Below are 144179 nucleotides of genomic sequence, written 5' to 3'. Positions count from 1 at the left end.
GGGGGAGGAGTGAGCAGAGAGCAGGAAAGAGACAGGAAGAAAAGGGGAGTCATGGTTAGGAGGAGGAAGAGAGTGGACATGTTTTCAGAGTCGGACATGCAGGAGGTGTTCCACAGAAATAGCAGAGAGAGAAAACATTACCTGGAGCTTCTGACTCAACCCAAATAGGTAACATTCAGGAATGAATATAAAGTGCTCTGAAGAGTAAAGTGGTAAATGTACTGAACTGGATTTGTGTAGCAACATCATTAACTGCAAATGTGCCATTGTTTACAAGTTTGCCATTTTTGTACTTGTTCAACTGTTTCCACAAAGTTAGTAATCTGCTTACCTCCAGTTTGCAAACTAAAGCTAACAGGACTTGTGTCAGTTATTTTGTCATTAACGCTGAGATTCCAGAAGAGGTGCTGGCGTCACGTGACAAACCACTGTTGAACTGTGTTTTACTATACTGATCCCTTTGCCACCGTATACAGCTGAGCCAGGCACTTTGTCGCCATTGCTGGAAGAGATTGCAGAGTCACCCTTGACAACCATCCTAATTACCCGTGGTCTCGCCCACATTCATGCGCCTCACTTGGTTGCTGCAGTCTCAGTTCTCACCAGCTCAGATGTACTTGGTTATGTCTTCAGTTTTGTACTCTGTGTGATGCTGTTATAGGGATGCTAGCACAGAAACCACCTGAAGGACAGCATGGACACTCCTGTTACAGTTACTGATGATAATCACATAGTTCATGTCCGACAGGTATAATAGAGGAGATCACAGCTCATCCTCCTGACTGTATACTAAGGGTCTGTAGCTTATTTGGGAGATTATATAAGGAAATGTTAATAAAACTGTTCACCAGCAGGCAGACATGGTATAACATCTAGCCAATGCTGGGTTGATGCATCACAGGATGGATTTTAAAGTGAAAGTAAAAAACTTTCACCATCAAGATGGTAGCCAATAAATATCAGACAGGGGTCTGCACTGCAGGGAAGTGTTTGGAATACACACAAGAAACCTCCAAAGTAAGACAGGCAATCAGGTGAGGGGGCAGGGATGGAAAAATGTATTTTGGCTGGAGTGCCCCTTTAATTTTCATTTTAACCCTTTCCAATCCACTATCTGACCTCTGAAGACATTATGATTTAAGGCTGTACAGCTCCGATGTTGGAAGACATCCGTTGAGGTTCTCTTACTGTATATTGCCAGCCTCTCTGCTGTCGGAGCCGATCCAACGTGTAACCTCATGCAGTACTGGCTTAAGCCAGCATATAGCGCTGTTGTATAACAGCAGAAAAGAGTAAGCCCCCTAGGAAAACCAGGATATAAATTGGATTGGAAAGGGTTAATGTAGCAATAGCTTTACAGAAAGTATTATATGTGGCCCGTTAATTTGTATGTGGATTATGTTTCTAATGTTCTTGAGTAGAGATGAGCGAGGACCAAAATGCTCGGGTGCTCGTTACTCGGGACGAAATTTTTGCGATGCTCGAGGGTTCGTTTCGAGTAACGAACCCCATTGAAGTCAATGGGCGACCCGAGCATTTTTGTATATCGCCGATGTTCGCTAAGGTTTTCATTTGTGAAAATCTGGGCAATTCAAGAAAGTGATGGGAACGACACAGAAACGGATAGGGCAGGCGAGGGGCTACATGTTGGGCTGCATCTCAAGTTCCCAGGTCCCACTATTAAGCCACAATAGCGGCAAGGGTGGCCCCCCCCCCGCACTGTCAGCGTAAAGATCGTTCTCCTCTGCCATAGCTATAACAGCTGTAGCAGAGAAGAACGATGTTTGCCCATTGAATTCAATGGAGCCAGCAATATAGCAGGTTCAACTGAAAGCAATGGGCTGCCGGCGATCGCAGGATGAATTGTCGGGAAGGGGTTAAATATATAACCCCTTCCCTGCAATTCATCCAGAAATGTGTTACAATAAAAATATATACCGGCGTATAAGGCGACGGGGCGTATAAGACGACCCCCCAACTGTCACCTTATACGCCGGCAATACAGTGGAGCAAAGAATAAAAATCATTACTCACTTCTTCTGACGTTCTGCGCCGCTCCTGCAGGCTGTCGCTCCCTCCTGGTCCACGGCAGAGTATTGCTTTCTGGACGCAGGGCTTGAAATCCCCGCCTCCAGAAACACAGCCATTCAATGACATCATTGTCATTGGCTGTGATTGGCTGAAGGCACGTGTAAGTCTGGAGGCGGGGATTTAAAGCCCTTCGTAGAGAAATCAATGCTCTGCCGGGAACCAGGAGGGAGTGACAGCCTGCAGGAGCGCCGCAGAACACCAGGAGGGAGTGACAGCCTGCAGGAGCGCCGCAGAACACCAGGAGGGAGTGACAGCCTGCAGGAGCGGCGCAGAACGTCAGAAGAAGTGAGTAATGATTTTTATTCTTTGCTCCGCTGTATTGCCGGCGTATAAGGTGACAGTTGGGGGGTCGTCTTATACGCCCCGTCGCCTTATACGCCGGTATATATTTTTATTGTAACACATTTCTGGATGAATTGCAGGGAAGGGCTTATATATTTAAGCCCTTCCCGACAATTCATCCCCGCGCTCGCCGGCAGCCCATTGCTTTCAGTGGAACCTGCTGTATTGCTGGTTCCATTGAATTCAATGGGCAAACATCGTTCTTCTCTGCCACAGCTGTTACAGCTGTGGCAGAGAAGAAGGATTTGTCTTCTATATGTTCTCAATAGGGTCGGCGCTGCTGCCGGCCCCATTGAGCGCATATAGAGAAGATTTATGGCCTTAAGAAGGACCGTTGGGGTTCTTGAAACCTAAAATACTCCTAACGCTCTCCCTATAGCAGCTCCAACACGATAGCACTTTCCCTGAACTATGTCAGAATGCATCTGTAGCGAGCCGCGGGAGGGGCCGATTTCAATACTCGGGTGACACCTGATCTCCCCAGCCACTCACTGCAGGGGGGTGGTATAGGGCTGGAACGTTGCAGGGGGAAGTTGTAATGCCTTCCCTGTCTTTCTATTGGCCAGAAAAGCGCGCTACCGTCTCAGAGATGAAAGTGAAAGTAACCCGAACATCGCGTGGTACTCGTTACGAGTAACGAGCATCCCGAACACGCTAATACTCGAACGAGTATCAGGCTCGGACGAGTATGCTCGCTCATCTCTATTCTTGAGTCACAAAAGACTGATTATTTTCTGTTATGAAAAATTATCTATGTAATATTCTGGTTGTGTATGACTGAAGTGGACTGTATATTTTACCCCCATAATGCCATAGAACGTAAGTTTACATCCTGGGCGCATCGTAGTTAACACAACAGGATGTACATTTAATTCCTGTGGTTGGCATGGGCTCAGAAGCTGAGTCTGCACCACCCTGCAGTGGGAGCCGGCTGTGACTGACAGTTGGCCTCCTGCTCCAACTGCAGAGATCGAAGAGAATATCAACCCTCACTGTTATGTTAACCCCTTATATGCAGCAATCAATGTAGATCATTGCCTGCAAAGAGTTGACAGAGAGAGTGCGCTATGTAATCAAAGAGGACCAATGGGTTGCTATGACAACCAGACAATGACATTCAGTTCTGTTATGGCCTGTACTCCCTATTATAATTATATATTACGAACAATACTGCATTGCATTATCTTAGCAAAAATAACTGTTTCTGGTTCAAGTCTCCTAAAGGAGCATGAAGATGTAAAAAAAAGGAAGAAAAATGCACTTTCCCCTCTTTGTGTCAAATAAAATAAATAAATAAACAAACACACATATTTGGTGTGATTGCATTTGTAACATTTTGTAAAATAAATTCAAAACACCATTTATTGTGCATGGGGAAAATCGTAAGAAAAACGGACCCCAAATGCCTATATTGTTCATATCGCCTCCCAAAAAATGAAAGAGAAGTGATCATGAAAGCCACGTGTGCCCCAATAGGATACAAATAAAACTACAGCTCGTTACACAAAAAACATACAGTCCTCACAGAGCTCCAGCCATGAAAAGATAAAAAAGGTATGGGACTGTGAATGCAGCGATGCAAAAAAAAATCCAAAAGGAAAAGTTTAATGGTGCAAAAGTTAAGAAACCTAAAAAAATAATAATTTTGGTATTCTAATTGTTCTGACCCGCAGAAAGAAAGTGTATCGTGTCATTTGCACTGCCGTATTAGCGCTGTAAAAAAATACAATGGAAAAATGGAGGTTTTTATTTCCCTACCCTCCCAAAAAAATCATCCGGTCTTTAGGTTCAAATTAAGCCGCGCACTAAGGAGTTAATTGGTCACCCACATTTAATCTGTCTGATTTATGTTAATAAAAAGATTATGAAAAGACACAATGGTGATAATCCCACAGTTATGATAACGCTGCGCAGCCCAGTATAGATTACCAAAATGTTTTCAATTGCATTGAAGTTCTTAGAAATGAATTAATTCCTGGGTGAACCTCGGGGGAGGTCTCTGATGTCAGGTGTGCAGCCATCTGGAACAAGGAGTTTTTAGTTTCCTGCCATTTTTTAAGAAACTTTTTGTGGGCGATATGAGTTGCAGGTACCTCAGAAGCCGTAGCTATCAGAAGGAGAATTCTTGGATGTTGTATATAGACTACAAAATAAAGAGAGACTCCGGCAAATTCACTTGCATGTTTACTGTATGCAAAATCTGACCAGGGCAGAAGGAAGACAAATCCTGATGAAGATAGACAAAGTGTCTGGCTTACACATTCTACTTGACCTTAACAGTACCTTTACATGGGGAGATGATCACCTTAATTATCACTACATACAACGAATTAGGGTAATAGTTGTGCCATGTGCAAGCAGCCGCCAACAGGGACGGAGGTGAAAATCACTTACTTGCTGGGGTCACTAGGGCTTCTCTTATGGCACATGACTCTGCCTCACCCAAATTTGCCAAGTCTTACACTTCACTGCCAAGGCCACTGAACAACAGAAATTAGCATGTCATACCCGGCATTATATACCAAAACAGGTGAATAATCAGATGCCCGTGCACTGCACAGCACTGTGGCCTGGTGATGTACACTTTCCAATAGCCATGGAGCTTGACAATAGAACCATGTTACGTGTGCTGCTGGGATTTGTTGTACTATGTACTCCTAGTAGCACACTCAGGCGGTTGAGGGTTAATTGAGCTGGCTGGGTGTGGTACTTCCTGCTAGCCAATCTTCTGGATCTGTGCTCACATATAAACCCAGCTCCTGGTCAGTCTGGCTGGACCCTAGGGTAAGCACTCATGTTAGTTCTGTGTCCTGTAACTTGTTATCAGTCATGTTCAGCTTGCTCCCACTCTAATCTGTGTTTGCAAGTAGGTCTATTGTCTCTCTGCTTCCCCAAGATTGTTTGGACACCTGTAGTCCTAGTCTGCAGTACATGCAGCCCCCTTTTCCTTCCCCCTGTACAGGTGCAGCCTCCAAAAGTCTTATCTCTTACTCTGGGTGTCAGTTGGTGTAACTGGACACTGTCCCCTATGTCAGCTTGTGTAGTTCACTGTCTATTCCCCCTGGTATGAGGACACATAGACTTGCTGTGAGTTTCATCTGTGTGCCTGTGATCTCTGAGTGGAGTCTGTCTGGCTGTGTGCCCTGTACTCTGTCCTGCTCCTGATGCAGCTGGCTGTGTGTCCAGTGCTCTGTTCTGTCCTGTTGCAAGCTTTGCTGAGTGATTTCTGTCTTGCTGGTTCATGTCCGTTTATATGTTTAAATTCTGTCAGTTTTGTGTCAGTTTGCTGCGTGTCCTGCTATCTGTGTCTTGTCCTGTTGCAGCATTCTATGTGAACTCTGTCCGATTCTGCTGGACTCCTGGTTAGTGTAGGGACTAGCGGTATAACCAGGAGCCGTGAAGTGGCCCGCTAGCTTACAACATCTTGTACAACATGTCAACGAATACCTGGTATTTATATTCAGCATATCATCTGTTACTAGTGGTTTTATTTTGGCTGCTGTATGCTGTGTTCTGGCTCTGTGCATCCTGTGGTTCAGTCTCTGTCATTTAGCATGTGTATGTCTCCTGTTCTGTGGCGTGGCTCCTAGGATCAGCTAGGGCCCAGATCCAAAGACCGCTGGGCTGCCCTTATTGGGGCAATGTTCCCCGCTTAGGTAGGGCCATGCCATCCTCCCGCGTAGTACAGGGTCAGTTGCCTGAAACCTGTTTGAATCCCGTGTGACCCTGGTGCTACCTGTGTGCGTCCATCCCATCCATTCTCTCTCCCTTTTAGGGTACAATCGTGTGGGCTCCCATGCTTAGGTTGCCCACACGATCGTAACATAATGCACCCCCTTTCGTAAGTGGGGGGGGGGGGGCATTATGTTGTGCAACATCTATGTTCTAGGTTAGTATGCATTATGTTGTATGTTATATGTTCCTATGTTGATTCTGAGTATGTTGTGCCACATCTATGTGGGTGTATGTTGTATTATATATTGGTATGCTCTATGTTGTATGATATGCACTATGTTCTTGTTCTGTTCTGAGTATGTTGGCTATGTTCTTGGTATGCATGTAAGCTCCATTTTATTTCATGTGTCTGTTTCTGACAGTCTGTTTCCTGTCTGTCTGATCCACCCGTCCATTGGTTGTGGACGCCTGATTCTTGTTTCTGTATGTCTACCGGTCCGTTGGTGGGCGGATGTCTGATCTGTATCCTGACCCCTAGTCCGTTGGTAGGCGGATGAAGGGCCCTGTCTGTCTGAGCCACCCGTCCATTGGTTGTGGACGCCTGATTCCTGTTCCTGTATAGCTACCCGTCCGTTGGTGGGCGGATGTCTGATCTGTATCCTGACCCCTAGTCCGTTGGTAGGCGGATGAAGGGCCCTGTCTGTCTGAGCCACCCGTCCATTGGTTGTGGATGCCTGATTCCTGTTCCTGTATAGCTACCCGTCCGTTGGTGGGCGGACGCCTGATCTGTATTCTGTCCCCTTTGTCCGTTGGTAGGCGGATGTTAGGGCCTGTCTGGTCTGTTTCCCTGTTTGGTCTGAGTTCCAGCTCTGTCTGTTACCCGTCCTGCATTATGCAGTCTGTATTCCTGTCCTGATGTCCGTCCTGCGGCGTAGTGCGCCCAGCGGACATAATTTGCTGTAGACCCCTGTATTGTATGTACCTGAGCTTTTTCCCTCCTCCTGCTGACTGGCTGGCGTCCGCATTAGGCCCGTATGAATAAGTCCTGTGCACACTATGTCAGCAGGGTGGCTTGCCATGTCTACCCCTCCGGCTACGTGCATGGTATTTGTTACGTTTGCCCCCTTCTTCACAGGTGTTGGTGTGTTTGCATTAGGCCTGTATGGATAAGTCCTGTGCTACGCCTATCCTGGTGACAGTTTTGGCAGTACTAGGCCATAGGGATAAGTCCTGTACTGTGCCCCTGTCTTTTGGTGGAGTTGCATAATTTTTGATGTTATGCTTAAAGGGTCCGGAGGCCACTTTTTTAAAGGGGAGGTACTGTTACGTGTGCTACTGGGATTTGTTGTACTATGTACTCCTAGCAGCACACTCAGGCGGTTGAGGGTTAATTGAGCTGGCTGGGTGTGGTACTTCCTGCTAGCCAATCTCCTGGATCTGTGCTCACATATAAACCCAGCTCCTGGTCAGTCTGGCTGGACCCTAGGGTAAGCACTCATGTTAGTTCTGTGTCCTGTAACTTATCAGTCATGTTCAGCTTGTTCCCACTCTGATCTGTGTTTGCAAGTAGGTCTATTGTCTCTCTGCTTCCCCAAGATTGTTTGGACACCTGTAGTCCTAGTCTGCAGTACATGCAGCCCCCTTTTCCTTCCCCTGTACAGGTGCATCCTCCAAAGGTCTTATCTCTTACTCTGGGTGTCAGTTGGTGTAACTGGACACTTTCCCCTATGTCAGCTTGTGTAGTTCACTGTCTATTCCCCCTGGTATGAGGACACATAGACTTGCTGTGAGTTTCATCTGTGTGCCTGTGATCTGAGTGGAGTCTGTCTGGCTGTGTGCCCTGTACTCTGTCCTGCTCCTGATGCAGCTGGCTGTGTGTCCAGTGCTCTGTTCTGTCCTGTTGCAAGCTTTGCTGAGTAATCTGTCTTGCTGGTTCATGTCCGTTTGTACGTTTAAATTCTGTCAGTTTTGTGTCAGTTTGCTGCGTGTCCTGCTATCTGTGTCCTGTCCTGTTGCAGCTTTCTGTGTGAACTCTGTCCGATTCTGCTGGACTCCTGGTTAGTGTAGGGACTAGCGGTATAACCAGGAGCCGTGAAGTAGCCTGCTAGCTTTCAACATCTTGTACAACATGTCAACTAATACCTGGTATTTATATTCAGCTTATCATCTGTTACTAGTGGTTGTATTTTGGCTGCTGTATGCTGTGTTCTGGCTCTGTGCATCCTGTGGTTCCGTCTCTGTCATGTAGCATGTGTATGTCTCCTGTTCTGTGGCGTGGTTCCTAGGATCAGCTAGGGCCCAGATCCGAAGGCCACTGGGCTGCCCTTATTCAGGCAATGTTCCCCGCTTAGGTAGGGCCATGCCATCCTCCCGCATAGTACAGGGTTAGTTGCCTGAAACCTGTGTGAATCCTGTGTGACCCTGGTGCTACCTGTGTATGTCCATCCTATCCATTTTCTATCCCATTTTGGGTACGATCGTGTGGGCTCCCATGCTTAGGTTGCCCACACGATCGTAACAGACCACTCATACAATGGCATATGAGCATTTGTCACCACTGACCTTGATGGTTCCTCATCATTGACCTTGAGAACTCCTCACTACTGACCCCAAGTGCTCTTCACCACTGATCTTGAGAGTTCTTCAACATTTAATCTGAGTGCTTCTCAACACTAAATTTGAGATCTTCTCACAACTGAACTGAGTTCTCTTGACCATTGACCCTGAGCACTTCTCATCATTGATCCCAAGAACTCCTCAACACTTACCCCGAGTGCTGGGTGTGACTGACTCTAAGCACAATCACAATTACCTCAAACAAATGTAAGAAGGATAATACCCATCACGGATCAGCTTATTCATAATATAATTGACGGTGAAAACCCCTCCGATAATGATGTTTCCATCCTGAAAATATTCATAGTCCTCAACAAAGTTCACTAGGTGCAGATGACAGACTGCTGGTAGACTCTCGGATCTACAATGAGCAGCATACAGAATCAGTACAAGTAACAGGGCCATCCTGGTGTGTGTGGAGAATAGAGGTCTGTGTAGGAGTCTGCTGGATAAAGCCGTGTACCCCAGTATAGCACACAGCAGGAGGCTGTATAGCGCAGGGTCATAGACCATGGTGTAGGACAGATCACAATGTGCTAGATGTCAGCATCTCCCCTCCTTTTATACAGTACAGTATCATACATTTCAGTTCGGTCTGGATTTAGGTCGAGGCTCAGCTGTTTCTTCCTGGTCTGAAAATACAACATATTTCCAGAAGAGCAGAAATCGGCTCCTTTCTTAGGACCATTTATAGCAGTTCCTTAGTCAGTTTTAAATAGCTTTAACTACATCGAATTCTGCATTTGGCTTTCATTTTATAAAGTCATGGTTACTTCAAAGAAACCGAGGAATAAAATATGTATACACATAGAGGAGCATTAGATTCTCCTCAGGCTGCATGTACTGATATCCTTGTACAGTTTGTGGCACCCCTCCCCCTCTCCTCGCTTTTTACCCTTAAAGGTAACACTCCCGTTATTCAAATATATCCCCAGACTGGAGGTTGCAGCCCCTTCTTAGCCTTAAAGGCATGTTACATCTCTTCAGTTAATGACCGCTCTCTTATGTACTTTACAGTCTTTCAGTATATACACAGAGAGGGGAGGTAGATTCTCCTCAGTATATACACATATAGGTGAGGTAAATTCGCCTCAGTATATACAGATAGAGGGGAGGTAGATTCTCCTCAGTATATACACATAGAGGTGATGTAGATTCTCCTCAGTATATACACATAGAGGTGAGGTAGATTCTCCTCAGTATATACACATAGAGGGGAGGTAGATTCTCCTCAGTATATACACATAGAGGTGAGGTGGATTCTCCTCAGTATATACACATAGAGGCGAAGTAGATTCTCCTCAATATATACACATAGAGGTGAGGTAGATTCTCCTCAGTGTATACACATAGAGGCGAAGTAGATTCTCCTCAATATATACACATAGAGGTGAGGTAGATTCTCCTCAGTATATACACACAGAGGTCAGTTTGATTTTCCTACGTATGTACACATAGAGGTGAGGTAAATTCTCCTCAGTATATAGACATAGAGGGGAGGTAGATTCTCCTCAGTATATACACAAAGAGGTGAGGTAAATTCGCCTCAGTATATACAGATAGAGGGGAGGTAGATTCTCCTCAGTATATACACACAGAGGTCAGTTTGATTCTCCTACGTATGTACACATAGAGGTGAGGCGCATTCTCCTCAATATATACACAAAAAAGTAATAATAATAATAATAAACTTTATTTGTATAGCGCCAACATATCCCGCAACGCTTACATAGACAGGTATACAGAAAGACAAGAGTACAAACATTACAGAACCACGGTTACATAGTAATCAATTGATGGAAACAATAGGGGTGCAGGTCCTGCTCCAACGAGCTTACATACTACAAGTAATGGGGTGATACAGAAGGTAAAGGGGCTGGAGATGTGCACTGTATGGCGAGGTGGAGATGTGAGGGGTGATATACACATAGACAATGGTCAGACATTTAGCCGTGTGACGGCAGAAACAGTATGACTGCAGGAGCGGTTTATGATGGCTAGCAGGGATTGCAGTCAGTAGGTCAGGGAGCATGTAATCAGGGGGGTACAGAGGGGTTTGTTTAGGGAATTCGGTATGCCTCCCTGAAGAGGTGCGTTTTTAGAGCACGCCTGAAGTTCTGCGAGTCCTGGATTGCTCGGGTAGCCTTTGGTAGTGCGTTCCAGAGGACCGGTGCTGCTCTGGAGAAGTCTTGGAGGCGGGAATAAGAAGTTCGAATTAAAGGGGCGCTCAGTCTGGTTTCGTTAGCAGAGCAGAGAGCCCGGGCTGGTTGATGGATTGAGATGAGGGAGGCGATATAGGGGGGCGCTGCGCTGTGGGTGAGGGATACAATATAGGGTGGCGCTGTACTGTGGAGGGCTTTGTGGATGAAGGTGGCGAGTTTAAATTGAATTCTGTATTTAACGGGCAGCCAGTGCAGTGACTGGCACAGGGCAGAGGCGTCCGAGTAGCGGCTGGACAGGAAGATGAGCCTGGCTGCCGCATTCAGGATGGATTGTAGAGGGTAGAGTCGTGTGCCGGGGAGGCCGATCAGCAACGAGTTGCAATAATCGAGCCGTGAGTGAATGAGGCCAACAGGGAGCGTTTTCAGCGTGTCCATTGAGAGATAAGAGCGGATTCTTGTGATGTTCTTGAGGTGCAGCTGACATGTTCGGGCCAGAGATTGGATGTAGGGGGTAAAAGAGAGATCAGAATCAAATATGACTCCAAGGCAGCGGGCATGTTGTCTAGGAGATATGGTGGCGCCACACACTGAGATGGAGATGTCAGGATGAGGGCGGTTAGTGGAGGGTGGAAATACCAGCAGATCAGGTTTAGTTTTAGGTAGAGAGAGGACATGGGGTTAGAGACAGCGGACAGACAGTTAGTGATGTTTTGGAGTAAAGGTGCAGAGATGTCACGGGAAGAGGTGTATAGCTGGGTGCCAACAGCATACAGGGGGTATTGGAGGCCAAATCTCCTGATGGTTTGTCCAATAGGGCCTGTGTAGATAGAGAAAAGAAGGGGACGAGGACAGAGCCCTGGGGGACCCCAACAGCATGGGGAAGAGGAGGGGAGGTAGAGCCAGCAAGGAGGTGAGGTAGATTCTCCTCAGTATATACACATAGAGGTGAGGTAGATTCTCCTCAGTATATACACATAGAGGTGAGGTAGATTCTCCTCAGTATATACACAGAGGTGAGGTAGATTCTCCTCAGTATATACACAGAGGTTAGGTAGATTCTCCTCAGTATATACACATAGAGGGGAGGTAGATTCTCCTCAGTATATACATAGAGGTGAGGTAAATTCGCCTCAGTATATACAGATAGAGGGGAGGTAGATTCTCCTCAGTATATACACACAGAGGTCAGTTTGATACTCCTACGTATATACACATAGAGGTGAGGTAGATTCTCCTCAGTATATACACATAGAGGTGAGGCGCATTCTCCTCAATATATACACAAAGAGGTGAGGTAGATTCTCCTCAGTATATACACATAGAGGTGAGGTAGATTCTCCTCAGTATATACACATAGAGGTGAGGCGCATTCTCCTCAATATATACACAAAGAGGTGAGGTAAATTCGCCTCAGTATATACAGATAGAGGGGAGGTAGATTCTCCTCAGTATATACACACAGAGGTCAGTTTGATACTCCTACGTATATACACATAGAGGTGAGGTAGATTCTCCTCAGTATATACACATAGAGGTGAGGCGCATTCTCCTCAATATATACACAAAGAGGTGAGGTAGATTCTCCTCAGTATATACACATAGAGGTGAGGTAGATTCTCCTCAGTATATACACATAGAGGTGAGGCGCATTCTCCTCAATATATACACAAAGAGGTGAGGTAAATTCGCCTCAGTATATACAGATAGAGGGGAGGTAGATTCTCCTCAGTATATACACACAGAGGTCAGTTTGATACTCCTAAGTATATACACATAGACGTGAGGTAGATTCTCCTCAGTATATACACACAGAGGTCAGTTTGATACTCCTAAGTATATACACATAGACGTGAGGTAGATTCTCCTCAGTATATACACACAGAGGTGAGGTAGATTCTTCGCAGTATATACATGTAGAGGGGAAGTAGATTCTCCTCAGTATATACACATACAGGTTAGTTAGATTCTCCTAGGTATATACACATAGATATGAGGTAGATTCTCCTCAGTATATACACATAGAGGGGAGGTAGATTCTCCTCAGTATATACACACAGAGGTGAGGTAGATTCTTCTCAGTATATACATGTAGAGGGGAGGTAGATTCTCCTCAGTATATACACGTAGAGGTGAGGCAGATTCTCCTCAGTATATACATGTAGAGGGGAGGTAGATTCTCCTCAGTATATACACACAGAGGTCAGGTAGATTCTCCTCAGTATATACACACAGAGGTGAGGTAGATTCTCCTCAGTATATACATGTAGAGGGGAGGTAGATTCTCCTCAGTATATACACACAGAGGTCAGGTAGATTCTCCTCAGTATGTACACACAGAGGTGAGGTAGATTCTCCTCAGTATATACACATAGAGGTGAGGTAGATTCTCCTCAGTATATACACACAGAGGTGAGGTAGATTCTCCTCAGTATATACATGTAGAGGGGAGGTAGATTCTCCTCAGTATATACACACAGAGGTCAGGTAGATTCTCCTCAGTATGTACACACAGAGGTGAGGTAGATTCTCCTCAGTATATACACATAGAGGTGAGGTAGATTCTCCTCAGTATATACACACAGAGGTGAGGTAGATTCTCCTCAGTATATACACATAGAGGTGAGGTAGATTCTCCTCAGTATGTACACACAGAGGTGAGGTAGATTCTTCTCAGTATATACACATAGAGGTCTAATCACAGGGACGGAAAAAGTCTATAGAACTAAAGCTAAGCCCTTTTCACAGTAACAGACTAAAATATAGATGCTTTATTAGGGATATATTAAAAAACATAAATGGGCTAACACACAAACAAAAAAATATAAACCAGTAAAGTCCGTAACTTTTTGGTATACTACTGGCCTCCACTCAAAAACCGGATATGTGTGTGGGGCCAGATAACAGATCAGTGCTACAAGCAAGTAGTAGGAAGAGCTTAGTCACTTCCTAAACTGGTAAAGATCATACAGCATCAAGATTTGGAGGTATGATGCTCCTCTAACTTGGTATTGAAGTGCTGTAATGATCTACCAGAGTGATTGCTGTCTTAGACAGTATCCAACATAGGGACGTGTCAATATCTCAAACTCTTTAGCATCAATCACGGGCAATGAGAAAAAGTTTTCCTATAATAAGGATTTTTCACAATCGGACACTCATAATCGGAGTGTTTAAATGAACTGTGCTCGACGCGTTTCCCCACAAGAAAAATTGTGGTTCATCAGGAGCTCAGATGAATTCGACAGGCATTCGTATAGCACTGTTTGTAGTAATGAATTAACCAAAGATGTTTAAGATGAAGTCAGATAATACAAGTGGTGCAGTGACTTAGAGACAATCTGTGTGATTGCTCAGTATGTCAGATGCATAGAAGCAAAATTGCATGTTAGGCACCAACTAAAGAGATACAGGTATGCTCCCAGCATTAGTATGCAGAGTATGGTCTCTCTGCTCAATCTTAGCTAATGGGGGTTTGTAAGTAGGAAGTCTGAGAGATATTGGCTCAGTATATTATGGAAACTGCAGCCAGAGTATAGGCTCCCTGAGTAACAGAGAGCTATAAAGCTGTAAATCTGGATGCAGCATCAGCTTGGCAGTTTCAATAATAGCCCAGGCTCATCAAGGACTGTCTCATCTTGATGATATAACGAAAATCAGATGAGGATGTTAGGTATATAAAAAATGGTCACCATATAAGTGTGGCCACCTCTATAACCAGACTAAACTTCAGACCTAAGCTGAAAATATAGACTTAGTTTCAAGTAGTGTAAAGAGCCTTCCTGCATGCTACCAGGTATAGAGTAGCAGCAGGTTTCTCTGATCTACTCCTTCCTACAGAGGATAGTTGTTATGCCCATGCATCAAACGGTCACAAAGCACCAAAGATAAATAAATAAATAAAGAGGTAAAGCCTGTGGCTCTGATGGTGAGCCACAGGGGTAATGCAAGAGTGTATGTGTCAGCCTCTCATATACTGATTACTGGACCGCCTTGATGGGAGGAGAGTAATAAGTGAGCCAATCAGCGGCTCTCAAAAATAAAGGGGACCCGACTATGCAAATATCCATACTGCAGCTCTAATTAAAGTGTTTTGAATGTGAATCTACTCCTTTAGCGGACCACATTTGGTCAACGCATAGTGGTGATGCAAATACGCTAAAATTCCAAGGCATAGAATTGTTACGCACACATGGGAGAAGGGGAAATGTGGACCAGCGGCTGTTACAAAAGGAAGCGGCATGGATATTTCGTATGAACAGTCTGAATCCACTCGGCCTCAATGAAAGTTTATGCTTTAATTGTTTCCTGGATTAATTTAGTCAGTATTTGTGCCTTTTCCCTGGATAAGATTTGTTAATATGTTCTCCTCCGAATAGACCGTTCCATGTTCTCTTTCAGCCTGTATATCCTATTATGGTGTACATATTCGATATCAGATCATCTAAACATGTATTTGTGTGGCATTATACTTATTCTGCATTTGAGTACCATTATATATTACTGGATTTGCATACTTATCTGAAAGAACATCTTCATAATGGGTACCATCCATATTTGTCCTTTACACATTATAATACATAAAGGAAAGTACAAGCATTGCAAATACACCTTTATTTAGCAGCTTTAAATGTTTTGAATCCTGGCTCTGGTCGCTGTGGTTGCCCTCTGATCCATATAGGGCTTGCATTCCATCTTTTTTACCACCAGGACCTTCCTGGCGGTCATGTGACCATTCTTGCGATCACGTGACCATGTGATGATGTCACACGCATGTGCAGTAGCCTCCTATGCTGGTAGGAGCTACTAGCATAATTTTTGAATAATCTGGCATAGCGGTGAGCGATCAGACACCGCTATGCACTGCTTTACTTAACCCCCTAGCCGGTAACATGCTGATAAGCATGTTACAACTTTGGATTCACATCCAAAACACTTTAATTAGAGCTGCAGTATGGATATTTGCATAGTCGGGTCCCCTTTATTTTTGAGAGCCGCTGATTGGCTCACTTATTACTCTCCTCCCATCAAGGCGGTCCAGTAATCAGTATATGAGAGGCTGACACATACACTCTTGCATTACCCCTGTGGCTCACCATCAGAGCCACAGGCTTTACCTCTTTATTTATTTATTTATCTTTGGTGCTTTGTGACCGTTTGATGCATGGGCATAACAACTATCCTCTGTAGGAAGGAGTAGATCAGAGAAACCTGCTGCTACTCTATACCTGGTAGCATGCAGGAAGGCTCTTTACACTACTTGAAACTAAGTCTATATTTTCAGCTTAGGTCTGAAGTTTAGTCTGGTTATAGAGGTGGCCACACTTATATGGTGACCATTTTTTATATACCTAACATCCTCATCTGATTTTCGTTATATCATCAAGATGAGACAGTCCTTGATGAGCCTATCTCACCCAGAATGTTAGCATTTACATTGATAAGATCTTGCGCCCATACGTTCTATCATTGAGATCGTATGTTTGAGATACGATGGACGTCCTGCGTATTCTTGATGGTATTACAATCGATTCCGATGTCATCCTAGCATCATTAGACATCGAAGCACTGTATAGCTCCATCCCTCATGACGGCGGTCTGACAGCAGTGTCTTCCTTTCTCCAACAAAGGGGTGCACATTACAATAGCCATAACCAGTGTGTCGTTGACCTACTCGAATTCATCTTGAAGCACAATTATTTTGTGTTTGACTCCGAGTACTTCCACCAGCTCAGGGGTACAGCGATGGGGACGCCATGTTCCTCATCTTATGCTAATCTGTACCTGGGCTGGTGGGAGGAAAGGGTCATTTACAATAATCCACTCTGGTCCGACAACATCATCCTCTGGTTACGCTATATAGACGACATCCTCGTTCTATGGAAGGGGACTCCCTCATCTTTGGAGACCTTCGTTGATGCACTAAATGTGAACACCTTAAATCTACGTGTCACTAGTGACATCCACCCGACATCATTACCCTTCCTAGATCTTCGGATCTCTAAGAACGATGATGGTACCATCTCGTCAACTTTGCACCGGAAGCAGACTGCTACCAACAGTCTATTGGGCTGGCAGAGTTACCATCCTACACCCTTGAAACGCGGTATTCCTAAGGGCCAGTTCCTTCGTCTTCGTCGTAATTGTTCGGACGAAGCTTCCTTCTTCCAAGAAAGTAAAAAACTGATGAAACGTTTTACAACAAGGGGGTAGATTCTCCTCAGTATATACACATAGAGGTGAGGTAGATTCTCCTCAGTATATACACATAGAGGTGAGGTAGATTCTCCTCAGTATATGCACAAGGAGGTGAGGTAGATTCTCCTCAGTATATATACATAGAGGGGAGGTAGATTCTCCTCAGTATATACACAAGGAGGTGAGGTAGATTCTCCTCAGTATATACACATAGAGGTGAGGTAGATTCTCCTCAGTATATACACAAGGAGGTGAGGTAGATTCTCCTCAGTATATACACACAGAGGTTAGGTAGTTTCTCCTCAGTATATACACACAGAGGGGAGGTAGTTTCTCCTCAGTATATACACACAGTGGTCAGTTAGATTCTCCTTAGTATATACAAATAGTGGAGCGTTACATTCTCCTCAGTATATACACAGACATCAGGTAGGTTTATTCTCCTCAGTATAAAAATTCTTTCCCTAGGCTTTATGTTTTTTTGAGAAAAGGACTATGTCATGTATCATGGATTTTCAGTTTTTCACATTGAATATTGAAGTTGTGACCCCTTTACTTTTCCTATTAGGATGTAAAGAATCAGAACTAGCTCAGAACTACAGAGCCTGGGACAGCGCTAGAAGTCGCGGCTGAGCCCCGGCAGCTGAAGGGAGGTGAGAATTGTTTTTTTTTCATTTTTTGCACTATTTTAAATGGCTTTTCAGGGAAGGGCTTATGAAGCCCTTCCCTGAAAAGCCATTGACAGGATGCCGGCAGCAGGATTCTGTCATGTGTGACAGCTGCGGTTGAGAATTGAAGAATTCCTTTTGCTGCATCTGCCACAGATGTGACAGATGTAGCAGCAAGGAATTCTTTTAACTAGCGGGGGTGAAGGATACATCTGCCGCATGCGGCAGATGTGTTCTTCATGCCCGCCGGGGTCACAGCAGCGGCGGAGAGGTAAGGTTTTTTTTATTCTTTTTTGTTTTGCACTAAAATGTTTCTTTTTCAGGGAAGGGCTTATATGTAAAGCCCTTCCCTGGAAAAGAATGCAGGGGACCGGCAGAGCATTGTTTTCAATGGAGCCGCCGGCAGCAGCCACGGCTCCATTGACAAGAAGCACGCAGCTGTGTTCACGCGTGCTTTTGCTTGTACCTAGGTGCGGACGTATGTACGCACCTAAGTACGCACCAAAACACGCTCGTCTAAACGCACCCTTAGTGAGGATTTTGTAATCTGTGTTTAAGATGGAAATAGGCCTATACGAGCCGCATTCCCCCGGGTCTTTATCTGTCTTTAACCCCTTAAGGACATGGCCTATTTTGGGCCTAAGGACACAACGAGTTTTGGCTGATTTTCTTCTCCATTTATCAAAAGCTATTACTTTTTTTACTTTTGTGTCAACGCGGCCGTATAAGAGCTTGTTTTTTGTGTGGCGAACTGTAGTTTTTATCGGTGCCACTTTTGGGTACATGGACTATATTGTAAAACTTTTTTTTTTTTTTATGATAGCAGGGAGAGAAAACGCATCAATTCTGCCATAGATTTTTTTTTTACAGCGTTAATCATGCAGCATAAATAAGACAATCCATTTTTTCTGCGGGTCAGTACAGTTACAACGATACCAAAATTCTTACTTTTTTTTTAGGTTTTTCCACTTTTCTGCAATAAAAACCATTTTTTTGGAAATCTTTTTTTTTTCTAAATCGCCGCATTCAAAGTCCTGTAACTTTTTTATTTTTCTATGTACGGAGCTCTGTGAGGGCTTATTTTTTGCGAGACGAGCTGTAGTTTCTATTGGTTCAATTTTGGGGTACATACGGCTTTTTTGATTACTTTTATTGCGTTTTTAGTGAGGCAAAATGCTAAAAATTACCATTTTGCCTCAGTTTTTTATCGCTGTTTTCCGTGTACAGTCCAAAGCATGTGCATCTTATTGTATGTGTCATTACGGAAGCGAAAATACCAAATATGTGGGGTTTTATTTTTTTTTTACCTTTTTTATGCTAATCTGAGAAAAAGCATAAAAAAGGGGGGGGGTTTGCGTTTTTTTTAATTCATTTTTTTAATCTTTTTATTTTTACAACATTTGTGTCTCTCTGGGGGACTTTCACCACAGCCCTGATGATCGCTGTGATAAGGCTTAGCATGACAGTAGCCTTGCCTTGCCTTATAGCTTATACAGCGATCTCAGGCACTGGCAACACAGGACGCCAGTGTCTGGCGTCCTGTTGCCACGGCGACAGGCCAGGCTCTCGCGCTAGCATCGCGAGAGCCGTCCGAAGACACAAAGGGAGCGTGCTCCCTCTGTGAACTCTTTCCCTGCTGCGATCTACTAATATCGCGGCAGGAATGGGGTTAACAGCGGGGGGCGCATCTCCGATGCACCCCCTGCTGTTGCGGCGGGAGGCCGGCTGTGACTGACAGCCGGCTTCAGCTGCGGGATAGTGCGGGATCATATGTGATCCCGCGCTATCCTCAGGACATAAGTTTATGCCCCGTTGTGAGAAGTACCCACAGGGATAGCTTGATAGGCAGTCTGCTAAGGCAGCCCTGGGGCCTTTCTAAAGGCCCCCGGCTGCCATGACACCTGCACGGCTCCCCCGATCTCACCGCGGGAGGGCCGCACGGGACCCCTGAACATTGTTCGGGGGATAGCTGCGATCGCGGCTATTGCCTGTGGGTGTCAGCTGTAATAAACAGCTGACTCCCGCGCTGTATGGAGGGAGATAGCGGCGCCATCTTCCTCCATACACGTCCTGCAACAGCAGGATGTAGAAAGTCTATAGCGCCGTCACTACGGGGTTAATAAAAGAGATTGAGGATCTGGAGCAGCCTCTGAGATAAGGCTTGAATGCCTCCCACGCCAACATCATATCAGAGTATGCTCCATGTGCCTCGTAGTATATTTAAATCTGATCCGGTATATGGTCATTTGGGTCAAGCAGCGAGAGCCAAAATGGATGTATCTTCAGTCTCTTCGTGGCAGCTGGACCTGGATGTCTCCGGACCATGCGGATCGGTGAATGATCTGAAATCCCTTGAGGGAGTAATTCTATGGAGTTAATTTTCGGGAATAATGAGGGGGATCCGACTATATAATCTATACGACTAAGTGCATGGCTGTGGGCTGCATGGCAAGAAAACTCCTGCTGTTGGGGGTGAAATACGCGCCACAGATCCATGTTCATGTCTCCCATGCAGACAATCGCTGCATCTGGTGAAAAGGAGGCAAACCGGAAACCATCAGCTAGGAGGGCTGTTGATGCAGGCGGAGGGTTATAAGAGCATAGAAGAACATAGGGGGTCGTTATTAATTTTGGATCTCACAAAAATAAATCTACCCTCTGGGTCCCTTTTTAGCTGTTCCACTTCCCATCTGAGAGATCTCCCTCTCAATAGAGATACCCCTCTGGAGTATGACGTGTGACAGGAGTGGGTGGACCACTGCACCCACGGCTTTAGCAGAACTCTAGTAGTTTCGGGTGTGAGGTGGGTTTCCTGCAGACATGACACATGTGGTCTCCAGGAGCGTACCTAGGACATTATTGTTGATCGCTTTCTGGCTGATCCCATGCCCCTGACATTCCAGGACACAAAGATGACCTCCACCATGGGCAAAGACAGGTGAATCGGGTCCGCATAAAATTTCTTACATCGTTCTGACTGTCGGGCGTCCCTCCACAACACCCGATGAAATATTTCCATACATCCTTAAGACAAATATGGAGCACTTGATGCATACAGTCTGTTACATTATGGTGGTATACTACCAGCTTAGAACTTAAACAACTTGGAATAGAACAAACACTAAATACTCTCTCTGTAAAGTTAGTATTCGTGGCAAACTAGTATTAGTGGGAACCTACATAGTATAGCTTTAGGCTCGGCTATACCTGAGCTACAATTAGATTGGCAGGTCGAAGATAGAAACTGGCATTAACCTGTTAAGTATTAACTGGGTGGGCCCCCTTAAAGGGGAAGAAATGTCCCCCTGCAGACACTCCAAAATCACATCTCTCTGTAAAGGAAATAAGTTGCCGTATCAGTGGAGTGGGGGGGAAGGCGAGGGGGGAGGGAAAGAAGGATGGGGAGGAGAGGGGGGGGGAGGGGGGAGATCAAAGATACCAAAAGGAGGATAACTCGCTGTCACCCCTAAGGGAGAGGGACACAGAGGCTTGTAATAGACAATGAAAGTCCCGATCTTGTCACCTTAAGCTCAAATATGATTGAGGTATGTCGAGTATAGAGTTTCTGGTACACAGTTAGATAATTTAGAAGTATGTCCGCATATTGCGTAGGAGTACCAACACCTAAAGGGAAAAAGAAAGGGGGGGAGTTATGTATACATTACAGTCATTCTGGTCGACATCTGGTAGCCAGCCAATCTTCCGCTTCAGATGGTGAAGAGAAGAAGCGGGTGCGATCTCCATCTACCACTCGCAGGCGTGCCAGGTATGCCATGGAGTACAGGAGCTGTAGGTCTCGGAGTTGCCTTTTGATTCTGAAAAATGATGCTCCTTGCTTTTGGAGATCCACTGAGAAATCCGGGAAGATGGATATTGTAGCGTTGTCGTAGCGCAGGGGGCCTCCTTTCCTGGCAGCCTGTAGGATCGTATCTCTGTCATGGGAATTAAGTAGTTTTGCCAGCAAAGGTCTAGGTGGAGCACCCGATATAGTCGGTTTCATAGGCACTCGATGAGCTCGTTCAACCACGAAGACTTCTGATAGGCCAGCATGGGGGAAAAGTTCACAAGCCAGCGTTCCATAGACTCTTCAGGCCTCTGCCCCTCAGCTCGTTCTGGCAGGCCCACTATGCGTAGGTTATTTCGCCGCAAACGATTTTCAAGTTCATCCGGTTTTTGCCTCCAATACTTGGCTTTCTGTGTGAGTTCTCGTACTGTGATCGACATTGGGAAGATCGTGTCATCTAGTGTGGAGATCCTGTCTTCTGTGTTAGTGACTCGTTCTCTCAGGTTTTGGAGGTCTTGTCTCAGTAGACTCACGTCCATTTTGACCTCGTCAATTTTGCCAATTTTGCTCAGATAGCTGTTGTAGGGTTTAAAACGGGCCTTCGGGTGGGCCTGGGCTTACATACGTTTCTGCTGGCATTCCCGCTGAAGTGGATGGGGTGGGTTCAGGGCCAGAGTCTGTGCAGGTCTCTCCCCTGGCGAATGCTTTAATTTTATCGACGGATGAATTCTATCTGGTGGGACCCATGACAAGTCCACTTTGTGCTTCTTGCTTTTGAAAAGGACTTTGCAGCTTTTGTTAAGTTCCCTGCAGGGGGGCCTATAAATGTCCCAGGTCTGTAATATGGGTTACTTTAGGTGTCCATTTTATAGGAAGATTGTCAGGTGCTCTGAAGCACAGGAGCTGCAATGGGACTGCAGTAATGGCGGCAGTGGTACAGGTGAGTCACTCTTTGTCTGAGTGTGTGTCGATCACATGAGTGGGTACAGAACCTTCTCTTTCCTGTTAACCACAGTTTGTGTTTTTTTATATGTATCAGCTGTGAATTGGGGACTGGTTTCTTTTGGCTCTTGATGGTAGTAGTAGCGTGGAGATATTAATAAGTGCCCCTCTCTGGGATAAGCTCCTCTATTCCTCTCCACTGTATGCGCTCTGCAGTTTCCCCCACTACCCCCTCCCCCATGGGTTATGGCGGGAAAGGCTCAGCTCCTGCACTTAGAGCTGTATGGGGATTTCAGCCAACAGCTTTCTCCCTTGTATGCTCGCCTGCTCAGATGCTGTCTAGAGATGAGCGAACCTACTCGGCCATGCCCCTTTTTCACCCGAGCGCCGCGATTTTCAAGTACTTCTGTACTCGGGTGAAAAGATTCGGGGGGGGGGGGGGGCGCCGTGGGTGAGTGGGGGGTTGCAGCGGGGAGTGGGGGGGAGAGGGAGAGAGAGAGGGCTCCCCCCCATTCCCCGCTGCTACCCCTCGCGCCGCCACGCCTCCCCCTGCCCCCCGGCGCCCCCCAAATCTTTTCACCCGAGTACGGAAGTACTCGAAAATCGGGGTGCTCGATCGAGTAATTATTCGAAACGAGTATGTTCACTCATCTCTAGTGCTGTCCCTGCCATCTCCTCCTTCGCTCAGGGGGACTTCTCCGTGTCTTCTCCCACTGTCTCGACTCGCTCAAGGCCGACCGGCGCTGTCCGCAAGATAGCAGCGCCCCCAGTGCTGCAGGTCCGCCGCCGGTGTTATCTCCGCGAAAGGTGCTACAGAAGCGCTGCAGGCGGCTATGCCCTCTCTCCCCTTGCTCTGGAGAAGTTCTGTCAGCTCAAGGGGCACTCAGGATTGCTGTAGGATAGCAGGTATGTCGGTCGGAGCGGGAGCTCCTCTTACATGCGACCGGTCAGTTCGGCTGATTGGCCACGCCCCAACCCTTGGCCACCTTTACTTCTGAGAGGCTTGGCCTCTTTAACATGTTCTTTTGATTTACAGTCATGTGACTTAGCAACAAATTGACCCTCCAGCTGTTTTGCATTAGTATCACTGACTTTCCAGCCTTTTGTACCCTGCTCCCAACTTTTGTGAGATGTGCTGCTGCCATCAATTTTCTAAATGAGTTAATTTTTTTAAATGAAATGGAAAAATATCTCCCTCCTCCCTCTGATGTGTTCCATTGTGACTTACATGTGGTTAGATGAGATTTCCAGATCATTGCATTTGCTTATTCCTTACATTCATTTACATGTTACACTGAGGACCGACTTTTTTGGAATTGGAGTTGTATTAAGTTAAATAATGTATAATCTTACATTTCATCAGAAAAAAAACTGCTCAGTGCCAGAATTGTGCTTTTTTTTTTGGTAACCATGTCCAAGAAAAAGATTAATAAAAATATGAAGTATGTACCCCAAACTGGTATCAATAGAAAACACACGTTGTCCGGCAAAAAACAAGCCCTCACACAGCAGCATTGATGGAAAAGTAAAAGTTTTATGGCGACCAGAAGATGGGGACAGAAAATATATTTTGAAGAAATTTTATTTTTTATTAGTAGTACTGCAAAAAAAGTTATTAATTGGCATAATCATACTAGCCCATAGAATGACAGGCATTTTTGCAGCAGAGTGCATGATGTAAATACATGAACCTCCCCCCCCCCCCCCCGCCCTGTTTTTTGCCCATTTCATTCTGCTTAGAAAATTTGTAAAACTGTTTTAGTACATTATATGGTAACACTGAAAAATACAACTAGTCCCACAAAAAACAAGCAGCCCCCAGACAGCAGCATCGCTGGAAAGTTTAAGAAGTAATGAGTTTTTTAAGTAGAAAGGAGGAAATGAGAATGAAAAAAACTAAAAAGTTGTTGTGTCCTCAAAGTGTTAAAGCGGCGTAAATGAGTATTGGTGCAGTGTGGGGACATGAAGGAGGCATTAATTTCTGCAGAAAATGGGGCGTTCAGGATAAAAGACCAATCTAGTCTTTGTGTGCAACAGTAGAAGAACACTAAACATCCAGAGCCTACATGTGTCAGACACCTCAGGCACTTGTAGTAGGCCATCCCCAGCGTCCAATAGAAATGATTAGAGAGGAGGTACACATGTGTACCATTCCAGAACTTCAGGATGTGCTGGGACTAAAATATTCAGGTTCGGTGGGGGTCTTAGCCATCAGACCCCACAATCAGCAAGTTATTTGCCATCACATGGATTGGGGATAATTTGTGGAGATGGGAGTACCTCTTTAAGAGTAACATAAAAAACGGAGTCACCGGGGACCGTGCAAATGATTCTACTGCTTTGTGACAGCTGTTTATACATAGAGCCCTGACCTACCATCCAGGCCAGAGGCCCTACCATTCTCATCATTCATCCTACTCTGCTACTATACTAGGTTACCTGATGGCTTACCAGGACTAATGCTATCTGGTGCTATATTGCACAGTATGCCGCAGATAGTATCAATCCATACTCGGAAGCCAAATATGAGGATATCAAAGAAGTGGCAGCATAGCAGGTGCTTCAAATCATCATTGTATAGAACAGGACTTTATTGTTTCATCATTAAGAAAGGCAACGTTTCGACCGCTTACGATCTAGTATATGAAACAAGGCGGGAAGTCCATGTTCCGGCATACCTGGGAGCTATACATTTGATACTATACTCTGCAGATGGCATTATCTAGAACTGGCTTCCAATCTGGGCTAGTCATTCTGCATGGTACTTTCCATACGTGGAATTTATATCCCTTGATACGGGATTCGGCAGAGGGTTCTCTTCCATACATGGAAGGATCCATGCCTATTTAGAACTAGTTCTTGATTTGGCCGATCCGCTCTGTACCAAATGAATTGGAAATAACGGCCCTTTTCTATTGCAGATCTATTATCTTGGAATGCAATAGAGATCTGTATCCAGTAGCCTAGTGGAATAGCAGAGCATTCACTTATCTTTACCATCCATCATCAAGGTCGATTTTGGGGACTTTTAATTAGGTATAGAGAAATAATCTATTATCCCAAACAGATATTCACAATATAAAGCTCATTGGGTTCCTGATGATCCGCTGATACCTAGCGGTGAAACGCAAAAAAGGAAAAAAAAACAAAAAACACACAACGAGCTTATCATCGTTTAATAATCAAGATGTTTTAGAAGCATTTGGGTCTTACCACAACAAAGGTTCTCCCACTACAAATCATTAGGAACCAATCACTGCTGAAAAGCTCGATCTCTAGATCAGTTGTGGCGTACGTTTCATCCCCTAAGGTATCGATAAATGTTTGCATCCTCTGACCCAAAATTCCCTTTGTTTGTGTACGTGCCTACCATACAAACAAGGGGCAATTTCCAAAGCTTGGTTGTACATAACTATATAGACACCGGCTGTATATACACAAACCTAATAGATAGGACATATTTTCACTATATAGGTATATAGCTTCTCGCTCGACCATCAAGCGCTTCATCTATACTCTTTTGATGCAAACTACTAAATGGGTGGATCCTATGCCCAAGTTTTGTGTCTGTTACGTATGTCTGTTGTCTTCGCCCGGGATCCACTACCCGTTTCGGTTCCTGGGGGACTTTACGTTGTGCCCTGTATGTTGATTTTTTAAAGGAATTATTCAATAAAAATCATTAAATTTTAATTTTGTCTAAACTGTGAAGGGCTGTTTATAGCGGGTACCACCATCCCACATCCCAGGGTCCACCGGCTACACGATGAGGCAGCTCCCCTCATTGTCTCCAGAGGCGCTCTTCATTGGCTTGAGTCATTCCCTGAAGACTTGCTGCCTTCTCTGAGATGTCACATCTGCAGGGTGAGAAAATGGCAATTATATGGTGTACATTATAAACAATAACCGGATAAATTCTACAAAAATCCAGTTATATGGCGACTGTAATTACTTTTACCCAATGGGAATAAACATATTGGGGGATTTAGGGCAAACTTGGGGCAAACTGTGTATACATTCATGGAGATTGAGGAGGAAATGCTGTAAGGTTATGCAAATCAAGGAAGTAGAATTTGTTGCTAAGATATGCAAATAGATCAAATTTTCAAGACCCCAGAATCAATCTGTGGCATGTGGGAGGAGCTTCAATGGTATCAAACTCAGATCACAAGCAAGTTTTTTTTCCAGCCATATGATACTTTGAAAAACGAGTAAAGTTTTGCAGTATGACTGTGATGCCTCCGGTTCATCGACGTGCGAGTTATCTACACGTACTGCAAACAGAGGGACCGAATCCTTGAGCAGAGAGATGTTGGTTTATCACTACGGCTGAGATATCAGCACTGAAAGGGCTGAAAGCAGGTGACCAGCTGAGTCCACAGATGTGTTATACCTACCTCTCTTGTTCCCCAGGTGTGACCACTGATAGCTGCTGATCAATGTATTGAGTGTTACCGCGAAGTAGTCCACCCCTTCCAATTCTATGATGGGAGGACTACTGAGGCTGGGGGCGTGGCTTAGAGAGGCGCCAAAATGGAAGCTTTTGCCTAGGCTCCGTTAAAGACCTGCTCAAAAAGCAACACAAAGCGACCTAAAACTGGAGAAAAACACTACCCAAGACGTGGGAACTCACCAGGACCTTGAAAATGCCACGGAGGAGAGCAACCAAGACTAAACCAGCCAGACTGGAGGATTTCTTTCCAGCGCGCGGCACCCCCGCTGTCATGGCGACGGAGGACGCTTCAGCCGGCGATATAGTGTTGGAGGAGATGCCGGGGATCTCATGCACCGCTGATTCAGGTGAGCCGCGGGCGGCTGAGAAAGAGTCAGGAGAGGGAAAGGAGGGAGCAGGGGCAGCGGAGAACACAGAAACAGGAAAGCTTCGGGAGGCGGAGGGCAGTATAAATCACACCAAGGGACTTAAAGGGGTTGTCCCGCGCCGAAACAGGTTTTTTTTTTTTCAATAGCCCCCCCCCGTTCGGCGCAAGACAAACCCGATGCAGGGGTTAAAAAAGAAAACCGGGCAGTGCTTACCTGAATCCCCGCGCTCCGGTGACTTCTTACTTACCTGGTGAAGATGGCCGCCGGGATCTTCACCCTCGGTGGACCGCAGGGCTTCTGTGCGGTCCATTGCCGATTCCAGCCTCCTGATTGGCTGGAATCGGCACGTGACGGGGCCGAGCTACGAGGAGCCGCTCTCCGGCACGAGCGGCCCCATTCAGAAAAGAAGAAGACCGGACTGCGCAAGCGCGTCTAATCTGGCGATTAGACGCTGAAAATTAGACGGCACCATGGAGACGAGGACGCCAGCAACGGAACAGGTAAGTGAATAACTTCTGTATGGCTCATAATTAATGCACAATGTACATTACAAAGTGCATTAATATGGCCATACAGAAGTGTATACCCCCACTTTGTTTCGCGGGACAACCCCTTTAAGATGGTGCCGGACACACTGCTGCTGAACACCCCCTCCGCCACAGACAGCCCCGAGAAACAGAGGCAGAAGATGTCTGAAGACATCAGCCTGGCTAACTCTGAGGAAAGCACCAATGTAAAAGAATGCAGTCTGGCAAAATTCTCTGCAACAAACACACCAGCATCAGAATCATATATAAAAGAAATTGTAATGGCGTTACACGAAAACATTCAATCTGATCTTAAAAGCCTAACCTCACATGTTGACACTTCAGTCTTAAAAGTTAACAATCGGATGGAAAAAACCGAAACAAAAGTGGGAGAACTAGTTAAATTCCATAACTCCCTGATAGACGCCCACTACGATCTAGAAGGAACTGCCATTAAGCTGCAACAAAAGCTGACTGATTTAGAAGACAGAAACAGGCGCAACAATGTTAAACTGCGCGGGGTGTCTGAAAAAATTCCGAACACTGAGATCACAGGATTTGTAACGCGTTTTCTACGAAAAATCCTCCCAGACATCCCAGAACAAGAGCTAAAAATCGATAGAGCCCACAGACTGCCCCTTCTAAAATTTCTCAAAGAAAACACCCCCAGGGACATTATAGTGCGCATACACTATTACACTACCAAAGAAGCCCTCATGAACACCGTCAGAAAGCTAAAGACACTGCCAAGTCCTTATGCAGATATACGGGTCTATATAGACTTATCACAGGCCACAATGGAAGCAAGAAGAGGTTTTTCCGACGTGACATATGCCTTGAGAGAGGCGAATATTCCCTATAGATGGGCTTCCCCACAAAAATAATTGTTACTCAAGAAAATACGACCCATATTTTCCATGACCCCAATTCAGCTGCAGAGTCCATGAGACAATGGGGCATGAAAGTCCCAAACCGGGATGCAACTAACACCGGAAAACCTGGCCGCGGTGGACCTGGCAAACAAAAATAGAAGGAAAAGTCTACAGCTCAAAAGGACCCCTGAGGATTCCCACTACATCAAAAGAATTTCAACTCCGTTAACCCGTTTTTAGATGAGTTGAGCTGAAACCTCTTATTATAGAGACTTACCCCCCCAAACGAATACGCAGGCATAAACCTGTGATGACACTCACAAAAAAGTGCTACCTTCTTGCCTTACTTACCATGCAGCGCATACTTATCCACCCAAAAGTGGCTGATACCTGTTGGATCACAAGTTGCGCTGCATCCCTACAAAAAATAGTAAATCACATTCAACATAGTAGGGCTTCTACAACAGCCCAAAATGCTATTTTTGCTGTTTTTGTGTGTTCTTGTGGTTTTTGTTTTCTGGCAGAAACTTACAGGTTCCTCCGATCCCATCTTCTCTCGCGCACATCGTTGACCACGAACAAATGGCCACAAGGATGATGTCACTAAACGCCAACGGCCTGAACACCCCCTTCAAAAGAAGCTCAGTATGGAAAGAAGCACGTCGTCTTGATGCAGAAATTGTATGTATTCAAGAAACACACTTACTGCATACAGACAGTCAAAGAATGTCACACCAAAAATACCCCCAAGTTATACATGCTTGTGCCCTAAAAAAACACGCAGGAGTCCTAATAGCGTTTAGGGACTCAACCCCATTTAAAATAGACAAACAGATATGCGATCCGAAAGGTCGTTTCATAATATTAGTAGGCTCACTAAAAAATACGCAAACAACAATAGCCAATGTAGATGTCCCAAATTCTAAACAAATTAATTTCCTAAATAAAATAATGAGAAAAATAAAGAAAATAGCCAAAGGACCGATAATAATAAACGGAGATTTCAACTTAGTGCCAGAGAGATATATAGATACCACCAACAAAGAAACAAGGGCAGGCACGTCCCTAAACTACTGGATAAAAAACAATGCACTCCTCGACACATTTAGATGCCTTAATGCATCCGCTAGGGAATACTCCTTTTTTTCAGCGCGCCACAAAACTTTCTCTCGAATAGATTTATGCCTGGTAGATAAAACCCTAATCACAGCAGTAGTAAAGTCTGAGATAGGCACAATAACGTGGTCAGACCACGCCCCAATAATGACCTCCATAGCACTCGAAAGAAACCACCACACTAATAGAGTATGGAGAAACAATACTTATTTAATGAAAATACCCAAATACCAAAAAGATATACAGGATGACCTTGAAGACTATTTTATGTTAAATAATACACCCGATGTTAGCCCCGAAACAATCAGGACGGCCCACAAAGCCTACATGAGAGGCATCCTTATCAAGATGGGAGCGAGATATAAAAAAGAAAAAATGTCAAAAACAGATGAGTTGTTGTCCAAAATCCAAACCTTAGAAAAACAAGTCCAATCCACAGCAACACAACAACTCTACAACGATGTATTTAAAACACGACTCGAGTTACGCAAAGTCTTACAAGGAGATCATGATAGGGAAATAACAGCCCACCGAGCCAATATATATTCTTCCCTCAACAAGCCCTCGAAATGGATGGCCAAATTAACAAAAAGAAAAACCACTAGGACCAACATTCCATACATCTGGAATTCAAAAAAAAAAGAATATAAAGTAGCACACCCAAAACACATACTGGAGACGTTCAGATCCTTTTATAATGAATTATACAACCTAAAAATCGACCCACGACTATATCACCCTCAAAAAATAGACATAGACAAATTTTTGAGTAAAGTTAAACTCCCATCAATAAACCCAACCCAAGCCGATATACTAAGCCGCCAAATATCGACGTCCGAAATATCGGAAACAATAACTTCCATGAAACAACAAAAAGCTCCTGGCCCGGACGGATTATCGGGTGAATATTTCAAGTTATTCTCGGGCTCTCTGACTCCCTGCTTGGGAAAGATCTTTAATTCAGCTATGAGGAAAGGGGAATTTCCTGAAGAAATGCTTCAAGCCACAGTAGTAGTATTGCCCAAGCCGGGCAGGGAACCGGATAGCCCAGAAAATTTTAGACCAATATCCCTGCTAAACACAGATGTCAAGATATACGCAAAAATTCTGGCAAATAGGCTACTTGATATCCTTCCCAGCATTGTACATTCTGACCAGGTCGGATTTGTAAAGGGGCGGCAGGCCTCGGACGGCACAAGGAAACTTCTCAATCTCATACACTCTCAAAAAAACACAAGCTCACCAACAGTTATGATAGCGCTAGACGCAGAAAAAGCGTTTGATAGGGTTCAATGGGACTACGCATTCAAAGTATTAGAAACATTTGGCCTGGGGGGGGACATGATTCGTGCCGTCCGGGCCCTGTACTCCTGCCCGACAGCTAGAGTATTGGTAGATGGAGCCCTTTCCGATAAATTCCAGATAACGAATGGCACACGCCAGGGGTGCCCGCTCTCCCCGATTTTATATGTCCTCATGGTGGAGCCGTTGGCCAAACTAATTAGAACTTCTTCTGAAATAAGAGGAATTCCCCATAAATTATGCCAGCACAAGATTGGCTTATTCGCCGATGACATCATTTTAACTCTCTCTCATCCCCTTGAATCTCTAAGAGCGGCCTGTCAGATTCTCAACCAGTTTGGTGAGGTATCGGATTATAAACGTAATGCTGACAAATCAACAATACTGGGCATGGGTGTTCCAAAGGACTTAAAACAAATAATTCAATCAGAGTTTTGCTTTAAATGGGAGACAGAATGCATTATGCACCTAGGCACATACATGACAACAAACACTAACAAATTAGAAACAACCAATTTCGCACCACTTCAAGAAGCAATTCAAAAAGAGCTCGACTATTTGTCGGGCATAAATTTATCCTGGCTGGGCAGGATCATGACATACAAGATGAAGATATTGCCGAAGATGCTGTATCTTTTTAGAGTACTGCCAATCCCTATATCCAAAAATACACTCAAAAAATTACAAAAACAACTATCCACATTTGTTTGGAAGGGAAACAAATCACGACTAGCCCTGCCAATCCTGGCTCTACACCGAAGAAAAGGGGGGGCGGACATGCCCAACCTAGAAAAATACTACAAAGCAACTATTTTAAACCAAACTAGAAATTGGGTAAATAAAGAAAATGCAATGGCTTGGGTAGGCATGGAAACATGCTCTACTAACTCCCATAGAGGGAACACCTTATTACTCGCCGCATCTCTTGAGGCTATGTCGAGCTGCCCAGAGACAAAAATCATTTTAAAAAATCCATCCCCTACTGTAATAGCCTCCCTAGACACCTGGAAAGAATTTACTGAAATAATGGAAAAACACGACACACACAAAAAACCTAATCTCCCACTCGAGATACTGAATCTATTTGTCGCCAACCTAGATCTTGAGACGTGGAAAGAGAAAGGGATTAAAAATCTAGATGATTTAACGAACGGGAGAGAATTAATACCCTTTGAGGACATGTGTTTAAAATTTAACATACCTCAAAAGGAATTTTTCAAATATACTAGAATAAGGGCCTTTTTAAAAAAAACACTAATACACACAACAAAAATCCCAACCACGGTACTGGGAAAAATTACAAATAAACCCCTAATAGAGAAGTCTGACACCAGATATTTCTACGATACCTTGACAGGTAACATCAACTTATCTAAAAGAACACACATGCTCAGTTGGGAAAAAGAATTGAGAGAGAAAATTCCTACTGAATCCTGGGAGAAAGCATATAAAATGGCCTGCGGCTCCACTGGGGGACAGAGTATTTTAGAGACGCAATTAAAAATAAATCTAAGATGGTATTACACACCCTGCTTACTGGCCACTAGACGTCCGGGTGCCAACAGTACTTGCTGGAGAAATTGCGGACAAAGAGGCACTCTTTCCCACATATTCTGGACGTGCCCTAATTTAAACAACTTTTGGGGCCCAGTTCTTGCCCTGCTAGAATGCAATCTAAAAATCCGCATAAAAAAACCCCAAAAATAATCCTACTGTTGGTGGACCTGAACACTTACCCCCCAAACGTCAGATATGTGCTGGGTCACGCTCTGATGACTGCTAAATCCCTTATTGCAAAAAAATGGAGAGAGATTGAACCCCCTACATTTGAAGAGTTCAGAGACCGTATGGCGGAACAGTGTATATTTGAGAAATGGTTGGCACTGAGAGACAACTCTTTGAAGAAACATAGAGAGATGTGGGGTCTTTGGAGATAACCTAAACCAAAGTCGCAAGGGATGATTTCAATGCCAAAAGTTCAGTTTAATAGATTTATGTTCTTAAAGTTCATGTTTTGCATTTAACGAAAACGGGATCTGTACAACCTACATTGAGATATGCATATTGTAATTATACTAAAGAATTGATAAGTCATTGTTTACACTGTACACTATACAAATGTTTGTATTATACTTCTAATCCCAAATAAAAATGTAATACTTAAAATATGATGGGAGGACTACTTAGTGTGCTGCTCAATGCATTGTAGCAACAGCTTCCAGCGCTCACAGTGGGGGAACGACGAGGGAGATAGGTGTAACACAACCCCGGACTCAGCCAGTCGCCTACTTTTAACGCATATGCTTAGCTCATAGGGATAAAAGTAGGGGACAGATTCCCTTTAAGAATTGTGATTGCAATGAGATTTGAGCACCTACTCCAACAGATGGCGCCCTCACGGAGGCCCATGATTTTATGATGCCCATCAATCCTTGAGTACCTAGCTTTTATGCACTTCCAAAAGTTACACAAGGGCCTGGGCCATCTTAAAGGCAAACTAATTGTGTCGGGAATAGATTTGGTATGTTGGATATCAGTATTTATGTTGAGAGGGTAGTAAGTTAGGATTTGTAATTGCATGACTATCTTACATAAGGGCCACTGCAGACCTATTGCTTAAACTTGATGAGGACTTCCTGTTGGCCCCGATTGACGTGGAGTCACTATAGGCCCCACATAGGCCAACTTGTCTCTTGGCTGGTGGAAAGACACTACGGTATTTAATGAAGATGAAACGGAATGGACTACTGCAATTATTTTACGGAAAGGCACCCGGGAGTCTTATAACCACTTAAAAAAAAACAAAAAAACAGAATAGCAGAATTGATGCTTTCTCTTCCTGTACTCCCAAAAAAGTTAATAGAAGTTCTACAATACATTATATGTAGCCAGAAAATGATACCAATAAAATCTGCAGCTCGTCACACAAACAACAAGCGCTCACACGGCCGCGGGGATAGAAAAACAAAGAAAAAAGTTATGGCTTTTGAAAAATGGAGATGAAAATCCCTCAAAAATCTTTGCGCCCTTAAGGCTCAGCCCTGATATTATTATTAGGTATGACGATTAGAGATGAGCGGGCATACTCGTCCGAGCTTGATGCTCGTTCGAGTATTAGGGTGCTCGAGATGCTCGTTACTCGAGACAAGCCCCACGCGGTGCTCGAGCACTGACCATTGAATTCAATGGACCCGGCAATACAGCCGGCTCCATTGAAAGCAATGGGCTGCCAGCTAGCGCAGGATGAATGTTCGGTAAGGGCTTAAAAATATAAGCCCTTACCTGAAAATCATCCTAAAATGTGTAAAAAGTAAAAAAAAAATATACTCCCCTTGTCCCGGCAGAACGATGTTAGCCCATTGAATGGGCTGCCGGCGATCGCACAATGAATTTTCGGGAAGGGCTTAAATATATAAGCCCTTCCCTGCATTTCATCCAGAAATGTGTAAAAATAAAAAAAATATATATACTCACCTTGTCCCGGCAGACGGAGTTCAGCTGCGGCCAGCTGGCAATTCTCTTGAACTGCTCTCTGTAGTATTCAGCAGCCGGGGATTTAAAATCCCCGCCTGCTGAATGAGCTGCCTCTGATTGGTCACAGCCTGACCAATCAGAGGCAGATCTTACTCACACCCATTCATGAATTCATGAATGGGTGAGTGAATGCTGCCTCTGATTGGCTCAGCGCAGCTCTCAGCTGAATGACAGCAGTTCAGCACCACAGTGCAGGGGACAGCAGGAGAAGACGCAGCTGTGCCCCGGCAGCTGAAGGGAGGTGAGTATCTATTTTTTTTGTTTTTTAAATCACTTTTAATTCATTTCCAGGGAATGGCTTATATGTAAAGCCCTTCCCTGAAAAAGAATTCAGGTGTGCCAGCGGACCATTGTCTTCAATGGAGTCGCCGGCAGCAGCAGCGGCTCCATTGAAGAGAATGCCTACATTTTTATTCTTTTTTACACTAAAATCATTCTTTTTCAGGGAAGGGCTTATATTTTTAAGCCCTTCCCGAAAATTCATCCTGCGCTCGCCGGCAGCCCATTGCTTTCAATGGAGCCGGCTGTATTGCCGGCTCCATTGAATTCAATGGGCTAACGTCATTCTTCTCTGCCACAGCTGTTACAGCTGTGGCAGAGGAGAACGATCGTTATGCTAACAGTGCGGGGGGGGGGGGGTCTCACTCTTGCCACTATTGTGGCTTAATAGTGAGACCTCGGAGCCCGAAATGCAGCCCTGCATGTTGCTCCTCGCCTGCCCTATCCATTTCTGTGTTTTTTACATGACTTTGGTGATTTGCTAAGATTTTTACAAATGAAAACCTTAGCGGAGCACCAGTCATATACAAAAATGCTCGAGTCGCTCATTGACTTCAATGGGGTTCGTTACTCGAAACGAACTCTCGAGCATCACTGAAAGTTCGACTCGAGTAACGAGAACTCGAGCATTTTGGTGCTCGCTCATCTCTAATGACGATCCGGCATCTTGGAGCTTAAAGTTCTTGAATTTCCCCAGAATTGTTCAGTTGTTGATTTGTTTCTTTTCCAGCCCCGTACAGACATAAGTGACATCAGGAGGCGGCGGGAGGTTCCCCGATTTGCTCCCATGTCTTTCTTGGTTCCCTCAGACATTCTGGAAGGTGATAGATGGACGTTGTGTTACTTACAGGTTTGACGCACTGCCTGAGACAGCCTTTCCGGCAGCACTTGTATACGCCGGGACAGCCTTTGTCGGTCGCACACATGTCAGAATAAGGACTCTTACAGATGACGTTGTCTTTCACCACTGGGCATTTTCCAGGTTTGTCTGCACAGAGGAGAACAAGTGAGGCATCATGAATCTCTTCATCTCAGAATATTCTGTTCTACACCCATCATCATCATATCCATCCCTACTGTCCCCACACTTATGGTGCTCACAGCCGTATTATGGACCGCAGTTGTAGGACTCCACCATGCCAACAGAAACCTACAGACCTCCATTGGACTTCAAGGGCAGTGGCGCCCCTAGCCTTTATGCTGCATGTGGTGAAATGTGAAATGACATTCCCCCATGCAAAAAAAATGAAAATTCATTTTACAGGCAATGAAAGCACCAACAAAAAAAACCCAAAACGTATTTTAACCATGGAGAATTGCTTGATTTGATGGAGTAATAGCGTCCCCAGTAGTGGCTCCAATAGTAAGTGTCCACCTTAGTGTCTCAAGTGGTAATAGTGACCCCCATAATGGCCACAGAAGAAGGAATAACCCCCATAATGGCCTCAGTAGCAATAGTGACACCCTTAGTGGCCCAAATAATAATAGCATCCCCCATAGTGTATCTCCAGCCAGGAAACACCCAGATAAGCACTTAACTCCCTTAGCCTGTTGCTCCAGTCCTGCAGTGGAGACCAACACTGTAATCAAGTGTGACCCCTGACCTAGGCTCCAGCGTCTATGTGCAGAAATGCAGAAGCCAGGGAATAGGTCAGAGGTCACACTCTGATTATAGCAGTGACCACCACTAGACCAGAACTACAGACTGAGGTAAGTGTTTGTTGGGTTGCGGCCCAGTCAGCTCACAGGTGGCCACTAATATTGCCAGTAAAAAAAAAAAAAATACCAGCTAGATGGACAGCAACCCTATTGCCACTTCTCTGAGGTCTTGTTACAGTCTCTATTCATCAGGGCACACAGCATTATGGTTATAGTACACATTATCAGGGCACACAGTGTGGCGGTTACAGTCTCTATTCATCAGGGCACACAGCATTATGGTTATAGTACACATTATCAGGGCACACAGTGTGGCGGTTACAGTCTCTATTTATCAGGGCACACAGCATAATGGTTATAGTACACATCATCAGGGCACACAGTGTGGCGGATACAGTCTCTATTTATGAGCACACAGTGTTATGATTATAGTACGCATTATCAGGGCACACAGTGTGGCGGTTACAGTCTCTATCAGGGCACACAGCATTATGGTTATAGTACACATTATCAGGGCACACAGTGTGGCGGTTACAGTCTCTATCAGGGCACACAGCATTATGGTTATAGTACACATTATCAGGGCACACAGTGTGGCGGTTACAGTCTCTATTTATCAGGGCACACAGCATTATGGTTATAGTACACATTATCAGGGCACACAGTGTGGCGGTTACAGTCTCTATTTATGGGCACACAGTGTTATGGTTATAGTAAGGTTGCGACATTGAAAACCGATAAATCGAAATATAATGCTTTGGCAATCCTTTTTATCGATATTGTTATGTCTGATATATCGGTAACATCGATAGTTTAAGGCGATATAATATCGATTTGTCTTGCGGTCCGGTGACCGGATCCTCTGTCTTTACATTCTGTCCTTTTCCTTGCGTTGTACAGGATGTAGTTTTGCTCGGGGCACTAATGAACTTATAAACAAGTTCTAGAAACTTCTTGAAAGTGTCAAGTGACTCTCTGTCACCAATCAGGTTTGCTCCAGGCAGAACGACTCTCAGAATAGTGGGCTCTTCGGCCCCTCCTCCACATGTGTCTGTTCATGGCGTTAGACAAGGTTCTGAGCGCTGGGGTCTAACGCCATGGCTGTGGGCAATGCTTTCTTAATAAAAGCATTTCCACATGCAGATGGAGGGCTGCGCTGAAACACACGAAGGTCGCGTCCAGAAAAGAAGACGCGACATGTCGTGCGTTCAGCATCTAACGCGAACGCAGTGCTCATAGAAAAGATAGGAGACCCATCTAACACAGTTACAATTGTGCTCGGGCTCTGTGTTCGCGTTACCAGGCCCTGCATTGTTTACAAGTTGCCATGGAGACCGTTGGTCCCTCAGCGGCAACTTGAAAAAAGTGCAGGGCACGCAGCCCCACAAACACCCAGAGATCACGCTCACATCCCGTCAGGTCCAGCGGCCGGCTCATGGCTTCCTTCTAACTGGCAGGACCGTGTTTCAGTGTGTTTACCTCCAATCATCGTTCTGCACTCCCGGTAAAGCTGGTGAAATTCTGTCTGCTGGAAGGAGCATTGTGAAGGGGGAGCGGGCCAGCAAATTAATATTTCTTGGCTCATTAGATAACGATTATTGGGGCCAATGATAAACTTCTTTTCATATAGCTAATATTAAGGTTTCATCTGTAATGTTTTATTATCATTTGTAACTTTAATCTATTTTCATGTTATTAATAGTTATAAATTAATAAATTCAACAGTTTAAAGTTTTAAAAGAAAACTATAATTGTTTTTGTTGATTGTTGCCTTAGTAACCGTAGACCTGTTTTATTTTTATACAGCATTTAAAAAAGTGGATATATTGAAATATCGATAGTTTTCCACTGATATTTTACAATAATCGATAGTCAATACTATCAATGTTTTTGTGTCGATGTCCCAACCTTAGGTTATAGTACACATTATCTGGGTACACAGTGTGGTGGTTACAGTCTCTGTTTATGCAGCACACAGTGTGGTGGTTACAGTCTCTGTTTATGCGGCACACAGTGTGGTGGTTATAGTCTCCGTTTATCAGGGCACACAGCATTATGGTTATAGTACCCATTATCCGGGCACACAGTGTGGTGGTTACAGTCTCTGTTTATGCGGCACACAGTGTGGTGGTTATAGTCTCCGTTTATCAGGGCACACAGCATTATGGTTATAGTACACATCCGGGCACACAGTGTGGTGGTTACACTCTCTATGTATGGGGCACACAGCATTATGGTTATAGTACACATTATCTGGGCACACAGTGTGGTGGTTACAGTCTCTGTTTATGCGGCACACAGTGTGGTGGTTATAGTCTCTGTTTATCAGGGCACACAGCATTATGGTTATAGTACACATCCGGGCACACAGTGTGGTGGTTACAGTCTCTGTTTATCAGGGCACACAGCATTATGGTTATAGTACACATCCGGGCACACAGTGTGGTGGTTATAGTCTCTGTTTATCAGGGCACACAGCATTATGGTTATAGTACACATCCGGGCACACAGTGTGGTGGTTACACTCTCTATGTATGGGGCACACAGCATTATGGTTATAGTACACATCCAGGCACACAGTGTGGTGGTTATAGTCTCTGTTTATCAGGGCACACAGCATTATGGTTATAGTACACATCGGGGCACACAGTGTGGTGGTTACACTCTCTATGTATGGGGCACACAGCATTATGGTTATAGTACACATTATCTGGGCACACAGTGTGGTGGTTACAGTCTCTGTTTATGCGGCACACAGTGTGGTGGTTATAGTCTCTGTTTATCAGGGCACACAGCATTATGGTTATAGTACACATCCGGGCACACAGTGTGGTGGTTACAGTCTCTGTTTATCAGGGCACACAGCATTATGGTTATAGTACACATCCGGGCACACAGTGTGGTGGTTACACTCTCTATGTATGGGGCACACAGCATTATGGTTATAGTACACATTATCTGGGCACACAGTGTGGTGGTTACAGTCTCTGTTTATGCGGCACACAGTGTGGTGGTTATAGTCTCTGTTTATCAGGGCACACAGCATTATGGTTATAGTACACATCCGGGCACACAGTGTGGTGGTTATAGTCTCTGTTTATCAGGGCACACAGCATTATGGTTATAGTACACATCCGGGCACACAGTGTGGTGGTTACACTCTCTATGTATGGGGCACACAGCATTATGGTTATAGTACACATCCGGGCACACAGTGTGGTGGTTATAGTCTCTGTTTATCAGGGCACACAGCATTATGGTTATAGTACACATCCGGGCACACAGTGTGGTGGTTACACTCTCTATGTATGGGGCACACAGCATTATGGTTATAGTACACATCCGGGCACACAGTGTGGTGGTTACAGTCTCTATTAGGGCACATAGTGTTATGGTTATAGCATACCATTATCTGAAGTAATAAAAGTTTTCAATGCGCCTCTCATACTTTTTACAAAAATACTTAGTGTAGGATTTTTGTATAGGACTTACCTGGTGCACGAAGGGTTAATCCATAGTAGAAGGAGTTAACCCTTCGACACCTGTTGTCCTGGTCTGCGATGTCAAGGTTTCTTTTTTCTCCTTTGGCTGTGTATCCCAGGAGCGGCGTCTCGGGAGTTCCAGGGCTCGTGCTCGCAGGCACGGTCGGCAGGATAAATGTTGTAGTTTAAAATGAAAAGAGATCCCCGAGCCTTCAAGAAAACCTTCCTTAATGATCAAGCTTCTTGATTCTTGAAGGTATGATCATACCTTCCTTAATGATCAAGCTACGCGTTTCGACATAAAGATGTCTTTTTCAAGCTTACATACATGTATTATTTTGTTCCATTATATATATATATATATATATACATATATACACATATACACATATATATATATATATATATATACACACACACACACACACACACACACACACACACAGAGCACTTTGCTATGTAGCAGGCTTGATCTCCTTAGGAGGGCGTGTTTGTTAATTGGAGGGATTAATTGACCACCTGACATTGTCCCATGTCTTACTATAGAGCGCTAATGCGGTCCAAATTTTCAATCAACTTTATTGTTGTTTATTTCTATTTGCATTTTGCTTGTTTGTGTCTTTAAAATAAAATAAAATTATCGTTCGCTACAATTCCTATATATACGTCTTAATTGGCTGTAGGGTATATTGTGTTTCCATTTTTTTCGATGACAACTATTATATTCCAAGTAGTTGTTTTTATTGACCTTTTTAAAGTGAGTCTTCGTATTAATTCTGTTGTTTTTAGTATATAGAACAAGATCCAGGAACACGATTTCCTAATTATTTATAGTATCGGTAAATTTTAGGCTTTTTTCGTTATCATTTAGAGTGAGAATGAATTTTTCTAATTCTAGTTTAGACCCTTTCCAAATGATGACAATATCATCTATATATCTCCCGTGGAATATGATGTTATCATTTTTAAATTTTTCTACTTCAAATTGGCCCATGTACAAATGTGCTTCCCATCGCCGTCCCTGTTATCTGAAAATTATAATTTTTTTGAAATTAAAAATAATTATTTTTTAATGCAAAATTGATCAATTTTAGAATATATTCCTTTTGTATTGCTGGCATGAGTGGGTCTTGTGAGAGAAACCACTCTATTCCTTCAATGCCTAGCTCGTGTGCAATACTAGTATATAAAGATTTCACATCTAGGCTGCACCATATGTCATCTCTCTTCCATTCGATGCTCTTAAGTTGTTCTATTAGCTGCCCTGAATCTCTTATATCGGTGGGGAGAGTGAGAACACATTTTTGGAGCACTTTATCGATGTATTCGGCTAACCGGCTGGTAACCGAATTGATCCCTGAGATTATCGGACGGCTGGGAGGTCTTTCAATGTTTTTGTGAATTTTAGGTATGTGGTATAAAAAGGGGACTTCGGGCTCTATTTGTATTATATATTTGGCTTCTAGTTTGCTAATCGCGTTATTTTCTTCTGCCTCCGCTATTAGTGGTTTTAGATCAGTTAGAATGTTCTCTGTAGGATCGCTATCTATTTTTTTTATAATTCTCGATGTTGTTAACTATATCCTCTCCTATATTGATATATCTTTCTTTGTCCATGATTACTATACCGCCCCCCTTGTCTGCTCTTTTTATTATTATTTCGGTATCTTTGTTTAAATTTTCTAGAATAGTTTTTTCGTTTTTAGTTAAGTTCTTTTTAGACTGTTTTTTATGTTTATGCATGTAGTGAACTCTTGTAACACATTGGAATATAATTATTCTATATGTGGCCCTTTAGGCCTCCTTCCCACGAACGGATTTCCGCCGCGTAATTTGCGGCAGAAATCCGCTGCGTTGCCCGCAGCTCTTAGATTCTATTGAATCTAATAGCTCAGTGCTCACGGTGCGGAATTCCATCGCGGAATTCGGCACCGTGAAATCACCCGTCCTCACCCGCGGCATGCTCTATTTGCCGCGGGTGTACGCGCGGATGGCTTCCATTGCAGTCAATGGAAGCCGTCCGTTCACGCTATCTTCCGCTGTACCACAGCGGAAGATAGCGTGAAAACGCTTCCCCGCCCACCGCCGGCACGTCATTAGACATGGTGGGCGTGTCACATGGCGCGGCGGAGGTGGGCGGGGAAGCGTCATGCGGGAGCGAGGAAGCCGGATCCGCAGGTAAGTATGGGGTCTCCTGGGGGGCGCCGTGACGGGTTCCGCCGCGGAATTTTGCCGTGTGCAGCCGGCCTTAGATTCTAGTGGGTAAAAATTACTCACGGGTTTTAGGTCTGCAATTATTGGAGTATTAGTGTCAAAGTCTAGATCATATTCTATCAGTGTGTTTTTATCATTCATAAGGAAAGATCTGTTTCTTGTTAGTTTTTTTATATATAATCATTTAAATCTACAAACAATACAAATAAAGAGGAGCGTACAGTCGGGCAGTATGAGAGTCCTTTTGTTCATAGATTAACTTCTTCTCCTGTCAGTTTTTTCTTTGAAATGTTGAATATTCCTTTGTGTGATGCTTCTTCTGTACTTATTTCTCCGTTTGGGTTTTCATTTGTTTCTTTTCTTTTGTTGTTGGTGTTTTTCTTTTTTCCTCCTCTTTTGCCTCTTTTTCGTCTAATCTTTTGTTCTTTAACGTTGCTCCCGGTGATGGGGTTTGAAAAAAAAAAATGATTTATTTTTTATCTGGTTTTTGGTGGTGTGAAGTTCCTTATAAGGATTTTCTTTTTCTTTATGGGAACGAGGTCTGCTGATAATTTTTTGGGGAAACAATTTTTGGGCGAGCCCCTAAAAAATGATCTATATTTGTTGTTGTATTTTTAGTAGAATTTTTTAGATGATCTTCATTAGGTCCTTTTTCTTCTTCCACGCTATTATTTATTTCTTTTATTTCTGTATTTTCAGTATTTTCCATATTTTCATTAATACTGTTATGCGTGGCACAGCCAAAATGACAGCTGTGGCTGTGTCGTGGATATGATGGCTTCTATTGACTTAAATGAAAGCCATCCCGCAGAATCCGCAGCCAAGGTATGGCATGCTGCATTTTTCTCCCACAGCGTGTAATCCACAAACTGGGAGAAAATGGCATCCGCCTGATTTTAAATAATTTGCGGATGCTAATGCATCCCCATGGGCAGATTTGATTTGCAGATCAGCTGCACAGCTTACACAAATTAAAGCCACAAGTGAACATTGGGCCTAAGTCTGAGCTCCATGGAGGATCTACATCAGGCAGCTGGAGGTCCCATTTGAGAAGGTGAGCCAAACGAACGTTCTGGTTATAGTACACATCATCAGGGCCCACAGTGTGGCGGGGTCAGTCTCTATCAGAGCACACAGCGTTATGGATATAGAATACATTATCAGGTCACACAGTGTGGTGGTTACAGTCTCTAATAGGATACAAAGTGTTATGGTTATAGCATACCATTATCTAGGCGCACAGTGTGGCAGGGTCGGTCTCCATCAGAGCACACAGCATTATGGGTATAGAATACATTATCAGGTCACACAGTGTGGTGGTTACAGTCTCTAAATAGGATACAAAGTATTTGCTTGTAGCATACTATTATCTGGGAGCACAGAGTTGCGCTGATAGTGTACTATTGCCAGGGAACAGCATTACAATTTTAGTTTACCATTATCAGGGCACATATGCTACCATGTGGCGGTTGCTGGTCCTCCCAGGGTGGCGGTGTGCGGGGTCCCGCGGATGGGGCATGTCCCCCCGTCTTGTTGTCCAGCTGCTGGGGGCGCGGGTGCCTGGCTGGTGTGTTGCTAGTGGCGCATGGTGCTGTGCGCGCCCGCACCTGTGAGTGCAGCTGCTGTGTATGAGCTACCTTTTGTTGTGCTCTGTTGGGAGTTGGCTGTCTCCCTCTCTCCGCCCCTGTGTGGAGGCTTTTGTTTAAAGGTCGAGCAGACTTGCAATCACTGCCAGTTATTGGTTTCCCTCAGTGTGTTAGCTAGTCTGCCTCTGTTGGTCTCCTGCTTCTATCATCTTGTCTGCTATACTTGCTATTATCCGCCAGGTTTTACCATCTGCATCAGTTCAGCTTAGTATTGTTCATGTTGGTTATTTACATCTGCCTTTTCTATCGGTATTCTACCCTTTCCATCCTTGTACGCCAGCACCTCTTTCTCGGTCCCTAGTGAGAGTAGGGACCGTCGCCCAGTTGCCCGCCTGTGGCTAACCAGGAGTGGAGACAAGCAGGCTGGGAGAGGGATTGTGCGTGAGATCTAGGGCACCCGGGCTGGCGTATCAATGGTAGTATACCTTAAGAACATAGTGTGGTGGTTAGTTTCTTTTTCTTTACAGGGCAACACATGTCAACAGAACCCGGGGCACTTGTGGTTACACCCAGTCAGTCTATGGTCACACAGCAGTTTTTCTGGGGCTTACTGAGCCTACAAATACAGCATCTCCTGGTAACAGTCGAGAATTATCTAAGGACACTTTAGGTGGAGGTTTCTCTTCAAGTTAGCAGTCCAAGACAAGGCCACAAGCAACATAGCTCAAAAAGCCAGGGTTGTAGATGGCCACCCACAGGATCCCAGAGTCCATGGATAATGTGACACAGGTGGCTTAGATCCAACTCCAATTCTCACAAAGTTGGATGGTGCTTGCATATTCTAACCAGTTTCATGCATCTGTAGCAGCAAAAACTGACACTTTCTGTTCTCCACACTACAGTTATGTCATAGTTTACTCTAATGCACCAGACAGACTGCAGAGGTTGGTGGTGGCGGTGGTGGTGGTGGGTGGTTGTATGAAACTTCTGTCATTGTAACTCTATTATGAGCCTCAATGATGGCAACTGTAGAGTTTTAGTAGTTTAAATAGTTCTCTAGTGTGGCGGGTACTTTTTGGGTGATACTAACCGTATGGTCGGATAGAGCAAGATAGTAAATTAAAGTTCATGATGCCAGTCCATATACAGGCCAAGTCCCGTGCCGTACAAAATAATTATAAAATGAGAGAAATAAAATACAAATAGAAATTGTCCTTTCCCCTGGAGAGCAATGTGGAACATTTTTATAAATGATCTGGAGGAAGGGATTGATGGAAAACTGATCAAATTTGCCGACGACACAAAGCTAGGAGGGATAGCTAACACTAGGGAAAAGAGAGAGAATTCAAAAAGATCTAGAAAAGCTTCAACAGTGGGCAGCGACTAACAGAATGGTATTTAACAAGGAGAAATGCAAAGTCCTACATCTGGGCAAGAAAAATGAGGAAAAAACAAAACAAAACCCACATACACAATGGGAGGAATTGAGCTAAGCAGCACATGTGAAAGAGTTAGGTATACTAATAGATCACAGACTGAACATGAGTCAACAATGTGATGCAGCAGCCAAAAAGGGAAACACAATTCTGGGATGTATTAAGAGAAGCATAGAGTCTAGAGCACGGGAGGTCATTATCCCCCTCTACTCTTCCTTAGTCAGACCTCATCTGGAATACTGGGTCCAGTTCTGGGCACCCCCCTTTAAGAAAGACTTAGACAAACTGGAGCAAGTTCAGAGAGGAGTTACCAAGATGGTGAGCGGTCTGCAAATCATGTCCTATGAGGAACGGGTAAAGGATCTGGGAATGTTTAGCAGAAGAGAAGGCTGAGAGGAGACTTAATAGCGGTCTACAAATATCTGAAGGGCTGTCACAGTGCAGAGGGATCAGCCCTATTCTCATCTGCACAAGGAAAGACTAGAAGCAATGGGATGAAACTGAAAGGGAGGAGACACAGATTAGATATTAGACAGTGAGGGGGATCAATGAGTGGAACAGGATGTCTGGGATGATTTAGTAATCTTACATTGAACAAGGGATTGGACCCGATGACCCTGTAGGACCCTTCCAACTCTACCATTCTAGGATTGTATGATACTTCAGTGCAGATGTTACATGGGAGAAGGGACTTCAGGAGGCAGGATTCAACTTTCAAACAAGTAGATCAGTCTATTGCTTAAAGGAAAAGATTTTCAGTAGTCTTCATAGCTTTATCATTATTGTGTTACTTAAGGTAGATACACACATCTGTTAACATGCAGGCATTAATTACAGTAGCCAATAATAGTGAAATCAGCATGGCAATCTTTCCTTTCCACTATGCTTTGCTCCTCTGTTTCTCTTTTCTTCTTTAGTTACTATTTCTTTAAATATGAAGCTTTTCTTTAGAGCTTATTCAGACAGATGGATATTGGTTGGGTTTTCACGGTCGGCCGATATACGCTGCCCCTCTCTCCAAAGGAAGGAGTCAGGATGAGATGGAGCTAGTGCACTAAGCTCCCGCCCCCTCTCCGTCCCTCGCCACTGTATGCAATGGGAGGGGGCGGGATGGGGCAGAATTTAGCTCTGCCCCCATCCCGCCTCTCCCATTACAAACAGTGGCAATGGGAGGGGATAGAGGGCGGAGTGGGGACGGGAGCTCAGTGCACTAGCTCCTGTCCTATCCCGCCTCCTACCCTTGCAGAGAGGGGCAGCGTATATCGGCTGGACAAGGAAAGGCAACCGATATATGCCAGTCTGAATAAGCCCTTAGTCTGTTTCTTTATCTGGTCCTTTCTTATAGTCTCTCTCTAACTCCTTGTTGTACTCACACTTTTCTCCTTCTCATCGCACTGTCTTCCAGATCTTGCTTCTTTTTCTTCTACTCCATTCCTACATCTTGACTGTCTCTGAAAACAACTACCACCTCCCAGGCCTGAACTCTCCTCTTTTTTATCTTCTGTCCCCAAGCCAACCCATGTGGAGGGCTTATCTACCAACCACAGGTCCACTAACATCTTAATGTCTAGCTAACCAAATACCTGTGCTGGAGCTAGATGATTGATAGACCAGTAAGCATACAGTAGTGACGAACCAGTAGGATATTGGTTTAGGTTGCAAAGGCAAATGTGAGTGACAAACACCTGAACCATTTAAAGAAATATACATACATTTAGGCAGTAACCACATTACTTTTATGGAGTGAACTAATCCAGTATACTACATTACCATGAAGCATGCAAAGTAACTACTATTATAGTCAGTCACATCACGCTTTAATGAAGCCCATGTAGTGCCACACTCTAGTATCTGCACCTATGACCACAATATCACATCTAATATATCACATCTAATGGTTATCAAGGGTGTGGCAATGCAACCTGCGACCGAACGTAGCTGTGAAACATGACAGTCAGAGAAATCCAACTGGCTATTTTATTCTGGTTGCATGCGACTTTTTCCACCGTAGACATCAACGTTAGTCGCATGTGACTTGCCTGCAATCTATCTGCGATTGGGTAGTTGTTTAACAGCCAAGCTGAAGCTCTAAAACAGTTGCAGGACAGCAGCTTGCACGAATGTTTTGGTTAGCCCAAGCCTTAAAGGGGTTGTCCCGAGAAAGCAAGTGGGGGTAAACACTTCTGTATGGCCATATTAATGCACTTTGTAATATACATCGTGCATTAAATATGAGCCATACAGAAGTTATTCACTTACCTGCTCCGTTGCTAGCATCCCCGTCTCCATGGTGCCGTCTAATTTCAGCGTCTAATCTCCCGATTAGACGCGCTTGCGCAGAAGGGTCTTCTCCCTTCTCTTGGGTCTCGGCACGAGCGGAGTTCTGGCTCCGCCCCCTTCTATGCATCATTGCGTAGCTCCGCCCCGTCACGTGTGCCGATTCCAGCCAATCAGAAGGCTGGGATCGGCAATGGACCGCACAGAGCCCACGGTGCACCATGGGAGAAGACCCTCGGTGCATCGTGGGTGAAGATCCCGGCGGCCATCTTGCTAAGGTAAGGAAGAAGTCGCCGCAGCGCGGGGATTCGGGTAAGTACTAAACGTTTTTTTTTTTTTAACACATGCATTGGGTTTGTCTCGCGCCGAACGGGGGGCCTATTGAATAAAAAAAAACCCGTTTCGGCGCGGGACAACCCCTTTAATCATGCACATGAACAGAACAGCTAACTGTTAGATGAACAGGATAATGCTCAGCAGCACACAAAAGGGTGTCACAGGCATGCACCCAAAACAATGTTGTCACTTCCGTGGCTACCTGGTTGCCAGATTTATCACCGATAGAACATGTTTGGGACCATCTGGGACACCAACTACAATAGTTTATGAGTTTGCATGATCTAGAGGCTCAGTTACAGCAAATATGGAGCAATATGCCGCAGGATACCATATGGAACCTGTATGCCTCCATGTTGCCCATATCACATCTTGTTTCCAAGCTACAGGCAGCTAAACAGGATGCTAGAGCCTCCATGCATCTCTTCCGTATCATAGCTTGTATCCAAGTTAGAGGTGGCCCAACAGGGTAATAGAAGCTTCATGGCCGTCTGTATCACATCTTGTATCCAAGCTAGAAATGGTACAACAGGGTGCTAGAGCCTCCATGCCCACCTGTATCACATCTTGTATCCGAGCTAGAGGTGGTACAGCAGGGTACCAGAGCCTCCATGCCTGCCTGTATCACATCTGGTATCCAAGCTAGAGACAGTACAACAGGGTACTAGAACCTCTATGCCAACCCGTATCACAATTTGTATCCAAGCCAGAAGTGGTGCAGCAGGGTACTAGAGCCTTCCTTCAAGTGGTCAGTTATTCTTTTGCTCTGATATTGTAATCACAGAGAAACTTTCATTCCGTCCAACAACTCCTCCTTTACTGTAATTGAGTAAAAAACGGATACACGGATTGCATATGATGACATACGGAGTGTCATGGATTATGGAATGTGGATCCACTGGACCAACCCACCCAACCTATACTTGTCCCGGTGTGGTTGACAGCTGAGGGAATGGCAGACCCCTACCTACCAGTAAGGTGATCTCCCCGATAAGGGCGGCTCTGCGCTGGAACCTCGGTCTGAGTATCCCTGATGGGGTAGCAAACACAGGGACTGGCAGCAGATAGAGGAGCACACCGAAGCAGGACAGAGCAAGGGCAAACCATAAACAGGAATGGGAACTGACAGAAAACTAACATACAGACAGATGCAGAGCTCAGAATCTGGATACAAAGTCAGGAATACAGATATAACTCAGACTGCAAATACAGAACTGAGACGGCACAGGCAGAAGATGGCCAAAGGAAGCTGAGTGCAAGAACAAACACCAATTTTGAGGCCTAGGAAAAGTGCCACAGCTCAGCTTAAAGGGGTTGTCTCGCGAAATCAAGTGTGGTTATACACTTCTGTATGGCCATATTAATGCACTTTGTAATGTACATCGTGCATTAAATATGAGCCATACAGAAGTTATTCACTTACCTGCTCCGTTGCTAGCGTCCTCGTCGCCATGGTTCCGTCTAATTTCGGTGTCTTCTTGCTTTTTTAGACGCGCTTGCGCAGATGGGTCTTCTCCCTTCGGCTCCGCCCCCTTGTACGCGTCATCGCGTAGCTCCGCCCAATGACGTGTGTCGGTTCCAGCCTCCTGATTGGCTGGAATCGGCACGTGATGGGGGAGGAGCTACGCGATGATGCGTACAAGGGGCGGAGCCAAAACGCCGATGGTGCCGAGCCGAAGAGAGAAGACCCATCTGCGCAAGTGCGTCTAAAAAAGCAAGAAGACACCGAAATTAGACGGAACCGTGGCGACGGGGACGCTAGTAACGGAACAGGTAAGTGAATAACTTCTGTACGGCTCATAATTAATGCACGATGTATATTACAAAGTGCATTAATATGGCCATACAGAAGTGTATAACCACACTTGCTGCCGCGGGACAACCCCTTTAAATAAAGGAGCAACACCTATTTAACCCCACAGGTGAGCTGAGAGCCAGAGAGTTGCTTAACCCTCTCAGTTCTTGACAAAAGCAGACAGAGAGAGTAGAGGGATGCTTGCAGATGCCCGGAACCGCATGAGGGCGGCAGACATGGGTAGCGACCTTACACGGAGCTTGACAGGGATGAAAAACACCTCAGGTTTTTATGGATTCAATATGAATTTCTTTCTACATGCTTATATACCTTTGGCATTACTGTAGAATGAATAACTAAGTATTGTACTCTACTATGCAGTGCTGGCTGTAGTGCTGTGCAGTGCTTTATGGATGACAGTGACCTCTTAGTCAGCAGAGATAAACCAGCATGTCATCATACATTCCTATTACATTCCATTGTACAGACCAGTGTCGTTCACGTTGTGGTGTCTATAAGGTGCACTTAGTCTCCCAGCATTTACCTAAAATGGGGTCTGTACATTGCTTGAAACATAGAGGGCTGCAGCACTTCTTGGATCCAGGACAATCACCGTCACTGCTGCACTGCGGGAGGGGAGGATTCTTGAAGCATTCATCTATTGTAGGAGGACAACGTCCATCTTTCACTATAGAAGAAATCGTATACCAATTATCTGACTGCCGGCACAATGGTGACATTCTATATGTACCTCTGCCGCCTGGGTATAGTAACTCAACACTTACCTACAAAGGGGTTTGTGCACTCCAGGCGACACAGACGGACGCAACACTTCTGCTTTTCAGGACAATTACCATCGTCTGTGCAAAGCGGCGGCGGAGAAGGAGATGAGCATGATGTTGCTGGAGCAGGACACACTCCATCTTTCTCTGTGAAACAAAAAGTAAAAAGCATTGTCTGCCAGCACAGGGTCTGGTGGGGGATGTCACCAGGTGTAGAGCTGACAATGGGGTCTGGCGGGGGGGGGGGGGGGATGTCACCAGGTGTGGGTCTGGTGGGGAATGTCAGCAGGTGTAGAGCTGACAACGGGGTCTGGCGTGGGGGTGTCACCAGGTGTAGAGCTGACAACGGGGTCTGGTGCGGGGTGTAACCTGGTGTAGACCTTACAACAGGGTCTGGCGGGGGGATGTCAGTAGTTGTAGAGCTGACAATGGCGTCCGGTGGGGAGATGTCACCAGGCGTAGAGCTGACAACGGGGTCTGGTGGGGGGATGTCACCAGGTGTACAGCTGACAACGGGGTCTGGTGGGGGGATGTCACCAGGTGTACAGCTGACAATGTGGTATGGTGGGGGGATGTCAACAGGTGTAGAGCTGACAACAGGGTCTGGTGGGGAATGTCAGCAGGTGTAGAGCTGACAATGGGGTCTGCTGGTGTGATGTCACCAGGTGTAGAGCTGACAGCGGGGTCTGGCGGGGGGATGTCACCAGGTGTAGAGCTGACAGCGGTGTCTGGTGGTAGGATGTCACCATGTGTAGAACTGATAATAGGGTCTGGTGGTGGGACGTCACCAGGTATAGAGCTGACAACAGGGTCTGGTAGGGGGATGTCACCAGTTATAGAGCTGACAATGGTATCTGTTGGGGGGATGTCAGCAGGTGTAGAGCTGACAATGGGGTCTGGTAGTGAGATGTCACCAGGTGTACAGCTGACAACGGGGTCTGGAGGTGGGATGTCACCAGAAGTACATCTGACAACAGGGTCTGGTGGTGGAATGTCACCATGTTTAGAGCTGACAAAAGTGTCTGGTAAGGGATATCACCAGCTGTAGAGCTGATAATGGGGTCTGGTGGTGGGATGTCACCAGGTTTAAAGCTGACAATGAGGTCTGGTGGTGGGAGGTCACCAGGTGTACAGCTGACAACGGGGTCTGGTGGTGGGACGTCACCAGGTGTAGAGCTGACAACGGGGTCTGGTGGAGGAATGTCACCAGGTGTAGAGCTGATAATGGGGTCTGGTGGGAGGATGTCACCAGGTGTAGAGCAGACAATGGGGTTTGGCAGGGGAATGTCACCAAATGTAGAGCTGACAGCGGGGTCTAGTGGTGGGATGTTACCAGCTGTCGAGCTGACAACTGGGTCTGGTCATGGGATGTCACTAGGTGTAGAGCTGACAACAGGGTCTGGTAGGGGAATGTCACCAGTTGTAGAGCTGACAACTGGGTCTGGTGGGGGGATGTCAGCAGGTGTAGAGCTGGCAATGGGGTTTGGTAGTGAGATGTCACCAGGTGTACATCTGACAACAGGGTCTGGTTGGGGATGTCACCAGGTGTACAGCTGTCAAAAGTGTCTGGTAAGGGATGCCACCAGCTGTAGAGCTGGCAACAGGGTCTGCTGGAGGAATGTCACCAGGTGTAGAGCTGATTACAGGGTCTGGTGGGAGGATGTCACCAGGTGTAGAGCTGACAATGAGGTTTGGCAGAGGGATGTCACCAAATGTAGAGCTGACAATGGGGTCTGGTGGTGGGATTTTACCAGGTGTAGAGCTGTCAACGGTGTAAGGTGATGGGATGTCATCTGGTGTAGAACTGATAATGGGGTCTGGTGGGGGGATGTCACCAGTTGAAGAGCTGACAACGGGGTCTGTTGGAGGAACGTCAGGTGTAGAGCTGACAATGGGGTCTGGTAGTGAGATGCCACCAGATGTACAGCTTACAACAGGGTTTGGCAGAGGGATGTCACCAGGTGTAGAGCTGACAACGGGGTCTAGTGAGGGGGATGTCACCAAGTGTAGAGCTGACAATAGTGTCTGGTAAGGGATGTCACCAGCTGTAGAGCTGACAATGGGGTCTGGTGGTGGGATGTCACCTGGTGTAGAGCTGACAACGGGGTCTGGTGGGGGGATGTCACCAGGTGTACAACTGACAACGGGGTCTGGTGGAGGGATGTCACCAGGTGTGGAGCTGACAACGGGGTCTGGTGGAGGGATGTCACCAGGTGTAGAGCTGACAAGGGAGTCTGGTGGTGGGATGTCACCAGTTGTATAGCCAACAATGGGGTTTGGCAGAGGGATGTCACCAAATGTAGAGCTGACAGCGGGGTCTCGTGTGGGATGTTACCAGCTGTAGAACTGACAGCGGGGTCTGGTCGTCTGATGTCACCATGTGTAGAGCTGACATCGGTGTCTGGTAGTGGGATGTCACCAGATGTAGAGCTGACAGCGGGGTCTTGTGGTGGGATGTTACCAGCTGTAGAGTTGACAATGGGGTCTGGTGGTCGGATGTCACCAGGTGTAGAGCTGACAATGGTGTCTGGTGGTGGGATGTCACCAGGTGTAGAACTGGTAATAGGGTCTGGTGGTGGGACGTCACCAGTTGTAGAGCTGACAACGGGGTCTGTTGTGGGGATGTCACCAGGTGTACAGCTGACAACGGGGTCTGGTGGGGGGGATGTCACCAGGTGTAGAGCTGACAACGGAGTCTGGCGGTGGAATGTCACCAGGTGTAGAGCTGACAATGGGGTTTGGCAGAGGAATGTCACCAAATGTAGAGCTGACAGCGGGGTCTGGTTGTGGGATGTTACCAGCTGTACAGCTGACAACAGGGTGTGGGAAATGTCATCAACAAATCAGTACAGGACATTGCAGCTTCTGCACCTTCCAGAGTCCACTCTTAGCCATGTTATTGGGAGATGGAAGCCATCCGGTGTGCGGTGCGGCCATGTTCAGGGAAACCTTGTAAACTGATAGAACGTGGACAACGAAGCCTCGTAAGAGTATTGAAGACATCACACACATCGCCTGCCCGCGCTCAGGATGTCTTACACGGACATCCATTAGTACCAGAACCCTCCATAGGGAACAGCATGTAAGGGGTTACCATGGACGAGGGGCTGCATACACCATCACAGCAGTGAATGCACAGCGGCGCCTACTATGGGACTTGGAGCAACGGACTGTAAGTGAGTGAAAGCAAGTGTTGGGGACAGATGAATCACAGTTCACCATCTTGTGATCGAATGGATGCACTTTGGTGTGGCGGTTGCCTGGAGAGCTTTTTTTATTACGCAACTGCATTGTTCTAAAAGTGAAGTTTAAAGGACTAGGGCCATTGGTAATAGTGAAGTCCACCCTCAACATCTATGGGTACAGAGACATCCTGGACAATATATCATCACCTCCTCTGTGGTAATACTCTGGTACAGTTCTGTGTCTCCACCAAAAGAACCGAGCGCCATGTCATACAGAACGCGATGTTGAGGCTTGGTTTGAGGAGCAGAACGTCTGCAAACTTTATTGGCCGGCCAAAAGTCTGGATTTTAATCTTAACAAGCAACTTTGGGATGAGCTAGAATGCTGTATCCGTGCACGTCCAACACACACATCATCCCCCGCATCACTAGAAATGGAAGCAAATCCCTCCAAAGATCTCTGGGGATCTGGCGGCCGCAGGGTTACTGCAGTCATTATGGCCAAAGGAGCCCAATGCCGGATGGAAAAATGTAGATAAAATACAATTTCTTCCCCTTCTACATGCGTCCTCGTACTGCTGTCAATATAGTGTACATCCACCACCTGATGTGGCGCCACCTGCATTTAGTGTCTCAGCATTACCTATAAACGGGTCTGTGTGGCCAGGCCCAGAGTCATCATTAGGACAACTGCAGTCCAATGGCATAAAACAGTTTCTTATCAAACACTTTCTTTGTAAATGGATGTGATTGATGACTGCGGCCACAACCTCCCTCTTACATGTCATCTTCAACATCACCTCAATGGATTCTCTCACCTGTAACGGGGTTTGTACACAACCGCTGGCAGAAAGGGGTGCAGCACTTCTGGTCTCCAGGACAATTGCCATCACCCTCACACATCGGGGGAGGAGGAAATGGACATTTTGCTTTTGGAACAGGACACTTTCCACTTTTCTCTGGAAAAGAACAGTGGTGATATTCAGTCTACAGTATACATTGGCCCCAGCTTATGTAACGCCACCTGCTGGACAACTATCAAAGGAAATGGATTCCAGTCAGGCCTTAGACATGAATTTCTTATCAGATAGAGGTCATAGCCTATGACGCCATCGACATCTGGAGGTATGTTCACCATTACTGCAGTACATCATGGAGTCCTGGGTTGAGTGTTACCTGCCCCACCACATCTCACCATACAAAAAAACTAAAGCAGGGCAAAAATTAGATCTTCCATTTTTCGGGCAACTTTTACCTTTCAGTGATGTCACACATTGCTTCTTGTTTTTGGACAAGCAGCACTTTTGATTTGGTAGACAGTCGGCATCCACTTGGCAGAGCGCCTTGTCTAGAGGAGTAGAACAAGACGCCTGCTTTGGACTTGCAGGACAAAAGCCAGGGTGCCCTGGAATAAAACACAAGTCTAGATCACAAGAGGCCCGTGACACTATATCATACAGACGGGTCTATACTTATGTGTACAGAATCATTTATAATCCCAATTCTAAAAGTCGGGGCACAATGTAAAATGTAAATAAATGTATAGAAAAAAGAATGCAATGATTTGGAATTCTCATCTAACCAGATTTTATTCACGACACAACATAAAACATAAATCAGAGGGCAAAGGGAGATATTCTTCCATTTCATTTTAAAAAAATAACTTAATTAGAAGTTGATGGCAGCAACACATCTCACAAAAGTTAGGAGCAGGGTAACAAAAGGCTGGAAATCTAAAGGCCCATTTACACACAAAGACAATCTTTCAAACGATTGAAAGATGGACAGTTTTAGCGATCCTTTTGCATAAAGTGCTAATGGGCACTAATGTCCATTAGCACTTTATCAGCTTCATTTCTGTGTAAATGAGCTTCCAGGAGCTGTTTGCAGAGCCCAGGAGGTGGTCTGAGTTCTGCACACAGCTCCTTTGTTCTTACTTAGGCAGTTGGCTGGGTTAGAGGTGTAATATGAAGCTCCTGGGCCCCAATGCAAAACCTGTAACAGGGCCCCCAACTATAATGCTTTATTCATAGTACTGGGCTCCCTATATGGAGAAGAGAGGCCTTATGGGCCCCTTAAGGCTCCTGGGCCCAGGTGCAAGCGCACTCTCTGCATCCCCTATAGTTACGTCCATGGGCTGGGTACAATGTAATATCCGACTCCTGTGCAGAACACAGTGTGTGTTCCTGTTATCTACCCTGTTTGAAGTTTGCTTTCAAATCATCATTGAAGGTGAAGTATAGTAAACGATGGTAGCATTTACACGCAATGATTATCGCTCATATGCCATCGTTTGAAAGAATTCTGAGCAATAATTGTTGTGTGTAAATGGGGCTTATGTTGTACTAGTCGAAAACTGCTAGAGGGTCAATTTTTTACTAAGTCATATGACTGTAAAAAATACATTTTAGAGAGGCCGAATCTCTCAAAAGCAAAGAAGGTCGGACGTTCACTAATCTGTGAAAAACTGCTTCTAAACATTGTGGGTTTCGGAAAAATGTTATTCACTGTAAAATTGTGAAGACTTTGAATATTCCACCGTCTACAGGACATAATATCATCAAGAGAGTCAGAGAAGCTGGAGGAATTCATGAGCACAAGGGACAAGCCCGATGGACAATATTGGATGCTGGAGATCTACGGCCCTCAGGCCTCACTGCATTATAAACAGACGTGATTCTGTAATGCAATCACTGCAGGGCTCAGGAATACTTCCAGGAATCACTGTCTGTACAATCCATAAATGTAAGTTATATAGCTGTATCATGCAGAGAAGCAGTCATACACCACAATCCAGGAATGCCGGCGTCTTCTCTGGGCCAAAGTTCATTTATAATGGACTGAGGCAAAATGGAAAACTGATCTGTGGGCAGAGAAAGCAAAATTTGATATTCTTTTTAGAAACAATGGACACCGTGTCCTGGCGACTCAAGAGGAGTGGGATCTCCAGCTTGTTATCAGCGCCCAGTCCTGTCAGGGCCTCTGTGTCTGCACTACCAGTCCTACCACCCGGGTTGCAGGAGTGCGGCCCAGGGGAGCCCCGGTTCTAGTGATATCCCCTGGCCGCTGTAACTCTGGTCGCCCCCGGGTTGCTAGGGGCGCAGCGGGTGCCGCCATGCGGCATGTCCCCATTTCCATGACTACCAGGTGTGCTTCCTTGGCATTCGTCTGCTCAGCAAGGCTGGGGGGCGTATTCCCAGCGTCTCCTTGATTGGGTCCTGCTGCTGTCAGGCTCCCCACCCCAATCAGCTGCTGGGGCAGGAGTTCTGACAGCATTTAAATGTGTCTGTTTCCTTCTAGCATAGCCAGTGTTAGTTTGGTCTTCCAGCTGCACCCACGTATTGTTTGACTCCTGCTGTGACCCCGGCTTTCTGACTTCTGCTTTTTGGACTCAACTTTGTTTTTGCCTGACCCCTTTGTACCGCGTACTCTTCTATTGCCGACCCGGATAGTCTGACCATTCTACTGTTTGTCTCCAGTGTCTGTTTGTCTTTCCCGTGTCCCGCTTCCCTAGTGAGTGCATGGAACGCCGCCCAGTTGTCACCCTCGTGGTTAGCCTAGGGGGGCAAGTAGGCAGGGACAGGGGTTGCGGGTTTTCTCAGGGACTTCCATTATCCCGGACCCTATCCTGACAGTCCTGCATGTCTGATGGTACAGGGTGGCATTAGTGCCTATGGCACGGGCAGCACACACATCCTGACAGGCACTATGAATGCTGACAGTATTTAGAGGTTGTAGAACAACATATGACCCATCCAGATAATGTCTCTTTCAGAGGAGACCATATATATACTGCATCCATGACAACAGCATGGCTTCACAGGAGAAGAGTCCGGAGTGAACCAGCCAACTGCTGTCCGGACCTTCCAGCAAATACTACATCCATCACAACAGCTTCACAGGAGAAGAGTCCGGAGTGAACCAGCCGCCTGCAGTCCAGACCTTCCACCATATACTGCATCCATCACAACAGCTTCACAGGAGAAGAGTCTGGGGTGAACCGGCCGCCTGCAGTCCAGACCTTCCACCACATACTACATCCATCACAATAGCATGGCTTCACAGGAGGAGTCCGGGGTGAACCGGCCACCTGCAGTCCAGACCTTCCACCATATACTACATCCATCGCAACAGCTTCACAGGAGAAGAGTCTGGGGTGAACCGGCTGCCTGCAGTCCAGACCTTCCACCATATACTGCATCAATCACAACAGCATGGCTTCACAGAAGAAGAGTCTGGGGTAAACCGGCCACCTGCAGTCCAGACTTTCCACCACATACTACATCCATCACAACAGCTTCACAGGAGAAGAGTCCGGGGTGAACCGGCCGCCTGCAGTCCAGACCTTCCACCATATACTACATCCATCACAACAGCTTCACAGGAGAAGAGTCCGGGGTGAACCGGCTTTCTGTAGTCCAGACCTTCCACCACATACTACATCCATCACAACAGCTTCACAGGAGAAGAGTCCAGGGTGAAGCGACCGCCTGCAGTCCAGACCTTCCATCATATACTACATCCATCACAACAGCTTCACAGGAGAAGAGTCCAGGGTGAACCGACCGCCTGCAGTTCAGACCTTCCACTACATACTACATCCATCACAACAGCTTCACAGGAGAAGAGTCCGGGGTGAACCGGCCGCCTGCAGTCCAGACCTTCCACCATATACTACATCCATCACAACAGCTTCACAGGAGAAGAGTCCGGGGTGAACCGGCTTTCTGTAGTCCAGACCTTCCACCACATACTACATCCATCACAACAGCTTCACAGGAGAAGAGTCCGGGGTGAACCGGCCGCCTGCAGTCCAGACCTTCCACCATATACTACATCCATCACAACAGCTTCACAGGAGAAGAGTCCGGGGTGAACCGGCTTTCTGTAGTCCAGACCTTCCACCACATACTACATCCATCACAACAGCTTCACAGGAGAAGAGTCCAGGGTGAAGCGACCGCCTGCAGTCCAGACCTTCCATCATATACTACATCCATCACAACAGCTTCACAGGAGAAGAGTCCGGGGTGAACCGACCGCCTGCAGTCCAGGCCTTTCACATTTTTCATATTATGAAACTAAAAATCTGGCAAAGAAGAGGCCTGTGGAGCAGCTGGAATTCTCCATCAGACAAGAATGGGACAACTTCCCAAAACTCTAGCAATTAGTCACCTCACTTTCCAGTAGGGGGACGCTGCACAATGGTAGACACCGAAACCTTTGTGAGATGTGTTGCTGCCATCAATTTCTAAATAAGTAAAAAAAATTTTTAATGAAATTCAAAACTGTCTCCCTTCCCCTTCTGATTTGTGCTCTTGACCCCATACAGCAGCCCGACCCCATATAGCATCCTGACCGCATACACCAGCCTGACTCCTACAGCAGCCCCGACCTTCTACACATAATAGATTGCTGTTACCTGCTTTAGGATCCACACATTTCATCCCGCAATCATTGCAGCACTTTTTCTCTCCACTGCACTGCCCGTCAGTCCGACACTCTGGTTTTGAGCTTGCCACAGAACATTTAGCTTTGATGTTAGGACATTCTCCAGATTTTACTGCAACGATAACGAGACAACAGGTAATAGACTTCTATGTTCTAGTAACCAAAGACGAAGGCCTTTGTCACATGGGTGTAAGTTGTTGCAATGACCAGCGTACTTGCTGCGTGCTGACAATCCCCATACCCTATCTCAGCATGCATGCAGGCGTGATACGTGCCAAGATAGTGCATGCCATCCGTGGGAGATTGGGACTGCGTATTACACTCATCTGAGAGATGACAGTCAGCGGGAAACAAAATACTCGCTAATGTAGACTATGTGACCCAATTTCTGCACCTTGTTACGGACTCCAGAGATGGAAGCCAACGGGTTATGCAGCCGGCATGCTGTGATGTACAGATTGTTTACTGCATGCAGGATTCCAATGCCGATGACAGTGAGCTGCGGAGGTTGTAAAGATGGCAGTTGTCCCCTGTGTCACATATGACGGCACCGCTGTGATGAATGGCACATGGTTACAGGTTGGGGCACAGAAGCTTCTGGCCTGAAGTCTATGACTACACCGAGATGTGATGGGATTGCAATGCAGGGGTGAAATGTGACAACTCTGCTAGAAAGTCTGCAACAAAATCTGCTTGTAACACATAGAACTCGCTTGATCCATCAAGAAATGATCCACATCTTCTGGAGTCCGAGCTCAGCTGTCAATCACACTGAATCCGCACACAATGAGCTGTTCAGCATTGCAAACAGTGGGGGGCGCATCAGCTGTTAGCAAACAAGTGGCTAACTGAGCAAACCCAGGACAAGGGGTCACCCCCTCCTACTACACCTGGGGTGGGCTCAGTACTAGCAGAAGAGGAAGCAGCATGACTGCTCTCCTCTGTACTGGAACTCAGAGGGACCATAAGTTCCTGCAATACTAACAAGAGCGAAGGGTTGTAACAGGGAGCAGGAGAGGGAACTACAGTCAAACTGCCCCAGATGGATCCCCTACAGCTGGGCTCCTGCCCCATGATATCCAGGCTTCAGCTATCTGTGTGTGCTGTGTACAGTATAGCATTGCTATTTCTGTGCCATAGTGGTGATTATATGTTTTTGGCAGCACTTTATGTCACAGTTTAGCGGTATTAGAGGGACACTGACTTCTACTCATTTACTGGCTTTTGTCAGTCTCCTCATTTCTGTAATATACTTGCATTAAAAATGTTGTAGCTTTACCGCTGTAAAGCACGTTTGCGGTGGCAGCCACTAGGGGTCTCCCTGCCAGCTTCTCTGCAATCCACTCTCTGTGGTTAGGTACAGAGCTTCTGTAGTTTCAAGGATATAGGCATGTTTCCATAGCAACAGAGCGAGGGGCTATCTTTGTGGGCAGCTCCCCTGCACTTATAGGCTGCATACCGACAGATCTACAGACACAGTGATAACAACCTTCACAGTCTCTGCCTCTGCTGCCGTTACATCATCTGTATTCATTTCTGTGCACACATTACAGTGTTTTTACTAAACATTTGGCCACAATGTATCTAAATGCCTGATTGTCCTGGGAAAGCGGAGGGGCAGGCATTCAGATACTGCCTCCCTGCTGATTGGACCAGACTGTAATGTGCAATGCAGCATGGGAAGGTAAGGCAAGGAAATCAGGACAGAGAATTACTGGCAGAATGCTGGGCTTGCTACACTCACTCCCTCCTCCCTAATAGTGGATTGCAAAAAGCAGAGCATTGGAAAAATGGGGAAGACAACCTGAAAATTAGAACCTGCAAAAATGAAACAGGGTGCAAACAGCAGTAAATGAGCAGGTAAGAGAATGTGGGGTACTTCAGAAAACCTGTTGAAAACTCAGGTACACTTTAAATTATGACAAATTCATTCAGATTCAATGGGAGGCCAAATTTCAAGTTTCTATGACATTGGGAAGTGAGAAGATTAGATTCCGTACGTAAAATGTGGCGCTTAGACTTGAATAATCGAATTGGGACCCAATTACTTTTGCTATTTTGGAGATAATCTATGCTCGTGCCAAATTTCATGTTTCTACGACATCGGGAAGTGAGAGAATTAGTGGCAATGATGGAAATCAAACGATCTTTGTCTGGGGGGCATAACTATCGATGATGCTCGCACGCGCGCCACCTATCGTAGGATAGTTGTACTATGCCTATAATCTTCCCAGGAGTGTACTCAACAACTTCCCAAAGTTTCATGGCGATCAGATGAATGGTGTAGTAGCGCATAAAGGACAAACAGACACACAGACAGACACGCATACATACAGACACGCGTACATTCAATTTTATATATATAGAAGACGAAAGCCCTCACTGACTCACTGACTGACTCGCCAAAAGTTCTCCAACTTCCCGATGTCGTAGAAACATGAATTTTGACACAATCATAGATTATCTCCAAAATAGGAAAAGTAATTGGGTCCCAACTCGATTATTCAATTCTAAGCGCAAAAGAATTAGCGTCCAAATTTTACGTACGGAATCTAATTCTCTCACTTCCTGATGTCATCTATATATATAAAAATGAATGTATGTCTGTCTGTCTGTCCTTTATGCACTACTACACCATTCATCCAATCGCCATGAGACTTTGGGAAGTTGCTGAGTACACTCCTGGGAAGGTTACTGGCATAGTACATCTATCCTACAATAGGTGGCGCGTGTGCGAGCGTCGTCGACAGTTATGCCCCCAGACAAAGATCGTTTGATTTCCATCTCAAGCACAAAAGCAAAAGGCATTACGAGCAACGGGAGGCGTGTTCAACTACAAAATGATGCATCCGCCAAACGTATCGCAAGACAATTGCTGGATAATGAGAATGCTGGGGTAAAATGAAAAGCTGTGCTGTGATTGGTTGCTATTTCTTATACTGCTGAGGTAACATGAAAGCTGTGCTGTGATTGGTTGCTATTTCTTATACTGCCGAGGTTACATGAAAGCAGCGCTGTGATTGGTTGCTATATATTATACTGCTGAGGCAACATGAAAGCTGTGCTGTGATTGGTTGCTACTTCTTATACTGCTGAGGCAACATGAAAGCTGTGCTGTGATTGGTTGCTACTTCTTATACTGCTGAGGCAACATGAAAGCTGTGCTGTGATTGGTTGCTACTTCTTATACTGCTGAGGCAACATGAAAGCTGTGCTGTGATTGGTTGCTACTTATACTGCTGAGGCAACATGAAAGCTGTGCTGTGATTGGTTGCTATTTCTTATACCGCTGAGGTAAAATGAAAGCTGTGCTTGGTTGCTATTTCTTATACCGCTGAGGTAACATGAAAGCTGTGCTGTGATTGGTTGCCATTTCTTATACTGCTGAGGTAACATGAAAGCTGTGCTGTGATTGGTTGCTATTTCTTATACTGCTGAGGTAACATGAAAGCTGCGCTGTGATTGGTTGCTATATATTATACTGCTGAGGCAACATGAAAGCTGCGCTGTGATTGGTTGTTATATATTATACCACTGAGGTAACATGAAAGCTGCGCTGTGATTGGTTGCTATATATTATACCGCTGAGGTAACATGAAAGCTGTGCTGTGATTGGTTGCCATTTCTTATACTGCTGAGGTAACATGAAAGCTGCGCTCTGATTGGTTGCTATTTTTTATATTGCTGAGGCAGAATAGAAGTTGTGCTGTGATTGGTTGTTATTTCTCTTTCTGCTGAGGTAACATGAAAGCTGCGCGGTGATTGGGTGTTATATATTATAAAGCTGAGGTAACATGAAAGCTGTGCTGTGATTGGTTGTTATATATTATACCGCTGAGGTAACATGAAAGCTGTGCTGTGATTGGTTGTTATATATTATACCGCTGAGGTAACATGAAAGCTGCGCTGTGATTGGTTGTTATATATTATACCACTAAGTTAACATGAAAGCTGTGCTGTGATTGGTTGTTATATATTATACTGCTGAGGTAACATGAAAGCTGCGCTGCGATTGGTTGTTATCTATCTTATATATATATAACGATTGTATGTCTGTCTTCGCAGCAACGGGTAAGCTAGTACTTCATAAAAATTAAGTTTTAGTCCTTTCAGTGACCTCTTGTAAATTCAAGGACTTACTCTGCCACGGTGATAGTCACACATCATGTACCGGTGTAGTATCTCCACACACATCATGTACCGGTGTAGTATCTCCACACACATCATGTACCGGTGTAGTATCTCCTCACACATCATGTACCGGTGTAGTATCTCCTCACACATCATGTACCGGTGTAGTATCTCCTCACACATCATGTACCGGTGTAGTATCTCCTCACACATCATGTACCCGTGTAGTATCTCCTCACACATCATGTACCGGTGTAGTATCTCCTCACACATCATGTACCCGTGTAGTATCTCCTCACACATCATGTACCCGTGTAGTATCTCCTCACACATCATGTACCGGTGCAGTATCTCCTCACACATCATGTATCGGTGTAGTATCTCACACATCATGCACTGCTGTAGTATCTCATCACACACCATGTACCCGTGTAGTATCTCCTCACACATCATGTACCCGTGTAGTATCTCCTCACACATCATGTACCCGTGTAGTATCTCCTCACACATCATGTACCGGTGTAGTAGCTCCTCACACATCATGTATCGGTGTAGTATCTTCTCACACATCATGTACCGGTGTAGTATCACCTCCCACATCATGTACCGGTGTAGTATCTCCTCCCACATCATGTACCGGTGTAGTATCTCCTCACACGTCATGTATCGGTGTAGTATCTCCACACACATCATATACCGGTGTAGTATCTCCACACACATCATATACCGGTGTAGTATCTCCTCACACATCATGTACCGGTGTAGTATATCATCACACATCATGTATCGGTGTAGTATCACATTACACATCATATACCGGTGTAGTATCACATCACACATCATGTACCAGTGTAGTATCTCCTCACACATCATGTACCGGTGTAGTATCTCCTCCCACATCATGTACCGGTGTAGTATCACCTCCCACATCATGTACCGGTGTAGTATCACCTCCCACATCATGTACCGGTGTAGTATCACCTCACACATCATGTACCGGTGTAGTATCTCCTCCCACATCATGTATCGGTGTAGTATCTCCTCCCACATCATGTACCGGTGTAGTATCTCCTCCCACATCATGTACCGGTGTAGTATCACCTCCCACATCATGTACCGGTGTCGTATCACCTCCCACATCATGTACCGGTGTAGTATCACCTCATGTCTGTGCTTCTTTGAATCTGTAGATCCTGGATTCTTAGCGCCGGCTGATTCTGACTAATTCTGTAATCTCTTTGCCCCTTTTATGCCCAGTTAATGCCCCTCTCACCTGGTACAGTTGCGATGCACTTCCGTGCACAACGAGCACAGCAGCATCGGTCCGTCCCTGGACACTGATTATCATTGCCACACTCATCGTTGTACTTCTTGTCGAGGCACTTGGAGACGGTGTTGGGTGGACAGGGATTCGTCTTAGCTAACCCAAAAGAAGAGAATCAGATCAGGAAGAGGCAGCATGGTCACGGCGGTCTGACACATAGGAAGCAGATTTACTAACCCCGTTCACTAGATAATATAAACTAACGCTGGATGACAAATCTGATGCATCTTTAGACAATTTAATCCCTAACGATATCACAGAATACTCTGATTTTTTTGCTATGGGCACGATAAGAATGGCCGTCGCCTGAAACTCACTTGTACGTGACAGTGCGACGCAATTGTACATTTTTTCCCATTGAGACAGCATGCAATTTTCACACACGTCGCCTGCGGTAACAAGATGCGATTTTCTCACAAAAATGCGTCACACTTGCATAGAAACTGAAGATTGAGGATGTATTTACTTGGACAAGTGTGAGGTCGGTCCAAGAAACTCGAACAGAAATCATGCTGGTAAAAATGGGATTTTTAAAAAAAAATTTTTTAACGTGAATGTATTAGTATTAGATCGCATGAGAACTGCAGGTCATTTTAATGGGGACAATTGTAAAAGCGCATCGCACTCACATGAAGATGACTTCTGCGTGTGATACGATTTATTTTGTGGTCCTGTAGGAAATAAAGGAAGAGATCACCCCACAAATAGCAGAGAACAGTAGCTCCCCTAAATCCGTCCACTGGATTTCCATGCACGGTTGGTGAGACTCACAGCCTGAGGGCTTTTACCCGCGAGCATTGTTATTAACGCTGCGATATCACCGCCTTTTGTTTAATGGGGCTTTCTAATGTTAAAATCGCATTGCACAAACTTGCAAGTCCCATTGTAAATACAGCCTTGGCCGCGCTTGTAAAAATGCGATTTTCACTATGAGTGCGATGCGATTTGCAAGAAAATACACCCGTGAAAATCGCCAGTACTTTCAATAGAAAAATGTTAAATTGCATCGCCCTCACATAAAACTTGTGATACAAGTGAGAAGGGATTTTTTTTTCTCACCCATCAGAGTAAGGGCGAGCACCCACTGGCGTTTTTTTACCTGCGTTTTGCGTTTTGCGTTTTTCCTGCACAGGCATAGAGATAACATGTGTTCCTGTCCACTGGCGTTTTTTTTGCGTTGCGTTTGCGTTTTTAACATAGGAGCTGTCAGTTGCATATGTGTCCTTATTTTTCTCCATGGAAATTAATGGAAAAGCCGTGAAAACGCCGCGAAAAACGCCGCGGAAAACGGGCGGAAAAACGCCAGTGGGTGCTCGCCCTTAATAGGAGAGATTTCTGCAGAATCGCACAACAATCGAACATGGAAACAATGGGGTCTGCTTCCGTGCAGGTTTTGTGCGTCTTACCATGCATGGACCTGGCATGGCGCCCTCACCAGTGTACACATGGCCTTGCTGTATTTATGGCAGTCTTGCTGTTGGTCTCTTTGCTTACAAACGCTGTAGATTTGCTGGGTGTATAATAGAGCCGGCCTACAAGTGAGATAAAGGTCTCTTGCCGCCCAGAACTGTGGGACAGCTTCCCGAATCTGGGACTGTCCTGCACAATCTGGAGGCTTGCAGGGACTGATGTGAAGACAATGGGTGTACAGCGCTGCAGAACATGTATGTGCTACATAGAAGTAGTAATAGTTACCGCCTAACGGGGGGACACACTGCTTCTTGCACCGGTACTTGCAGCACTTGAGCGTCTCTTTGCAGTCTGAGTCTACTTCACAGTTGTTCTTCACGCTGGGTTTACATGGGGGGAAGTCGAGCTCCTTCGGGCAGGCACCAGCCTTTTCTTTGGGTGGCATCCCTGTGGGGAAGAAACCTTCAATCATGGACATCTCTGTACAGGTTGTCAGTCCTCAATGCTGGGAGTTGTAGTTCTCCTATAGATGACCTCTGCTACAGAATGACGAGTTGTGCGTTAGTATACATTAGGCTAACATCACACTGGCGAAACAATTGGCAAAATTTGTGTGTTGCGAGATGCACAGATATGAATCCCACTCACATCAGTGATGGTTTCCTGCAGGGTTCCGCATTGCAATGCTAATCAGGTAAAAAATCCCAGCATGTCCTATCTATCGGCAAGATTGCCCATTGTTTTCAATGGAGCCATCGCTGCTGCCACAATGGGAGAACTCTGCCATCCTGTGACAGCCGCGGTGGGGGAATTCTTCAGCCTTGCAGGGATGTTGGTAATAATTACCTGAATATGTTTGCGCTATACAAATACCAAGATTTACTTATTTATGTGAGGCTGCTTCCACATGGATTGCAAGGGCGATATCGGGGCATGAAACACGGCCCTATATTGCCCATGCCAGCGTGAAGCCAGTCTTAGCTGGAGCACCAGGATTGTATTTACCTGCAATTAATGTAAGTGTGCAGCGCCTGCACAGAATGATTCCGGACCTCCTCCTCTGACCCCTTTTGATGACATATTGGATCCCCTTTGGCGGCTTGGTCTTTTTCTCTCAATCACACCGTTCTCAGTATACTCTCCACATCGCTGCACATGAAACTTTACAATGTTGGAAGTGAAACCCTGGCCCTGGCTAGTGTAGCAACAGCACAACTCAGTATTGCTTCATGCACCAGTCTGACCCAATATATCAGGCTGCCCCATATGCCAACCTGACCCCTAAACTCTATACAACAGCTTGACACCCTATAGACTAGGGTGTCAAGCTGTTGTATAGAGTTAAGGGGTCAGGTTGGCATATGCACCCCCCCCCCCCCCCCCCCATACACCAGCCCGGCCCATATATCAGCCTAGTTCCTCCATACGCCAGCCGGTCCCATACACCAGCCCGGCCCATATATCAGCCTAGTTCCTCCATACGCCAGCCGGTCCCATACGCCAGCCTGGCTCCCCCATGCATCAGCCTGCCTCCTCCGTACACCAGCCTGCCGCATATATCAGCCTGCCCCCCCCCCATGCACCAGTGTGAAAGTCTCAGGCCTGAAAATGATTTCATTTTGTATATGTGAAGGTTTCAGTCCTGAATATGATTTTGGCTACCACTTCTGGACATATTCTACAACTCAGCAAAATTTACTAATCGCATATCTTGTTTAACAGGAAGCTCACCACATACGGCGGCTCATCTGATGCAGCAGCTCATGTCATACGGTGGCTCGTCTCATACGGCGGCTCGTCTCATACGTGTCGTCTCATAAGGGACCATGACAATTATCTGTGGTCAACACTTCCCACTCTCTTGCCCAAGCCTTTGACTTCTCCAGATCCACTCATACCAGTATACAGATCTATATTAAGGACTTTCTACCCAAACCAGTTTTCACCCAACTGCTTAGCCGGGATGAGATAAAACTGCAGTCCAGGTCTTCATTCTGGATCCAAGTGAGCTCAGCTGGACCCACTGAGGAAATCACTGGGACAGAAAAGACTGCAGGGGCAGAGCCTGGAGAGGGCACCTCTACCTGGTGGACGGCTGCGGTTTGCTGACCATTGCTCCATCCTACAGAAGTAGGAAGTGAGAGAACTGCTGTTCAGTTGGTGCCTTGATGGGCAAGTGTTTGTTTTGGTTCTTGCACAAAGTGTATGTGTTGCTAGTGGGGGTTTTCTGTTATTGTATAGTCCTGTATAGTTATTGTATAGCTATTGTACATTGAATAGTCCTGGTGTTGGTACCTACTGTGGAGAGTAAATTTCTTGCCAAGTGGCAAGGTCCCAAGGAAATAGTAGAGAGGGTTGGAGACATAACTTATAAAGTACACCAACTGGGGTGAAGAAAGCCTTACCAGATCTACTATGTTAATGTGATTAAGCCCTGGAAGGATAGGGAATTATTGGGCACCTCGGGTGTTGGGGAGGAAGAGGTGCAGCAACCTTTTCCCACAGTTAGAATAGGAGACTCCCGCTCAGTGCACCAAGAAGACGCCAAAGAGGTTCTGCTGAGAAATACAAGGAAGTGCTTTGACTAGCCGGGTCGCACCCATGTAAAAAAGCATGACATAACTGAGCCTGGGATGAAGGCAAACCTAAAACTATGCAGGATATCGGAAGCGTGTAGAGAGGCAATCTCTGCCGTGGTCAAGCGCATGCTTGAGCTAGGAGTGATTTTGGAGTCACAGAGTAGGTGGTAAAGCCCCATTGTTTTGATTCCCAAACCAAAGCTCATTCAGGGCTTGAAGTCTGCTTTGTGCCAACAACTAGTACTAATCATTCCTGACTTTACCAAGGAGTTTATAGTGCAGACAGACTCTTCTGACACAGGTTTGGGGGCAGTGTTATCCCAATCAATAAATGGTGGAGAACATCCAATAATATATTTAAGTCGGAAGCTGTACCCTGCCGAGACAAATTACGCCATCATGGAATGGGATGGAACCACTGGCATTTCTCTGACTACATTACCAGCCTGCTCGTTCACTGCAACTGATACCTACCGTTACCAACCCCTGGCTTCCTCTGACTACATTACCAGCCTGCTCGCTCACTGAAACTGATACCTACCGTTACCAATCCCTGGCTTCCTCTGACTACATTACCAGCCTGCTCGCTCACTGAAACTGATACCTACCGTTACCAATCCCTGGCTTCCTCTGACTACATTACCAGCCTGCTCGTTCACTACAACTGCAACCAATCCCTGGCTTCCTCTGACTACATTACCAGCCTGCTCGCTCACTGAAACTGATACCTACCCTTACCAATCCCTGGCTTCCTCTGACTACATTACCAGCCTGCTCGTTCACTACAACTGCAACCAATCCCTGGCTTCCTCTGACTACATTACCAGCCTGCTCGCTCACTGAAACTGATACCTACCGTTACCAACCCCTGGCTTCCTCTGACCACAATATTAGTCTGCTCAGGTTACAGCACTGAGACTCCAAACCAGCACCAGAAGATTGTGATAACCGGCCTTCCTTCTGGATTCCAATGAGCTCAGCTGGATCCACTGAGTTAATCACTGGGACAAAAAAGGCTGCAAGTTCAGGCAGGCAGTGTCAGAGCTTCGGGGGGAGCACATCTACCTGCTTCTAGCAGAATATTTTATCTTTACACATCCAGAAGCACGCAAATAAAGGCTCCAGCCTCTCCAACTATTTTATCATCAGCTATCTGTAATGAACTCATCAAAATTATGGGAAATATTCAAAGTATTACTCCATATTGCTGGATTGATAATGCAATGAAGGGCACATCAACCAGCTACCATTGGTATATCGATACATGGGCAATGGGTGCCAGTAGAACAATTTGTACAATTTCTGCCAAATCAAGGTCAATCGGTGGAGGAAATGCTACAAGGATTGCTAAAATGTCTTAAAGAAATGGACTAGATATTAAAGACTGTCGAGGTCAGTCAGATGACAATGCAGCAGCCATGCGGGGAAATTCAATGGTCTTCAAGCTAAGGTTAGAGAAGAAAATCCAAAGGCAATCTGAGTACCTTGTGCCACCCACAGCTTAAAAATTGTGGGAAAAGAAGCAGCTGAGTGCTGTCCAATTTTATTTTTTTGGCTTTCTTGAGGAGCTCTATATATTCTTCACTGCTTGAGTTTATTAGGGGCTTCTCCGATAGCTGTTTGCAGGGACAAACAAGGACCCCCACCAAATCCTTTGCCCAGTGCCCCATGGTTTCTAAATCTGGCCTTAATACTAACCACTGATATATCTTTACGTAGTTATTGAAGCGCCCCCTTGTTACAGTCCTGGGTATAATAGATGATGGGAGAGATCTCTGTACTGACCCCGATATATCTATACATAGCTATGAGAGCGCCCCCTTGTTACAGTTCTGGGTATAATAGATGATGGGAGAGATCTCTGTACTGACCCCGATATATCTATACATAGTTATTAGAGCGCCCTCTTGTTACAGTCCTAGGTATGATAGATGATGGGAGAGATCTCTGTACTGACCCCTGATATATTATAGTTATTAGAGCGCCCCCTTGTTACAGTCCTGGGTATAATAGATGATGGGAGAGATTTCTATACTGACCCCTGATGTCTATACATAGTTATTAGAGCGCCCTCTTGTTACAGTCCTGGGTATAATAGATGATGGAGAGATCTCTGTACTGACCCCTGATATATCTATACATAGTTATTAGAGCGCCCCCTTGTTACAGTGCTGGGTATAATAGATGATGGGAGAGATCCCTGTACTGACTCCTGATCTATCTATACATAGTTATTGAGTGCCCTCTTGTTACAGTCCTGGGTATAAAAGATGATGGGAGAGATCTCTGTACTGACCCCTGATCTATCTATACATAGTTATTGAGTGCCCTCTTGTTACAGTCCTGGGTAGAATAGATGATAGGAGAGATCTCTGCACTGACCCCCCGATATATCTATACATAGTTATTAGAGCGACCCCTTGTTACAGTCCTGGGTATAATAGATGATGGGAGAGATCTCTGTACTGACTCCAGATAGATAGATGGATAATGACGAAAGCCCTCACTGACTGACTGCCTGACTGACTAACTTGCCACTCATTCTCCAACTTCCCGATGTCGTAGAAACTTGAAATTTGGCACAAGCATAGATTATGTCCAAAATAGGAAAACCTAATAGGTCCCAACTTGATTATTCAATTCTAGCACAAAAGAACTAGCGTCCACATTTTACATACGTAATCTAATTCTCTCACTTCCTGATGTCATTTTATAAAAAGGAAACGTCGCATGGTTGCCTCCCCGTGGTATTTCCTGGGTAACGCAGAGAACTATGCAAAATGGTGAACATATGTTTTTTCCTCAGTATCTCTAAAGTAACCACGACTTCATAAGATTTTCCGTCTGAACACCAGATAAACACCAGTACCAAATTAACTTGGGCGAAGCCGGATATATAAGCTAGTCTATACATAGTTATTAGAGCGCCCCCTTGCTACAGTCCTGGGTATAATAGATGATGGGAGAGATCTCTGTACTGACCCCTGATATATCTATACATAGTTATTAGAGCGCCCCCTTGTTACAGTCCTGGGTATAATACATGATGGGAGAGATTCCTGTACTGACCCCAGATATATTATAAGTAGTTATTAGAGCGCCCCCTTGCTACAGTCCTGGGTATAATAGATGATGGGAGAGATCTCTGTACTGACCCCTGATACATCTATACATAATTATTAGAGCGCCCCTTGTTATAGTCCTGGGTATAATAGATGATGGGAGAGATCTCTGTACTGACCCCTGATATATCTATACATAGTTATTAGAGCGCCCCTTGTTACAGTCCTGGGTATAATACATGATGGGAGAGATTCCTGTACTGACCCCAGATATATTATAAGTAGTTATTAGAGCGCCCCCTTGCTACAGTCCTGGGTATAATAGATGATGGGAGAGATCTCTGTACTGACCCCTCATATATCTATACATAATTATTAGTGCGCCCCTTGTTACACTCCTGGGTATAATAGATGATGGGAGATCTCTGTACTGACCTCAGATATATTATAAATAGTTATTAGAGTGTCTCCTTGTTACAGTCCTGGGTATAATAGATGACGGGAGGGATCTCTGTACTGACCCCTGATATATCTATACATAGTTATTGGAGCGCCCCCTTGTTACAGTCCTGGGTATAATAGATGATGGGAGAGATCTCTGTACTGACCCCTGATATATGTATACATAGTTATTAGAGCGCCTCCTTGTTACAGTCCTGGGTATAATAGATGATGGGAGAGATCTCTATACTGACCGCTGATATCTATACATAGTTATTAGAGCGCCCTCTTGTTACAGTCCTGGGTATAATAGATGATGGAGAGATCTCTGTACTGACCCCTAATATATGTATACATAGTTTTTAGAGCGCCCCCTTGTTACACTCCTGGGTATAATAGATGATGGGAGAGATCTCTGTACTGACCCCTGATATATCTATACATAGTAGAGCACCACCTTGTTACAGTCCTGGGTATAATAGATGATGGAGAGATCTCTATACTGACCCCTGATATCTATACATAGTTATTAGAGCGCCCCCTTGTTACAGTCTTGGGTATAATAGATGATGGAGAGATCTCTGTACTGACCCCTGATATATCTATACATAGTTATTAGAGTGCCCCCTTGTTACAGTCCTGGGTATAATAGATGATGGAAGAGATCTCTGTACTGACTCCTGATATATCTATACATAGTTATTAGAGCGCCCTCTTGTTACAGTCCTGGGTATAATAGATGATGGAGAGATCTCTGTACTGCCCCCTGATATATTATACATAGTTATTGGTGCGCCCCCTTGTTACAGTCCTGGGTATAATAGATGATGGGAGAGATCTCTGTACTGACCCCTGATACATCTATACATAGTTATTAGAGTGCCCCCTTGTTACAGTCCTGGGTATAATAGATGATGGGAGAGATCTCTGTACTGACCCCTGATACATCTATACATAGTTATTAGACCGCCCCCTTGTTATAGTCCTGGGTATAATAGATGATGGGAGAGATCTCTGTACTGACCCCTGATATATCTATACATAGTTATTAGAGCGCCCCCTTGTTACCGTCCTGGGTATAATAGATGATGGGACAGAGATCTCTGTACTGACCCCTGATATATCTATACATAGTTATTAGAGCGCCCCCTTGTTACACTCCTGGGAATAATAGATGATGGGAGAGATCTCTGTACTGACCCCTGATATATCTATACATAGTTATTAGAGCGCCCCCTTGTTACAGTCCTGGGTATAATACATGATGGGAGAGATCTCTGTACTGCCCCCTGATATATTATACATAGTTATTAGAGCGCTCCCTTGTTACAGTCCTGGGTATAATAGATGATGGGAGAGATCTCTGTACTGACCCCTGATACATCTATACATAGTTATTAGACCGCCCCCTTGTTACAGTCCTGGGTATAATAGAGAAGACTTACCAATGGAGCTTCAAGTCTAACAGGGAAAAAAAGAAGAGCTGCGCTCACAGAAGCACCCACACCTCCCCCCTGCCAGCACTGCTGACCTGTTCCACCAGTTTCAAACTGCTCCCAGATCAGGCTGCCATGCTCATAGTGGCGGGTGCCCCCTGCTGACACTGCTGCCTCGCTCAGGGAACTAATAAGCTGCTCACAGAGAAGGAGAGCTACACTCATAGCAGTGGCTCCCCCTCCACCCCAACTACACTACTGCCCCACCCAGGGGAGTACAAGCTGCTCACAGTGGAGACCACAGGGGCCGAGAGTGTGGGGGGCCAATCATACTAAGCCAATTATGAGTTATGATGTTGGGGGCATACATGTGTATTGATACGGTCATTTCCACTATATCTGTACTGTTACTATGTTAATAAACTAGAAGTGTATTAGGGAAGGACTAACATGGAGGCAGGCTCAGATACATTGCATGCATACTACTACCCATTATAACCAATTTGGAGCAGGACCATGAACTCATCTGGAAGATATAATTCCCATAACACCCTCCTATGGAGCAGGGAGAGGGGAAAAAATATAAAGCTGTTCTACCAACAGCAAGAGACCTAGCTCATGCCTAATTCAGACCTGCTCTCAAGAGTAAGAAGATGGTGTCCACAACAAGTTCTAGAAGACAATCAAGCTCATCAGATGACAGTATGGTGGACTACCCTGACGACAATCCCCAAAAAGGATCTTCAGTTACCAACCCAAAAAAGAAAATCCCAGCCAGAGCACAAAACACGCTCAGACCTGCAGCCTACACACAAAACGGGAAAGGCTACAGAGATAGATCACCAAACTAGTTCATATCCCTCAAGAAGCCCAGCCAAACAACGTACTAAATGGGACCCCTGACTTGATACAAACAATCAAAATTCACTATGTATGACCTAATATAATTCCATTAGGTGACTCTCTAAATGCGATCCCCTCTAGCAACCAATCCAACTCTGAGGCTTTTTAAAAGGAAGCTATGCTAGCACTATGTAGCTCCATCTCAAGCTATTGCCAAAGTAACAGTTAGTCTCATCGGGTGTTGATGACGCTTTGGGAGAGAGGGGGTAACGTATGGAATAGAAAATGGGGCAATACACCACAGCCTACAAATCACTAGCAGATGCACACATCTCACTCGAGAAAATCTAGGAGTCTAGCCAGGGAAGACCTAATCTATATACAAACTGTTCCATCATAGAACCCCCCCTCTGCTTTCTATCACTGACCAGTTACTTACCCGCTTACCCAGTTACTTACCCGCTTACCCACAATCACAGCCAGTGCTTGATGAATGGCAGTGATTGTACCAGGTGGTGTGTGTGTGTGTTTTATTCTGCAGATATGGCTTATTTTCGGGGAAGGGCTTATATTTCAAGCCTCCCCCGAAAATCCTCACATGTGGAGCTACAAAGTCACGTGACTTTAAAGGCACCACATGCGACTTTGGCACGGTATCACTGCGATAAGTCGCAGCGATATCGCACGGACCAGCAATGTGATGTCGCTGCAATTTTCTCACAGCGATGCCGTGTCGCCCGTGTGAACGAGGCCTTACTGGCCTGTAGTTTCCAGGCGCACACTTTTTACCCCTTTTTTAATATTGTAATCACATTGACTAGGCGCCAATTCAGTGGAACAGATCCCGTCACTGTAGAGTCTAAAATAATCACTTAACCCTTTAATGCCACAAGATGGCAGGGTAGTACTTGCATCAGAAATGAGACCGTGCCATTCTGTAAGGGCAGCTGTGACAGATAGACTGCCTCCTGCTGCAACCGCGGGGATCGTTGAGAACGAGTCATATTCACTGTTAACCCTATACATGCCGCTTTCAATGTACATTGCTGCATGTAAAAGGTTCACAGAGGAAGCGCACTCCCTTAGCAAAGTCATCGACACTTCTTGGTATAATCGTGGAGGGATGGTGGGTTGCCACAGCACCAGACGCCGGACACTGCTGACTCGGCTTGCTATGGCATATGATTGCTATTTTAAGCTGAAAGGCAATCCAGAAAAAGAGCCGTGCAATGCATTACAATAGCGACCATATATACGGAAAAGTAGTGATTGGCTGCTGCTGCTCCGTGAGAAAACTTCCAAGCCTTCATTGACAGTGTAACACAGAGTCCAGCGCACAGGGACTCGTTTCGATTCAAGAATAAATCTTTATCACCCGAGATTCATTCTGGACTCTGTGTTAGACTTGTCAATAAAGGCTTGGACGTTCTCACACGGAACAGCAGCAGCCAATTATTACTTTTTGTATATATTCCTTGGATTCCGGGGAGGACTGCTCGCCAATGTTGCCAACCGGGGAATTCAGCCTGTGAAATATAGAAGTGCCGGATGGAGTGAGGCGGTGAGCTCTTATTCTTTTTCCATTTTCATGCATAGCGATCATAGCTTTTATGGTTCAAGTCCCCAACAGGGTCATAACAAAAATGTAAATAAAAAATTAGATAGTTTTAAAGAAAAAATTAAAGCAACCCTTTTTTGTACACTTTCTCATTTGCAGAAAACAAACTAATAAAAAAAAAATTGCACAAATTTGGTATAATAGTATGTAATTTATATACAACCTGTCCCCCCCCCCCCATACATCTCTGACCTAATATCCTGATACCCCCCACATGTAATCTATATACAACCTGTCCCTCCATACATCTCTGACCTAATATCCTGATACCCCACATGTAATCTATATATAACCTGTCCCTCCATACATCTCTGACCTAATATCCTGATACCCTCCACATATAATCTATATACAACCTGTCCCTCCATACATCTCTGACCTAATATCCTGATACCCCACATGTAATCTATATATAACCTGTCCCTCCATACATCTCTGACCTAATATCCTGATACCCCCACATGTAATCTATATACAACCTGTCCCTCCATACATCTCTGACCTAATATCCTGATACTACCCACATGTAATCTATATACAACCTGTCCCCCTATACATCTCTGCCCTAATATCCTGATACTACCCACATGTAATCTATATACAACCTGTCCCCCCCCCCCCATATATCTCTGACCTAATATCCTGATACCCTCCACATGTAATTTATATACAACCTGTCCCCCCATACATCTCTGACCTAATATCCTGATACTACCCACATGTAATATATATATACAACATGTCCCTCCCATACATCTCTGAGCTAATATCCTGATACCCCCACATGTAATCTATATACAACCTGTCCCCCATACATCTCTGACCTAATATCCTGATACCCTCCACATGTAATTTATATACAACCTGTCCCCCCATACATCTCTGACCTAATATCCTGATACCCCCACATGTAATCTATATACAACCTGTCCCCCCATACATCTCTGTGCTAGTATCCTGATACCCCCACATGTAATCTATATACAACCTGTCCCCCCATACATCTCTGACCTAATATCCTGATACCCCCACATGTAATCTATATACAACCTGCCCCCCCATACATCTCTGTGCTAATATCCTGATACCCCCACATGTAATCTATATACAAACTGCCCCCCCCATACATCTCTGACCTAATATCCTGATACTACCCACATGTAATCTATATACAACCTGTCCCCCCCTACATCTCTGCCCTAATATCCTGATACCCCCCACATGTAATCTATATACAACCTGTCACCCCATACATCTCTGACCTAATATCCTGATACCCCCACATGTAATCTATATACAACCTGTCCCCCCCATACATCTCTGACCTAATATCCTGATACCCCCCACATGTAATCTATATACAACCTGTCCCCCCATACATCTCTGACCTAATATCCTGATACCCTCCACATATAATCTATATACAACCTGTCCCTCCATACATCTCTGACCTAATATCCTGATGCCCCCAAATGTAATCTATATAAAACCTGTCCCCGCATACATCTCTGATAGAGATGAGCGAACGTACTCGTCCGAGCTTGATACTCGTTCGAGTATTAGCGTGTTCGAGATGCTCGTTACTCGTAACGAGTACCACGCGGTGTTCCGGTTACTTTCAGTTTCCTCTCTGAGACGTTAGCACGCTTTTCTGGCCAATTGAAAGACAGGGAAGGCATTACAACTTCCCCCTGTGACGTTCAAGCCCTATACCACCCCCCTGCTGTGAGTGGCTGGGGAGATCAGGTGTCACCCGAGTATAAAAATCGGCCCCTCCCGCGGCTCGCCTCAGATGCCTTGTGAGTTAGCTGAGGGAAAGTGTTGCTGCTGGTGCTGCTGTAGGGAGAGTGTTAGGAGTGAGTGTAGGCTTCAAGAACCCCAACGGTCCTTCTCAGGGCCACATCTATCCGTGTGCAGTAGTGTGGAGGCTGCTGTTAGCTGTGTTGCACAAATTTTTTTTTTTTCAAAATCGGCTGTCTGCAGAGCATTGCGCCCCGCATTAATAGTCCAGGGACAGAAGTGGTGGTTAGGCAGGGAGAGTGTTAGGAGTGAGTGTAGGCTTCAAGAACCCCAACGATCCTTCTTAGGGCCACATCTATCCGTGTGCAGTACTGTGCAGGCTGCTGTTAGCAGTGTTGCATATTTTTTTCTTTTCAAAATCGGCTGTCTGCAGAGCATTGCGCCTTGCAGTAATACTACAGGGAGAGAATTGTGTAGGCAGGGCCAGAAGACATATATTATCTGATTGAATATAGTCAGTGGGCCCTCCGTTTCCCAAAAAGGGAAACATTCTATTTGTCCTGCAGGCTTGCGCCAATTTATTTCCTGCCTGTGAAAAGTAACCGCTCTGCTGCACTTCATATAACTGCATTTCTGTGGAACAGATTTCTTATCTGATTGAATATAGTCAGTGGGCCTTTTCTTTTTAAAAAAAGGGAAAAATTCTATGTGCCCTGCCTCTGTCAGTCCTCAGCGTTCTGTGTACGTGTGTGGTGGGTGGAGATAGTAAACAAATCATACGCAGCCAGCTACGTTTAACAGCAGGCTTGCGCCAATTTATTTCCTGCCTGGGAAATCAAATCACTGGTAATACACCATGCTGAGGGGTAGGGGTAGGCCTATAGGACGTGGACGCGGGCGAGGATGCGGAGGCCCAAGTCAGGGTGTGGGCACAGGCCGAGCCAGTGCGGTGGCCAGGGGTAGAGGCAGGGCCAGACCGAATAATCCACCAACTGTTTCCCAAAGCGCCCCCTCGCGCCATGCCACCCTGCACAGGTCAAGGTGCTCTATGGTGTGGCAGTTTTTCACAGAGACGCCTGACGACCGACGAACAGTGGTGTGCAACCTTTGTCGCGCCAAGATCAGCTGGGGAGGCACCACCAACAGCATGCGCAGGCATATGATGGCCAAGCACCCCACAAGGTGGGACGATGCCCGTTCACCGCCTCCGGTTTGCACCACTGCCTCTCCCCCTGTGCCCCAACCTGCCACTGAGATCCAACCCCCCTCTGAGGACACAGGCACTACCGTCTCCTGGCCTGCACCCACACCCTCACCTCTGCTGTCCTCGGCCCCATCCAGCAATGTCTCTCAGCGTAGCGTCCAGACGTCGCTAGCGCCACAGTTTGAGCGCAAGCGCAAGTACGACGCCACGCACCCGCACGCTCAAGCGTTAAACGTGCACATTGCAAAATTGATCAGCCTAGAGATGCTGCCGTATAGGCTTGTGGAAACGGAGGCTTTCAAAAGCATGATGGCGGCGGCGGCCCCGCGCTACTCGGTTCCCAGTCGCCACTACTTTTCCCGATGTGCCGTCCCAGGCCTGCTAGACCACGTCTCCCGCAACATTGTACGCGCCCTCACCAGCGCGGTTACTGCCAAGGTCCACTTAACAACAGACACGTGGACAAGCACAGGCGGGCAGGGCCACTATATCTCCCTGACGGCACATTGGGTGAATTTAGTGGAGGCTGGGACAGAGTCAGAGCCTGGGACCGCTCACGTCCTACCCACCCCCAGAATTGCGGGCCCCAGCTCGGTGGTGGTATCTGCGGTGGTGTATGCTTCCTCCACTAAACCACCCTCCTCCTCCTCCTACGCAACCTCTGTCTCGCAATCAAGATGTGTCAGCAGCAGCACGTCGTCAGCAGTCGGTGTCACGCGGCGTGGCAGCACAGCGGTGGGCAAGCGTCAGCAGGCCGTGCTGAAACTACTCAGCTTAGGAGAGAAGAGGCACACGGCCCACGAACTGCTGCAGGGTCTGACAGAGCAGACCGACCGCTGGCTTGCGCCGCTGAGCCTCCAACCGGGCATGGTCGTGTGTGACAATGGCCGTAAGCTGGTGGCGGCTCTGCAGCTCGGCAGCCTCACGCACGTGCCATGCCTGGCCCATGTCTTTAATTTGGTGGTTCAGCGCTTTCTGAAAAGCTACCCCCACTGATCATACCTGCTCGGAAAGGTGCGCCGGATCTGCGCACATTTCCGCAAAACACACACGCACGCTGCCACCCTGCGGACCCTGCAACATCGGTTTAATCTGCCAGTGCACCGACTGCTGTGCGACGTGCCCACACAGTGGAACTCTACGCTCCACATGTTGGCCAGACTCTATGAGCAGCATAGAGCTATAGTGAAATACCAACTCCAACTTGCGCGGCGCAGTGGGAGTCAGCCTCCTCAATTATTTACAGAAGAGTGGGCCTGGTAGGCAGCCATCTGCCAGATCCTTGGAAAATTTGAGGAGTCTACCCAGGTGGTGAGCGGCGATGCTGCAATCATTAGCGTCACCATTCCTCTGCTATGCATCTTGAGAAGTTCCCTGCAAAGCATAAAGGCAGATGCTTTGCGCTCGGAAACAGAGCTGGGGGAAGACAGTATGTCGCTGGATAGTCAGAGCACCCTCCTGTCTATATCTCAGCGCGTTCAGGAGGAGGAGGAGGAGCATGAGGAGGATGAGGAGGAGGGGGAAGAGACAGCTTGGCCCACTGCTGACGGTACCCATGCTGCTTGCCTGTCATCCTTTCAGCGTGTATGGCCTGAGGAGGAGGAAAAGGAGGAGGAGGAGGATCCTGAAAGTGATCTTCCTAGTGAAGACAGCCATGTGTTGCGTACAGGTACCCTGGCACACATGGCTGACTTCATGTTAGGATGCCTTTCTCGTGACCCTCGCGTTACACGCATTCTGGCCACTACGGATTACTGGGTGTACACACTGCTCGATCCACGGTATAAGGAGAGCCTTTGCACTCTCATTCCCGAAGAGGAAAGGGGTTCGAGAATGATGCTATACCACAGGGCGCTGGTGGACAAACTGATGGTAAACTTCCCATCCGACAGCGCTAGTGGCAGAAGGCGCAGTTCCGAGGGCCAGGTAGCAGGGGAGGCGCAGAGATCAGGCAGCATGTACAGCGCAGGCAGGGGAACATTCTCCAAGGCCTTTGCCAGCTTTATGGCTCCCCAGCAAGACTGTGTCACCGCTCCCCAGTCACGGCTGAGTCGGCGGGAGCACTGTAAAAGGATGGTGAGGGAGTACGTAGCCGATCGCACGACCGTCCTCCGTGACGCCTCTGCCCCCTACAACTACTGGGTGTCGAAGCTGGACACGTGGCCTGAACTCGCGCTGTATGCCCTGGAGGTGCTTGCTTGTCCTGCGGCTAGCGTCTTGTCAGAGAGTGTGTTTAGTGTGGCTGGGGGAATCATCACGGATAAGCGTACCCACCTGTCAACCGACAGTGCCGACAGGCTTACACTCATCAAGATGAACAAAGCCTGGATTTCCCCAGACTTCTGTTCTCCACCAGCGGACAGCAGCGATACCTAAGCAATACGTAGGCTGCACCCGCGGATGGAAGCATCGTTCTCTCTCACCATCCAAAACGGGGACATTTCTGCTTCATCAATCTGTGTATAATATTCCTCCTCCTCCTCCTGCTCCTCCTCCTGAAACCTCACGTAATCACGCCGAACGGGCAATTTTTCTTAGGCCCACAAGGCTCACTCATATAATTTTTCTAAACAATTTTTATACGTTTCAATGCTCATTAAAGCGTTGGAACTTTAACTTGAACCAATTTTTCGTTACACTGGGCTGCCTCCAGGCCTAGTTACCAATTAAGCCACATTAACCAAAGCGATTAATGGGTTTCACCTGCCCTCTTGGTTGGCCATGGCCAATTTTTTGGATGTACATTAGTACTGTTGGTACACCAATTTTTGTGGGCCCTCGCCTACAGTGTAATCAAATGAATTTTTAGCCCACCTGCATTACAGCTGACGTTACATCCGCTGTGTTGGGCAATGCAATGGGATATATTTATGTACTGCCGGTGGCTTCCTGGCACCCACCCATGCTGTGGGTCCACAGGGAATTATAAATGCATCTGTTTCCACTTCTAAAGAACCCCAGTCTGACTGGGGCATGCAGTGTGGGCCGAAGCCCACCTGCATTAAGCACGACATTACTACCTCAGCTGTGTTGGGCAATGCAATGGGATATTTTTATGTACCGCCGGTGGGTTCCATGCTGTCGGTCCACAGGGACTTCACAATAGGGAGTTGTACCTGCCTGTGTCTATGAATTAAAAATCGCGGTCTGACTGGGGCATGCAGAGACACCTTGACAGAATGAATAGTGTGTGGCACATAGGTTCCCCATTGCTATGCCCACGTGTGAAGCTCCTGATGGCGGTGGCACAGGATTATATTTCTCATTGCTTCTGTACAGCATTGTGGGCTATCGCCCCGCCCCTTTTAAAGAGGGTCGCTGCCTAGCCGTGCCAACCCTCTGCAGTGTGTGCCTGCGGTTCCTCGTAATGGCACTTATAAATAGACATGAGGGTGGTGTGGCATGAGGGAAGCTGAAGGCTGTGCAGGGACACTTTGGTGTGCGCTGTGGGGGGGGGGGGTTGCGCAGCATGTAACGAAGGAGAAGTGGCAGCGGAGTGTCATGCAGGCAGTGATTGTGCTTTGTTGGAGGTAGTGTGGTGCTTAGCTAAGGTATCCATTGCTAATGAGGGCTTTTCAGAAGTAAAAGTTGTTGGGAGGGGTGGGGGCACTCTTGCCGCTATTGTGGCTTAATAGTGGGACCTGTGAACTTGAGATGCAGCCCAACATGTAGCCCCTCGCCTGCCCTATCCGTTGCTGTGTCGTTCCCATCACTTTCTTGAATTGCCCAGATTTTCACACATGAAAACCTTAGCGAGCATCGGCGATATACAAAAATGCTCGGGTCGCCCATTGACTTCAATGGGGTTCGTTACTCGAAACGAACCCTCGAGCATTGCGATAATTTCGTCACGAGTAACGAGCACCCGAGCATTTTGGTGCTCGCTCATCTCTAATCTCTGACCTAGTATCCTGATACTCCCACATGTAATCTATATACAACCTGCCCCCCTCATACATCTCTGACCTAATATCCTGATACCCCCACATGTAATCTATATACGACCTGTAACTCCATACATGTAATAATAATAATAATCTTTATTTGTATGGCGCCAACTTATTCCGCAGCGCTTTCAGGCATGGATAAATGCAAAACAATACAACAATTACAATGTGAGGTACATTGGGTTAGACACAAATGGGTTGGGGGTGGTACAGGAGGTGCAGGGGGTGGGGAAACAGGCAGTAGGAAATCTTATGTACAGATCATTTATCAGAAGGCAAACAGGGTGGGGCACCATAGGGAGCGGCGGGGACTAGGTCAGGAGATTTGGTATGCTTCCCTGAAGAGGTGCGTTTTTAAGGCCTGTCTGAAATTTCGTGCATCGGGAATTGTCTGGATGCCTTGGGGTAGAGCATTCCAGAGGATGGGTGCTGCTCTAGTGAAGTCCTGTAGGCAAGCATGAGAGGTTCGTATTACAGGGGTGTTTAGTCTTAGTGTGTTAGCCGATCGGAGTGAGCGGGCTGGGTGGTGTACTAACAGTAGGGAGGCGATGTATGGTGGCGCAGCGCCATGCAGAGCTTTGTTAGTGAGGTAGAGGAGTTTAAATTTAGTTCTGCAGTGGATGGGCAGCCAATGCAGTGACTGGCATAATGCAGAGGCGTCTGAGTAACGGCTGGATAGAAAAATGAGTCTAGCTGCTGCATTAAGTATGGATTGCAGTGGAGCGAGTCTAGTGCGGGCGAGGCCAATGAGTAGCGAGTTGCAGTAGTCAAGCCGGGAGTGGATGAGCGCAACCACGAGCGTCTTTAGCGTGTCCGTGGTTAGGAACGGACGTATTTTAGCAATATTTCTGAGGTGCATGTGGCATGTTTGAGCCAGAGATTGGATATGGGGGGCAAAGGAGAGGTCAGAGTCCAGTGTGACCCCAAGGCATCGGGCATGCTGTCTGGGGGTTATAATGGTGCCAGACACTGGAATGGAGATGTTGAGGGGAGGTCGGTTAGAAGGTGGAAAGACAAGGAGGTCAGTTTTAGAGAGGTTTAGTTTGAGAAAAAGGGAGGACATAGTGTTAGAGACAGCGGGCAGACAGTCGGTGATATTTTGGAGGAATGGTCCAGAGATCTCACGAGAGGAGGTGTAGAGTTGGGTGTCGTCAGCGTAGAGATGGTATTGGAGGCCAAATCTGTGGATGGTTTGTCCAATTGGGGCAGTATAGATAGAGAAAAGAAGGGGACCAAGGACCGAGCCCTGGGGTACCCCGACAGCGAGAGGAAGTGGAGCAGAGATAGAACCAGCAAAGGAAGCACTGAAAGAGCGGTCAGAGAGGTAGGAAGAGAACCAGGAGAGAGCAGTATCCTTTAGACCAACAGAGCGGAGCATAGTGAGAAGGAGATTATGGTCGACAGTGTCAAATGCAGCAGACAGGTCAAGGAGGATTAGTAGGGAGTAATCACCTCTCGACTTTGCAGTCATCAGGTCATTTGTTACTTTTGTAAGGGCAGTTTCGGTCGAGTGTAGAGAGCGGAAACCAGACTGGAGGGGGTCGAGGAGTGAGTTGTCAGAGAGAAAGCGAGTAAGGCGGGAGTAGACCAGGTGTTCCAGTAATTTGGAGATAAAGGAGATAAAGGGGAGGTTTGAGACGGTAGTTGGCAGCATTAGTCGGGTCCAGGGTTGGTTTTTTAAGCAGAGGGGATATAATGGAGTGTTTGAATGAGGAGGGAAAAGTGCCAGAGGTTAGGGAGAGGTTGCAGATTGTGGTAAGGTGAGTAATGAGAGCTGGGGAAAGGGAGCGGAGGAGGTGAGAGGGGAGAGGGTCGCTAGCGCAGGTGGTGGGGCGGGCAGCGGAAAGGAGCCTGGAGACTTCTTCCTCTGTCGTTGGTTCTAGCGTAGATAGTGAGTAGGTGCTGGATGCAGTGCTGATGAAACTGGGATCAGGGCTAACCATGCCGCTTTCAGAGATTTCTTTTCGAATGTGGTCGATCTTTTCTTTGAAATAGGCAGCTAGTTCTCCGGCAGTCAGGTCTGTCGCAGGGGCCTGTTCCTTGGGGCTGAGGAGGGAGTGAAAGGTCTCAAAGAGTTGTTTAGGGTTGTGGGATAGTGAGGAGACAAGGGAGGTGAAATAAACTTGTTTGGCATGGTGAAGGGCTAGGTTATACGTTTTAAGCATGAATTTGAAGTGGAGGAAGTCTGCCGGCAGCTTTGACTTTCTCCACAGCCGCTCGGCGCACCTAGAGCACCGCCGGATGAAGCGCGTTTGGGACGTGAGCCAGGGTCTGCGTTTGACGGCTTGCGTCACGGGCGGTGCCACTTCATCCAGGGCACGGCTGAGGGTGGTGTGGTAGTATTCAGCTGCCAGGTTAGGGCAGGGGAGGCAAGAGATAGGCGATAGGGAGGACTGAATAGTTTCGGCAAACTGTTTAGTGCGGATAGACTGGAGGTTCCTAGAGGTGCGATAGATAGGAGGGTCAGGAGAGATGCTAGGGTGCCTGATGGAGAAAGAGAGAAGGTTGTGATCCGAGAGTGGAAGTGGGGAGTTAGTAAAGTGAGAAGCAGAGCAGAGAAGGAGGAAAACTAAGTCGAGAGTGTTACCATCTCTATGAGTGGGGGAGTCAGAGATTAGCGATAAGCCAAGGGAGGAGGTAAGTGTTAAAAGCCGGGAGGCAGATGAGGAGCTGGGGTTGTTAGTAGGGATGTTGAAATCACCAAGGATGAGGGTTGGGATTTCACAGGATAGGAAGTGGGGGAGCCAGGCAGCAAAGTGGTCTAGGAACAGGCGGGCAGGACCTGGGGGGCGGTAAATAACTGCGACACGCAGAGGCAGTGGGCGGAAGAGTCGCAGGGTGTGGACTTCGAAGGAGTGGAAGGTAAGCGAGGGAGCTGAGGGAATGACCTGGAAGGTACAGTTTGGGGAGAGGATGATGCCTACTCCTCCACCGCGTCTGTCATCCGATCTGGGGGTGTGGGAGAACTGCAGGCCATCATAGGACAATGCAGCGGGGGAGGTAGAATCGGACTGCTGTATCCAGGTTTCCGTGAGGGCGAGCAAGTTCAAGCGTTTACTGGTGAAAAGGTCAGGGATAGTTGGGAGTTTGTTACACGCAGATTGGGAGTTCCATAAGGCGCATTTGAATGGGGCAGGGGGGGCATTTTGGTAGAGAACAGTACAGGGTGGGCCTGGGTTGGGGGAGATGTCCCCTGCAGCTTGGAGTAGCAGAGTAGCAAGGGTGAGCAAATGACTAGGGGATTTGTGTGGGTGGCTAAGGTGTTTCTTTGCAGTATTGGGGGGTTGAAGGCGTCTTAGGAAGTTGAACAGTGCATGGGAGCCATACATAGGTGAAGACCTAATATCCTGATACCCCCCACATGTAACCTATATACAACCTGTCCCTCCCCCATACATCTCTGCCCTAATATCCTGATACCCCCACATGTAATCTATATACAACCTGCCCCCCCCCCTACATCTCTGACCTAATATCCTCATACCACCACATGTAATCTATATACAACCTGTCCCCCATACATCTCTGTCCTAATATCCTGATACCCCCCACATGTAATCTATATACAACCTGTCTCCCCATACATCTCTGTCCTAATATCCTGAAACCCCCCACATGTAATCTATATACAACCTTCCCCCCCATACATCTCTGACCTAATATCCTGATACCCCCACATGTAATCTATATACAACCTGTCCCCCCATACATCTCTGTCCTAATATCCTGATACCCCCCACATGTAATCTATATACAACCTTCCCCCCCATACATCTCTGACCTAATATCCTGATACCCCCACATGTAATCTATATACAACCTGCCCCCCCCCCCCCCCATACATCACTGACCTAATATCCTGATACCCCTACATGTAATCTATATACAACCTGTCGCCTCCATACATCTCTAACCTAATATTTTAATACCCCCACATGTAATCTATATACAACCTGTCCCCCATACATCTCTGACCTAATATCCTGATACCCCCACATGTAATCTATATACAACGCGTCCCCCATACATCTCTGACCTAATATCCTGATACCCCCCACATGTAATTTATATGCAACCTGTCCCCCCATACATCTCTACCTAATATCCTGATACCCCCACATGTAATCTATATACAACCTGTCCCCCCATACATCTCTGACCTAATATCCTGATACCCCCCACATGTAATCTATATACAACCTGTCCCCCCCATACATCCCTGACCTAATATCTTGGTACCCCCACATGTAATCTATATACAACTTGTCCCCCCCATAAATCTCTGACCTAATATCCTGTTACCCCCCCCCCACACACACACACACACACACATGTAATTTATATACAACCTGTCCCCTCCATACATCTCTGACCTAATATCCTGTTACCCCCCCACATGTAATTTATATACAACCTGTCCCTCCATACATCTCTGACCTAATGGGAAGATATAGGAGTAGGACATGAACACATAGAATCTCTGTGGGTAGAAATACAGGGAGAAAAAAAATAACAAAATCCTGATAGGGGTTTTCTATAGACCAACAAAAGCAAGAGAAGAAACTGAAACCTTACTATTAAGGCAGATAGAAGAGGTGTCAAACCGCAACGAAGTAATTATCATGGGGGACTTTAATTATCCAGGTATAATATGGGAAAACGAGACCTGCAAATCTCACAGGGATGATAAGTTCTTGAGAGTAATTAAAGATAACTACCTTATCTAGTGCAAGAACCATCGAGAGGGACGGCCACTCTGGGCTTAGTATTAACCAACAAACCAGACCGAATAATGGGGGTGCAAGTTGAGGGGCACTTGGGGAACAGTGACCACAATATAATCAACTTCCAGCTGTCATTTAATAATAAGCCTTATCAGGGAGCGACAAACAAACTAAACTTTAGTAAAGCAAAATTTGATCAGCTCAGAGCTACTATCGGTAACATTAATTGGGACAACATCCTCAAAAATATCAGTACAGAGGACAAATGGGAGGAGTTTAAAAACATCCTAATCACCTCATGTGAGCAGGTCATACCCTTTAAAAATAAAAGAACTTCAAGTAAAAGGAAACCAATGTGGTCTTCTCTAAAGCCTTTCACACCGTGCCACATAATAGGCTGATATATAAAATGAGAAGCTCGGATTGGGTGAAAAGTGTGTATTTGGGTAAAGAACTGGCTCAGAGATAGAAAGCAGAGGGTGGTAATAAATGGTTCGCACTCTGATTGGGCCCCCATTGCTAGCGGGGGGCCACAGGGTTCAGTATTAGGCCCCATTCTGTTCAACATATTTATCATCGACCTGATAGAGGGGCTGCACAGTAATATATCAATATTTGCGGATGATACAAATTTATAATTAATGCAACGGAGGACAATGTGCGGCTACAAACGGACCTGGATAAGCTGGGGGCTTGGGGGGAGAAATGGCAAATGAAGTTCAATGTGGATAAATGTAAGGTTATGCACATGGGCAGGAGAAACGGATGTCACCAATATACACCAAATGGGGTACTGCTAGGAAAAAGTGATATGGAAAAGGACCTGGGGTACTAGTGGATTGTAGACTTAACTGGAGCAATCAATGCCAGTCAGCTGCTGCAAAAGCTAATAACGTCTTGGGGTGCATTAAAAGAGGTATAGGGGCGAGGGACGAGAACATTATCCCCCCACTATATAAGGCACTAGTCAGGCCTCACATGGAATACTGCGTACAGTTCTGGTCACCGGTGCTCAGGAAAGATGTCACAGTGCTGGAGGGGTACAAAGAATGGCAACTAAACTAATACATGGAATGACGGGACTGGAATACCCAGAGAGGCACCAAAACTGGGATTATTCAACCCAAAGAAAAGACGGCTAAGGGGCGACCAAATAACTCTGTATAAATACATGAGGGGACAATACAAGGATCTCTCCCAGGATCTGTTTATACCCAGGACTGCGACGGTAACAAGAGGACATCCGCTACGTCTAGAAGAAAGCAGGTTTCATCACCAACACAGAAGGGGGTTCTTTATTGTAAGAGCAGTGAGACTGTGGAACTCTCTGCCTGAGGACGTGGTGATGGCAAAATCCATAGAGGAGTTTAAAAGGGGACTAGATGTCATATTGGAGCGGAAGGATATTATAGGATATAAATCTTAGGTTAATTGTTAATCCGGGTATACAGGCAGGCAGGAACTATTAGGGGTTGATACAGGGATTAGTCTGATTGCCATTAGGAAGTCGGGAAGGAATTTTTCCCCCAAAGGGCTAATTGACTAATTGGATCAACAACATAGGAGGATAAACAAGCTAGACTAGATGGACATTGTCTTCATTCGGCCATACAAACTATGTTACTATATACAACCTGTCCCCCCATACATCTCTGACCTAATATCCTGATACCCCCACATGTAATCTATATACAACCTGTCCCCCCATACATCTATGACCTAATATCCTGATACCCCCACATGTAATCTATATACAACCTGTCCCCCATACATCTCTGTGCTAATATCCTGATACCCCCACATGTAATCTATATACAACTGCTCCCCTCCATACATCTCTGACCTAATACCCTGATACTCCCCACATGTAATCTATATACAACTGCTCCCCTCCATACATCTCTGACCTAATACCCTGATACCCCCACATGTAATCTATATACAACTGCTCCCCTCCATACATCTCTGACCTAATACCCTGATACCCCCACATGTAATCTATATACAACTGCTCCCCTCCATACATCTATGACCTAATATCCTGATACCCCTCACATGTAATCTATATACAACCTGTCCCCCCATACATCTCTGACCTAATATCCTGATACCCCCCCCCACATGTAATCTATATACAACCTGTCCCTCATACATCTGACGTAATACCCTGATACCCCCACATGTAATCTATATACAACCTGTCCCTCCACACATGCCTGACCTAATATCCTGTTATCCCCCACATGTAATCTATATACACCCTGTCCACCTCATACATCTCTAACCCAATACCTTATACCCCCCACATGTAATCTATATACAACCTGTCCCCCATACATCTCTAACCCAATACCTTATACCCCCCACATGTAATCTATATACAACCTGTCACCCCCATACATCTCTGTCCAAATATCCTGATACCCCCACATGTCATATATATACAACCTGTCCATTCCATACATCTCTGACCTAATATCCTGACACCCCCACATGTAATCTATGTACAACCTGTCCCCCCATACACCTCAACCGAATATCCTGATACCCCCCCCCCACATGTAATCCATATACAACCTGTCCCCCATACATCTCTGACCTAATACCCTGATACACCTCACATGTAATCTATATACAACCTGTCCCTCCCATACATCTCTGACCTAATATCCTGATACCCCTGACATGTAATCTATATACAACCTGTCCCCCCATACATCCCTGTCCTAATATCCTGATACCCTCCATATGTAATTTATATACAACCTGTCCGCTCATACATCTCTGTCCTAATATCCTGATACCCCCCACATGTAATCTATATACAACCTGTCCCTCCTATACATCTCTGACCTAATATCCTGATACCCCCACTTGTAATCTATATACAACCTGCCCCCTCCATACAGCTCTGACCTAATATCCTGATACCCCCACATGTAATCTATATACAACCTGTCCCCCCATACATCTCTGTCCTAATATCCTGATACCCCCCACATGTAATCTATATACAACCTGTCCCTCCCATAGATCTCTGACCTAATATCCTGATACCCCCACTTGTAATCTATATACAACCTGCCCCTCCATACATCTCTGACCTAATATCCTGATACCCCCACATGTAATCTATATACAACGTGTCCCCCCCATACATCTCTGTCCTAATATCCTGATACCCCCCACATGCAATCTATATACAACCTGTCCCTCCCATACATCTCTGACCTAATATCCTGATACCCCCACATGTAATCTATATACAACCTGTCCCCCCATACATCTCTGACCTAATATCCTGATACCCCCACTTGTAATCTATATACAACCGCCCCCCCCCATACATCTCTGACCTAATATCCCTATACCCCCCACATGTAATCTATATACAACCTGTCCCCTCCATACATCTCTGCCCTAATATCCTAATACCCCCCACCTGTGATCTACATACATCTCTACCTAATATCCTGATACCTCCCACATGTAATCTATATACAACCTGTCCCTCCATACATCTGACCTAATATCCTGATAACCCCACATGTAATCTATATACAACCTGTCCCCCCATACATGTCTGACCTAATATCCTTATATCCCTACATGCCATCTATATACAACCTGTCCCACCATACATCTGACCTAATATCCTAATACCCCCCACATGTAATCTATAAACAACCTGTCCCTCCCATACATCTCTGACCTAATATCCTGATACCCCCACATGCCATCTATATACAACCTGTCCCACCATACATCTGACATAATATCCTGATACCCCCACTTGTAATCTGTATACAACCTGCCCCCCATACATCTCTGACCTAATATACCTATACCCCCCATCTGTAATCTATATACAACCTGTCCCCTCCATACATCTCTGTCCTAATATCCAGATACCCCCCCATGTGTTCTATATACAACCTGTCCCCCATACATCTCTGCCCTAATATCCTGATACCCCCCACCTGTGATCTACATACATTTCTACCTAATATCCTGATATCTCCCACATGTAATCTATATACAACCTGTCCCTCCATACATCTGACCTAATATCCTGATACCCCCACATGTAATCTATATACAACCTGTCCCCCCATACATGTCTGACCTAATATCCTGATACCTCCCACATGTAATCTATATACAAGCTGTCCAATCATACATATCTGACCTAATATCCTGATACCTTCCACATGTGATCTATATTAAACCTGTCCCCCATACATCTCTGACTTAATGTCCTGATACCCCCACATGTAATCTATATACAACCTGTCCCTCCCATACATCTCTGACCTAATATCCTGATACCCCACATGTAATCTATATACAACCTGTCCACCGATACATCTCTGACCTAATATCCTGATACCCCCACTTGTAATCTGTATACAACCTGCCCCCCATACATCTCTGACCTAATATCCCTATACCCCCCACATGTAATCTATATACAACCTGTCCCCTCCATACATCTCTGTCCTAATATCCAGATACCCCCCCCCCCATGTGATCTATATACAACCTGTCCCCCATACATCTCTGCCCTAATATCCTGATACCCCCCACCTGTGATCTACATACATTTCTACCTAATATCCTGATATCTCCCACATGTAATCTATATACAACCTGTCCCCCATACATCTCTGACCTAATATCCTGATATCTCCCACATGTAATCTATATACAACCTGTCCCCCATACATCTCTGACCTAATATCCTGATACCCCCCACATGTGATCTATATACAACCTGTCCCCCATATATCTCTGCCCTAATATCCTGATACCCCCACCTGTGATCTACATACATCTCTACCTAATATCCTGATATCTCCCACATGTAATCTATATACATCCTGTCGCTCCATACATCTGACCTAATATCCTGATACCCCTACATGTAATCTATATACAACCTGTCCCCCCATACATGTCTGACCTAATATCCTGATACCCCTACATGTAATCTTTATACAACCTGTCCCCCATACATCTCTGACCTAATATCCTGATACCCCCCACATGTAATCTATATACAACCTGTTCCTCCATACATCTGACCTAATATCCTGATACCCCCCACATGTAATCTATATACAACCTGTCCCTCCATACATCTCTGACCTAATATCCTGATACCCCAACTTGTAATCTATATACAACCTGCCCCTCCATACAGATCTGAGCTAATATCCTGAAACCCCCACATGTAATTTATATACAACCTGTGCCCCCATACATCTCTGTCCTAATATCCTGATACCCCCCATATGTAATCTTTATACAACCTGTCCCTCCCATACATCTCTGACATAATATCCTGATACCCCCACATGTAATCTATATACAACCTGTCCCCCCATACATCTCTGACCTAATATCCTGATACCCCCACTTGTAATCTATATACAACCTGCACCCCCCCATACATCTTTGACCTAATATCCCTATACCCCCCACATGTAATCTATATACAACCTGTACCCCCATACATCTCTGACCTAATATCCTGATACCCCCACATGTAATCTATGTACAACCTGTACCCCCATACATCTCTGCCCTAATATCCTGATACCCCCCACCTGTGATCTGCATACATCTCTACCTAATAATCTGATACCTCCCACATGTAATCTATATACAACCTGTCCTCCCATACATGTCTGACCTAATATCCTGATATCCCTACATGCCATCTATATACAACCTGTCCCTCCATACATCTGACCTAATATCCTGATACCCCCCACATGTAATCTATATAAAACCTGTGCCTCCATACATCTGACCTAATATCCTGATACCCCCCACATGTAATCTATATACAACCTGTCCCTCCCATACATCTCTGACCTAATATCCTGATACCCCCACATGTAATCTATATACAACCTGTCCCCCCATACATCTCTGACCTAATATCCTGATACCCCCACTTGTAATCTATATACAACCTGCCCCCCATACATCTCTGACCTAATATCCCTATACCCCCCACATGTAATCTATATACAACCTGCCCCCTCCATACATCTCTGTCCTAATACCCTTTAACCCCCCACATGTGATCTATATACAACCTGTCCCCCATACATCTCTGCCCTAATATCCTGATACCCCCCACCTTTGATCTACATACATCTCTACCTAATATCCTGATATCTCCCACATGTAATCTATATACAACCTGTCGCTCCATACTTTTTGACCTAATATCCTGATACCCCCACTTGTAATCTATATACAACCTGCCCCCCCCATACATCTCTGACCTAATATCCCTATACCCCCCACATGTAAACTATATACAAACTGTCCCCTCCATACATCTCTGACCTAATATCCTGCTATCTCCACATGCCATCTATATTCAACCTGCCCCCCATACATCTCTGACCTAATATCCTGATACCCCCCACATGTAATCTATATACAACCTGTTCCTCCATACATCTGACCTAATATCCTGATACCCCCCACATGTAATCTATATACAACATGTCCCTCCCATACATCTCTGACCTATTATCCTGATACCCCTGACATGTAATCTATATACAACCTGTCCCCTCCATACATCTCTGACCTAATATCCTGATACCCCCACATGTAATCTATATACAACCTGCCCCCCATACATGTCTAACCTAATATCCTGATACCCCTACATGTAATCTATATACAACCTGTCCCCCCATACATCTCTGACCTAATATCCTGATACCCCCACTTGTAATCTATATACAACCTGCCCCCCCCCCTACATCTCTGACCTAATATTCCTATACCCCCCACATGTAATCTATATACAACCTGTCCCCTCCATACATCTCTGTCCTAATATCCTGATGCCCCCCACATGTGATCTATATACAACCTGTCCCTCCATACATCTGACCTAATATCCTGATACCCCCACATGTAATCTATATGCAACCTGTCCCCCCATACATCTGACCTAATATCCTGATACCCCCCACCTGTGATCTATGTACAACCTGCCCCCCATACATCTCTGACCTAATACCTTATACCCCCCACATGTAATCTATATACAACCTGTCCCCCCCATACATCTCTGTCCAAATATCCTGATACCCCCACATGTCATCTATATACAACCTGTCCCTTCCATACATCTCTGACCTAATATTCTGATACCCCCACATGTAATCTATATACAACCTGTCCCCCCATACATCTCTGACCTAATATCCTGATACCCCACATGTAATCTATATACAACATGTCCCCCATACATCTCTGACCTAATATCCTGATACCCCCCCACATGTAATCTATATACAACATGTCCTCTTTATACATCTCTGTCCTGATATCCAGATACCCCTCACATGTAATCTATATACAACCTGTCCCTCCCATACATCTCTGACCTAATATACTGATACCTCCCACATGTAATCTATATACAATCTGTCCCCCCATACATCACTGACCTAATATCCTGATACCCCACATGTAATCTATATACAACCTGTCCCCCCCATACATCTCTGACCTAATATCCAGATACCCCCCACATGTAATCTATATACAACCTGTCCCCCCATACATCCCTGACCTAATATCCTGATACCCCCACATGTAATCTATATACAAGCTGTCCCCTCATACATATCGGACCTAATATCCTGTTACCCCCACATGTAATCTATATACAACCTGTCCCCCCATACATCTCTGACCTAATATCCTAAAACCCCCACATGTGGTCTATATAAAACCTGTCCCTCCATACAGCTCCGTCCTAATATCCTGATACTCCCACATGTAATCTATATACAACCTGTCCCCTCCATACATCTCTGACCTAATATCCTGATACCTCCCACATGTGGTCTATATAAAACCTGTCCCCCATACATCTCTGACCTAATATCCTGATACCTAACATATGTAATCTATATACAACCTGTCCCCTCCATACATCTCTGACCTAATATCCTGATACCCCCACATCTAATCTATATACGACCTGTCCCGCCATACATCTCTGACCTAATATCCTGCTATCCCCACATGCCATCTATATACAACCTGTCCCCCCCATACATGTCTGACCTAATATCCTGCTATCCCCACATGCCATCTATATACAACCTGTCCTCCATACATCTCTGACCTAATATCCTGATACCCCCACATGTAATCTATATACAACCTGTCCCCTCCATACATCTCTGACCTAATATCCTGCTATCTCCACATGCCATCTATATTCAACCTGCCCCCCATACATCTCTGACCTAATATCCTGATACCCTCACATGTAATCTATATGCAACCTGTCCCCCCACACATGCCTGACCAAATATCCTGCTATCCCCACATGTAATCTATACACAACCTGTCCCCCTCATACATCTCTGACCCAATACCTTATACCCCCCACATGTCATCTATATACAACCTGTCCCTTCCATACATCTCTGACCTAATATCCTGATACCCCCACATGTAATCTATATACAACATGTCCCCAATACATCTCTGACCTAATATCCTGAAACCCCCCCACATGTAATCTATATACAACCTGTCCCCTCTATACATCTCTGTCCTAATATCCTGATACCTCTACATGTAATCTATATACAACCTGTCCCTCCTATACATCTCTGACCTAATATCCTAATACCCTCAACATGTAATCTATATACAACCTGTCCCCCCATACATCTCTGTCCTAATATCCTGAAACCCCCACATGTAATCTATATACAACCTGTCCCCTCCATCCATCTCTGACCTAATATCCTGATACTCCCACATGTAATCTATATACAACCTGTCCCCTCCATACATCTCTGACCTAATATCCTGATGCCTCCCACATGTGGTCTATATAAAACCTGTCCCCCATATATCTCTGACCTAATATCCTGATACCTCCCACATGTAATCTATATACAACCTGTCCCCTCCATACATCTCTGACCTAATATCCTGCTATCCCCACATGATATCCATATACAACCTGTCCCCCCATACATGTCTGACCTAATATCCTGCTATCCCCACATGCCATCTATATACAACCTGTCCTCCATACATCTCTGACCTAATATCCTGATACCCCCACATGTAATCTATATACAACCTGTCCCCTCCATACATCTCTGACCTAATATCCTGCTATCTCCACATGCCATCTATATTCAACCTGCCCCCCATACATCTCTGACCTAATATCCTGATACCCTCACATGTAATCTATATGCAACCTGTCCCCCCACACATGCCTGACCAAATATCCTGCTATCCCCACATGTAATCTATACACAACCTGTCCCCCTCATACATCTCTGACCCAATACCTTATACCCCCCACATGTCATCTATATACAACCTGTCCCTTCCATACATCTCTGACCTAATATCCTGATACCCCCACATGTAATCTATATACAACATGTCCCCAATACATCTCTGACCTAATATCCTGAAACCCCCCCACATGTAATCTATATACAACCTGTCCCCTCTATACATCTCTGTCCTAATATCCTGATACCTCTACATGTAATCTATATACAACCTGTCCCTCCTATACATCTCTGACCTAATATCCTAATACCCTCAACATGTAATCTATATACAACCTGTCCCCCCATACATCTCTGTCCTAATATCCTGAAACCCCCACATGTAATCTATATACAACCTGTCCCCTCCATCCATCTCTGACCTAATATCCTGATACTCCCACATGTAATCTATATACAACCTGTCCCCTCCATACATCTCTGACCTAATATCCTGATGCCTCCCACATGTGGTCTATATAAAACCTGTCCCCCATATATCTCTGACCTAATATCCTGATACCCCCACATGTAATCTATATACAACCTGTCCCCCCATACATCTCTGACCTAATATCCTGATACCCCCACTTGTAATCTATATACAACCTGCACCCCCCCATACATCTTTGACCTAATATCCCTATACCCCCCACATGTAATCTATATACAACCTGTACCCCCATACATCTCTGACCTAATATCCTGATACCCCCACATGTAATCTATATACAACCTGTCCCCTCCATACATCTCTGACCTAATATCCTGCTATCCCCACATGATATCCATATACAACCTGTCCCCCCATACATGTCTGACCTAATATCCTGCTATCCCCACATGCCATCTATATACAACCTGTCCTCCATACATCTCTGACCTAATATCCTGATACCCCCACATGTAATCTATATACAACCTGTCCCCTCCATACATCTCTGACCTAATATCCTGCTATCTCCACATGCCATCTATATTCAACCTGCCCCCCATACATCTCTGACCTAATATCCTGATACCCTCACATGTAATCTATATGCAACCTGTCCCCCCACACATGCCTGACCAAATATCCTGCTATCCCCACATGTAATCTATACACAACCTGTCCCCCTCATACATCTCTGACCCAATACCTTATACCCCCCACATGTCATCTATATACAACCTGTCCCTTCCATACATCTCTGACCTAATATCCTGATACCCCCACATGTAATCTATATACAACATGTCCCCAATACATCTCTGACCTAATATCCTGAAACCCCCCCACATGTAATCTATATACAACCTGTCCCCTCTATATATATATAAAATTGAATGTATGTCTGTCTGCGTGCGTGTCTGCGTGTCTGCGTGTCTGCGTGTCTGTTTGTCCTTTATGCGCTACTACACCATTCATCCGATCGCCATGAAACTTTGGGAAGTTGTTAAGTACACTCCTGGGAAGATTATAGGCATAGTACAAATATCCTACGATAAATGGCGCGCGAGCGTTGTCGAAAGTTACGCCCCCCCCCACGTAGATCGAATAAGTAAGCCACCTGCTATTGTGATGTCATCACTGATGTCATCAACATCGGACGCCCTTGAACATGCCCCAACATGTTCTATAAAGCTGCATTGTGATGTCATTAAGGCTCTATTATGACACGTACAGCTTGGAACCACTAGAGCACGCCAGCCAATTACCATTGGAGTTGGAAGTGGGTAAACAAGTACTAGGATATCTTCCTAAGAAGCCACAGCAGCCGGATAAATTGGATGTTCCACCCAACGGCTATTTTATTCAGCCCGCAAGGGGGAAGCAGCGGCCTACAAAATCTAATTCTCTCATTTCCTGATGTCATAGATAGATAGATAGATAGATAGATAGATAGACTGTATGCAATAACCCTGATAGATAGATAGATAGATAGATAGATAGATAGATAGATAGATAGATAGATAGACTATGCAATGACACGTACAGCTTGAAACCATAAATACTAGAGCATGCCAGGCATTTACAGTCAGTCTCCATTGGAGTTGGAAGTGGGCAAACATGTACTAGGCCAGTGATGGTGAACCTTTTAGGGACCGAGTGCCCAAACTACTACCCAAAACCCACTTATGTATCGCAAAGTGCCAACACGTCAGGGGGCGGGGCTTATCACAACGTATGATTTTACCCCCGTCGTTCTAAAAAGGACAAGGCTGTTTCAGAATAGACCGGGTGCAGATTCTGACTGCTTTTTGGACGCGGAAATACTGCAGAATGTCCTCAGCGGAGATTTCTGTGGAAAATTCTGCAGCATTTACGCATCTAAAAAGCAGTCAAAATCTGCACCCGGTCTATTCTGAAAGAGCCCTGCCCATTTCTGCCACATGTACACATACCCCAGCGGTAATAGTGACACCTTCACCCCAGCGATAATAGTGACATCCCACAGCAGTAATAATAGTGACACTCCCCCCATTAGTAATAAGAGTGACATACCCCAGCGGTCCCCCAGCAGTAATAATGCCCGCTCCCCCCCCCCCCAGCGGTTCCCCCAGCAGTCATAATACCCCCCCAGTGGTCCACCAGCAGTCACAATGCCACCCCCAGCTGTCCGCCAGCAATAATAATGCCCCCCTCCCCCCAAGTGGTTCCCCCAGCAGTCATAATGGCTCCCCCCCAGCGGTTCTCCTGGCAGTCATCATGCCCCCCTTCCCCCACAGAGATTTTCTTGGCAGTCACCATGCCCCCCTCCCCCCAACGATTCTCCCAGCAGTCATGCCTCCGCTCCCCCGCCAGCGATTCTCCCAGCAGTCAGAATGTCTCCCATCCCCCCCCCAGCGATTCTCCCAGCAGTCAGAATGTCTCCCATCCCCCCCCAGCGATTCTCCCAGCAGTCAGAATGTCTCCGATCCCCCCCCAGCAATTCTCCCAGCAGTCAGAATGTCTCCCATCCCCCCCCAGCGATTCTCCCAGCAGTCAGAATGTCTCCCATCCCCCCCAGCGATTATCCCAGCAGTCAGAATGTCTCCCATCCCCCCCCCCCAGCAATTCTCCCAGCAGTAAGAATGTCTCCCCCTCCCCCCCCAGCAATTCTTCCAGCAGTAAGAATGTCTCCCCCCCCAGCGATTCTCACACAACGGCTATTTTATTCAGCCTGGAAGGGGGAAGCAGCGGCCTACAAAACCTCAGTGGTCGCTGCTGCCGTCATCTAGATATATAAAAACGAAGTATGTATGTATGTCTGTCTTCGCAGCAACGCGCGACATCTCATTCAGGTAGGTAGGTTCAGTTCTTGGAGGTTGGGGAATGCTTATGGGCAAGGCCTTATGTCTCATCCCAACTTAATTCTCTCACTTCCCAATGTCATAGAAACTTGAAATTTGGCACGAGCATTGATTATGTCATAAATAGGAAAAGTTAATGGGTCCCAACTCGATTATTCAATTCAAAGCGCCAAAGAATTAGCGTTCAAATTTTACGTACGGAATCTAATTCTCTCATTTCCTGATGTCATAGATAGATAGATAGATAGATAGATAGATAGATAGATAGATAGATAGATAGATAGATAGATAGACTGTATGCAGTAACCCTGATAGATAGATAGATAGATAGATAGATAGATAGATAGATAGATAGATAGATAGACTGTATGCAATGACACGTACAGCTTGAAACCATAAATACTAGAGCACGCCAGCCATTTACAGTCAGTCTCCATTGGAGTTGGAAGTGGGCAAACATGTACTAGGCTATCTTCCCAAGAAGCCACAGCAGCCGGATAAATTGGATGTTCCACACAACGGCTATTTTATTCAGCCTGCAAGGGGGAAGCAGCGGCCTACAAAACCTCAGTGGTCGCTGCTGCCGTCATCTAGATATATAAAAACGAATGTATGTCTGTCTTCGCAGCAACGCGCGACGGGTACGCTAGTATAATATATATACAACCTGTCCCCTCCATACATCTCTGACCTAATATCCTGATACCTTCCACATGTGATCTATATTAAACCTGTCCCCCATACATCTCTGACCTAATATCCTGATACCCCCACATGTAATCTATATACAACCTGTCCCCCATACATCTCTGACCAAATATCCTGATAGCCCCACATGTAATCTATATACGACCTTTCCCCCCATACATCTCTGACCTAATATCCTGCTATCTCCACATGCCATCTATATACAACCTGTCCCCCCATACATCTCTGACCTAATATCCTGCTATCTCCACATGCCATCTATATACAACCTGTCCCTCCATTCATCTCTGACCTAATATCCTGATACCCCCACATGTAATCTATGTACAACCTGCCCCCCCATACATCTCTGACCTAATATACTGATACCCCACATGTAATCTATATACAACCTGTCCCCCCATACATCTCTGACCTAATATCCTGATACCTCCCACATGTAATCTATATACAACCTGTCCCCCATACATCTCTGACCTAATATCCTGATACCCCCACATGTAATCTCTATACAACCTGTCCCCCATACATCTCTGACCTAATATCCTGATACCCCCACATGTAATCTATATACAAGCAGTCCCCTCATACATATCTGACCTAATATCCTGATACGCCCCACATGTAATCTATATACAAACTGTCCCCCATACATCTCTGACCTAATATCCTGATACCCTCCACATGTAATCTATATACAACCTGTCCCTCCGTACATCTCTGACCTAATATCCTGATACCCCCACATGTAATCTATATACAAGCAGTCCCCTCATACATATCTGACCTAATATCCTGATACGCCCCACATGTAATCTATATACAACCTGTCCCCCATACATCCCTGACCTAATATCCTGATACCCCCCACATGTAATCTATATACAACCTGTCCCCCATACATCTCTGACCTAATATCCTGATACCCTCCACATGTAATCTATATACAACCTGTCCCCCCATACATCTCTAACCTAATATCCTGATACCCCACATGTAATCTATATACAACCTGTCCACTCATACATATCTGACCTAATATCCTGATACCTTCCACATGTGATCTATATTAAACCTGTCCCCCATACATCTCTGACCTAATATCCTGATACCCCCACATGTAATCTATATACAACCTGTCCCCCATACATCTCTGACCTAATATCCTGATACCTTCCACATGTGATCTATATTAAACCTGTCCCCCATACATCTCTGACCTAATATTCTGATACCCCCACATGTAATCTATATACAACCTGTCCCCCCATACATCTCTGACCTAATATCCTGATACCCCCACATGTAATCTATATAAGACCTTTCCCCCCATACATCTCTGACCTAATATCCTGATACCCCCCACATGTAATCTATATACAACCTGTCCCCCCCATACATCTCTGACCTAATATCCTGCTATCTCCACATGCCATCTATATACAACCTGTCCCCCCATACATTTCTGACCTAATATCCTGCTATCTCCACATGCCATCTATATACAACCTGTCCCCCCATACATGTCTGACCTAATATCCTGCTATCCCCACATGCCATATATATACAACCTGTCCCTCCATTCATCTCTGACCTAATATCCTGATACCCCCACATGTAATCTCTATACAACCTGTCCCCCATACATCTCTGACCTAATATCCTGATACCCCCACATGTAATCTATATACAAGCTGTCCACTCATACATATCTGACCTAATATCCTGATACCCTCCACATGTAATCTATATACAACCTGTCCCCCCCATACATCTCTGACCTAATATCCCTATTGCCACCACATGTAATCTATATACAACCTGTCCCCCCATACATCTCTGACCTAATATCCTGATACCCCCACATGTAATCTATATACAACCTGTCCCTCCATACATCTCTGTCCTAATATCCTGATACTCCCACATGTAATCTATAAACAACCTGTCCCCTCCATACATCTCTGACCTAATATCCTGATACCCCCCACATATAATATATATATATACAACCTGTCCCCTCCATACATCTCTGACCTAATGTCCTGATACCTCCCACATGTGATCTATAAAAAACCTGTCCCCCATACATCTCTGACCTAATATCCTGTTACCTCCCACATGTAATCTATATACAACCTGTGCCCTCCATACATCTCTGACCTAATATCCTGATGCCCCCACATGTAATCTATATACGACCTGTCCCCCATACATCTCTGACCTAATATCCTGATACCCCCACATGTAATCTATATACAACCTGTCCCCTCCATCCATCTCTGACCTAATATCCTGATACCCCCCACATATAATATATATACAAACTGTCCCCTCCATCCATCTCTAACCTAATATCCTGATGCCTCCCACATGTGATCTATATTCAACCTGTCCCCCATACATCTCTGACCTAATATCCTGATACATCCCACATGGAATCTATATACAACCTGTCCCCCCATAAATGTCTGACCTAATTTCCTGATACCCTCCACATGTAATCTATATACAACCTGTCCCCCCATACATGTCTGACCTAATATCCTGATACCCTCCACATGTAATCTATATACAACCTGTCCTCTCATACATATCTGACCTAATATCCTGATACCCCCACATGTAATCTATATACAACCTGTCCCCCATACATCTCTGACCTAATGTCCTGATACCCCCACATGTAATCTATATACAACCTGTCCCCCCCCCCCCACACATCTCTGACCTAATATCCTGCTATCCCCACATGCCATCTATATACAACCTGTCCCCCATACATCTCTGACCTAATATCCTGATACTCCCACATGTAATCTATATACAACTTGTGCCCCATACATATCTGACCTAATATCCTGATACGCCCCACAAGTAATCTATATACAACCTGTCCCCCTATACATCTCTGACCTAATATCCTGATACCCCCACATGTAATCTATATACGACCTGTCCCCCATACATCTCTGACCTAATATCCTGATACCCCCACATGTAATCTATATACAACCTGTCCCCCATACATCTTATGCTGCGAACCGTGGTAGGGAAACAGCATGGGACTAGGGACAGGCAGGGTAAGGGTTAAGTGTAGCGAACGAAGCAGGGGGTGGGGGGAGGAGCTAAGGCAGGAAAAACAGAGGGAGGGGGAGCGGAAGAAGAAGAAGACCAGAAGACGGGAGACACGTGGAGAGGAAAGAAGTCTGGAGCAGAAAAGAAGAACGAAAGCAGGAAAAGGAGCCATAGAGAGTGGAAAGAAGAAGAACAAGTGCAGCAGAAGTGACAGCAGCACAGCAAGTACAAGCGGTGTACAGAAGAGTCGGTGGAAGAAAGAAACCCCAAGAAAGATGGAGGACTTACAGCGGCAGATACGGCAAGCGATCCAGCTTGATGGCGCGGAGTGGCTGCAGGACTTCATCGTCGGCTGCAGGTCGGAATCCGAATCCGGGAGGCCGGCGGAGGAGCCAACACAGAAGACAGGAGCAGCGGAAGAAGCGGCACAGGAGGGGGATGCCGGGCGAGGACGCCCGAAGCGCAGGAAGAATCCACCGGCGAGACTCAGCCCGAGTCCAGCAACAAAGCGAGGCGGCCAGAAGTCCAGTCGTGGCGCCGAGAAGAGGTCGGGAGCGGGGCGCACAGCCACAAATTTGGCGCCAAATTTAAACCGCGTGGCGGGAAGAGCGCCCGCGGAAGAGACTCGGGCATCACCAGCTGGCAGTCCGCCAGCAAAGAGGGGGCAAGCGGCAGCGTTGAGGGCACGCTCCGGAGCGAAAGACCAGCGCGCTGCAGGGCGCACGGAAGCCGAACCGGCCAGGAGAGAAGAGCCACACAGAAGGTTGGAGGCGCGCGGAGGCGCGAGACAACGGCACAGGCTACAACAAGATGGCGGCGCAGGCGAAGAGCACGCACAGGTAGGCTCTGCAGGGCCAGGCAATAGAGCGCGAGCTAGGCGGGGGGAGGCAGGCCGTAGGGGCGCACAGCAGACCCATACCAGGGGGGGGGGAGAGGGGGAGGGAGAGAAACAGCCCAGCAGTTAGTTTAGTGAGCAACGCAGATAGCAGGAGGGGAAGCAGGCAGAGCAGCGGGGACAGGGCCACTTCTTCAAGGGGGAGCTCGAGCCCGTTGTCGGGCAGCTCGTTTGAAAGGCCCCTTCCAAGTCACTACCCGGACCAAGCCCCCATAAGGGGTCAGGGCACTCGATCCCGGCAACCACCACCACCTTCTCGTGCATACAGACACGATCCCAGCGAGCACTACTTACGCGGGGCACGCAGTAGATCACCCGCTCAGCAGCAGTTGTACGCGCCCCCAGCACCGCGCAGGCTCTGCTACGTTAACCCACGCTTCGTGGGTCCCCCTTCCTCGGGGGGTGGCGAGTCTTCCTATAGTTACGCGAGTCGCGCCAGCAACAACAGACAAGGCAAGGGCGCTAAGCAAAGGCAGAGGGAGAAGGCTAGGAGAGAGCGTTACCAGCGCAAGCGCGACAGAGAGCACGCTAGGCTAGCGGCAGAGGCAGATAGAGAGCCAAGGAGTGCCAGTGTAGGGAACGTGGGCGTCAACGCCAGTGGCACGGAGCATCGGCATCAAAAGGAAAGTTACCGCCATGCGACCGCATCAACAACAGCAGCGGCATACAAGGACTATTTACGCCATGGGAGGCGGGATTTCTCAGAAGAGCGGCCGGAGCGGGGCCACCTTGGAGCAGAACACGAAAGGCGGGCACTAGAGGCTCCGCAAACAAGTACGCGGCAGCAGTCGCCCAGCTGGGGCAGAAGCCCAGGAGGAAGACCGGTAAGGACCACGACCTTGGCAGAGCCGGAGGACGGTCAAGCCGGTGAGTTGGCGTGTTTAAATGCTTGGAAAAAAGTGATGGATCCCGCCGCGGGGGCGGACAAAAATGATTTGGTTGTGGTTTTAAAGTCACTGTTGAGCAAGGTTGATCAAGGTGATGTTTTTTCGGTGTCCGGCGGACCCCCAAGGGGTGTAGTACCACTTGTGGGGCAGGAGGTTGGAAGCTCAACAGTCGGTGGTGACCCTATGGAAGGGTTGCGATACGCTGACTCGTTATTTTGTGGTGTTGCCCCGCTAGGGGTCGGTTTGTCAGATGAGGTGGTTGAGAAGATTCGAAAAGGTATATATGTGGATATATGGTCCTTGCTGTCGGCGGACCACGTAATTGTGGACAAAGAGCGAGTGTCGGAGCGCGGTGCGGATAGGAAGCCGAAAGTCGCTAAGACTTTTGGCAATTGGCTGCAAGCGTATATGGTACTGGCATACATTGCATGCCAGCACCAGCCCAAAAAGGGTCCTGAGCTCATGGTTTACCTTAATACGATTTATAGCGCTTATAAATTGCATGGCGGCACCGCGTGGTGGCGATATGATGAGGACTTCCGACGACGGGTCTCGGGTATTAGTCATATCAGCTGGGCGTCAAAGGCAACCGACGTCTGGTTGCAACTTATTTTAGCACAGCGCCCACAAAAACCGACATTTCAGGGGGGAGCCGTGGGGGGCGGGCAACAGCCCCCTGCGGCCTCCCCAAGACCGAATGGATCCTGCTGGCTCTACAACGAGGGCCATTGCAAGTTTTATTCAACCTGCAAGTTCAGACATGAGTGCTCTGTCTGCGGGGGTCAACACGCGGCGGTTCGTTGCTTTAGGAAGCAGCGAGCTACAGCCGGGGGGGGCGGTGCCAGTGGAGCACCAAACCCCAGTGAAAAGCCGATACCTCTTCCTGTGGCTCGACAAGTACCACAGGAGGGAGGAAGCAAAAATAATTAGAGAAGGTTTTACCGTCGGTTTCGTTATTCCGTTTACTTTTCAGCCCGCTTTCATGTCTTGTCCTAACCTAAAGTCTGCGACGGACAACATAGAGTTAGTTAAAGAAAAAGTTCAAAAGGAGGTATCAGCGGGCCGCATGGCGGGCCCGTTTGATGAACCACCGTTCGCCAATCTGCGAGTTTCCCCGTTGGGGTTAGTCCCCAAAAAGGAGGCTGGCAAGTTCCGCCTGATACATCATTTATCATTTCCAAAAGGGGAGTCGGTAAATGATGGTATCTCAAAGGAGCAAGCTTCGGTGGTTTACGCTTCATTTGACCAGGCGGTGTCTCTAGTCAGAGCGGCGGGAAAACGCGCGCAATTAGCGAAGGCTGATATTGAGTCAGCTTTCCGGCTGTTGCCAATTCATCCGGAGTGCTTCCACCTTCTCGGTTGCAAGGTGGACAATCAATTCTATTATGACATGTGTTTGCCTATGGGTTGCTCCATTTCATGTTACTATTTTGAGCTTTTCAGCTCCTTTTTGGAGTGGATGGTAAAATATGAGACGGGCATCACATCGGTAACGCATTATCTAGACGATTTTCTGTTCATTGGAACGGAAGCATCGGGTGCGTGCGGGGTTTTGCTAAATACATTTCGGGATCTTATGCGGCAGGCGGGGGTTCCGTTGGCGGAGGACAAGACGTTGGGTCCGGTTAGTAGGCTGGTTTTCCTTGGAATTGAAATCGATACCGAGGAAATGGTCTTCAGGTTGCCAATAGACAAGATAGCCCGACTGCGGCAGACGGTAAAAGAAATTGCGAGCGGTAAAAAGGCCACGCTGCGCCAGGTGCAGGTCCTGTCGGGTTTATTGAACTTTGCCTGCAAAGTTATACCCATGGGCCGTGTTTTTGCCAGAAGGCTGTCGCTCGCGACAGTGGGAGTAAAAGAGCCTCACCACTTTATAAGGATCACACAAGGTATCAAAAGTGATTTACATGTGTGGAGAATTTTCTTGGAGACTTTCAACGGGCAAGTGGTATGCCCTAAGGAAGAGTGGGCAGGACCCGAGCTCAGCTTGTTTGCTGATGCAGCCGGGTCGGCCGGCTTTGGTGTGATTTTCCGGAACCACTGGTGCAGAGAACACTGGCCAGTATCCTGGATGATAAGAAAATGGAATAAGGACATAACGCTTCTGGAATTTTTCCCGCTGGTGGTAGCATTGGAGCTATGGGGCGATGAGCTCCGGGACCATAAGTTATGTTTCTGGTCCGACAATGTGTCGGTGGTTCAGATCATTAACAGACAGTCTTCGGCTTCATTGCCGGTGTTGGCACTGCTGAGGCACACGGTTTTACGATGTCTGCAACTGAATATATACTTGCGTGCAAAGCATGTGCCGGGTTATAAGAACTTAGCAGCTGATGCACTCTCTCGTTCGCAGATGGAGCGTTTCAGGGAGCGGCACCCGCTGGCGGACGCCGAGGGGGTCCGCTGCCCGATTTTCTTGTGGAGTCTGGTCGAGCGGAGCTGCTGAAGCTGGTCGAGACATCAGTAGCGGTCGGGACATGGAACAGTTATAAAGCGGTCTGGCAGACATGGTTGAGTTTCGCCGGAGGTTGTGTGGCAGGGGGCGATAGGGCCCGCTCGGCAACTTTGGACATGCTTGTTTTTTTGCGTAAGAAAGGGTCTTCGGCTGATGCGGTTAAAAAACATCTGGCGGGAGTCGCGTTTTTATTAAAACTACACGGGTTAGTCGATGTCACAAAACAGTTCGTTTTCCGGCAGATCGTGCGGGGCTGGAGGAAGGACAAAGTCCGGACGGACACGCGTCGTCCCATAACGTATTTTGTGTTGTGTAAGTTGTTAGAGGCCTTGGAAGTTTCCTGCAAAAATGGGTCAGAAGTATTGTTGTTTAGGGCGGCTTTTTCAATTGCGTTTTTCGCCGCGTTGAGGATTGGTGAGCTGGTTCCTGCAAGTAAGTGTAAGGCGGGCGGGCTACAATGGAACGATGTTATTATAGTCGATACGTCGTTGCGCGTCAGGATCAGGAAGTCCAAGACCGATGTATACGGCAGAGGTGAGTGGGTGACTATCAGTCGTCTCGGATCGCGATGGTGCCCAGTTGACACTGTGATACAATACATGGACGACAGGACATCGGGAGAGCAATTTTTCGTACATTCGTCGGGCTCCCCTCTCACGCGGTTCCAATTTTCGGCAGTTTTGCGTTCGGCTTTAAAAGTAGCGGGGTTCAACTCAGCGGAGTTTGGAACGCATTCTTTTAGAATCGGCGCGGCCACATCGGCAGATGCGGGTGGTATGAATGAGGACGGTTTAATGAAACTAGGCAGATGGAAGTCGCAGGCATATAAATCTTATGTCAGACCGGATTTGGCGGTGGGCGACTTTAGCAAAACGAAGTTTTTGTGTTAGGTGGAGTTAAATAGCATTGGTTCCTGTATTTTCTTTTCTTTGTTTTCTTTTGTTCTCAACAGCAGAGAAATGGAAGGCGTGCATTGTGGGACATTCCTACGTATATTGGGCCCAGAGGAGGGCAGCAGTGCGGCCATTGGGATCGGACCTCGGCTTACCCGGAACACCCGTAACCTGGCACGGAGTCCGGGGGCTAAGATGGCCCGACATGCTAAAACTAATAACGGACATAAGCAGGTCCAACCCTCGGAGAGTGATTTTGGTAATTCACGCTGGAGGAAATGACCTTGGTAAAATGAAGACAAGGGACCTTTTGGCTATCATGAAGCAGGACATTTTACGGTTTCGCTCATGTTTTCAGGAGGTGATAATCGTCTGGTCCGATATTGTTGCACGAAGGTATTGGAGAGGTGCAAGAAACGTGGAGGCGATAGAGAAAGTGCGAAAATTAGTGAACATGAAAATGTCGCAGTTCGTGCAGTCCATTGGAGGGGTGGCGGTTCGCCACTGGGAGCTGGAAGGTAAAGAGAGGGGGTCATTGAGGGAGGACGGGGTCCACCTCAATGATCTGGGACTTGACACATTTTTATCTGGCTTGCAGGATGGTGTAGAGGCAGCTCTAGCCAGGGTAGGTGGGGTGGGACGGAATGAGCCGCAGTAATACGGCACATCCCGTGTGGCCCGGAATTATCCATGCTGGTTAGGGATGATTGAGGAGGGTTTGCAAGCCAGAGGATCGTGGGCTTACAAACGTCCTCTGGGACGGTTTATGGACTGAAAAAGTTAAACTGCATACAGCATGGATAGGTTTCGTGAAAGTTCAGGATTAACGTTACTAACAGGTTGTTTAATAAAGCTGTGGCCTACCCCACATTTGTTCAGCAAGAAGTAGTCGGAGTATGTTATTTACTAGGTAAGTGAGCTGTTTAGAATTAAGTTATTGTCCCTAGTCTCTTATGCTGCGAACCGTGGTAGGGAAACAGCATGGGACTAGGGACAGGCAGGGTAAGGGTTAAGTGTAGCGAACGAAGCAGGGGGTGGGGGGAGGAGCTAAGGCAGGAAAAACAGAGGGAGGGGGAGCGGAAGAAGAAGAAGACCAGAAGACGGGAGACACGTGGAGAGGAAAGAAGTCTGGAGCAGAAAAGAAGCCCACCCACCCTCCCGGAAGGCCTGGGCAAGGGAGGAGAAAGAACAGGGTTAGAAGTTAGTTGAGTCCACCTTTTTAATTTTAATTTTTCTTTTTAGTTTTTCTTTTCGGAAGTTGTCACAGCTAGTGGTTGGCCCGGAATTATCCATGCTGGTTAGGGATGATTGAGGAGGGTTTGCAAGCCAGAGGATCGTGGGCTTACAAACGTCCTCTGGGACGGTTTATGGACTGAAAAAGTTAAACTGCATACAGCATGGATAGGTTTCGTGAAAGTTCAGGATTAACGTTACTAACAGGTTGTTTAATAAAGCTGTGGCCTACCCCACATTTGTTCAGCAAGAAGTAGTCGGAGTATGTTATTTACTAGGTAAGTGAGCTGTTTAGAATTAAGTTATTGTCCCTAGTCTCTCTGACCCAATATCCTGATACCTTCCACATGTGATCTATATTAAACCTGTCCCCCATACATCTCTGACCTAATATCCTGATACCCCCACATGTAATCTATATACAACCTGTCCCCCATACATCTCTGACCTAATATCCTGATACCCCCACATGTAATCTATATAAGACCTTTCCCCCCATACATCTCTGACCTAATATCCTGCTATCTCCACATGCCATCTATATACAACCTGTCCCCCCATACATCTCTGACCTAATATCCTGCTATCTCCACATGCCATCTATATACAACCTGTCCCCCCATACATCTCTGACCTAATATCCTGCTATCTCCACATGCCATCTATATACAACCTGTCCCTCCATTCATCTCTGACCTAATATCCTGATACCCCCCACATATAATATATGTATACAACCTGTCCCCTCCATACATCTCTGACCTAATGTCCTGATACCTCCCACATGTGATCTATATAAAACCTGTCCTCCATACATCTCTGACCTAATATCCTGATACCCCCACATGTAATCTATATACGACCTGTCCCCCATACATCTCTGACCTAATATCCTGATACCCCCACATGTAATCTATATACAACCTGTTCCTCCATACATCTCTGACCTAATATCCTGATACCTCCCACATGTGATCTATATAAAACCTGTCCCCCATACATCTCTGACCTAATATCCTGTTACCTCCCACATGTAATCTATATACAACCTGTGCCCTCCATACATCTCTGACCTAATATCCTGATACCCCCACATGTAATCTATATACGACCTGTCCCCCATACATCTCTGACCTAATATCCTGATACCCCCACATGTAATCTATATACGACCTGTCCCCCATACATCTCTGACCTAATATCCTGATACCCCCACATGTAATCTATATACAACCTGTCCCCCATACATCTCTGACCTAATATCCTGATACCCCCACATGTAATCTATATAAGACCTTTCCCCCCATACATCTCTGACCTAATATCCTGCTATCTCCACATGCCACATGTGATCTATATAAAACCTGTCCCCCATACATCTCTGACCTAATATCCTGATACCCCCACATGTAATCTATATACAACCTGTGCCCTCCATACATCTCTGACCTAATATCCTGATACCCCCACATGTAATCTATATACGACCTGTCCCCCCCCATACATCTCTGACCTAATATCCTGATACCTCCACATGTAATCTATATACAGCCTGTCCCCCATACATCTCTGACCTAATATCCTGATACCCCCCACATGTAATCTATATACAACCTGTCCCTCCATACATCTCTGACCTAATATCCTGATACCCCCACATGTAATCTATATACAACCTGTTCCTCCATACATCTCTGACCTAATGTCCTGATACCTCCCACATGTGATCTATATAAAACCTGTCCCCCATACATCTCTGACCTAATATCCTGTTACCTCCCACATGTAATCTATATACAACCTGTGCCCTCCATACATCTCTGACCTAATATCCTGATACCCCCCACATATAATATATATACAAACTGTCCCCTCCATCCATCTCTAACCTAATATCCTGATGCCTCCCACATGTGATCTATATTCAACCTGTCCCCCATACATCTCTGACCTAATATCCTGATACCTCCCACATGTAATCTATATACAACCTGTCCCCCCATAAATGTCTGACCTAATTTCCTGATACCCTCCACATGTAATCTATATGCAACCTGTCCCCCCATACATGTCTGACCTAATATCCTGATACCCTCCACATGTAATCTATATACAACCTGTCCTCTCATACATATCTGACCTAATATCCTGATACCCCCACATGTAATCTATATACAACCTGTCCCCCATACATCTCTGACCTAATGTCCTGATACCCCCACATGTAATCTATATACAACCTGTCCCCCCCCCATACATCTCTGACCTAATATCCTGCTATCCCCACATGCCATCTATATACAACCTGTCCCCCATACATCTCTGACCTAATATCCTGATACCCCCACATGTAATCTATATACAACTTGTGCCCCATACATATCTGACCTAATATCCTGATACCCCCACATGTAATCTATATACAACCTGTCCCCTCCATCCATCTCTGACCTAATATCCTGATACCCCCCACATATAATATATATACAAACTGTCCCCTCCATCCATCTCTAACCTAATATCCTGATGCCTCCCACATGTGATCTATATTCAACCTGTCCCCCATACATCTCTGACCTAATATCCTGATACCTCCCACATGTAATCTATATACAACCTGTCCCCCCATAAATGTCTGACCTAATTTCCTGATACCCTCCACATGTAATCTATATACAACCTGTCCCCACATACATGTCTGACCTAATATCCTGATACCCTGCACATGTAATCTATATACAACCTGTCCTCTCATACATATCTGACCTAATATCCTGATACCCCCACATGTAATCTATATACAACCTGTCCCCCATACATCTCTGACCTAATATCCTAATACCTCCCCAAATGTAATCTATATACAACCTGTCCACCCCCCCCATACATCTCTGACCTAATATCCTGCTATCCCCACATGACATCTATATACAACCTGTCCCCCATACATCTCTGACCTAATATCCTGATACCCCCACATGTAATCTATATACAACCTGTCCCCCATACATCTCTGACCTAATGTCCTGATACCCCCACATGTAATCTATACACAACCTGTCCCCCCCCCATACATCTCTGACCTAATATCCTGCTATCCCCACATGCCATCTATATACAACCTGTCCCCCATACATCTCTGACCTAATATCCTGATACGCCCCGCAAGTAATCTATATACAACCTGTCCCCCATACATCTCTGACCTAATATCCTGATACCCCCACATGTAATCTATGTACAACCTGTCCCTCCATACATCTCTGACCTAATATCCTGATACCCCCACATGTAATCTATATACGACCTGTCCCCCATACATCTCTGACCTAATATCCTGATACCCCCACATGTAATCTATATACAACCTGTCCCCCATACATCTCTGACCCAATATCCTGATACCTTCCACATGTGATCTATATTAAACCTGTCCCCCATACATCTCTGACCTAATATCCTGATACCCCCACATGTAATCTATATACAACCTGTCCCCCATACATCTCTGACCTAATATCCTGATACCCCCACATGTAATCTATATAAGACCTTTCCCCCCATACATCTCTGACCTAATATCCTGCTATCTCCACATGCCATCTATATACAACCTGTCCCCCCATACATCTCTGACCTAATATCCTGCTATCTCCACATGCCATCTATATACAACCTGTCCCTCCATTCATCTCTGACCTAATATCCTGATACCCCCCACATATAATATATGTATACAACCTGTCCCCTCCATACATCTCTGACCTAATGTCCTGATACCTCCCACATGTGATCTATATAAAACCTGTCCCCCATACATCTCTGACCTAATGTCCTGATACCTCCCACATGTGATCTATATAAAACCTGTCCTCCATACATCTCTGACCTAATATCCTGATACCCCCACATGTAATCTATATACGACCTGTCCCCCATACATCTCTGACCTAATATCCTGATACCCCCACATGTAATCTATATACAACCTGTTCCTCCATACATCTCTGACCTAATGTCCTGATACCTCCCACATGTAATCTATATAAAACCTGTCCCCCATAGATCTCTGACCTAATATCCTGTTACCTCCCACATGTAATCTATATACAACCTGTGCCCTCCATACATCTCTGACCTAATATCCTGATACCCCCACATGTAATCTATATACGACCTGTCCCCCATACATCTCTGACCTAATATCCTGATACCCCCACATGTAATCTATATACAACCTGTCCCCCATACATCTCTGACCTAATATCCTGATACCCCCACATGTAATCTATATAAGACCTTTCCCCCCATACATCTCTGACCTAATATCCTGCTATCTCCACATGCCACATGTGATCTATATAAAACCTGTCCCCCATACATCTCTGACCTAATATCCTGATACCCCCACATGTAATCTATATACAACCTGTGCCCTCCATACATCTCTGACCTAATATCCTGATACCCCCACATGTAATCTATATACGACCTGTCCCCCCCCATACATCTCTGACCTAATATCCTGATACCTCCACATGTAATCTATATACAGCCTGTCCCCCATACATCTCTGACCTAATATCCTGATGCCCCCCACATGTAATCTATATACAACCTGTCCCTCCATACATCTCTGACCTAATATCCTGATACCCCCACATGTAATCTATATACAACCTGTTCCTCCATACATCTCTGACCTAATGTCCTGATACCTCCCACATGTGATCTATATAAAACCTGTCCCCCATACATCTCTGACCTAATATCCTGTTACCTCCCACATGTAATCTATATACAACCTGTGCCCTCCATACATCTCTGACCTAATATCCTGATACCCCCACATGTAATCTATATACGACCTGTCCCCCATACATCTCTGACCTAATATCCTGATACCCCCACATGTAATCTATATACAACCTGTCCCCTCCATCCATCTCTGACCTAATATCCTGATACCCCCACATGTAATCTATATACAACTTGTGCCCCATACATCTCTGACCTAATATCCTGATACCCCCACATGTAATCTATATACAACCTGTCCCCTCCATCCATCTCTGACCTAATATCCTGATACCCCCCACATATAATATATATACAAACTGTCCCCTCCGTCCATCTCTAACCTAATATCCTGATGCCTCCCACATGTGATCTATATTCAACCTGTCCCCCATACATCTCTGACCTAATATCCTGATACCTCCCACATGTAATCTAAATACAACCTGTCCCCCCATAAATGTCTGACCTAATTTCCTGATACCCTCCACATGTAATCTATATACAACCTGTCCCCACATACATGTCTGACCTAATATCCTGATACCCTGCACATGTAATCTATATACAACCTGTCCTCTCATACATATCTGACCTAATATCCTGATACCCCCACATGTAATCTATATACAACCTGTCCCCCATACATCTCTGACCTAATATCCTAATACCTCCCCAAATGTAATCTATATACAACCTGTCCACCCCCCCCCCATACATCTCTGACCTAATAGCCTGCTATCCCCACATGACATCTATATACAACCTGTCCCCCATACATCTCTGACCTAATATCCTGATACCCCCACATGTAATCTATATACAACCTGTCCCCCATACATCTCTGACCTAATGTCCTGATACCCCCACATGTAATCTATACACAACCTGTCCCCCCCCCATACATCTCTGACCTAATATCCTGCTATCCCCACATGCCATCTATATACAACCTGTCCCCCATACATCTCTGACCTAATATCCTGATACGCCCCGCAAGTAATCTATATACAACCTGTCCCCCATACATCTCTGACCTAATATCCTGATACCCCCACATGTAATCTATGTACAACCTGCCCCCCCATACATCTCTGACCTAATATACTGATACCCCACATGTAATCTATATACAACCTGTCCCCCCATACATCTCTAACCTAATATCCTGATACCCCCACATGTAATCTATATACAACCTGTCCGCTCCCATACACCTCTAACCTAATATCCTGATACCCCCACATGTAATCTATATACAACCTGTCCCCCCCCATACATCTCTACCTAATATCATGATACCCTCACATGTAATCTATATACTACCTGTCCCTCCATACATACCTGACCTAGTATCCTGATACCCCCCCATGTAATCTATATACAACCTGTCCCTCCATACACCTCTGAGCTAATATCCTGATACCCCCACATGTAATCTATATACAACCTGTCCCCCCATACATCTCTGACCTAATATCCTGATACCCCCACATGTAATCTATATACTACTGGTCCCCTTCATATATCGCCATCCTCAGCTTCAAAATTTATCTTCCATGTCTTAAATAAAGTGTGTACTATGCAGTAATCTTGCTTTCACCACATTGCTGTGAGTTACTTACCCCCTCACTTACTGTCTTCTTTCTTTGTCTCCTATATATTGTAAGGCCTGGCGCTCAGGGTCCTGTCTACCTCTGCCAGGCTGTCACTCATTGTGGATATTTTCGCATCCGCATTTGGTTTTCCTGGCACAATTCTGTCTCTCTATTACATTTTGGGAGTAGAAGGATGGAATGAAACTTACTTTTCATCTTTTAATGAGTTTGCAAAAGAAAAAAAAAAACTATCTTTTTTTTTGTTAAGTGCAGGAAAATAACAAAAACCTAACAAATATACCGTCCTTACTAGATACATCACCATGAGTAGGGAGCAGGGCCGTACTAATAGGATCAAGGAGTTTCACTCCTCTGCTCTGGGATATCATTCCATTGTTCGCCTTGGTTACCGCCACCACAATGGGTTATCAGATAAGTGCCACCTCACACAAGTCCTTATCTCCTTCCCTTGGACCTCATGAGGCGTCATTACTTACCATCACTGAGGACGGAGGAGAGTCCTAGGATTAGTAGGAGAACGTCTGAGAACATGACTGCTGCTTGCTTCAGGTTGGGGCGTCTACTTGGTCTTTATATAGTATTTAGTTATGACATCCGCAGTTAACAAGATGAGAGAAGCTTCTCACCTCGTGACACAACAATACAACAAAGACCTGAGAAGAATGAGGAATTAATAATCCTGAGAACAATCAGCATAATTACTTTATAATACATTACAAAGACTGCGGGGAACAGAAAGACCTGAGAAAGGCACAATTACCGTGTTATACGATGACTGCTCAGGGCCTTATATATTAATGGCTATATTCTTCTACTGACCAGGCCCATTATAATGACTTCCATTACCTGTGACAGATGTATAAGTGACCTGACACACAAGCCTCCATGGCTTAATGAGCCTCAGAGAAATAATGTGCATGAGGTAGACTGAGGGATAATGAAATACGGCAGTGCACGGGGCTGAGTAGCTAAGGTGGATCTGGGGACGCCTCTACACTACAGGGAAGACATGTTGCTCAGGTGTAGTGGCCCAGAGTTAATGGGGTCCCCTCCAGAATGTTCTATGTATGTCTCATGCTAGTGTCTTGTTTGTAAAGTGCATCAGATTTATGTGTATTACTGTTTGGAGGCATGAATGGGTTAATGTCTGGAATATCCTATTCTGTCTGGAATATGTATCGTTTGTGGTCACGTGATGATGCTTGATATGTGTTTGCATAAAAGCAAAGTCTAAAAAGTGAACCTATAGGTCAGACAAGTCAAGTCAGTCTGAGGACTAGTGAGTGACAGACACTACAGAGTAGAGGGAAGCAGGAGCATGGAAGAGTCTGAGAGGTAGTCGGTGGTTCCTGCCTGGGCCCAAGGTTAGCTGCCATCTCCAAGGAAGTGAATGTGCCCTGGACTGAGAGAAACGTGAGGAAACCGCATGGGTCCGGAGAGAGATTAAGGACCCGCTTGCAAATCGAGAAGTGTGAGTGACTGGCAGGAGAGTGAAAAAGAGTTGCTGGGAGAGCTAAGACCTACAGATAACTGGGACTGTGGAGATACAAATGCCTCGTTAATCCTCCCTGCATCTCCACTGTAAGAAATGCTGGACTGTTGTAATTAATACCTGTTAAGTAAATAAAGAAAACCAAATGTTGCCTCTTCCTTTTCAGAAAAGTATACTCTGTGCATAGACTACTTTATTTCTCGAGATTTACATTTCCAAAGATCCACCACAGGGTACAGAACGTTGGCGTCACGAGTGACATATTGAGCTACAGGTAACTGGTTACTATCCCTGTGATCTCACCCAGCAGAAAAGAGGTAGGGTCCCATGATAGAGCTCCATAACAAGGTTAATGACTCTACCCCACTGTCTCCTCAGCTGAGGGCCTGCTCTTCAAAAGCTGCACAGGTACCTTTTAGCATTTTACCTGGGCTATGACATGGAAAAACAATGCCCGGTTGTACAAATCTCGCTGTGACGCTTTTGAGCCCTGGGGCAATCCAAGCAAAAGACACTAAACCACAAATCATCACCTCCTTTTGACTGATGTGTCAGCCCATGGATTAGATGCATCATCATAGGGTATAACACTTATGATGGGCAGACCAGCTTACCTCTGCTTCAGATACCATCATCTAGCTTTTCAGCTCCTTTTGCTTTCTACTCCTCCACCTCACTCTGCGGTGCCTGTGCCTAAAAGCTCGATAACAAGGAAAAATTCCATCCCCTTTCATCCAGTTTCCTGTTTCATCTTTGCTCCGAGTGCTCTAGTTGCTATGAGCCTGGACTTTGACAAATGCATTTTTTTTGGTTAGAAATAGTACCAACAACATAACTTCTACATTTTTGATTTGGCTTGCCCAAGTACCCTACAAAGCTTCTACTAAGCCAATGGGCCCATAACTATGAGCAATGTTCAAGGAGTACCTGGACCTTGTGTGCAGCTGGCAGTCTAACCTCCAGCTATCTTACATGTCTGTGTGTGCCTACAGCTCCACCTCCTGGGCTGACCTCCTAGGTGGGAGTAATTGTCATATTAGTAATTCCTGTCACATGGCGAGTGCACATCCTGTCTTGTATGAGCTGTCTTTGAAGCTAGCTATAGAAAAACTTTACATTAGCAATGTAATTCTTAACATTTCTTAATTTTCAAAAGCGTTTTCAGGGATCTAGGATCTAAGCTCAGGGTGATGACCTCCTAGGTAGTTTTCTCAGAAATACACCTGTACTACAAGCAATGCCAGAAAGGCAGTGGGAGATTAGGGAGGTAAACAAGTGGCTCCTGAGTTGGTGTAGGAAGGAGGGGTTTGGGTTCTTGAAGAACTGGGCTAACTTTGCTTTCGGCTAAAGACTCCACTGTAGGGACGGGGTGCAGTCGTACTGGGGGAGAAGAACTAGTTTAAAATGGGGACCGGGAGGAGGGCATCAAGAGCAGTACAGGGAAGACAGTGTAGACAGTGACCTAGGACCAAATAATGGGTATGGGGGTCTAACGGGGGATGGGGTTAGTATAGTTAGAACTGACAAAACAGCTAATGGGACCATAAGTAGCACAATGAATGTAAAGAATACCAACAACTGTATGAATTGTATGGCAATGAATGCAAGAAGTCTGATCAGTAAAGTGGGTGAGCTTGAATGTCTGATGAAAATTATGATATAGTAGGAATAACAGAAACATGGCTTGATAAGTGTGACTGGGTGATGAACTTACAGGGTTACAATCTCTTCAGAAGAGCCATGGGAACAAGAAAGGGGGAGGGGTATGTCTGTACGTTAAATTCTACTTCATGCCAAGGCTACGAGGAAAATATAGGTGTTGGAGATGAACATGTGGAATCTCTGTGGGTAGAAATACAGGGAGGGAAAAATAACAAAATGCTGATAGGGGTTTTCTATAGGCCGGCAAAAATAACAGAAGAAACTGAAAATTTATTATTAAGACAAATAGAAGAGGTGTCAAACCGCAACGAAGTAATTATTATGGGGGACTTTAATTATTCGGATATAATCTGGGAGGACGAAACCTGCAAATCTCACAGGGGTGATAAGTAGAGATGAGCGAGCACCAAAATGCTCGGGTGCTCGTTACTCGGGACGAAGTTTTCGCGATGCTCGAGGGTTCGTTTCGAGTAACGAACCCCATTGAAGTCAATGGGCGACCCGAGCATTTTTGTATTTCGCCGATGCTTAATAAGGTTTCCTTGTGTGAAAATCTGGGCAATTCCAGAAAGTGATGGGAACGACACAGCAACGGATAGGGCAGGCGAGGGGCTACATGTTGGGCTGCATCTCAAGTTCACAGGTCCCACTATTAAGCCACAATAGCGGCAAGAGTGGGCCCCCCCCCCCTCCCAACAACTTTTACTTCTGAAAAGCCCTCATTAGCATGGCGTACCTTTGCTAAGCACCACACTACCTCCAACAAAGCACAATCACTGCCTGCATGACACTCCACTGCCACTTCTCCTGGGTTACATGCTGCCCAACCCCCCCCCCCCACAGCGCACACCAAAGTGTCCCTGCGCAGCCTTCAGCTGCCCTCATGCCACACCGCCCTCATGTCTATTTAGAAGTGCGCCTGCCATGAGGAGGAACCGCAGGCACACACTGCAGAGGGTTGGCACGGCTAGGCAGCGACCCTCTTTAAAAGGGGTGGGGCGATAGCCCACAATGCTGTACAGAAGCAATGAGAAATAGAATCCTGTGCCACCGCCATCAGGAGCTGCACACGTGGGCATAGCAATGGGGAACCTATGTGCCACACACTATTCATTCTGTCAAGGTGTCTCTGCATGCCCCAGTCAGACCGGGCTTTTTAATTCATAGACACAGGCAGGTACAACTCCCTATTGTGAAGTCCCTGTCGACCGACAGCATGGGTGGCTCCCTGGAACCCACCGGCGGTACATAAAAATATCCCATTGCATTGCCCAACACAGCTGAGGTAGTAATGTCGTGCTTAATGCAGGTGGGCTTCGGCCCACACTACATGCCCCAGTCAGACTGGGGCTCTTTAGAAGTGGACACATGTAGTTACAACTCCGTGTGGACCCACGGCATGGGTGGCTCCCTGGAACCCACCAGCGGCACATAAATATATCCCATTGCAGTGCCCAACACAGCTGATGTAACGTCAGCTGTAATGCAGGTGGGCAAAAAATTCATTGGATTACACTGTAGACGAGGGCCCCCAAAAATTGGTGTACCAACAGTACTAATGTACCTCAGAAAAATTGCCCATGCCCAACCAAGAGGGCAGGTGAAACCTATTAATCGCTTTGGTTAATGTGGCTTAAGTGGTAACTAGGCCTGGAGGCAGCCCAGTTTAACGAAAAATTGGTTCAAGTTAAAGTTTCAACGCTTTTAAGAGCATTGAAACGTATAAAAATTGTTTAGAAAAATTATGAGTGAGCCTTGTGGGCCTAAGAAAAATTGCCCGTTCGGCGTGATTATGTGAGGTTTCAGGAGGAGGAGCAGGAGGAGGAGGATGAATATTATACACAGATTGATGAAGCAGAAATGTCCCCGTTTTGGATGGTGAGAGAGAACGATGCTTCCATCCGCGGGTGCAGCCTACGTATTGCTTAGGTATCGCTGCTGTCCGCTGGTGCAGAAGAGAAGTCTGGGGAAATCCAGGCTTTGTTCATCTTGATGAGTGTAAGCCTGTCGGCACTGTCGGTTGACAGGTGGGTACGCTTATCCGTGATGATTCCCCCAGCCACACTAAATACACTCTCTGACAAGACGCTAGCCGCAGGACAAGCAAGCACCTCCAGGGCATACAGCGCGAGTTCAGGCCACGTGTCCAGCTTCGACACCCAGTAGTTGTAGGGGGCAGAGGCGTCACGGAGGACGGTCGTGCGATCGGCTACGTACTCCCTCACCATCTTTTTACAGTGCTCCCGCCGACTCAGCCTTGACTGGGGAGCGGTGACACAGTCTTGGTGGGGAGCCATAAAGCTGGCAAAGGCCTTGGAGAATGTTCCCCTGCCTGCGCTGTACATGCTGCATGATCTCTGCGCCTCCCCTGCTACCTGGCCCTCGGAACTGCGCCTTCTGCCACTAGCGCTGTCGGATGGGAAGTTTACCATCAGTTTGTCCACCAGCGCCCTGTGGTATTGCATCATTCTCGAACCCCTTTCCTCTTCGGGAATGAGAGTGCAAAGGCTCTCCTTATACCGTGGGTCGAGCAGTGTGTACACCCAGTAATCCGTAGTGGCCAGAATGCGTGTAACGCGAGGGTCACGAGAAAGGCATCCTAACATGAAGTCAGCCATGTGTGCCAGGGTACCTGTACGCAACACATGGCTGTCTTCACTAGGAAGATCACTTTCAGGATCCTCCTCCTCCTCCTCTTCCTCCTCCTCAGCCCATACACGCTGAAAGGATGACAGGCAAGCAGCATGGGTACCGTCAGCAGTGGGCCAAGCTGTCTCTTCCCCCTCCTCCTCATCCTCCTCATGCTCCTCCTCCTGAACGCGCTGAGATATAGACAGGAGGGTGCTCTGACTATCCAGCGACATACTGTCTTCCCCCGGATCTGTTTCCGAGCGCAAAGCGTCTGCCTTTATGCTTTGCAGGGAACTTCTCAAGATGCATAGCAGAGGAATGGTGACGCTAATGATTGCAGCATCGCCGCTCACTACCTGGGTAGACTCCTCAAATTTTCCAAGGACCTGGCAGATGGCTGCCAACCAGGCCACTCTTCTGTAAATAATTGAGGAGGCTGACTCACACTGCGCCGCGCAAGTTGGAGTTGGTATTCCACTATAGCTGTACGCTGCTCATAGAGTCTGGCCAACATGTGGAGCGTAGAGTTCCACTGTGTGGGCACGTCGCACAGCAGTCGGTGCACTGGCAGATTAAACCGATGTTGCAGTGTCCGCAGGGTGGCAGCGTGCGTGTGGGATTTGCGGAAATGTGCGCAGAGCTGGCGCACCTTTCCGAGCAGGTATGACAAGTGGGGGTAGCTTTTCAGAAAGCGCTGAACCACCAAATTAAACACATGGGCCAGGCATGGCACGTGCGTGAGGCTGCCGAGCTGCAGAGCCGCCACCAGGTTACGGCCGTTGTCACACACGACCATGCCCGGTTGGAGGCTCAGCGGCGCAAGCCAGCGGTCGGTCTGCTCTGTCAGACCCTGCAGCAGTTCGTGGGCCGTGTGCCTCTTCTCTCCTAAGCTGAGTAGTTTCAGCACGGCCTGCTGACGCTTGCCCACCGGTGTGCTGCCACGCCGCGTTACACCGACTGCTGGCGACGTGCTGCTGACACATCTTGATTGCGAGACAGAGGTTGCGTTGGAGGAGGAGGAGGAGGAAGGTGCTTTAGTGGAGGAAGAGGCAGTGGTGCAAACCGGAGGCGGTGAACGGGCATCGTCCCACCTTGTGGGGTGTTTGGCCATCATATGCCTGCGCATGCTGTTGGTGGTGCCTCCCCAGCTGATCTTGGCGCGACAAAGGTTGCACACCACTGTTTGTCGGTCGTCAGGCGTCTGTGAAAAACTGCCACACCGTAGAGCACCTTGACCTGTGCAGGGTGGCATGGCGCGAGGGGGCGCTTTGGGAAACAGTTGGTGGATTATTCAGTCTGGCCCTGCCTCTACCCCTGGCCACCACACTGGCTCGGCCTGTGCCCACACCCTGACTTGGGCCTCCGCGTCCTCGCCCGCGTCCATGTCCTATAGGCCTACCCCTACCCCTCAGCATGGTGTATTACCAGTGATTTGATTTCCCAGGCAGGAAAGAAAGTGGCGCAAGCCTGCAGCCAAAATACAATTTTTTCCCTTGTTTTTCAAAGGACAAGCCACACTGCGTGTATTCAATGAATACTACTAAGTTTAATAACTGTGTTGCGGCCCTGCAAAAGTGTCACAGAACTTTACTGTTGCAGAGTTATTAACTGTGGCAGAGCAGGTATTTCCCAGGCAGGAAAGAAATTGGCGCAAGGCTGCACTCAACCGTAGCTGGTTGCGTCTGATTTTTTTACGTTCTCCATGCAGCACACACGTACCCAGAGCCCTTAGGACTGACAGAGGCAGGCCAAATATAATTTTTTCCCTTTTGTTTAAAAGGATAGGCCCACTGTGCCTATTCAATGAACAATAACTGTGTTGTGGCCCTGCCTACACAATTCTGTGCCTGTAGTATCAATGCAGGGTACAATGCTCTGCACCGCCGATTTTGAGAAGAAAAAAAAAAGCAACACTGCTAACAGCAGCCTGCACAGTACTCCACACAGTTAAATGTGGCCCTAGAAAGGACCGTTGAGGTTCTTGAAGGCTACACTCACTCCTAACACTCTCCCTGCCTAAGCACCACTTCTGTCCCTAATGCCGGGTGCAATGCTCTGCACTGCCGATTTTGAGAAGAAAAAAAAAATTCTCCACTGCTAACAGCAGCCTGCACACACGTAGATGTGGCCCTAAGAAGGACCGTTGGGGTTCTTGAAGCCTACACTCACTACAAACACTCTCCCTACAGCAACTCCAATAGAACAGCACTTTCCCTCACTAACTCACACGGCATCTGAGGCGAGCCGCGGGAGGGGCCGACTTTTATACTCGGGTGACATCTGATCGCCCCAGCCACTCACAGCAGGGGGGTGGTATAGGGCTTGAACGTCACAGGGGGAAGTTGTAATGCCTTCCCTGTCTTTCAATTGGCCAGAAAAGCGCGCTAACGTCTCAGAGAGGAAACTGAAAGTAACCGGAACATCGCGTGGTACTTGTTACGAGTAACGAGCATCCCGAACACCCTAATATTCGCACGAATATCAAGCTCGGACGAGTACGTTCGCTCATCTCTAGTGATAAGTTCTTGAGAACAATTAAAGATAACTACCTTACCCAGCTTGTACGGGCACCAACTAGAGGGAGGGCCATCCCAGACTTAGTATTAAGTAACAAACCGTTAAGAATCATGGGGGTGCAGGTTGAGGGACACTTTGGAAATGGTGACCACAATATAATTAAATTTCCATCTGTCATTCAATAGGAAGACTTTTGAGGGAGCGACAAACAAACTAAACTAAAGCACAATTTGAACAGCTCAGAATTATTCTTGGCAACATTAACCCCTTAGAGACCCAGCCCGTTTGCGGCTTAATGACCAGGCCAAATTTTGGAAATCTGACATGTCACTTTTACATGGAAAAACACTGTGAAGATTTTGCATATCCCAGTAATTCTGACATAATTTTTTCGCCACATGTTGTACTTCATTTAGGCAGAAAAAATAGACCGCTAGGATTTGTGTATATTTATTAAAGGCGCCAAAATTAGAAAAAAGTTGAAAAAATCTGCTTATTTCTCACATTTTCAACTGCAATATCTCAAATGTGTGCAAACATAAGATAGAAACTTTTGATAAGCTATATATTTCCATCTGTTTACTTTACTTTGGGCGCACATTGGAAAAATTTTCGTTTTTTTTAATCATTTAGGAGCCGTACAAATTTAACATTAATTATTAACATTTTGAGGAACACTTTATTTTCCGGCACCGAGCCAAGATTACAGCGACTCCTGGTGTCAGACTTATAGATAACCCTACAAATGACCCAATTTTACAAACTACACCCCTTAATGTATTCACTGAGGGGGTCAGGAGGATTTTGACCCCACAGTTTCTTTTCAGAAATTAATACAATTTAGTCGAGAAAAAATAAAATTTAATATTTTTGCAAATATGTCATTTTAAACACAGGAATTTTTTCTAGAGTGTACATGAAAATGAGGATTTACACCCCAAAATGCATACCCCCATTTGTCCCGTGTTCAGAAACATACCCATTGTGGCCCTAAACTTCTGTCCGAATGCACAACGGGGCCAAAACCGAAAGGAGCAGCCAGTGGCTTTCAGATCAGACATTTTGCTTGAAGGTGTTTTAGGCCCCATTGCCCACTTGTAGAGCCCATGAGCGGCCAAAACGCGGAGGACCACCACAAATGACCCCATTTTGGAAACTAGACCCCTTAACGCATTCATCTGGGGGTGTACTGCGTATTTTGACCCCACCCATGTTTTTTTTTCTCAATCAAATTTTTATTGGTATCAAATAAATGAGATAATATACAGATATGCATTTTCTTGTCTTACATCTTAGGTACATAAAATGGATAAAATCTGATAGACATTATGATTACTGTTGATACATTTTTAGGCTTAGTTTAATGTCTTAAAGGATAGTCAGTTCTTCATATAAAGTATAGAGGTGGGGATGGTGGGAAGGAGGGGAGAGGGGGGGTGGAGAGGGGAGGCATAAAAGAGGAAAGCAACATGAAAGAGCACCCCTTTTAAACATCAGGCTGTAAATCTGTTATTCCAATGAGTCCATACTGTTTTGTACTTAACATAGGCGTTATTTCTGTGTGCAAGAACTTTTTCGTAAATGCTATGCTCAGATATCATTTGTATTAGGTCGTTTACATGCGGTATTTCTGTTCTTCGCCACTTTCTGACTAGAAGTAGTTTTGCTCCCATCAAAATATGGCATATCAAATGTCTGGTATCGGGTCTAATTCCCTTAAGTCCAAGAGCAGGAGAGCTGTAGCAGGACGTCTTGGAAACTTTGTTTCTGAGAGTTTATTAATGAATAGACGGCAGACCAGTAGAATGAAATTAGAGGGCAAGACCAAAATATGTGTAGTAGTGATCCTTCTTGTCCATAGCCCCTACAACACATAGCATCTTAGGTCAAGCGTCTATTCCTTAGTTGTACTGGTGTAAGAATACCATCCTGTAAGAGTTTTTAGGTGAGTTTCTATCATATTGGAGAAGTTTGTCGCTTGTTTTGCTCTTTTAAACGAGTCTAACCAGCTCTCTAATGGGATCTTTATTTTTAACTCTTTTTCCCAATTTAGAAGATGACATTTCTTCCCTGGTTTCAGATTACCCCCCATATGATCATAGAAGAGTGTCGTTTTGGATTTGCTTCCTTTTTGAAGTTTGAGTATATTTGATGTTAAAGTTTGTGGGAGTGAAATTTCCTGTAGTTGGGTGGTTTGGACTAGCGATCTTATCTGGAACTATTTGAACAATTGAGTCTTTGGTAGATTGTATTGCTCGAATAGCTTTGTGAAGGATTTTAGAACTTCATCTTCAAAAAGATCTGATATAAACTCTATTCCCGCTCCAGACCAGGGTGATACTCGTAGCCCCGGAATGAAATGTTCTAGGGTGTCAATTGGGATCTGATTATGAGCCTCTTTCACAGATTTTTCTGAAAGGTGGGTAAGTTTAGTCCACGCCTCTAGTGTCGCAGAGATAGTTAATGAGGCAGGGGGAATGTGTAGTTTTGTTTTTAGGAGTGGGTGTAGGGCTGACAAGATTGTTGCGTAGATTAGTGGGCTTAAAGATTTCGAGTTTGCCATTTCAAGTTCTATATTGTACCAGCTGATTGATGTAGAGTGGGTAATCCAACATTTTGATTGGTTGAGTAACAATGCATGTTGGTAAGCTTCTAGGTTAGGGAGGTCTACTCCTCCCTGTGATTTATGTAAGGACAGAATAGAGCAGGCTATTCTGGGGGGCTTGCCGTTCCACGGATAATCAGTCATCTGTCTTTGAAGTTTTTGTAGAATTAATTGGGGGATTGGTATGGGTAATGTCCGGAAATAATATAATATTATTGGGAGAATTACCATTTTATATAAAACTATTCGACCAATCCACATAGTTTGATGCTTTTAAAAATCATTTAGCTCTTCCTGAAGTGTCTTCAATAGGGGGTATAGTTGGCTGATATTAAGTTAGTTAGGGGAAATCATATTTGAATGCTGAGATATGGGACATTTTGAGGTTGCCACTGGAAGGGAAATTCTTGTTTTATCTCACTTTTTTGGTCTTCATTTATATGGATGCCTAAAATTTGTGACTTGGAGACATTTAGTTTGTAATATGAGATTTTTGAGAATAGCCAGAGGAGTAAGCATATCTTAGAGAAACTATGGGGGTAGTTAACATTAGTAGAGTATCATCTGCAAATAGACTTATTTTGTGTTGTCTAGTTCCTGCGTGTATTCCTTTAATGTTGGGATTTAATCTTATGTATTCCGCTAGGGGTTCCATTGCTAAAATAAAAATCAGTGGCGATAATGAGCATCCCTGACTGGTTCCATTTGTAATGTGGAAGGATTCGGATAATGTGCCGTCTACTAAGATCCTTGTCGAGGGAGTTGAATATAGTGCTTTAATTGCTTTGATGAAATTACCAGAAAAAACAAATTTTTAGAGTACAGAAAAGGTTTATCCCCAATAAAGCCGATCGAAGGCTTTTTCAGCATCTAAAGCCAGGAGTATGGCCGGGGTACGAGAGGAATCTAGCAGAGAGAGGAGATTTATCACTCTACTTGTTCCATCAGAAGCTTGTCTTCCTTTAAAGGGGTTGTCCCGCAGCAGCAAGTGGGGTATACACTTCTGTATGGCCATATTAATGCACTTTGTAATGTACATCGTGCATTAATTATGAGCCATACAGAAGTTATTCACTTACCTGTTCCGTTGCTAGCGTCCTCGTCTCCATGGTGCCGTCTAATTTTCAGTGTCTAATCGCCCGATTAGACGCGCTTGCGCAGTCCGGTCTTCTTCTTTTCTGAATGGGGCCGCTCGTGCCGGAGAGCAGCTCCTCGTAGCTCCGCCCCGTCACGTGCCGATTCCAGCCAATCAGGAGGCTGGAATCGGCAATGGACCGCACAGAAGACCTGCGGTCCACCGAGGGAGAAGGTCCCGGCGGCCATCTTCACAAGGTAAGTAAGAAGTCACCGGAGCGCGGGGATTCAGGTAAGCACTGTCCGTTTTTTTGTTTTTTTAACCCCTGCATCGGGTTTGTCTCGCACCGAACGGGGGGGCTATTGAAAAAAAAACCCAGTTTTGGCGCGGGACAACCCCTTTAATAAAGCCTACTTGATCGGAGTGGACTATGGACAGCAGTTGACTGAAGCCTTTGTGCTAAAATTTTTGAGTATCATTTTGGGTCGCAATTAAGCTATGATATAGGGCGAAAGTTTAAGGAAGAAGGGTCTTTGCCGGGTTTAGCTATAGTCACTACTGTGGCTTCAAGCATTCCTTTTGGGAAATTACCCTGTTCTATAGCCAGATTGAACGCTTGCATTAAGTGTGGTGCCAGAGGTCCTGCAAAAGATTTATAATATTTGTTAGAAAATCCATCTGGGCCTGGAGATTTTTTATTTTTTATTTATTTTTTTTTATTCTAATTTGCTAAGAAAAGATATTTCTTGTTGAGTTGGTTGAGGGATGGAGTTGTCCTCTTTAAGATTATACAGTTTTTCGTAAAATTTACAGAAGCTTTTGGCTATCTGTTTTGGGTGAGATATTTTTATACCTTTTTGGCTTCTGGGTTAGTTATTAATGGGATTTTTGTTTTAATTGTTTTTTTTTTTTTTACTAGATTCGCCATTGGTCTAGAAGGTTTATTGATCGAAGAGTAGTATGTTTTTCTTGTATTTTTTTATCGCTTTGTCAAAGTTATTCATGAGGAGAGCATGCAATTTTTGTCTTAAAGGGGTTGTCTCGCGAAAGCAAGTGGGGTTAAGCACTTCTGTATGGCCATATTAATTCACTTTGTAATATACATCTTGCATTAAATATGAGCCATACAGAAGTTATTCACTTACCTTGCCTGCGCTGGCGTCCGCGTCTCCATGGCTCCGTCTAACTTCAGCGTCTAATCGCCCGATTAGACGCGCTTGCACAGAAGGGTCTTCTGCCTTCGGGTCTGTCCGGCAGCAGCGGCGTGCTGGCTCCGCCCCTTCTATGCTTCATCGCGTAGCTCCGCCCCATCATGTGTGCCGATTCCAGCCTCCTGATTGGCTGGAATCAGCACACGTGACGGGGGCGGAGCTACGCGATGACGCATAGAAGGGGCGGAGCCAGAACGCGGCTCGTGACAGACCAAGCCGAAGGCAGAAGACCCTTCTACGCAAGCGCGTCTAATCGGGCGATTAGACGCTGAAGTTAGACGGAGCCATGGAGACGGGGACGCCAGCGCAGGGAAGGTAAGTGAATAACTTCTGTATGGCTCATATTTAATGCACGATATATATTACAAAGTGCATTAATATGGCCATACAGAAGTGCTGAACCCCACTTGCTTTCGCGAGACAACCCCTTTAAGTTGAAGAGTTGTTTGTGATTTTCATCCGCAGGCAAGTTGTGTGAGAGGTTTTCAGTATTTGTGATCTGGGAGAGAATGTCATTTAGTTGTTTTTCTTTTACCCTCTTATTTTTGCACTGAGTTTAATGAGCACTCCTCTAATGAATGCCTTATGTGCATTCCAAATTGTTATAGGGGACACCTCCGGAGTTGTGTTATATTTAAAGTACTCCATCAGAGCGTCAGATATAGTTTTAGAGTGGTGAGGATTTCCCATCAGGAATACATAATTCCTTCATGGTCAACTTTCCCCTCCATTCTCTCTCCACTGAAAGGTGGCCAAGATGGAAGCATGGTCTGACCATGTAGCCTTATTAATTGAGGCGTCTGTGACTAAAGGTAGAGACCATGTGTCTACTAAAATCAGATCAATTCGCGAAAACGACCTATGACTTGGGGAATAAAATGTGTACTCTCTTGCTGAGGCGTTCATACACCTAAAGGTATCATAGAGTGCCTCTGTTAGGAGGAAACTTACCAGCAGCGCGGTCGGGTTTCAGCAGCATGCCAGACCTGCTGCTGGGGTCCAGGCACGACATTTTTCCTTCCGGGTCCGGCGCCGGTTCCCTAAGGGTGGCAGCGCAGCTCTGAGAGTCTTTTCTGATGTGAGTGGGTGGGTCTTCTTCCTCCACCCACCAGCATGTCATTGGCTCCGCCCCCCTTGCTAGACATAAAAGGCAGCAGCTGGCTAGGTTCATTGCCAGTGTTTGTTTGTAACTAGTGAGGTTAACTAGGTCTCTCTGGTCTTCAAACCTTGCTTCAAACCTTGCCTTAACCCTTGCTCTACCCTTCTTGCTGTAGGTTTTTTCAGTCTCCAGTTTCTCCCTGTTTTTGTGCTCCTTTTCCCCGTTAGGATCAGGGTTCCCTAGACAGTATAGGGACCGCTGCCCAGTTGTCCCCCTGAGTTTAGCCAGGGCGGGGCAAGTAGATAGGGTCAGAGGGGTGGGTGGTTTTTAGGGACTCCCAGTCTTCTTCTGTACCCACCTAACAGCCTCTTTCTGTAGCCAAGGGCTCAGCACTGGAGATTTTCTAAATATCTGACTTATTGTATCGATGTCTCCATCAGGGATGAGATTAAAGTCTCCACAAATGATCAGTCTACCCCTTCCATGCTTCCGCAATTTTTGATTATTTTGTTTAGAACTCTTATCTGTGCTGCATTAGGTGCATATAAATTCAATATAGTAAAGGGAATAGAGTTCAGACTACCTGAAATAATAATAGATCTTCCTTTAGGGTCTAGTATTACAGAGGTTGTCTCTACAATGACCGAGTATCTAAAAGCCATCAAAACACCTCCTTTTTTGTTTGATGCACAGGCTAGAAATATATTGGGAAATTTAGTGTGCGTTAATTTTGGGCATGCAGAAGCATCGGAGTGTGTTTCCTGCACACATAATATATCTGCATTTTGGGTTAGGACTTCTTTCCATAATGCTGAGCATTTAAATGGTGAATTTAGCCCATTGGCGTTTATGGAAAGAAGTTTGACCGCCATGGTGGGTGTATATTTTTACTATAGAGCAGTATGGACAGTGTGATGCCTAATCATAACAAAGGGAATAAACAACCAGCATGTTAGCTTGAACATAGAATCCATCAAACAATTGACGGATGGATAACATAACAACAAGACCATATGGAATGTGGGCTTGTGCAGTACGGGGGGTAAAATTCACCTGAGTGAATGAGCAGTAAACAGGCTTTACCGAGATGAATCTCTGGTATGTAGGGTTAGAATTTTTTTTTCTTCAATGGGCTGCTTCAAAGGTCGAAACATTCTTTTCCGGTGCTCTTTGTCTTCTAGTTAGGCCTCTAGAGGTGTCGTCCGGTATGGAGATGCCTCAGGATTTCAACATCGAGATTGCATTTTCTGGTTTAGAGAAAATATGGTTGGCTCCGTCTTTATGAACCGCTGTCAGCCTCCAACTGTATGCAAATAATTCTATAATTATTTACACCACTCTGTGTCTGCTCTATTCGTAATCCACTATGCTGAGGGGTAGGGGTAGGGCTAGAGGACGTGGACGCGGGCGAGGACGCGGAGGTCCAAGTGAGGGTGTGGACACAGGCTGAGTTCCTGGTCCAGGTGAATCGTAGCCAGCTGCTGCGTGATTAGGAGAGAGGCAAGTTTCTGGGGTCCCCAGCTTCATATCACAATTTTTGGGTCCGTGTGGTAGACCTTTATTACAAAATGAGCAGTGTGAGCAGGTCCTGTCGTGGATGGCAGAAAGTGCATCCAGCAATGTATTGACCACCCAGTCTTCTACGCCGTCCACTGCTGCAACTCTGAATCCTCTGCCTTGCAGACAGACTCCCAGGAACTATTCTCGGGCCTCTGCCTTGATTGGGAAAAAATGGTTCCTCTCTCACCTGAGGAGTTTGTCGTGACCGATGCCCAACCTTTGGAAAGTTCCCAGGGTCTGGATGATGAGGCTGGGGACTTCCAGCAACTGTCTCAAGAGCTTGCAGTGGGTAAGGGGGACGATGATGATGAGACACAGTTGTCTATCTGTGAGGTAGTAGTAAGGGCAGTAAGTCCGAGGGAGGAGTGCACAGAGGATTTGGAGGAAGAACCGCTGGACGATGAGGTGACTGACCCCACCTGGTTTGCTAAGCCAACTGAGGACAGGTGTTCAGAGGGGGAGGCAAGTGCAGCAGCAGGACAGGTAGGAAGAGGCAGTGGGGTGGCCAGGGGTAGAGGCCAGGCCAAAGCAAAGAATCCCCCAACTGTTTCCCAAAGCATCCCCTAGCACCAACTCACCGTGCAGAGGCCTAGGTGTTCAAAGGTGTGGATGTTTTTTCAGAGAGAGCGCGGACGACCAACGAACAGTGGTGTGCAGCCTGTGTTGCGCCAAGATCAGACGGGGAGCCACCACTACAAGCCTCACCACCACCAGCATGCGCAGGCATATGATGGCCAAGCACCCCACAAGGTGGGATGAAGGCCGTTCTCCGCCTCCTCATCACACCACTGCCTCTCCCCCTGTGCCCCAACCTGCCACTCAGATCCCACCCCCCTCTCAGGACACAGGCACGAGCGCCTCCCAGTCTGCCCCAACACCCTCACCTCCGCTGTCCTCGGCCCCATCCAGCAATGTCTCTCAGCGCAGCATCCAGCTGTCGCTAGCGCAAGCTTTGGTGCGCAAGCGCAAATACGCCACCATGCACCCGCACGCTCAAGCTTTAAACGTGCACATAGCCAAATTGACAGCCTGGAGATGCTGCCGTACAGGCTTGTGGAAACGAATGCTTTCAAAAACATGATGGCGGCGGTCCCGCGCTACTCGGTCCCAGTCGCCACCATTTTTCCCGGTGTGCCGTCCCAGCCCTACACCAGAACGTCTTCTGCAACATCAATCGTGCCCTCACCAACACGGTTACTGGGAAGGTCCACTTTAAAAAAAAACCCAGACTGACTAGGGCATGGATTGTGGGCCGAAGCCAACATGTATTTTCTCTCACGTAACCTCAGCTATCACTGAGCACTGCAATGGGATTTCTTTATGTATCGTCTGTGCGTTCCTGGGAGCCACCCATGCTGCGGGTGCACACAGACTTCCCATAGCGGTGTTTTACCTGTCTGTCCCCAAAACACTGACAGACTTGGGTAGGGTGCAGAGTGCAGATGGTTTACCCCTTGCGTTGTTGATGAGGTATAAGACACCCAAACAGAATGAGTAGTGTGTGGACACATGGATTCCCCATTGCTATGTCACTCGCAGCACCTTGGGCCACACAAGGTGTTTGCTGGGACAGAGGCTGACCCAGGGCCCACTCACATACTTCCCACACCGAGTATTGCTGCATTGTGGAGATGTGTAGAAGTGCTGGGCTGGCAGCTGAGTCCCCTTTATGCCCACGTTTGCGACGGAGGTGGCACAGGATTGGAATGATGATCGTACGTCAATTTATCATCGATTCTCAAAAGCATTGTGGGCTACCGCCCCCCTTTCAAAGAGGGTCGCTTCCTGGCCCTGCCAACCCTCTGCAGTGTGTGCCTCCGGTTCCTCCTCATCGCAGACGCACTTATAAGCTGAAGGCTGTGCAGGGAAACTTTTGTGTGCGCTGCGGACGCAGGGTTGTGCGCGGGTTGGCCAGCATGTAACCCTGGAGAAGAGGCAGCGGTGTGTCCTGCAGGCAGTGATTGTGCTTGGTTGGAGGTCGTGTGGTGCTTAGCTAAGGTGTGCCTTGCTAATGAGGGTTTGACCGAAGTAAAAATTGTGAGAGGGGGGGGGGTGACGCCAGACTTTTGCCTCCATTGTGGCTTAATAGTGGGACCTGGGAGCCTCAGATGCAGCCATGCATGCTGCCCCTGCCCTGTCCTATCCGTTTCTGTGGCGTTTCCATGACTTTCGGACGTTTTCCAGATTTTCACAAGTGAAGACCTATGCGGAGCATCGGTCCCATACAAAAATGCTTGAGTCGCCCATTGACTTCAATGGGGTTCGTTACTCGAAAAGAGCTCTCGAGCATCGCGGAAAGTTCGACTCAAGCAACAAGCACTCAAGCATTTTGGTGCTCGCTCATCTCTACACAGGCTCCTTCAAGTTGAGGAACCCCAGGAAGGAAATGCGGCCATCCTAGAGTCACACAGACAGGCCATCCAATGTCAAGCAGATCAGATTGCTAACATTACAATGCACCTTGATGACCTTGTGTGACCAGCCTCTTGTGTGACCCAAGGTGCTGCGAGTGACATAGCCATGGGAAATCCATGTGTCCACACACTATTCATTCTGTGTAGGTGTCGGATACCTTATCGACAACGCAAGGGTAAAGGCATCTGCACTCTGCCCCCTACCCAAGTCTGTCAGTGTATTTGTGCCAGACAGGTAAAACACCGCTATGGGAAGTCTGTGTGCACCCGCAGCATAGGTGAGTCCAAGGAACCCCAAGACATGAACTATGAAGAAATCAGAGTGCCCAAACATGGCAGACTTTCACTGCGCCGAGGACATAGGCCTCTGCACAAACCCTCAGCAATCACGGGCATAGAGCGGACTTCGATGCTAGTACAGCAGTGAATGTCTCATTAAATCAGTTCCGTTTGCTTTCACCGGTCCAAAGACTGCATTAACCAGGAAGAAGTTGCACAGGCCCAACCTGGTGCAGTTGCATTTCCCCCAGGACATAGGCCTCTGCCCACACCCTCAGCAATCGCAGCCATGAAGCGGACTCTGATGCTAATGCAGCTGTGAACGTCTCATTAATGCAGTAACGCTCCTCTTGTTTGGCCCAAACCAGTGCCGCGGATAACTGTGGTAACACAAGAGAAAATACATGTTGCCTAGTGCTGACCCATGACCCCAAGCAGGAGAAGGAGGTGGCATTACAAAGCCAAGAAACCATGACCAGGATCCGCTATAGTCTGTGTCGCGAGTATGTGAGCAGGCCCAGGGTCAGGCTCGGTCCCAGCCTCCACCTTGTGTGACCCAAGGTGCCCTGATTTACATAGCAATGGGAAATCCATGTGTCCCCACACAGATCAACACTGCAAAGGGAACTCTTTGAGTTCCTTGGGCTCGCCTATGCTGTCAGTGCATGAATATGGTATTACACAGGAAGAAATCAGAGTGCCCAACAATGGGAGAGTTTCACCCCGCCAACGACCTTGGCCTCGGCCCACAATTCATGCCCTAGTCAGTCAGTGTATTTTTGCCAGATAGGTAAAACCCTGCGATGGGAAGACTTAGTGCACCCATAGTATAGACAGACCCCAGTAACATTTCTGTAGAAAAGGTATAGGCAGACCCCAGTAACATTTCTGTAGCAAAGGTATAGGCAGACCCCAGTAACATTTCGGTAGCAGAAGTATAGGCAGACCCCAGTAACATTTCTGTAGCAGAAGTATAGGCAGACCCCAGTAACATTTCTGTAGCAGAAGTATAGGCAGACCCCTGTAACATTTCTGTAGCAAGAGTAAAGGCGAACCCCTGAAACATTGGGGTACCATGAGTGTAGGCGAAGGCCAGAAAAATTAGTTAGATAACAGTATAGACGAGGGCCAGAAAAATTAGTGTACCAAGAGTACAAATGTACCCCTGAAAAATTGCTCAACCGAGGGGGCAAGTGAAACCCATAAATATTTTTTTAAAGATTTGTAACAGAGCCTGGAGGCAGCCCTGTTTAAAAAAAAATGGTTTCTGTTAAAGTATCAATACTTTTGAAACTTTGAAAAATTTAAAAAAAAATTGTAAGCAGAGCCTTTTGACCCGCAGAAAAATTGGCAGTTCAGCGTGATGACATGATGTTTCAGAAGGAGTAGGAGGAGGAGGACTAATATCAGAGAGAGATAAAGCAAATTCCCCCTTTTTTCCGGTGATAGAGAATGCTTTTTTCTGCGGTTGCAGCGAAAAGAATCTTTAGGTTCCGCTGCTCTCCGCCGGTAGAGGAGAGAAGTCTGGGGAAATCCAGGCTTTGTTTATCTTTATGAGTGTAAGCATGTCCACACTGGCAGTTGACAGGCGGGTACGTTTATCCGTGATGATTCCCCCAGCTGCACTAAACACCCTCTCTGGCAAGACGCTAGCGGCAGGGCAGGCCAGCACCTCCAGGGTGTACAGTGTAAGTTCGTGCCACGTGTCCAGCTTTGACACCCAATAGTTGTATGGAGCAGAGGCATCACGGAGGGCGGTGGTACGATCGGCTACGTACTCCCTCACCATCTTTTTACAGTGCTCCCTCCGACTCAGCCTTGACTGGGAAGTGATGACACCGTCTTGCTGGGGAGCCATAAAGCTTGCAAAGGCCTTGGAGAGTGTTCCCCTGCCTGCGCTGAACATTCTGCCTAATCTCTGCGCCTCCCCTGCTACTTGGCCCTCGGAACTGTGCCTTCTGCCAGTAGCGCTGTCAGGTGGGAAGTTTAACATCACTTTTTCCACCAGGGCCCTGTGGTATTGCATCACTCTTGTACCCCTTTCCTCTTCAGGAATGAAAGTGGAAAGGTTCTCCTTATACCGTGGGTCGAGAAAGGTGTACACCCAGTAATCCGTGTTGGCCAGAATGCATCTAACACGAGGAACATATGAAAGGCAGCCTAACATGAAATCAGCCATGTGTGCCAGGGTACAAGTATGCAAGACATGGCTGTCCTTACTAGGAAGATGACTTTCAGGATCCTCTTCCTCCTCCTCCAGCCCATATACTCTGAACAGAGAGGCAAGCAGCATGGGTACCCTCTGCATTTGGCCCAGCTGTCTCTTCCCCCTCCTCCTCCTCCGGCTCCTCCCCCTCCTCCTCCTTCTCCAAAATGCGCTGAGATATAGACATGATAGACATGAGGGTGGTTTGGCTATCAAGCGACATACTCTCATCCCCCGTCTCCTGTTCGAACCGCAAAGCGTCAGCCTTTATGCTTGCCAGTGAACTTCTCAGCTGGCATAGCAGCGGGATGGTAACGCTAATGATTGCAGCATCGCCGCTCATCATCTGGGTAGACTCCTCAAAGTTTCCGAGGACCTGGCAGGTATCTGCCATCCAAGCCCACTCCTCGGTAAAGTATTGAGAAGGATGACTACCACTACGCCACCCATGTTGGAGTTGGTATTCCATTATTGCTCTACGCTGCTCGTACAGCCTGGCCAACATGTGCAGCGTAGAATTCCACCATGTGGGCACGTCGCACAGCAGTCGGTGCTCTGGCAGATTAAACCGATGTTGCAGGGTCCTAAGGGTGGCAGCGTCTGTGGTGGACTAGCGGAAATGTGCGCAGACATGGCGCACCTTGCCGAGCAGGTCAGACAAGTGCGGGTAGTTTTTCAGAAACCGCTGAACCACCAAATTGAAGACATGGGCCAGGCATGGCACGTGTGAGGCTGCCGAGCTGCACAGCCGCTACCAGGTTACGGCCGTTGTCACACACGACAATGCCCGGTTGGAGGCTCAGCGGCGGAAGCTAGAGGTCGGTCTGCTCTGTCAGACCCTGCAACATTTCGGGGGGCCTGTGCTTCTTTTCACCTAAGCTGATTAGTTTCAGCACGGCCTGCTGACGCTTGCCTACCGCTATGCTGGCACGCGATACCGACTGTTGGCGACATGCTGTTCACACTGCTTAATTGCGAGGTAGAGATTGCGTAGAAGGAGGGGAGGGTTTAGAGGAGGGTTTAAACCACCGCAGATACCAGCACCAAGGTAATACCCACTATTCTGGGTGTGGGTAGGACGTGAGCGGTCCCAGGCTCTGACTCGGTCCTAGCCTTCACCAAATTTACCCAATGTGCTGTCAGGGAGATATAGTGGCCCTGCCCGCCAGTACTTGGCCACGTGTCCGTTGTTAAGTTGACCTTCCCAGTAACCGCATTGGTGAGGGCACGTATAATGTTGCGGGAGACGTGCTTCTGCAAGGCTGGGACGGCACACTGGGAAAAATGGTGGCGACTGGGGACCGAGTAGCACAGGACCACCGCCGCCATCATGTTTTTGAAAGCCTCCGTTTCCACAAGCCTGTACGGCAGCATCTCCAGGCTGATTAATTTGGCAATGTGCACGTTTAAAGCTTGTGCGTGCAGGTGCGTGGTGGTGTACTTGCTCTTTCACTCCAACGCTTGTGTTAGCGACAGCTAAACGCTGCGCTGAGAAACATTACTGGAGGGGTGGAGGACAGTGGAGGTGAGGGTGTGGGTGCAGGCCGGGAGGCGCTCGTGCCTGTGTCCTGAGAGGGGGTGGTGGATCTGAGTGGCAGGTTGGACCACAGGGGAAGAGGCAGTGGTGTGACCCGAAGGCGGTGAACGGCCTTCGTCCCACCTTGTGGTGGGCTTGGCCATCATATGCCTGCCCATGCTGGTGAGGCTGGTGGTGGTGGCTCCCCGGCTGATATTAGTGCAACAAGGGTTTCACACTACTGTTCGTCGGTCGTCCGCGCTCTCACTGAAAAACATCCACACCTTTTGAGCACCTAGCCCTCTGCACGGAGGCTTGCCGCGACAGGGTGGTTTGGGAAACAGTTGGGGGATTCTTCGCTCTGGCCCTGCCTCTACCCCTGGCCACTCCACTGCCTCTTCCAACCTGTCCTGCTGCTGCACTTGCCTCCCCCTCTGAAGCCCTGTCCTCAGTAGACTTAGCAAACCAGGTGGGATCAATCACCTCATCGTCCAGCTGCTCTTTCTCCGAATCCTCTGTGTGCTCCTTCCTCGGTCTTACTGCCCTTACTACTACCTCACTGACAGACAACTGTGTCTCATCATCATCCTCCTCACCCACTGAAAAGCCTTAAGACAGTTGCTGGAAGTCCCCAGCCTCATCACCCGGACTCCTGGAACTTTCCAAAGGTCGGGCATCGGTCACGACAAACTCCTCAGGTAAGAGAGGAATCAGTTTTTCCCACTCATGGCAGGGACCCGAGAACAGTTCCTGGAAGTCTGTCTGCTCAGAATATGTCATTTTCATGGAGTGAGGAGGCTGAGAGGAAGGAGGAGCAGCAGCCAGAGGATTCAGAGTAGAGGACTGCGTAGAACGCTGGGTGGTCGATACATTGCTGGACGCATTTTTTGCCATCCACGACAGGACCTGCTCACACTGCTCTGTTTGTAATAAAGGTCTACCAAGTGGACCCATAAATTGTGATATGAAGCTGGGGACCCCAGAAACTTGCCTCTCTCCTAATCCTGCAGCAGCCGGCTGTGATTCACCTGGACCAGGAACTCGGCCTGTGCCCACACCCTCACTTGGACGTCCGCGTCCTCGACCCGTACCCCTACTCCTCATTATGGCGGATTACGAATAGAGCAGGGGCCAGATAAATTACCCCACTGTACAGCACTGAGAACTGGGCCTTAATTCACCGCGTACTGAGAATTGTAGATAGCGGAGGCTCTATGCTGTGACTGGAAAAAATTAACCCGCTGTCTTGCGCTGATACCTAGGGGTAATTTACTGCTCGCAGAGACTTGTAGATAAAAGAGGCTGTGTGGAGTGGGAGAAGACTCTAAAGCCAGTGGAGAGTGCTGGTAACTGCGGCTATCTCAACCCCACCAACGGAAATAGTATTGTGAGACTTTCTGCACAGCAGCAAAGCTGAAATACTTTGCAGTGGCCCCGGTAATATTACAGTACTGTTTAGCGGTGAGACCGCAGTATAATGCCCTGCAGACACAAAACGGTATTAATAAGGTAGTTCGCAGCTGCAGGCTACGAATTATTTGCGTGCACTTTCACGGTGAGAGCGGTTGTTTACTGCACACTCCAGCCGGAAAAAAATATGACGAAAGGCTGCAAACAGGCCTAGCTGCGTAATACAGAAATGGTAGCACTACAACTCCCAGCAGGCACCAAGTAAAATGCACATGGTGAGATGTAGCCCTAAGAAGGACAGTGGGAGTTCTTGAAGACAAGACCTACTCTAACACTTTCCTTATATCAGCAGCAGCACTTTCCCTATACTCTGTATAATAGACTGCAGACTGAGAACGCTATAGCTCTAATGGCCTGCACAGCCCGAGATGGAAAAAAAAAATTGTGCACTATACCTCCCAGCCAGCCACAACAGTAATGCAGACGGTCAGATGTAGCCCTAAGAAGGACCGTTGGGGTTCTTGAAGACAGGATCCTACACTAACACTTTCCCTATAGCAGCAGCAGCACTTTCCCTATGCTCTCCCAGTGTGTGTCTGAGGCGAGCCGCGGGTGGGACCGTTTTAAGTACTCGGCGGTCACTTGATCTCACCAGCCACTCACTGCAGGGGGGTGGGATAGGGTTGGCACGTCACAGCAGGAAGTGATAATGCCTTTGCTGCATGTCTATTGGCTAGAAAATGGCGCTAAACATGCAGGCAAGGAAATGGAATTGACTCGAGTACCGCGTGGTGTTCGTCTGGAGTAACGAGCATCTCGAGTACCCTAATACTCGAACGAACATCAAGCTCGGACGAGTACGCTCGCTCATCTCTAAGCCTGTGTCCTATTTGATGTATATCGGAATAGATTCGCTCCAGGGCTTGTCTGTTAGATGTTTCGAATCTAGTGAATGATGCATTAAATTCATCCTTCGTGGGAATTGACATAATGCGCACCTTCCATGTATCTTTGTCATTACAAGCCATTGCCCTCTCAGAGGTGTTTTGCTTAGGGCTACTAGTTGGACTCTGTTCTGGTGATAATGTCCAACCCAGGGGGTCTCCACTCTTGCCGGATCTGGAGGGTGTTTGGGCTGCTTTAAGAGAGGGCTCCTGCAATGTGAATGTGCTAGTGTGTTTTCTACACAGTTATGCTGCCTCTCAGTGCCGTATTGCGGGTACCAGGTTTGGGGCTGTCAGCGTCCATGGACTCCGTAGAAGACATGATCTGCTCTATGTTGTCTGGCATGGTCTCCACCGATGGCAGCTGCATGATGGGGCTCCTCTCTGCTGTTTCAGAGGTAGGAGGCAGATTCCTGCTCCTCTCCCTTCTGAGCCCCGAGCGCCTGGAAAGTGCTCCATCTCAGTGTCTCGCGTTATGCCCTCCGCTGAAGAGAGCTGCACGGTCAGGCTCTGCTGTGCTGCGACAGCAGCAGGAAGCAGGGACTCGCGGGGGCTCTCCGGCGCCATCTTTGTTTTTCTCCCTCCCGAGCATGGAGCGCCGAGGAAACGCTCCATACTGCCCTTTCTGCTGCTCGTTGCCGGTGTCCTGTTTGGTTCTGTCTTCCTCCTCATCATGTCCTGGCTGGATGAAAATTCCCTCGTTCTGTTGGTATTTTCGCCGCGGGAAGGGTGAGTGAAGCGGGAGCCGGTCTCTCACACATCCTGCTCGGCCATCCGCAAGACACGTGCCCCCAAATGAGTGTTTACATAATACTAGAAAAATATGACGTAGGGCATTTATTTCTTGGTGGATATTCAATCCAAGCAAGCAGTGTTAGTTTCTTACACCTGATGTGATGTGCTGTACATAAATAACCTTATTGGCACATATTCAAGATAAACTATTTACACTTTCCTGTTACCCAGATAGACAATGTAATACCCTTTAAGTAAAACCTTGTTATTAACACTTACCAATCCAATTTGTATCCCGGTTTTCCTAGGGGGCTTACTCTTTTTCTGCCGCTAAAGCCAGTACTGCATGAGGTGACACGTTGGATAGGCTCCGACAGCAGAGAGGCTGGCAATATACAGTAAGAGAACCCCGACGGACGTCTTCCAACATCCGAGCTGTACAGCCTTAAATCATAATGTATTCAGAGGTCAGACAGTGGATTGGAAAGGGTTAATGTAATTCTATTTGCAAAGTGCTTATCAGGTTTGTCAAATACACAGTTGTCTCTTGTTTTAGCATCACGATTCAATAGCATAAACATAAGTAAAGCCCAATATATTAAATATACCTGCATCAAGAATTGTATACGAAATCTCTATATATTTTCTCTGCTAGGTACTCTGTGTTCGGCCTCGTTCACATGAGCGCTGTTTTCACACATTAGAGGCGTGCAATGAAAGCGCTTCTATTAGAACCAATGATTTCCTCTAGAACTGTTCAGATGAAGGAATTTCAGATGCACTGAGTACTCGCACCAATCAAAGATAGGACATGCAACTGCAAAGCTCGCATATAAGGTCCGTGGTGCAGGAAAAGATGGGACCTGAGCTATCCTTGGTGCGGGCTTTGCATAGACTTCTATGGGAGCTGGATAACATGCACCATGCACCTCCGATTGTGTGAATGATCCAATCTCACAACTAATTAAAATAGCTGAAAATTACCCGTCGATGCGATATTTAGTGCAGCATAGCCGTAATCTTTTCACGTGCCTATACTGCACTAAAACAGCGCATGTGTGACGAGGCCTGAAGGAAGAACAAAAGGCTGTCACGACGGAGAAATCCTACCTGCATCTCCTCCCCTTCCATAATTTAACTGTACTCATTGTGTTATGACTAACTGTTTGGACTTGTCTCTCCTACTCTTCCAATGGCACACCTGAACCATCATTTTTACAAACAAGCAATGACATATCTACAGGCCCTTCACACAGACACACACAACATTCACAAACATAACAAATCTGCATGATGATCAAATAACAAGATCAGATCTAGCAAAAATGATATCCTATCTTTTGTAATATCACAGCCTACCAACTCACACATATTCTCAACATGTAATATTCAACCTCACTGGTTAGAGAGCACCCTTCCAACTGGATTGTTCCTTCTCTCTCTAAGAGATGGGGGAAAAAACACCTTTTTGGGTAAGTAACCTAATTGTATAACAGATTTTCCTTCCCAGTTTTACATGCTCTGACCATAATCTTGCATTATTCTGACAGGGAGTGTTATACAAAGCCCTTTATTCCGAATCCATGGTAATTTATCCATCCTTTACAGTCTTGCAAACCTTCTCTATGTATCCACATGCAAACATTTAGTCCTTGGCATATCCATCTTTGCCACTCCCGTAGCGCTTATTAGTATTAGTGTATTTTGACGCCACCAGGAAGAACTGGTGGAGTCAAGATTGACAGGGGATGATGCCCCTGTACGTGATTGGCTGGAAGAGCTAGATGTGCTGCAGGTCCTGGCAGCTGAGTAAGCTGAGGCTGCAGCAGCAATTTTGGGAACCCCTTACCTCTGTTCCTTCCGGAGGCACGAAATCGGGCAGGTTAAACAATGTCCCCATAGGGTGGCCAAAAGAAGACGCCCCTCTGCTATGCAGGCCAGCTGAAACACACCGCTGCAATCCATGGAGAGCTGCACCTCCCTTCCTTGCCGGCCCTCACAGGGGTGAAAAACCCCTCTCCAGCAGCAGGCCAGAACAATG

At 46.3% G+C, this 144179-nt stretch overlaps 1 protein-coding gene across 1 annotated transcript; it reads right to left on the bottom strand.

Annotated features, from left to right (window-relative positions):
- Positions 1-25906: 25906 nt before the first annotated feature.
- Positions 25907-130975, bottom strand: LOC136608943 (uncharacterized). Its single transcript, XM_066589137.1, has 10 exons — positions 130927-130975; positions 66280-66441; positions 64534-64680; positions 59101-59241; positions 54934-55083; positions 54497-54637; positions 50497-50640; positions 50256-50399; positions 35775-35914; positions 25907-26332 (listed from the first exon to the last, which is right to left on the bottom strand). The coding sequence occupies exons 1-10, from the start codon at positions 130952-130954 to the stop codon at positions 26327-26329; spliced, it is 1203 nt and encodes a 400-aa protein (XP_066445234.1). The 5' UTR covers positions 130955-130975; the 3' UTR covers positions 25907-26326.
- Between the last annotated feature and the right edge of the window lie 13204 nt (positions 130976-144179).

Source organism: Eleutherodactylus coqui, chromosome 1 (genome assembly GCF_035609145.1).
Source record: "Eleutherodactylus coqui strain aEleCoq1 chromosome 1, aEleCoq1.hap1, whole genome shotgun sequence".
Taxonomy (NCBI): domain Eukaryota; kingdom Metazoa; phylum Chordata; class Amphibia; order Anura; family Eleutherodactylidae; genus Eleutherodactylus; species Eleutherodactylus coqui.
Note: the sequence above shows the minus strand (reverse complement) of the source record. Positions and strands in the feature narration are given on the sequence as shown.

Bases quoted from the DNA above. Each gene is read 5' to 3' on its own strand.
- LOC136608943 (XM_066589137.1), bottom strand. From the start codon at position 130,954: ATGCTGCTGAAACCCGACCGCGCTGCTG. The intron at 64,681-66,279 runs GTAACTATTACT...CTTTTGGGTTAG, and splicing joins GTGTGTCCCCCCGTTAGGCG to CTAAGACGAATCCCTGTCCA. The intron at 35,915-50,255 runs GTAAATGCTGGG...TCCTCTGTGCAG, and splicing joins ATGTACAGACCCCATTTTAG to ACAAACCTGGAAAATGCCCA.